The sequence below is a fragment of the Procambarus clarkii genome, chromosome 58, assembly GCF_040958095.1.
Source record: "Procambarus clarkii isolate CNS0578487 chromosome 58, FALCON_Pclarkii_2.0, whole genome shotgun sequence".
Classification (NCBI taxonomy): domain Eukaryota; kingdom Metazoa; phylum Arthropoda; class Malacostraca; order Decapoda; family Cambaridae; genus Procambarus; species Procambarus clarkii.
Genome location: NC_091207.1, coordinates 8,314,250 through 8,453,294, shown reverse-complemented (window position 1 = coordinate 8,453,294; position 139,045 = coordinate 8,314,250). Strand labels below are relative to the sequence as shown.

General features: G+C 43.0%; 2 protein-coding genes across 2 annotated transcripts; one reads left to right on the top strand and one right to left on the bottom strand.

Moving 5' to 3' along the window:
- The first annotated feature begins 31,253 nt into the window (after positions 1–31,253).
- Positions 31,254–31,724, top strand: LOC138353513 (dentin sialophosphoprotein-like). Its single transcript, XM_069306493.1, has one exon. The coding sequence runs from the start codon at positions 31,254–31,256 to the stop codon at positions 31,722–31,724; it is 471 nt and encodes a 156-aa protein (XP_069162594.1).
- Positions 31,725–31,776: 52 nt separating this feature from the next.
- LOC123767963 (importin-4) lies at positions 31,777–107,020 on the bottom strand. Its single transcript, XM_045758173.2, has 20 exons — positions 106,859–107,020; positions 92,271–92,443; positions 88,624–88,798; positions 81,653–81,829; positions 81,216–81,332; positions 78,091–78,225; positions 77,545–77,787; positions 76,738–76,857; positions 73,728–73,841; positions 68,421–68,622; positions 68,032–68,148; positions 64,217–64,452; positions 63,795–64,000; positions 61,839–61,990; positions 60,127–60,320; positions 53,255–53,431; positions 47,690–47,879; positions 35,886–36,037; positions 34,667–34,841; positions 31,777–33,203 (listed from the first exon to the last, which is right to left on the bottom strand). Exons 1-20 carry the CDS (start codon positions 107,003–107,005, stop codon positions 33,058–33,060), a joined length of 3,348 nt encoding a protein of 1,115 aa, XP_045614129.1. The 5' UTR covers positions 107,006–107,020; the 3' UTR covers positions 31,777–33,057.
- Positions 107,021–139,045: the final 32,025 nt, after the last annotated feature.

Here is a 139,045-nt window from a genome sequence, read left to right as displayed (position 1 = left end):
TCTGGCCCTAGCTTCGGTGCGGGGCGGACGTGTTGAATCGGCGCTCCAGCAGTTTGGTGTTGTTTGCCCGTTTCGGCCGGTTGGGGGGGGTGTGTGTCTGCTCGCCTGTGCTGACGTGGCGTTACGATGGGGGTCCCTCTACCCCCAGTCGTCCGGGCTCAGTCTGTGGGACTAGAGTTCTCTGTGCGGGCTGGTTACCCGGAGATTGCCCTGGCTTGTGAACTGCTCTCTGTCCCTGTGTTTGCGATTTATGGGGTAGAGTTGGTAACGGCCCGTAGGGCCATTGTGAAGTTTGCAGAGGAGGCGGCGTATCGCGATTTTCTCCGGCGATACGAGGGGCGGACACTGCCCCTGCCGGATGGTGCGGGCACTGTCACCCTCTCGGATAGAAGTGGTGCACTTACTTACATCAGTGTGCATGGGGCTCCCTTGGAGTTTCCAGAGGCTCTGCTACGGCGGTATTTCGGGCGGTTTGGCGCAGTTGTTAGTGTGAGAGTGAACGTGGTGTCTTCTAGTCCTCTTAAGGGTGTGTGGTCTAACATTCGCACCCTGGGCATGAGACTCCGGGCGGATATTCCGTCCTCTGTGCGCCTTATGGGGTTCAACGTTCGGGTGTTTTACGCCCGTCAGCCGCGGACGTGTTATCGTTGTGGTCTTTTGGGCCATCAGGCTGCTGACTGTTCTGCGCCTCCTGTTGCACCAGTGAACCTCTTCAGTGAGGAGGATTTCCCGCCCCTTCCTGTGGGGGATGATTCGGTGGGTATGGACGTCTCTTCGGCTGAGGAGGTGCCCTCTGTAGCAGCTGTTGCTCCGCCTGTTGCGCCCCCTGTTGTTGCCGCATCTCCTCCGGAGGTTGGGTCCTCGCCTAGTGCTCCTGCTGGTGTCCCTGAGCCTCTTCCGCCTGCCGTTTGCTCGGTCCCCTCGTCTTCCAGTTCTTCCTCTGCTGTGTCTGTCCCGGTCCCTGCACCCTCGCCGTCTGTCCCGGCTGTGCTGGGAGCTGAGGTGGATCCGGAATTCCCTCCTGTGCCTGGCCTGGTGCCCCGTGTGGTTGAGGAGGCTGCCGTGCTGCGGCGTGCGTCGGTTCGCTCGGTTGGTGCTGCGCGGGTCGCTGAGTCTGCCTCCGGGTCTGATGATGTGCGGCCCGAGCCTAAGCGTTCCCGGCGTTCTTCTGTGTGGGCTGATGTTGGCGACTTCGACGAGTGTCGTCCTTCCGTTGACGGTGGCGTGGCTCCGGATGTGGTGCACACTACGGTGGTGGCGGAGGTACACTTGCCTGAGGATGCCGGTGCCGGCGTTTCGGCCTCAACCTCTGGTCCGGTGTCCGAGGGTCCTGCGTCGGATGGCTCCGGTTCTTCGTGGGCGGTGGTTCCCCCTGCTGTAGTTGGTGGTGAGCGGGGTGGCCTGGTGGTGATGTTGAGAAAGGATGCTCGCTCTGGATGTTCTGTGGCCCCTTCCTCGTTACCCGTTTCCTCGGCAGCGGTCTTGCCGCCTCTTCCGTTTCCTGCAGTCCCTTCCGTGTCTCCTGCGGTATCCGTGGAAGTGCTGTCGTCTCAGCGTCCGACACCTGCTCCGATGGCGAAGGCGTGGCAGGCTCGGCGTCCCTCGTCCGCTTCTCCGGTGTCATCTGCTTCCTCGAAGGGCGTGGTTGGCGCTCCCCAGCCTCGTTATGCGACGTGCGTCAGTGACCTTAGGCTTTGGCCGATGCCGCCAGATATAGATGTTCCCGAGTTTATGATACCCGCTCGAGCGCGGGGGATCAAAAACCCTACCGACCTTGAAGATCTCGTCTGGGAAGCTTACAAGTCGAAATATCCTCGTGAGCAGTTCCCGGAGAAGTACATTTCTTACGAGGTTCCTCGCAAGTGATTTCTATGTATTTTGTGTTGCCTGGTTGTGGGGTGTGTATGTGAGTGGGTGGGGTGGGTATTGTTTCCCGGTTCCTGCGTGCTCCGGTTTGTTTTGGGTTTTTTTTTTTGTATGGCTCGTGGGGGGGGGGGGGTGTGCGGATCCTATGCGTTTGTGTGTTCGGTTATGGATGTCGTGTGCACTTGTTTGTCATATTGTGTGCCCTTCAGGCTGTTGGCGTGTGCTCTTTCTGTTTTGCCTTCCGTTTATGGCGGATCTGTTTTCTTTATTGTTATTGTCCTTATTCTTGTATGTTTCTCGCCTCTCTGTATGTATTTGAGGTGTTAGCAGGCTTGTTTTGTGTGCATTTTGTCCTGGGGTTTTCCCTTATGTTTGTTTTACACTGTGTTACTAATTGTGTATTGTTTGTATATGCATTTTTTTGTGGTCAGCCCTTCTGGCTGGTCTTCTATTGATTTGTTCCTTTGTCCTTGTACATATGTGTGCTTTGTACTTTGTTCTATGTTATATTTGTTCTGTTTTTCTTGTACGTTCTACGCATGCTTGCATGTAAAAAAAAAAAAAAAAAAAAATCTTTAGTTGTTACAACTTCATCTACCCCCCCCCCCTTCCTCTTTAATGGGAACCATGGCGTCGTAATCACATTTGAACACACATGATTCCTTCAAATACTGCTACATACCATGATCTGTTAGGCCTGCTTTGTGGTCTAACTATTTTGATGTTTGCCATAATGAACGTACAGTATCCGCCCTGAGGATTTACATACATAAACTTAACCTTGTTGACTATATGGATACTTGTGTTATCTTTAACCCCTTCCCGGACTGGCACTTGCTTCATTATTGCCCTTGCTAAGGAAACAGGCACCTTCCTAGCTGCTTTGTCCTACATTAGTCAGATACCAGTTCGGGGCTCCAAAAATGTTTAATTCAAAAACAAAAACAAAAACAAAAAGTACCTAATTTCATCTTCGTAGTTTCCTACACTGAGCTTTAAATTTGCTCTGTATCTAGTGTTACCCAATCTCCCAATCTTTATGTACTTAACCCAAACAACTTTATCATTGTGTTCATTGCTGTCTTCTTTTATGTGCTAGCCATATGCTGTATTGTGCCTGCTAAGTTTTGTTAAACTACCATTCAAGCTGTCATTGCAATCAATCTGAGCTACCTAGGTGCTTTAATATACCTACAAATTTCTCTCATCTTATATTTTTTCTTGCTATGTATCTGTTATCATTTTTACAAATTTTGCAAGTATTTACATACTTAAAATTTTCTTAGATTAAGGACCTGCCCGAAACGCTGCGCGTACTAGTGGCTTTACAAGAATGTAATTACTATGCTATGTATCCTCACAATCGCCATGTACCTTCTTGTATATAAATAAATAAATAAATAAATAAATAAATAAATAAATTGAATTGTCAGCATTGGCACTAACATTCTTTCACACCATGTTGTGACCTGGAAAAGAAAACTTGATGACTGCCATGAGAATATTAATATACCCTCAAGGCCAAAGGCTCTCCTCCAGATTGACACATTTAATATAATAATAATAATAATAATAATAATAATAATAATAATAATAATAATAATAATAATTTTTATTTAGGTAAGGTACATTCATAAAGAGATTTTACAAAGTCTGTTGGCTTTATAGATAGAGCTAGTACATGCAATGCCTAAAGCCACTATTACGCAAAGCGTTTCGGGCAGGAAAAACATTAATGACTAAAGCTTAAAACTAATGGGTAAAAAGAATAAGATGTGTTGAGTACATATAAAAATAGAGGTAAAAGAGGGGGGAACATTGTTGAAAAAGCAGCACAAGTACAATTACAAATTATTACAGAAAATTACATTCAAACAGCGTTGATTTGAAAAACAAAAAAAAACAAAAAACATACATGGGTTGACAACAGAGGGGTAAGGTGGGTTACAGGGAATTTATTAGGTATAGCTTCGTTTTTAACTTAAACTGGTTGAGAGAGGTACAGTCTTTAACATGGTTGGGAAGGTCATTCCACATTCTGGGCCCCTTGATTTGTAGAGCATTTCTGGTTTGATTAAGTCGTACTCTAGGAATATCAAAACTGTATTTATTTCTGGTGTGGTGCTCATGGGTTCTGTTACAACCTTCTATGAAGCTTTTGAGATCAGGATTGGCATTACAGTTTAGCGTTTTATATATGTATAATACACATGAGAGAATGTGCAGTGACTTAATGTCTAACATATTCAGAGATTTGAGTATTTACTCAACCCCCGTCGTGGTTATTGTCATTAACCTCTGAGGGTAATCAAGATTACCTTTGAAAGCAAGGCAAGACAAGACACCTCTGCCTTCCATAATTCTTGCTGGTGCTAGATGCTCAATTCATGAATACATTGCCTCTCCACACTCTGCAATAGGTGCTGGAACTACGGACATACTGGAGTTCACGTGTAAGGCTGGATATCCGACCATTGAGTTGGTGATGTGTGATATGCTTCGTATCCCAGTGGAGGCTATCTACGGTATTGAGCTTGTTACTGCCCACTGTCGGAAAATCCGACACCATTTAATATATCATACAGATAATAACTGTATTACCAACAAGTTACCCATAGAAAACGTAACTTGTAGTGGAATTACCGTCTATAGAAAACGGGATATCATCACCACATACTATTATAATTCACCAGCTATTCTGCTGGGAATTATTCTTAAATACATTAGTCTTTGGACTTTACCATCATAAAAACATCTTATATAAATTAACTTAATTATCAATATTAAAGTAGAGTAAATGTGACCCTTCTATCACGTTCTGAAATCTGGACAATGTAAGCCAGGCGTCAGAGGGAGGAAGGAGGGCAGCCATTGTTGTTATACGAGACCAGAGGCTCACACGGGAGCAAATTCGGCTCCTGTTAATTTTACTTGGACGTAGTGTTATGGATACCAAAGGTGTACCATCTGTCAACACGCTGTCAACAAATCAAGTTAAGTGTTCTTTCCGAAACCCATTATTTATCATTATGGCCATTAATGTCATTATATAGGGTGACCCGGTTAGATCACGGAAGCCTCAAACTAAAGGTAATTAAGCCAGGTCTTCATGTTCCATGTACTGTTTTCTCTGATATACTTGTCATATATAGGTATCTGGCTTCACAGCTAGCGCACTTTTGACAGGTCAAGACGAGGATGCAAGATTTGTGCACCAGTTACTGGGTGATATGGAAGCTACCTCAAAGAGGATAATTTGGTGTCTACACCCTAGTTATACCTGGTGGACTAACCTGCTGTACTATAAGATAAGGAACCTCTTAATGTATGTAGATACTGTAGTTTGATTGGCTGCATATATATTAATTTAATAAACCCCCCCTAATGTGTAGAGGATCGATTTGTGAGATTATGAGATTATTGCAGAAATACAGTCCACTTATCATTATACAAATTGCTATCGAAGTATATAAATTAACGTAAATATAAATTCATATAAATTAAATAAATATAAATCTCACAGGTCGGTTCCCACATTATTTGGACCTTCGGAACCGGAATATTCGGTCCTATGAACCCACATTTGGTCATCTTAGTACCGGATGAACCAGTTAACCAGTGGATTCATTAAATATACTAGTGCAGTGTTATTTAAACAAAGCCAGCAGTCAAGACGGCAGCTAGCCTCGAGGAGCTCAGGAGCCTCCCTCAGCCCAGTTCAGCTTCGTCAGCGGTTTCATGCACACCCACAGATATTTGGTGGCGTGTTATTTCGTGAAATGACAGCGCTAATATAGAATCCAGCCAAATTAGTGACTGTGTCTTCGCGAGATTGTTCACGGATTTCGTGGTGTTACATTTCGCGAGAGATTATCTACGAATTTTGTGGAGTTTATTTCGCGAGGTCACTAATAATATTTAATACTTCTAGATAATATTAGAAGTTTCATAGAGGCTAATTAAGAGGCTATTATCAATAATTGTGTATATTATTTCTCCAAAATAGAGAATTATTTAATATATATTGCACTAGTGATCACAGTATAATATTTACTAATTGCCAACCCACAACAGGGTAGGATATTAACCATTGACTAGTTGAACTATTATTGCTCATCCTAGTCCCATTATTACCATAGTCAGTTGTACTATATTGATAACCTAACACCATTAATGAATGGTGCAGACCCTATTTTGGGTGTAATTTTTATCAACTCGAGTTGAGTTGTATATATAATAAATTACTTATGATCATTACACCTTTGAGTGATTAATTAGTGTCTCTACCATCCTAGGGTGATATAGAAGAGCTAACCTAAAGGTACTTCCAGTGACACTGGTTTATCACTCAAATCATTAGTGTGTATGATTGTATATATATAATGTGTATTAATTTTAAGTGCTAACCTCTAGTAGAGGTAGGATTATTGCCTAGTGAGTGCAGAATTTACCCTAGGCTACCATTAGTACTTGCTCACAATTTATGAGCCAGTGGTGCTCAATTAACAAGTCACCATGACTAATCCACAGAAAGCAAAGCGTGCTTTAATATCAAGCAAACGCCAACTAACAAGAGATCTCAACCAATATGAACAGTTGTTATATGAGCCTGTAATTAATTATCATCGGTTGAAAATACCACTGTTACAGATTCAAACCCAATTGCATATATTGAAAGCAAATAGGAAATCTTACCAAAATCAAGTCCACGATGACGTAGTAGTTGAAGATGTGGAACCATTCCTGTCTGACCTAGCACAATATGAAGAAGAAACTCAAGGCAGGTTGGAACATTTACACAGGATAATTGAATCAGAACAAATAGCAAGTACATCAAATAAAGTAGATAATGTTATGGATGATCTGGATCTTTTTGAGAATAAATGTAAAGCCAGATTAGATCCTTAATCAACAAGGATAAAGCTTCACCCACTACAGCTTCACCCAATAATATACCACCAGAAATTAAGCAGTTTTCAGACAATTTATCCACAGTCTCTGTGGTTTCTGAAAACCCAATACCTGAGGCTACTAAGTTAACATGCCTCCAAACTAGAGGTGAAGCTGAACCAGTAGTAGAAAATGTAAATGAAAATAGCGACAGCACTAATTTCCCAGTCCAGCCTCCTAGGATAATGCTGGCAATGAGAAAACTGTCATACATCTAGTACTACAATTGCTGGATTTACCTCAACCTGATCAGACTGCTGACTCATTACAATCCTTCAGCATGGAGTTTGAGTCACTACTAAGAATATTCAGTCTTAAGGTTGATATAACTACTAGTGAATGGATGACCAAAGTAGTCCTTCAACGAAAATTGTCCAGCGATATACTAGATGAATTATATGCACATCAACATAACACCATCCTGACAGTACAGGACATCACTGAAGGTTTACATTCCATCATAAACAAACGACGAGCAAATGAGGAAGTTAAAGCCTCTTGCAAGCCTTCAGAAATAGAAAATAATAGTCAATTAAAGGGTAAAACAACCACCCCAAATAAACATCAACCAATTACTCAAACATCAAGTTGCAGAAAATCTGACAATGCAGCAGCATCCTCCAAGCCTACTGTTACTAGTTCACCCAAACCGGTAACTTCCAAACGTGCAGTAGGCTGGGGGACATGTATGTTCTGCAAAAAGAAACATTCAACATACCGTTGTGCTAATTATCCAACCAGAGACACTCGTATTGAGCGACTCCAGGAATTAGGGAGATGTTCGAGGTGTCTCAAGTCACACAACATAGACTATTGTGATACCCAATTCAACACCTGTAACAGGTGTAGAAGAGGTAGGCACCATGCAGCACTGTGCAAATATACGAAATTAACGTATTCAAGACCCAAGGTGGAAGATAGCATTCCCACCACAGTACAGTACTGCAAGGTGCAACAAACAAAGAGTGTCCAATCGGCAAAGTCTAAAGGTAATACGACTTTGCCTACTGCCCAAATTACCATCCTGAATAAGAGGGCCAAGGTCCATACCCGTGGGTTGTTTGACCAAGGATCCCAGAGAACATATGTCACTAAAAAGCTGGCAGATGAATTACAATTAAGGCCTGTAGCCCAGATGTCATTCAACATCTCAGGGTTTGTAACAGATGCAGGACCTCAAGTCTACCAGGTGGTACAACCATCAGTACGTTTAGGCAGGTATCTGTCGAGTACAAGCCATTGTGGTGGACAAAATACCAGTAGACCTACAAGTTCAAGGTCTGAGAGCAACAGCCAAATTCCTGAGAAATAGAGGAATAAAATTGGCAGATAATATTAAGTCTGATCACCTCACCGACTTCGGTCTCCTTGTAGGGACAGACTACTACCATCGATTCATCGGTAGCCCTACTAAATATCAGGGCATAACCATGTTAAACTCTGCAGGAGGTAAATTACTCTCAGGCCCAGTATCAAGCCTGAGGAGACCTATGCCTGCAGATAAACAATACCAATAGAAATCTAAATTTGTCAGCTGATTATATTTCTCCAGTAGCATTATACTAAGGAGATTACAGCTGACTATACCAACAGAGGTTGATGTTAGTATCATCATTTAAAGCTGAGATGAGTTCATGAGGCCTCAGTGGCAAATCAGTGAACAGTAGCCTAAACAGCTACAAGTCACTGCGACCAATGTCACTGAACCCACTGCAGTCTCAGAACCATACTTTACTTTAATGATGAGCTATTCAATCCTCTGAATCAATTAACTAAATTAAACCCTAATAAATTGATGACTGATTTGATACATTTATTATTTAATCAAGATGTATTCCATGGGCCTCAGTGTTTATATATCAGTGACCAGTTACCTGAAGAAACTTCAAGTTATATCTAATGTCACTGATCTCACTGCAGTCCCTGAATCATACTTGACTGTATACTTGATCACATTCAGTCTTCTGGGTTAAATAATATGTAATAGGCTTGAATATTAGCCTTTCAAGAGTTGACAGGGAAATGAATCGCATTAGACTTCTAACCCCTGCAACTCTAGTACGGGACATCCGTCCTGTACGAACAGACACACAAATGTGTGATTACTAACTACTAACATCAAATTAATGTAATAATTCGAGGAGGAGTATCGGTGTTCGTCTGTTCTAATTAGGACTTCGACCCGTGAGCAGCCCCTGGGGAATTATGTCGGAAAATCCGACACCATTTAATATATCATACAGATAATAACTGTATTACCAACAAGTTACCCATAGAAAACGTAACTTGTAGTGGAATTACCGTCTATAGAAAACGGGATATCATCACCACATACTATTATAATTCACCAGCTATTCTGCTGGGAATTATTCTTAAATACATTAGTCTTTGGACTTTACCATCATAAAAACATCTTATATAAATTAACTTAATTATCAATATTAAAGTAGAGTAAATGTGACCCTTCTATCACGTTCTGAAATCTGGACAATGTAAGCCAGGCGTCAGAGGGAGGAAGGAGGGCAGCCATTGTTGTTATACGAGACCAGAGGCTCACACGGGAGCAAATTCGGCTCCTGTTAATTTTACTTGGACGTAGTGTTATGGATACCAAAGGTGTACCATCTGTCAACACGCTGTCAACAAATCAAGTTAAGTGTTCTTCCGAAACCCATTATTATCATTAGTGGCCATTAATGTCATTATATAGGGTGACCCGGTTAGATCACGGAAGCCTCAAACTAAAGGTAATTAAGCCAGGTCTTCATGTTCCATGTACTGTTTTCTCTGATATACTTGTCATATATAGGTATCTGGCTTCACAGCTAGCGCACTTTTGACAGGTCAAGACGAGGATGCAAGATTTGTGCACCAGTTACTGGGTGATATGGAAGCTACCTCAAAGAGGATAATTTGGTGTCTACACCCTAGTTATACCTGGTGGACTAACCTGCTGTACTATAAGATAAGGAACCTCTTAATGTATGTAGATACTGTAGTTTGATTGGCTGCATATATATTAATTTAATAAACCCCCCCTAATGTGTAGAGGATCGATTTGTGAGATTATGAGATTATTGCAGAAATACAGTCCACTTATCATTATACAAATTGCTATCGAAGTATATAAATTAACGTAAATATAAATTCATATAAATTAAATAAATATAAATCTCACAGGTCGGTTCCACACCCACCGGGTGGCTGTCAAGTTCGTGAGGGAGGAGGAGTACCGTGACTTCCTTCATCGATACGAGGAGTGTACGTTGCCGTTGCCAGATGCAGCCGGCTCTGTGGTGATCTCGGACCACAGTGGTGCCCTGACTTATATCAGTGTCCACAGTGCGCCCCTGGAGTTCCCTGAAGACCTCCTCCGGCGCTACTTCGGGAGGTATGGTGCAGTAGTCGGTGTGCGAGTGAACACGCTTTCCTCGGAGATATGCTGGGCGGCGGACGAACATCCGTACCTTAAGTATGCGCCTGCGGTCGGATACCCCGTCTTCTGTCCGGCTGCTAGGTTACTACGTCCGGGTGTTTTATGCCCGGCAGCCCCGTACTTGTTTCCAATGTGGCCAGCTGGGGCATCAGGCTGCCGAGTGCTCTGAGGTCCCTGCTGCTCCTGTCAACTTGTTCCGGGAGGAGGATTTCCCGCCGCTCCCTCAGGGCGTGGATTCCGGAGATGAGGAGGTGCGGGTCCCGTTCGCTGCTGCTGCGGCCCCCCCCCCCCCCTCTGCGTCGCCCGGCGAGCCCCCGGTGGTTGCTGTTCTTCCTCCGGGTGATGTGGTGCCGTCGGTTGGTCTACCTGCTCCCGTCACTGTTCTCCCTGTTCCTGAGAGCCTTCCTGGTGCACCATGTGCGGGTACCCCGTCTTCTCCCGCGTCTTCGGCTGCTCCCCCTGACCTTATGTCCGTGCCTCAGGTTCCGGATGTGCTGGGTGCTGGGGTGGATCCGGCGCTTCTTCCTGTCCCTGGCCTGGTACCCCATGTGGTTGAGGATGCTGCCGTTCTGCGTCGTGCTTCAGTTCGGCCGGCTAGTGTTGCCCATGTCTCCGAGTCTGCCTCCGGGTCTGACGATGTGCGGCCTGAACCTAAGCGTTCCCAGCATTCCTCTCAAGCGTGGGCCGATGTTGGCGAATTCGGCGATTGTGGATCTTCTGGCGGCGGTGAGGTGGCTCCGGGTGTGTTGCCTACCACGGTGGTGGCGGAGGTGCATTTGCTTGAGGATGCTGGTACCGGTGTTCCGGCCTCCGCTTCAAGTATGGTGTCTGTGGCTCCTGCTTCGGGGGCGTCGCCTGCGACGGATGGCTCCGGTTCCACGTGGGAGGTAGTTCCCCCTGCTGAGGTTCGTGGTGAGCGGGGGGGCCTGGTAGTGGTGTTGAGAAAAGATGCTCACTCTGGGGGTTCTGAGACCCCTTCCTCGGTCTCCGTTTCCTCGGCAGCAGTCTTGCCGCCTCTTCCGTCTCCGGCCGTCTCTTCCGTGTCTCCTGCGGTCTCAGTGGAGGTGCTACCGTCTCGTCAACCGTCCCCTGTTCCTGTGCATACGACGGCGAGGCGGTCTCGGCTACCCTCGTCCGCATGTTCAGTGTCATCTGCTTCCTCGCAGGGCGTGGTTGGCACTCCCCGGCCTCGTTAAGTGACTTGCGTCAGTGACCTTAAAGCGTTGGCCGTTGTCGCCTGATCTAGATGTTCCAGAGTTTATGATACCCCCTCGGTCGCGGGGGATCCGTAATCCTTCCTACCTTGAGGATTTGATTTGGGAGGCTTATAAGAAGAATTATCCTTACGATTTTTTCCCTAAAAAGTACGCTTCTACCTCTTGAGGACTGTGTTCCTCGCATATGATTTCTTTGTATTTTGTGTATCCTTTTGTGTGCGTGGCTGTGGGGTGCGGGTAGGGTGTGTGTGTGTGTTACCTTACCTTGAGGTTACCTTGAGGTTACCTTGAGGTGCTTCCGGGGCTTAGCGTCCCCGCGGCCCGGTCGTCGACCAGTCCTCCTGGTTGCCGGACTGATCAACCAGGCTGTTGGACGCGGCTGCTCGCAGCCTGACGTACGAGTCACAGCCTGGTTGATCAGGTATCCTTTGGAGGTGCTTATCCAGTTCTCTCTTGAACACTGTGAGGGGTCGGCCAGTTATGTGTAGTGGAAGCGTGTTGAACAGTCTCGGACCTCTGATGTTGATAGAGTTCTCTCTCAGAGTACCAGTTGCACCTCTGTTTTTCAACGGGGGTATTCTGCACATCCTGCCATGTCTTCTGGTCTCATGTGATGTTATTTCTGTGTGCAGGTTTGGGACCAGCCCCTCTAATATTTTCCACGTGTAAATTATTATGTACCTCTCCCGCCTGCGCTCAAGGGAGTACAGTTTTAGGCTCTTTAGTCGGTCCCAATAGTTTAGATGTTTTACTGAGTGGATTCTAGCAGTAAAGGATCTCTGCACGCTCTCCAGGTCAGCAATTTCTCCAGCTTTGAAAGGGGCTGTCATTGTGCAGCAGTACTCCACTCTAGAGAGCACAAGCGTTTTGAAAAGTATCATCATCGGTATAGCATCTCTAGTGTGAAAAGTTCTTGTTATCCAACCTGTCATTTTTCTTGCAGTTGTGACGGCTACTTTATTGTGTTCTTTAAAGGTAAGGTCTTCCGACATGAGTACACCCAGATCCTTTACATTGCCTTTTCGTTCTATGTTATGATTTGCCTGAGTTTTGTACGTGGTTTCCGTTTTTATATTTTCATTTTTTCCGTAGCGCATGAGCTGGAATTTATCTTCGTTAAACACCATATTATTTTCTGTAGCCCATAGAAAGACCTGATCTACATCTGACTGGAGGTTCGCCGTGTCCTCTATGTTGCCTACTCTCATGAAGATCCTAGTGTCATCTGCAAAGGATGATACAGTGCTATAGGTTGTGTTCTTGTCTATGTCCGAAATGAGGATGAGAAAAAGTACTGGAGCAAGCACAGTACCCTGGGGGACTGAGCTCTTCACGGTTGATGGGCTGGATTTTATTTTGTTGACTATTACACATTGGGTTCTGTTGGTCAGGAAATTGTAGATCCATCTGCCTATTTTTCCGGTAATTCCTTTTGAACGCATTTTATGTGCAATAACACCATGGTCACATTTATCAGAAGCTTTTGCGAAATCTGTGTAAATTACATCCGCGTTATGTTTGTCTTCCATAGCATCTAATGCCATATCATAGTGGTCCAGCAACTGCGACAGGCAAGAGCGCCCTGTTCTGAAACCATGTTGTCCGGGGTTATGGAGTTGCTGTGATTCCATGTATTTTGTGATTTTACTTCTTAGCACTCTCAAAAATTTTTATGATGTGCGATGTTAGCGCTATCGGTCTGTAATTTTTTGCCTCTGCCTTATTTCCTCCTTTATGAAGTGGTGCTATCTCTGCTGTTTTTAGTATATCAGGAATAACGCCAGTATCTAGGCTTTGTCTCCACAGAATGTGGAGGGCCTACGATAGTGGTTTTTTACAGTTCTTTATGAATATGGAGTTCCAAGAATCCGGGCCTGGTGCAGAGTGCATAGGCATACTGTTTATGGCTTCTTCAAAATCCAGTGGGGATAGGGTGACGTCTGATATATGATTTGATGTTGGTATCGTATCCATGAAAAATTCATTTGGGTTATCAATCTTTAGTGTGTTTAATGGCTCGCTGAAAACAGAGTCGTACTGCGTCCTCAGTAGCTCGCTCATTTCTTTGTTGTCATCGGTGAAAGTTCCATCTCCCTTTCGCAGGGGCCCGATACTAGATGTGGTTTTTTATCTTGATTTTGCATAGGAGAAAAAATATTTCGGATTTCTTTCTATTTCACTGATGGCCTTTTGCTCTCTTTGCCTCTCCTGGGTTTTGTATGATTCTTGTAGCTTCCGTTCAATTGTTTCTATTTCTCTACCTAACCTTCTTCGCCGTTCTTGAGATAGGGTGCGACTCTCAAGTTGTTCCGCGATTCGTTTTCTTCGCCTATATAGGGAACGACGTTCCCGTTCCAATCTGCATCTCTTCCTCTTTTTTCTTAGAGGTATGCAGTTTGAACATATTTCTAGTGCTACTGAGCTTATTTTTTCCAGGCACTGGTTCAGGTTTGCATTTTCTAGCTGTTCTTCCCAGTTTATTTCTGTGAAGTCCTGGTTTATTTGCTCCCAGTTTATCTGTTTATTATTGAAGTTGAATTTGCTGAAATCTCCTTGTGACGATAATCTCCTTCAAGAGATTGAGCCTGCTCTTCCCTCCACAATTACGTCGTTGAAATTATATAAAACTACTATGGAAGAAATGTCCAACAACGACAACAACACCAGCAAGGTTTGCCAGAGAGCAAAACGTATGCAGCCAGGGACACCTGTTCAGACTCAAACCGCCAAACTACCTGTTGATCGCTACCGGCTCTGCTGATTGGTCGCCAGTCTGGCTGCAACTGCACTCGCCCCCCCATACTACTTGATGTCTGGGGTCGCCACGACCTCAGACCTCAGAATATTCAGTGCTTCCACAGTTAACACTTCTCCCGGCTAGACGTTAGCGTGTACTGAGAGAGGTGGTAGCTTAAAGCCAATATTCCAGCACCTTCCCTTTATTTTTGTGTTGCACTTCTTGTTATTTTGTCTTAACGTAACTTTTCATTGTGTCATTTAATTATTCTTATTCTTTTGATTGATTGATTTTATTATACGAATTTGTTTGTCCATTTTATTCATGTTTTGATTTATTTAACGTAATTAAAATTTCATTGTTAAAGTTTACTTGTGTTTTGTGTGTCTTCTCCTTACCTTACCACAGACGAAGTTCCAGTTTTTTCTATTTTTTTTTATAACTATGTAACGAGGCCATACCCCTAGCCTTAAACAGCCGAACACCAACGCGTTACCGTCACACTCCTCCACCGGGAATCTGGACTGGTTTTGAAGGTCTACTCCCCATGGTTGTCATAACTTCAATTAAGTTGTGATCTGAGTAACAGGTATTTGTAATCATTATGTTCCTGATCAATTCATCATTATTAGTGAAAATGAGGTCCAGCGTGTTCTCCTTCCTGTAACACGGGTTAAGGTTTCTCTCTACTTATCTACCTTCTACTCCCTCTACCCGTATTCTTACTTTTTATCCTCTACCAAGGGACTCCAAAACTTTTACCAAAGCCAACTCCACGCCACGTGGTCCTAAGACGATTGACCGACTTAGGATTCTACACCCAGTATGACGTGACATAGGCTCTGATCAAAACCCTAGAGTCGCCTCTACGCTGCCACCACCAGACCAGTAACACAAGAGCAATGATCGAGGTCTGGATCGATCACGCTAATTAATCAACCTAGGGGCTTGATCCCCACTATAAACGATGACCTTGAGTGTGGAATAAATTACACGGTAATGATAATTCCGATTCGATGTTAGAATCGGCGCCCAATACAACTCTGCCTCGTGTGGACCACGTGACCAGGACAAGTATACACATAACCAAATGGAAACAATAAAAATGCAAATTATTAACTTAATTTATTAAAAGAAAACAAACAAAATCTAAATATGTTCACTCCCTGTCACTTTAACACTCCCTACTTGACCTGAATGGCAAATGAGACTATTTCTATACATAACCATAGCAACTATACCTCTATGTTTTACCAGCTAAAGATGTTGGGCTGGTCTCGGGGAGAGGTAAGATGTTTGACCTCTCCCAGCTGCTTCCGTGACCACACTGATCTGTCCTCGTCTGATCTAGCCCAGACTAGAACATTGTATTGTTCCGCATCGCTTACCCAGTTACTTTAGCAAGGTTAAGTTATAACAATTAACCTCTGTTGTACTTAATTGATCCAGACTGGTTGAATTATTTTACTGAAATTAAACTACAAACATCTAACGGCAGAGCTGTTCCCGATCCCAAAAATGGTTAATTGAACTTTGAGAAATAGTAGACATGTCAACCCCTGATGACCTATGACCGCCGGTCACTCCGCCTTACAAGTTAGATCTGATTCGTGACGTCACTGATGGTGACTTAAACTCAATAATTAGAATACTCTTGATATTGTACCCAGTACTATTATACAATACAATTTTAATGCAAAATGAATAAAGGCTAATTTTCTCTAAATTACTGAATACTATAGGATGGTTCATTATACGCAGCTATGAACAAAGCGTCGGTTATTTCCACCGCGAATTCCCCTGGGGGTCAGGTTCCCAGGTCACCATGCGGGCTCAGCTTCCCATCCTCTTTTGTCGATAAACCACTCTGGATAATTCTTACAACAGCCTAGTTTGTTACATTCCTAGTTGGTTCTACTATTTGCTGGTTTAAGGCAAACCTGTCGCACATCCGTAGCAGGTCATTTGCATGTGCCTGTTCATTTAGACTACTTCCTGGTATTCTTTCCGATATTACTGTATTAGCCAGGTGCTTCCATTTCAGGTGCCGTTGGTTGAAGTCCCCAAGCAGGATGATGTTCGGAGCTGGATTTGTGAGGTTTTCCAAGCAGTGTTCTATTTTCATTAGTTGGTCTTTAAACTGCTGAGGGTTTGCCTCCGGTGACTTATATACAAGGACAATAACTACATTTAAAATATCTATTTTGATTATCAGCACTTCCACCATATCATTTGAGGTGTTTAGCAGCTCAGTACAGATGAGTGTGTCTTTGATGTAGAGGGTGACCCCACCCTGAAGCCGGTGTTTCCTATCACATCTGAAAAGATTGTACTCTGAGATCCATATTTCACCATCATGGTAGTCCTTTGTGTGGGTTTCTGTTAGGGCTGCAAACACTGCATTTACCTCATGAAGGAGCCATCTATAAATTGAACTTTGTTGTTTTGCGTGGTTTTTATACCCTGGATGTTGGCAAATATAAATTGATGTTATCGTGGTTAGTGGGAAGTGCTGGAAGCCTTACTTGGTGTTAATATCTGAGGCACTGGTAGGAGGCCACTGTGTTTGCGTCCCAGGATGTGGTTGTTTTGGAAGTGATTCGTCCAGTTTTGGTAGTAGGACGGGTGTTGTCTGGTGTAGTACCTGTGTGCTTGTTGATAATTTGAATTCCAGTCTTGTGGGTATCTCCGTTCCCCTCTGTAATCCTGTAGTGGTTTCCATCTGACTGTTCCTCTCTCTTATATTTAACTACTCTGTTCTCTGCCTTCCTCTAAAAAATTTCCAGTAGTGTCATATTGATCTTCCCGTCTATAACGCTCTGTACCTCTCACATGGAATTCCGGACACTGAAGATTGTAGCATTTTTTTGTCCCTAATTGAAAATTGACATAATTTAGGGTGGAAGTATCTACACCCTGTTCCAAAACGGCATGTACCCTCGCCAACATGTTCCTGCATTTTCGAGGATGCAGAAAATGGCATTTTGCTCCTAATTTTCCATATTTGCATATTCCTTTAGCGTAGAATTTGCAAATGTGTTCCGGTTTTGTGTTTTTCAAGGTATTTATATCTGCGACTGTCTTGTCTACCTCTTTATTGGAGCCATCTCCGTTTTTTCGTCCCAATTCCTTCATCTATGCACTCTGTTTCACTGTTGCTCTCATCGTTATATTATCTGGCTCTGTAATATTGCTGTTATTTTGTACCACAATAGTCTCTTCCTCCACACTACTGCTGCGGTTCTCTAAACTATCATGTTCCTGAGTTTTGGTCGTTATCCAATGTTGACTTTCCCAGTCCGCATATATCACTGGTAACTTGTCTGTGAATGATAATCTCTGTGACTCGGGAATGTTTTTCATCAGTTTAGTTATTTGGTTCTCTAACATTAATCTGTTCATCTTTGCAAACCCAGTAAATTCCTTGCCTTTTTATGCATCCTGGAGCTAATTCTGTACAGCCCAGGTGGAATCTTATGTTACAGATGCAGCACGTTACGCCTGCATTTACGTCTTCCCAGTGTACTCCCCAACACTCGCCACACCTCTCCATTGTCTGGTGTATTGTGTTGTATTTTGAGTCACTGTATGGATCACTTGTTGATGTCAGTCCTTTTAACTCTTTATAAAATTATATGTATATATATTATATGTTTAATATTTATAATATTATATGTATACCGTATATTAGTAATATTATGTATGTTATTTTGTTCAAACTTTATGGCAGGTGTAGGTGGGGTGGGTTATGCTTCCCGGTTCCTGCGTGCTCCGGTGTGTGTTGTGGGTTTCTTTGTAAGGCTTGTTTGTGGGTGTGCGGTTCTGTGCGTTTGTGTGTCCGGTTGTGGATGTCGTGTGCGCTTGTTTATGTCATATTGCGTGCCCTTCAGGCTGTTTGGCGTGTTCCGGCCAAGGTTCAGGCTGTTGGCGTGTTCCGGCCAAGGTTCAGGCTGTTGGCGTGTTCCGGCCAAGGTTCAGGCTGTTGGCGTGTTCCGGCCAAGGTTCAGGCTGTTGGCGTGTTCCGGCCAAGGTTCAGGCTGTTGGCGTGTTCCGACCAAGGTTCAGGCTGTTGGCGTGTTCCGGCCAAGGTTCAGGCTGTTGGCGTGTTCCGGCCAAGGTTCAGGCTGTTGGCGTGTTCCGGCCAAGGTTCAGGCTGTTGGCGTGTTCCGGCCAAGGTTCACGCTGTTGGCGTGTTCCGGCCAAGGTTCAGGCTGTTGGCGTGTTCCGGCCAAGGTTCAGGCTGTTGGCGTGTTCCGGCCAAGGTTCAGGCTGTTGGCGTGTTCCGGCCAAGGTTCAGGCTGTTGGCGTGTTCCGGCCAAGGTTCAGGCTGTTGGCGTGTTCCGGCCAAGGTTCAGGCTGTTGGCGTGTTCCGGCCAAGGTTCAGGCTGTTGGCGTGTTCCGGCCAAGGTTCAGGCTGTTGGCGTGTTCCGGCCAAGGTTCAGGCTGTTGGCGTGTTCCGGCCAAGGTTCAGGCTGTTGGCGTGTTTCCGGCCAAGGTTCAGGCTGTTGGCGTGTTCCGGCCAAGGTTCAGGCTGTTGGCGTGTTCCGGCCAAGGTTCAGGCTGTTGGCGTGTTTCCGGCCAAGGTTCAGGCTGTTGGCGTGTTCCGGCCAAGGTTCAGGCTGTTGGCGTGTTCCGGCCAAGGTTCAGGCTGTTGGCGTGTTCCGGCCAAGGGTTCAGGCTGTTGGCGTGTTCCGGCCAAGGTTCAGGCTGTTGGCGTGTTCCGGCCAAGGTTCAGGCTGTTGGCGTGTTCCGGCCAAGGTTCAGGCTGTTGGCGTGTTCCGGCCAAGGTTCAGGCTCTTTGTTATGTTTTGCCTCCAGTTTGTTTGGGAGGTCTGTTTCTTTTATTGTTTTTATCTTTATTATTGCATGTTTATCGTTTTGTGTTGGTGCCTCTCCATCTGTGTTGGAGGTGTTTGGTAGGCTTGTTATGTGTGCGTTTAGTTTTGGTGTCTCCTCTATGCTTATCTTCCGCTGTGTTTTCTTTTTTTTATGTTTCGTGTATGCGCTTTTGTGTGTTTTGTGGTCAGCCCTTCCGGCTGGTCTTCTCTTGATTTGTTCCTTTGTCTGTGTACATATGTGTGCTTTGTGCTTGTGTTCTATGACATGTTTGTTTATACTTTTATTGTAACTTATACGCATGCTTGCATGTAAAAATAAAAATAAAAAAAAATGACCCAGCATCGTGACTGGCTAAGTCAGTAAAATGGGCGATGTTACGTTCTCTCTGATTGGCCAAACGAAAAGCCCTAGTGACATCTATCGAGACGTAAGTGAACTACATCAAAATTGCTAGTGACTGCGTGCGAATACCTTCCTGAATCGTACGTAGGGCTCTTCTTACCCAGTACTGAAGAACCTTCGTAGCACAGCTTTTTCTCATCTATCCATATCTCAATTATGGTATTTGTGCTTGGGGTTCTACCACCCAAAATCATCTACGTCCTTTAATTACTCAACACAAAGCTGCTATTAAAATAATATCAAACTCTGGTCCCAGACAGCACTCGGTACCCTTACTTAAATCTTTGAATATGTTAGATATTAAGTCACTGCACATCCTCTCAAGTGTACTCTATGTATTTAAAAACTATGAACTGCAATACCAATCCTGACCTTCAACGCTTCCTAGAAGGTTGTAACAGAACCCATGGGCACCACACCAGAAACAAATACTATTTGGTATTCCAGGAGTACGCCTTAATCAAACTAGAAATGCTCTACAAATCAAGGGACCCCAGAATGTGGAATGACCTTCCCAATGACGTCAAAGGCTGTACCTCTCTCAACCAGTTTAAGATAATAACTAAGTACTACCTAATAAACTACATGTAACCTACCTTTCTGATCGGGGAGAAAAACGCAAGCCAGTATGGGGGGACATATTTATTAAATAGTAGTGTAAACATGTAAAACTGCAGTAACACAAAATATGATCAATGGCTAAAGTTACTATAAGACAAAGTCATAATATAGCTGAGTAGATAGAGCGGTACTGTTAAAGTAAATCTAACGTGAATAAACAGTGGCAACATTTATTAACAGATGCATAAAGCCAAGTAACCAGATAGTGCAAAAAGCTGCAGAGCACAAATTATGCTTATTGGCTATAAGTAAAAGTACATGACAAATGGTATAACATAGTTGAGGAGAAAGAGTCAGTACAGATAAAGTAAATCTATCAAGGTAATAAACAGTGGAACATTTTATAAGAGTATGCATAGAGCCAAGTAACAAGATAGGACAAATACTATAACCTAGGCGAGTTAATACAGTAAATAGCAAGTGCGGCGAATGGTACACAGAGACTGGGAAGTGCCTCTTGTTAAATAGGAGGAAAATAACACAGACAATTATTTCTAGCCGCCAAGGAGAAAAGATATCCTAATTATTATTAGGATTATAAGATTAATAATTAGGATTATAAGATTTGTGGTTCCAAGGGGTTGTCATAGCCCTATGACAACCCCTATGGTGGTAATGGGGGACGAGCTCCCATGACCTATAAAATGCTCCTATGCGGCATGCGTCTCCAATAGCCTCTGACAACCCAGTCCAACTCCTGGCCTGCACGGGTGGCTTAGTCTTTAAGTCCGGCGTAACTGCTTTTACCGACAGGAGAAGGGTCGAGGGCGTGCCTCTGGCGCCTTAAGACCAGCTGCTCCGGGTAGATGGGACTCGATAGCCTGGGAAGGCAGCCCATCTAGGGGAAGGAAAACCCTGATTTTAAACCTCCGCTGCCTTGCGGCCATACCCCTTTTTTGGGAAAGGCTTCAGGAGTCAACCTCGAGGAAAAATCCGGAGTTGGAGCCCCTAAGGCAGTTCGTTGTTGACGTCGACCTCGTTCTGGCAGCTCCTGCGACGTTGCTGGAACCATGTGTATTGGCAATTGCCTTTCTATTGGATAATTTCAGCAACGTGGAGAGGGGGGACCTGCTGCATGGGTAACAGCTTCTCCTCCATATCTACCTACCCAGGTTTTGCGCCCTGTCAAGGGCGCAACTCCATAGTCTTCCGAGACTGAAGGATGCCTACTATAAGATTAATAAATGTTGCCACTCTCCTCTTTCTCATCTACATTAATGACCCTCCAAATGCCTCCCAACACCTCAAACCAATTCTATTTGCTGACGACACAACCTTCATTTACTCCAGTCCTGACCCCCTTGCTCTAAATGCCACAGTAAATACTGAGCTAAATAAAGTCCATCTTTGGCTAACGACCAACAAACTCACCCTTAACATTGACAAAACTTTCTATATTCTGTTTGGCAATAAATCCTCTAATCAAATAAATCTCAGAATAAACAATACCCAAATTTGTAACAAATTAGATGGCAAATTCCTTGGCATTCTCATTGACCACAAGCTGAATTTCCAGGGACACATTCTAAATATATCAAAAAAGGTTTCAAAAACTGTTGGCATTCTTTCTAAGATCAGATATTATGTCCCCCGCCCTGCCCTGGTGACTCTCTATTACTCCCTCATCTATCCATATCTCAACTATGGTATTTGTGCTTGGGGCTCTACTACCCAAAATCATTTACGTCCTCTAATTACTCAACACAAAGCTACTATTAGGACAATATCTAACTCTAGCCCCAGACAGCACTCGGTATCCCTACTCAAATCTCTGAATATGTTAGATATTAAGTCACTGCACATCCTCTCATGTGTATTATATATATATATATATATATATATATATATATATATATATATATATATATATATATATATATATATATATATATATATATATATATATATATATATATATATATATATATATATATATATATATATATATATATATATATAAAACGCTGAACTGTAATGTCAATCCTGACCTCAAAAGATTCATTGAAGGTTGTAACAGAACCCATGAGCACCACACCAGAAACAAATGCCGATTTGATATTCCAAGAGTACGACTTAATCAAACTAGAAATGCTCTACAAATCAAGGGACCCAGAATGTGGAATGACCTTCCCAACCATGTTAAAGACTGTACCTCTCTCAACCAGTTTAAGATAAAAGCTAAGCACTACCTAATTAACTCCGTGTAACCTACCTTACCCCTAAATGTCAACCCATGTCTGCTATTTTAAACAATGCTGTTTGTCGACCAAATTGTATATTTGCTATTTTCTGCCATGTTCCCCCACCTTTTTTTATTTTATATTTTCTCAACACAATTTATACTTTAATCTCAATTAGTACTAAGTTTTAGTCTTAGTGTTTTTCCTGCCCGAAACGCTTTGCGTAATAATAGCTTTAGGCATTGTATGCACTAACTCTATCTATAAATCCATCAATTTTTGTATCTCACCTTGTATGTATGTACTTTACCTGAATAAACATTTGATTTCATTTGATTTAGATAAAAAAAAACTGTCATCTGAGGACCACATTAAGAACATTGTGCAAGGAGCCGGTCGGCCGAGCGGACACCACACTGTACTTGTGATCCTGTGGTTTTTGGGTTCGATCCCAGGCGCCGGCGAGAAACAATGGGCAGAGTTTCTTTCACCCTATGCCCCTGTTACCTAGCAGTAAAATAGGTACCTGGGTGTTAGTCAGCTGTCACGGGCTGCTTCCTGGGGGTGGAGGCCTGGTCGAGGACCGGGCCGCGGGGACACTAAAAAGCCCCGAAATCATCTCAAGATAACCTCAAGATAAGGAGCCTATGCTACACTTTCGAACTTCGGAGTTGCTTTTAAATACATAGATGGAGAAATACTAAAGAAATTATTCACGACTTTTGTTAGGCCGAAGCTAGAATATGCAGCGGTTGTGTGGTGCCCATATCTTAAGAAGCACATCAACAAACTGTTGAAGGTGCAAAGACATGCCACTAAGTGGCTCCCAGAACTGAAGGACAAGAGCTACGAGGAGAGGTTAGAGGCATTAAATATGCCTAAACCAGAAGATAGAGGAAAAAGAGGCGATATGATCACTACGTACAAAATAGTAACTGGACTCGATAAACTGATAGGGAAGAATTAAACTAACAAAACAAAGCTGCCGGTAGGGAAGGAAATTATCAAGGGATAGCGCTAAGCCATTACAACTCTATAGCACTGGGAAGGGATCAGGATAAGGATTTGGAACGGGACGGGGGGATGGAATGGTGCCCAACCACTTGGACGGTCGGAGATTGAACGCAGACCTGCATGAAGCGAGAATAGGTAGGAATGCCTTGCATGAGGCCTGTTGCACAGTACGTGCAGTTTTTACTTGAGGCATTCACAAAGCATAGAAGAAAAAATGTGATATGATCACTTACAAAATAACAGGAATCTGCCAGATTGACAGGAATTCCTGACACCAGCAACTTCAAGAACAAGAGGACACAGATTTAAGCTAAGGAAACAAAGGTGCCGAAAAATATTATTGTTCTTTTGTAAACAGTGATAGACGGTTGGGTCAACATGAGTGGGTGGTTATCTTGAGGTTATCTTGAGATGATTGCGGGGCTTTAGTGTCCCCGCGGCCCGGTCCTCGACCAGGCCTCCTTTTTGTTACACCCCCCCCCCCCTCAGGAAACAGCTCGTAGCAGCTGTCTAACTCCCAGGTACCTATTTACTGCTAGGTAACAGGGGCATCAGGGTGAAAGAAACATTTTGCGCCTATTTGTCTTCGCCTCCACCGTGGATCGAACCCGGAACCCTAGGACTACGAATCTGAAACGCTGTCCACTCAGCTGTCAGGCGCCCATTGACCAGGTTTCAGTATTTTTTATTTTTTTAATTTATCTATATATACAAGTTATTACATTCTTGTACAGCCAATAGCACGCATAGACTTTCGGGCAGGTCCTTAATCCTAATTATCCCCGGAATACGACCCGCCAAATCGTTTAACAACCAGGTAACCATTCACTGCTGGGTGAACAGAGGCTACAGTTAAGGATTGGCGCCCAGTATATCCTCTCCGGCCAGGATACGAACCCAGGCTAAATCGCTCGTGGAACGCCCAGCAGGCGCGTGTTACCACTTCGCAACGAGAAGAGACAGGACAGATGGTTGAAGGCGGCGGCCCCGGGTGTTTGTCAGAGCATCACCCCAGATTGATTGATGAAGATTAAGCCACCCAAGAGGTGGCACGGGCATGAATACCCCGTAAGTGGTGGCCCTTTTGAGCCATTACCAGTATCAAGAGCTGATACTGGAGATCTGTGGAGGTGCGACTGCACCCTGCGTGACGGGAGATGTCTCCCGTCATCACCCCAGAGGTCGTGCCGATAGTTAAAATCACCAAACACGAGCACAGGCTCTGGTAAGGAGTCCAACAGGTGACAGGTGTTTAAGATGAGGAAGAGAAAGTGGGACACGGAATGGGGGGAAGGGGGAAGGGGAGAAGATAAATAGAACAAACTGTATACCATTTACAAAGATACGGGCCGCAGAATATTGGATGGGCGACGGAAAAAGTAGGGGGGACGAAGGGAATATCAGTACGAATCAAGAGAGCAGTAGAGTTATGGGCCCCAGCAAGAGCTGGAAGGAGGGGGGGGGGGGGGAGAAAGTAATAACCACAGAAGTAACCAAGACGAGCGCCAAGCATCGGCTCCTGGAGACGAACACAAAGTGGTGACAACTGCGTGATCAGCACTCGGAGTTCGTGGAAGTTGGCATAAAATCCACGAATATTCCATTGAAAAATAGACACTGTCAAAAATAGAAACATAAATAAAGAACAAGGGAGAAACAAAGGCAAAGAAGAACACGGTATACTAAGAACAGGATCAGTGAATTCGAGGTTACGGAGCATTGGTAAATTTAGCAAGGATGATGGCCCAGAGGCGGACCAAACGAGTCTGGAGTGGGAGGCATCGGAGAGGGGCGGCCAAGGGAATTAGACGGAAAAAGGGGAGTACACCTTAGGGCATCAGAGACAGAATCGAGGACCAAGGTAACCTCCAAGGATGGGACAGGTGACTCCGACTATCCCTGCAGAATATTTCAGTGGCGGAGTCGGAAGGTGAATAACAGTGATGCATTCTTGTACAAATAAAATTCTTGAGCAAATAAAATTCGTCTTCATCTTGAAAAACATAAATTAATAATTGAGTCGCAACATGGTTTTATAAATGGCCGTTCATGTTTAACAAATTTGTTATCTTTTTATTCTAGTATTGTTGAGGCAGTTGATAGTGGTAAGGATTGCGATGTTGTATACCTTGACTTTAGCAAAGCTTTTGATACAGTGCCACATGAAAGACTGATTAAAAAAATAGAGTCTCATGGTATTGGGGGTGCTATATTAAGCTGGATTAGGGCATGGCTATACCAAAGGAAACAGAGAGTTAGTATAAATGGAATCAAGTCAGAGTGGGAAAATGTTGTAAGTGGAGTGCCTCAAGGCTCTGTCCTGGGACCTCTGTTGTTTATAATATATATAAATGATTTAGATTCAGGTTTGAGTAGCAACATTTGCAAATTTGCCGATGATACGAAAATCGGTAGGGAAATTAATTCGGAGGAGGACTCACTATCACTTCAAGTTGATCTAGATAGGGTTTTGAAATGGTCAAAGGATTGGCAGATGCAGTTTAATGCTGATAAATGTAAAGTTCTGAGGTTAGGTAATGATGATAGAGTTACAAGATACGAGCTAGATGGTGTTGTGATTGCGAAGTCGGATTGCGAAAGGGATCTGGGAGTTATGATTAGTAAGAATTTAAAACAAAAGGATCAATGCATAAATGTTCGTAATAAGGCAAATCGGACACTTGGATTTATTAATCGCAGCGTTAGTAACAAGACACCTGGTGTGGTTCTCAAGCTATATCTTGCTCTAGTTAGGCCCCATTTAGATTATGCAGTTCAGTTTTGGTCGCCATATTATAGAATGGATATAAATTCACTTGAACGTGTCCAGCGTAGGATGACTAAGTTAATTCCCCAAATTAGAAATCTTTCATATGAAGAAAGATTAACAAAGCTTAAGTTGCATTCACTGGAAAGGCGAAGAGTTAGGGGTGACATGATAGAGGTTTACAAGTGGATGAATGGACATAACCGGGGGGATATTAATAGGGTATTAAAAGTATCAACACAGGACAGAACACGAAACAATGGATATAAATTGGATAAGTTTAGATTTAGGAAAGACTTGGGTAAATACTGGTTCAGTAACAGGGTTGTTGATTTGTGGAACCAATTGCCGTGTAACATTGTGGAGGTGGGGTCCCTCGATTGTTTCAAGCACGGGTTGGACAAGTATATGAGTGGGATTGGGTGGTTATAGAATAGGAGCTGCCTCGTATGGGCCAATAGGCCTTCTGCAGTTACCTTTGTTCTTATGTTCTTATGTTCTTATGTATTCTTACCCGCCGGGGAGGAAGGAGAGGAGGAGAGAGGTTTACGTTTTTAACGTAGACATACAGATGTACCAGCAGGAATGTACTACTGGTGGTACAGGAAGAGAACAAGGGAGAAACAAAGGCAAAGAACACAGTATACTAAGTAAGATCAGTATCAGTGAAATCGGGGCATAGGCAAATCTTTGAAACTACTGACAGTTTTGCTCCGCCACCTTCTCACTTAGCTTGTTTAAACAGTCTATTACTCCGTTTGCAAAAGATCACTAATATTTTTTCGGCACCTTTGTAACCTTATCTTGAATCTGTGTACTCTTGTTCTTGAAATTCTTGGTTTCAGGAATTCCTGTCAATTTGGTAGATTTCTGTTATTTTGTAAGTGATCATATCACATTTTTTCTTCTATTCTTTATGAATGCCTAGAGTAAAAAATGCACCTACTGTGTAACATTACCTCATGCCAGGCATTCCTACCCAACACTCAATTCCACAGCGCACACTAGTTTATTTATTTATTTATATATATACAATTAGGTACATTGGGATTGTGAGGATACATATAGTAATTACAATCTTGTAAAGCCACTAGTCATTTACCATGTTAAGCAAAGCATTACTTTGTACCATAGTTCCCCCTAGTGGGTTTTCATTACATTCACTTTGATGTACTGTATTAAGAAAACAACAATATACTGCAAGGCATTTATTTAATCAGCATTCCACTTTTATAAGAAAACAAGCTAGGCTTATTTTATCGTTGCATCCGACTTGCACAAGGCACTTAACATCGTAGAAAAATATTTACTAACCATCTTTAACACCATATAAATGTGGAAATATTTAAATTGCCCCAAATTTGCTACATAATGGTATTTTAAGCTAGAGAAATGTATGTTTTCATTGCAGATGCTGTAAGTAATCCAGACTAGAATCTTATTAATGCATATCATTTTTATTACTGAAAACAAAAACCAGGAGAGATTACTCGCTTCTTATAGTCATTCAAAACCTCAGATTAATGGGAGTTCCATAATTTGAAGATTTTAAGCACCAGTGACCAATTAACTTGCAAACATTTTCAACTGCTGTACAACATACACAACTGCTGCCCAAACTCCAGTGGCTAGACAGGTGAATAATCACAGTAGCCACATCCAACATGATGGCAACGTTACCATCTTCAGCATCAGTTATGGCAATGTTGGCATGCTGGCGATGAGTCACAATAACGTGGCTAAATTATGTTGACCAGACCACACACTAGGAGGTTGAAGGGACGACGACGTTTCGGTCCGTCCTGGACCATCCTCAAGTCGATGAGTTGAGAATGTTGGCATATTTTTGTTTCAAGATTTTAACTGTCAAGTGGTTAGCACCTTCAAGGTCATAGAAACATACGAATTTCTTAGAATTGTTACTTTTAATCTGACTGCATAGCCAAAAGTTGTTCTATGAATTAAGCCTTCGTACTGCAAAAGTCAGTGCCTGTTCAAAAATATTAAGTGTAAGTATTCACCAATTTTATGCCGAGGTATAACAGGATTTCAGGCAAGGGCTTCCCGTAAGAGACCAGCTCTGTGCATCCACTTATCAAACCTAGACTAAGGTGTCAATGTTATATTGTACAGCAAATTTTCCACAACCAACAGCAGCTACTTCTATAATTTGTAGATTTTATTGCACAGATTACCTCGCCTTCAGATATTTAAGTGAAGACAAGCTACTTCTATATTATGTAGACATTATTCACCACAATTGTCCCCGACACTATTTTTTTCCCCAATTCAATACCCCGACCCCACCCTCCAAAAGTGAGAGGATCTATAACTACTATGGATGGATGGAACGTACTAAATATAGACCACGAGAGAGTGGGGGAGGGGACCCAGCTTTCGTACTATTGGCATTCTCAAAGCCTAACCACAGACCTAAACTGCCCTCGGTATACACCCAAGGCACAATTTAGTACACATACTAGGCCTAGATGCTTAGGGTTGTTCATACACATTCAAGCTCGCCATAACATTAATAGTACAAAACCTAGATTTTTGGGTACAACATTGGATGTATAGTAGGTAGAGGCAGTGTCATGTGTGGAGGCCGGGTTGCAGCCACCACAAGGAGACAACCTCCAGCTGCAGAGTACACAATCTGGTGGCAACACACTTGGTAAAATACACAAACACTCATCCCTTCATATTTAAAGTATTCATAAACATAAACTATCAATTACTGGAATTACTAATATAATCACCTTTCCAGAAAGAATATGAAGGCAGTTTTCCCACTATACTGTACATGTTCTGCTCATTATATTATATATCACTTAAGCTGGGCTTTCTTATCCACCTTTCATCTCTACACCATACACTAATGAAAGACATACAATGTTAAATTATACTTTAAATGAAAAGATGGAAGAAGAAAAAACTGTAGGAGAAAGTTAAACATCTTGACACTACATAATCACCATCTTCTTCACTGAGGATAAGAGTACCCACCTGTGATTAGAAATTATTTGATATTGATAATCAAATATTTAGGAGATAAAAGGAAGGATATCCTGGTTATAATTAAATGTGATACTACTATTTTCACTCTGGAAGACAATTTGTATTTGACCAACTGTGTACAACTTTTGCCATGCCTGCCGCCCTACATTTGCTAGCAGCATTTGCATATAAAACAAGTGTTAAAGAAAGTAGATTAGAAACAATCAAATGTTGCCAAGCTTAGAAAGCTTAGAAGAGTAGGTTACAGCGAGAGTTGATGTGCTTCATACGAAGGGAATGCACACACATCCAACCAACAAAGATTGAACTTTTGAATTCACAACAATTTCCCATGGAATCTTATCGGCAGTGAAAAATCTGCTTCTTGCAACTTACCCTGCAGGATCATTACACAACATTAATTCAATTCAAATTAGCATTGTGTTAATGGTCAAAACCTATTTTATCAGGTGCATTATACTTCTACGTATAATCCCGATTCACGCTTGTTATGCCAGGACCTTGTGGAATGGACGAACATTTGTGCACCATCATGGCCCTTACCCCAGCTTAAAAACAAAAAATATAATAATTGGTAGTTGCCATGAGAACCAATCACAGATTGAATAACTAATTTATCCAAAATACCAACCATCAAAAATTAGATTATATAGGGAATACCCAACATCAAAGTTTTTGATCAAATATGATTCGCCACCATACTTCTCAAAATAAAATTACTGAATAATGTTCATAAATATTTTGAATATAAAAATATTACCACATAATATAGAAATTATAAAATTTCACCGAATACAAATTTTCTTTGACCACGTTGTCTCATTCCATTGTCTTTGTTAGAGAACTGCTTGCAATTCTGTAGCTTTAATAATAAAAAACTAATAAAGTTCTTTGTGCATGGTCATTATATAGTTAACATTTCATAAATATTCACACCTTACACACAACTCAAACATGTCATGGAAAAGTTGAGAGGGTGTGTATTGGCAGAAAAGCATGCAGCACCTTCCCTCAAGCGGGTACACAACGCACACCATTCACAAACTACTACCTACGCCCACTGGGTGAAGGGCCGAGAGATGTGCAGAACTAAATCAAATTAAGAAACTAGCTCACTGCACGTTAAGTTGCTTAGCTGAAAGACTGCACATGGGAATAGTCTCCAACCCATTGTTAGACACACACTCAACTGTAACTACTTTATTGAGATTGTTACCTAAATAAATTTTGGGGTTCACTCCCCGAGCCAATTCTGTGCCTCTATGTTGCTTTTTTCACTACTGCCCATAAATGGGCCTAGGGTCCACTACCGCCCACAGGACAGGCATGAAAGAGCCACACTAAACAATGTAAAACATCCCATTAACATTCCAGTCTGGATTAACAGAAATTAACGGTTCGTCAAAATCTGAATGAATTAAATGAGTGGTAGCAATATAAATCAAAACATTCAATTGCTTTAAAATTGGCACAACTAAATTTGAAAACTTGATGTTAAGTGTTCCAAATGGAAAAACCCAACACCATATATTTTATGCATATATGTATGTATGTATGTTTTGATCAATTGTAAAGCTTGTCACTTGTAGTCACAACATGTGCACAGATGGAAGAGTACTTTTATAAAGTGAGGAATTATTTTAGTACATATGCATGAAGAGACGGGGTCCATGAAGACACAACAGATACTCACAAGCACAGAGTTGCACACACGTGCGTACCTGTGGATTGTATTGTGAACATTACATATAAATACAAAACACATCTATAGATTTATTCATATTCATTTAGGTGTTCATAAGCAGTTAAAGCAACCAGAAAACTAAATTAATTGAGTAACAAAAATTAAGGTTAATGGGGCAATAATTTATGAAGTGGAATGAGGTGATGCACATGGTAAACCACCACAACACACTCTTCCAGTATACTCTACCTCCATCCTCTTAATACTGTATGTGCACAAGTGTAGCACGTGCACCACCCTAACACCACCAACACTGACCTGCGAGCACCCCATACTTAACACCACCTCCAATTCTCTTTAACTGCATGCATTAAATTACTATCTTTTACACTAAGCAAATTACAGTATAATATCATTCACTCTTGATAACATGCAGTGCAGTAATTACAAAATCCACTGCAAACTGGTTGTCTTATATTTGAGGGGTTCCATTGCATGATAAAGCAGCAGCAGCATGTAATAATGAAAGTAGCAGGCCGTAGTGACGACAGCACGTCCCTAGACACTCGCCGTAGTGACGGCAGCACGTCCCTAGACACTCGCCGTAGTGACGACAGCACGTCCCTAGACACTCGCCGTAGTGACGACAGCACGTCCCTAGACACTCGCCGTAGTGACGACAGCACGTCCCTAGACACTCGCCGTAGTGACGACAGCACGTCCCTAGACACTCGCCGTAGTGACGACAGCACGTCCCTAGACACTCGCCGTAGTGACGACAGCACGTCCCTAGACACTCGCCGTAGTGACGACAGCACGTCCCTAGACACTCGCCGTAGTGACGACAGCACGTCCCTAGACACTCGCCGTAGTGACGACAGCACGTCCCTAGACACTCGTCGCGACAGTTCAAGTGGGCGGCTGTCAAAGGGCACATTGACAACCATAAAATGCAACCAGTTGTCTTCTAATGAACCCCCAGATAATATATAAAATTAATGACTAACAAACTTTCTAATTACAAAAAGTTAATAACAATTGTACAGAACTCTTCACATTTTAATTTGCTCTTCAGAAAATAATAAACTTATCTTTTAAATTTCTAACAATGAATTTCTACAGTACACAAGTTTATAACAAACAAATTACTACAATAGTCAAATGCTTACTTTATTAAATATACATATTTTACTATTAAACAATTACAAAAATTATAAAAAAAATATAATATTACAAGAGCACATAGATTTGTTTTCCTCCTTACACAAACTAAACTTTCTCTGGATTCCCTACATGAAGAATATATAAATTTCTTAACTAACAAATGAGCATTATAACTACTAGAAAAATAAGAGAGAAATGAGCATTGGTACAATGCAGACCATCATCCCCTTGACCTTGTGTAGAGTGTAGAGCGAGTGGCCCGGGTCAGTATACCACTGTTAAGGTTTCCAAGCTCCCTTCACCACCACACTGCCAATGAGCAAATCGGTGGCTGGTGTTTCTCTAGTCTTCTATGCACAATTCTCATGGAGAGCATTTACAGCTGAACCTGACCCAGTGTTATGTCCGGCGAGAGCAATTATGCAAGTGCTCATGCCAGACAAAGTCCTTAAGAAAAATAACGGCAATAGATCATAATACTTTTAATATCTAAATATATCACTGGCTCTTTCAACTTTAAAAAAACAAAATCATAACTATTCCAGTCGTGTCTTGGTTAATAAGGATAACATGGCCATCCATGGTCAATTCACCTCACCTTGCATGTGAGTTCTCTATGAAAAATAGACTGGTCTTTGCATAGAAAGCACAACATCCTTCATGCCGCAAGCCCTTGCAACCTTTAAACATGGTACATATTTAAAACAAAATACATAAATGCAAAATAAAGACAAATTTGTCCTTGTACTCTCCAAGCATTAAGCATACTCCACTACCTAGAAAGCTGGAGACAGGGAGCTAACCCCTCACATTCAGAGTGAGTGAGAGTTAAGAGGGGCAAGGATGCCATACATGTAACCACGAATGAGGACGTAGCTCCGTCGCTACTTCCCTCAAGCTACTTGGATAACTTGTGCATTCTCTAAAAACCAGTGCAGAGTGCTAAGCAAACAGACTGAACAAGTGCTCATGCTTAAGTGTTCTTATTATATAACATCCACCATAGATGTAGGCCCACGTGAAGTGCTCCACATCATTTACTGTCTGTAACACCAGTTGCATCAAACCAAAGTATTCCACAAACTTGTCAAGGAAAACACAAAATGTTTGCAATATCATGATTGTAGTTGCCAAGTATGACCAGAGCTCGATAACCAATAAACTAGGTGGTGGTCGGTGGTACTGTAGAGGCCGCTGCCTGTAGTCTAGCGGCCACCTCAGGCTCCAGACTCTGGACCACTGTCGTAACTTGTTCAGGAAAATCACGATTTACGCTCTTAACCAACTCTTGAATCAGCTGATTGGTTTCTGTAAAGAAATTTTATTTAATAAAACAGAAATATCAATGAAAATATTTATATAACAATGTGTCTGAATTATGTACAATAAAATGACTTGATAAATACTTGATTGTGTATGAAGCCTATCAAGGAAGGCATGAAGTCACCTATCCATAAAAATACGAGATATGGTTTGATTACACCAGAACAACTGAGGAAGGTATTCCACACCCAGCACATCCAAGGATACAATCAGGGAAATGAAATGAGCACAGGTGGGGAGAGGGAGTAATAAGGTGAAGCAGTCCTGGGTATAGAACACTCAGTTCTATAGGCAAATGTGCATAGTGGCTGGGTGTCCTGTTTGGTTAGCTAGATGCCTGTAGGAAACTAACCAACCACCCCTAGATCTCTAGGGGTGGTTTAGGCTAGCAGACTGCCACCAAAGGAACACAACGACATTGTGTAAGGAGCACATGCGACGCTTTCCAACTTTAAAATTGCTTTTCAACACATGGACGGTGAAATATTGAAGAAACCGTTCATTAATTTTGAGACCAAATTTGGAACATGTAGCAGTTGTATGGTTCCTATATATCAACAGGAACATCAATAAACTGAAGGTACAAAGGCATGCTACAAAATGGCTTCTAAAACTGAAAAACAAAGAGCTTTTGAGTATAGGCTACAGGCATTAAAAATATGCCAGAGCTTGAAAACAAAAATACAATGAATTAATATGATCACTACATATAAAACAGTACCTATAACAGGAATTGATAAAACTGACAGTAATTCATGAAACCTCCAACTTCAAGAACAAGGTCATAGGTTCAAGCCAAGGAAAAAAAAAGTGCGCCAAAAAAAACTAGAAAGTTTTTTTATTCGCAAGCAGAGTGATAGATGGTTGGAACAAATGAAAATGTGGTAGATGCCATAACTGTCAGTAATTTCAGTGTCATTATAAGAGTACCAGGATGATGGGACACCCTGTGCCTAGCTCCCAACCAGTGAATGGACTTAGGAAATTACACTTTGATAATTCATCTTTTTACTAAGGACCAGAAATGAAACCAAGACACTCGGGATTATTTTCCAATGAGGTAAACTATTGCTAGTGGTCTCTAGTGTTGAACGATGCTCCCTAAAATCGGCGGGACTTTTAAACATCACAGGGCAACACAAATTACCTCCAGGCAATAGTAACATAGCAGCCAATTGCTTGAGAACAATGAAAGAAGTAAGGGTTTAGGTGAGGAGAGCAACTCAGGGGACTTGATCACAATAAAATGGCTAGGAAAAGTAAGAGATACAAAACATCAGTATAAAGTAGACAATTGATGAAAATCATGCTAAGATTGAGACTGCTAAGTTTGAAAGCCTTTTGTATGAGGCAGTAAGAACACTGCATTTAGATCAAGTAGTAAAGGTACAATAATGTTTGAGTAATGTATGAACACTTTTGACAGTAGGAGTTAGGTAGCAACTTACTATCATCTGCTTGCTTAGTTGTGTAGATAAGAGCGGCTAAACGCAAGATTGGTGCCAAGTTCTGGGCGAGCATAGGATGTTGGGCACGGTATAGCACAAGGAAGCATTCAAAAACTGTAGAATTCTCTTCAAAGTCCTCTCTCAAAGGTAGGCACCCTAATACCACTGGGAACACCTGAAAAGTTAAACCAAAATACAACATCTATTTATATTCAGCCCAAACACACAGAGATAAGTCATGGCTCATTAAGAAAAAATAATGAAGCCAATGTTTGGAAAATCATGAGGAATACAGAGGAATAAGAAAAAAGTTGAGCATACATAATTAGCTGGATATAGTTTCATTGTGCAAGGCAATTTCAAAACTTATCTCCAGGTCAGCAAATTTAAAAAAACAGATGTGTAGGAACATTTGCAAATTTGCAGGCAACACAAAAATATGGCAGGAAATAAACTCAAGAGACAATACTGCTACACAATAACCTATATAAACTTTTAAAATGGATGAAAGCTTGGCAGATGCAGTTTACTACTGAAAAATGTGGGGGCGTGAGCTTAAATAATAATAATAGTAACCAGATATCCAGCTGCACAATGTTGAAACTGTAAAATGTCAATGCAAAATAAGATCCGAGTCATAATTAGTAAGGTTCATAAAACAAAAACTTTAATGAATTAATATACCAAATAAAGCAATCAAGGTACAGTACTAGGATTTATTTCTAAAAGTGTTAGTAATAAGACATCTACCACTGAAGGTGATGGGAAGGCCTAGTATATGTGTAAGTGTATTAAAAACCAAATTTTCAGATGTAACCTACATCTTGACTCAAGGTACAGTGCTGTATACAATGTCCTGAACAGGATTCTAGGAATTTGCATGTATATGTCTGGCAGCATGCCTCACTTGGCATCCATCATTAGGCGTTGTCGTGAACATGCTCCCCCCATGGACTAGCCGAGGGATGTCAAGTTTCAGAAAAATGCTCAATTATCCCAATTTCGGGGAACTGTGGCCAGGGTTCAGCAGAATCATAATCCTTACTTTGAACTAAAGAAGCACGTTGTGGAAGTACACACTATTCATAATTTTAAAATTAGATACAAGAGGGAAATGGAGTCATTGCTTTAAACAACCAGCGGCTAGAAAGACACAAGCCAAGAGACAATGCGCAATCCAGCAGGCACAAGTAGGTAAGTACACACACACACACACTACCTGTTCCAAAGGCACATTTGTTGGACTGGTACTAATTAGCCTCGCTACAGCCCCGCATATGTTATCCAGAGCTCGAGGAAAGGTCTCTTTGCTGAGGGCTTCAGATAATACTGCCAGAATGTTATTGAAGTGGCCCATCACTGCATCACCACCTGAAATATAACCTTTGATTAGATATTTTTATGATCAAATCAGGCTGACTGAAGAAGGTATTCAAGGCTGGCATATTACAAGAACCAACATGTGTAATGAGCACAGGGAGGTGCAAGGACCACAGGGTTGTAGAACACAGGGAGGGGCTAGGGCCACAGGGTTGTAGAACACAGGGAGGGTCAAGGACCACAGGGTTGTAGAACACAGGGAGGGGCTAGGGCCACAGGGTTGTAGAACACAGGGAGGGTCAAGGGCCACAGGGTTGTAGAACACAGGGAGGGTCAAGGACCACAGGGTTGTAGAACACAGGGAGGTGCAAGGACCACAGGGTTGTAGAACACAGGGAGGGGCAAGGGCCACAGGGTTGTAGAACACAGGGAGGGGCAAGGGCCACAGGGTTGTAGAACACAGGGAGGTGCAAGGACCACAGGGCTGTAGAACACAGGGAGGGGCAAGGACCACAGGGTTGTAGAACACAGGGAGGGTCAAGGACCACAGGGTTGTAGAACACAGGGAGGGGCAAGGACCACAGGGTTGTAGAACACAGGGAGGTGCAAGGACCACAGGGTTGTAGAACACAGGGAGGGGCAAGGGCCACAGGGTTGTAGAACACAGGGAGGGGCAAGGGCCACAGGGTTGTAGAACACAGGGAGGGTCAAGGACCACAGGGTTGTAAAGCACAGGGAGGGGCAAGGACCACAGGGTTGTAGAACACAGGGAGGGGCAAGGACCACAGGGTTGTAGAACACAGGGAGGGGCAAGGACCACAGGGTTGTAGAACACAGGGAGGGTCAAGGGCCACAGGGTTGTAGAACACAGGGAGGGGCAAGGACCACAGGGTTGTAGAACACAGGGAGGGGCAAGGACCACAGGGTTGTAGAACACAGGGAGGGTCAAGGACCACAGGGTTGTAGAGCACAGGGAGGGGCAAGGACCACAGGGTTGTAGAACACAGGGAGGGGCAAGGACCACAGGGTTGTAGAACACAGGGAGGGGCAAGGACCACAGGGTTGTAGAACACAGGGAGGGTCAAGGACCACAGGGTTGTAGAACACAGGGAGGGGCAAGGACCACAGGGTTGTAGAACACAGGGAGGGTCAAGGACCACAGGGTTGTAGAGCACAGGGAGGTAGAACACAGGGAGGGGCAAGGGCCACAGGGTTGTAGAACACAGGGAGGTGCAAGGACCACAGGGTTGTAGAACACAGGGAGGGGCAAGGGCCACAGGGTTGTAGAACACAGGGAGGGGCAAGGGCCACAGGGTTGTAGAACACAGGGAGGTGCAAGGACCACAGGGCTGTAGAACACAGGGAGGGGCAAGGACCACAGGGTTGTAGAACACAGGGAGGGTCAAGGACCACAGGGTTGTAGAACACAGGGAGGGGCAAGGACCACAGGGTTGTAGAACACAGGGAGGGTCAAGGGCCACAGGGTTGTAGAACACAGGGAGGGGCAAGGACCACAGGGTTGTAGAACACAGGGAGGGGCAAGGACCACAGGGTTGTAGAACACAGGGAGGGTCAAGGACCACAGGGTTGTAGAGCACAGGGAGGGGCAAGGACCACAGGGTTGTAGAACACAGGGAGGGGCAAGGACCACAGGGTTGTAGAACACAGGGAGGGGCAAGGACCACAGGGTTGTAGAACACAGGGAGGGTCAAGGACCACAGGGTTGTAGAACACAGGGAGGGGCAAGGACCACAGGGTTGTAGAACACAGGGAGGGTCAAGGACCACAGGGTTGTAGAGCACAGGGAGGTAGAACACAGGGAGGGGCAAGGGCCACAGGGTTGTAGAACACAGGGATGGTCAAGGACCACAGGGTTGTAGAACACAGGGAGGGTCAAGGACCACAGGGTTGTAGAACACAGGGAGGGGCAAGGGCCACAGGGTTGTAGAACACAAGGAGGTGCAAGGACCACAGGGTTGTAAAACACAGGGAGGGGCAAGGGCCACAGGGTTGTAGAACACAGGGAGGGGCAAGGACCACAGGGTTGTAGAACACAGGGAGGGTCAAGGACCACAGGGTTGTAGAACACAGGGAGGGGCAAGGACCACAGGGTTGTAGAACACAGGGAGGGGCAAGGACCACAGGGTTGTAGAACACAGGGAGGGGCAAGGACCACAGGGTTGTAGACCACAGGGAGGGGCAAGGACCACAGGGTTGTAGAGCACAGGGAGGGGCAAGGACCACAGGGTTGTAGAACACAGGGAGGGGCAAGGACCACAGGGTTGTAGAACACAGGGAGGGTCAAGGACCACAGGGTTGTAGAACACAGGGAGGGGCAAGGACCACAGGGTTGTAGAACACAGGGAGGGGCAAGGACCACAGGGTTGTAGAACACAGGGAGGGTCAAGGACCACAGGGTTGTAGAAAACAGGGAGGGGCAAGGACCACAGGGTTGTAGAACACAGGGAGGGTCAAGGACCACAGGGTTGTAGAACACAGGGAGGGTCAAGGACCACAGGGTTGTAGAACACAGGGAGGGGCAAGGACCACAGGGTTGTAGAAAACAGGGAGGGTCAAGGACCACAGGGTTGTAGAACACAGGGAGGGGCAAGGGCCACAGGGTTGTAGAACACAGGGAGGGTCAAGGACCACAGGGTTGTAAAACACAGGGAGGGGCAAGGGCCACAGGGTTGTAGAACACAGGGAGGGTCAAGGACCACAGGGTTGTAGAACACAGGGAGGGGCAAGGACCACAGGGTTGTAGAACACAGGGAGGTGCAAGGAACACAGGGTTGTAGAGCACAGGGAGGGGGCAAGGACCACAGGGTTGTAGAACACAGGGAGGGTCAAGGACCACAGGGTTGTAGAACACAGGGAGGGGCAAGGACCACAGGGTTGTTGAACACAGGGAGGGGCAAGGACCACAGGGTTGAAGAACACAGGGAGGGGCAAGGACCACAGGGTTGAAGAACACAGGGAGGGGCAAGGACCACAGGGTTGTAGAACACAGGGAGGGGCAAGGACCACAGGGTTGTTGAACACGGAGGGGCAAGGACCACAGGGTTGTAGAACACAGGAAGGGGCAAGGACCACAGGGTTGTAGAACATAGGGAGGGGCAAAGACCACAGGGTTGTAGAACACAGGGAGGTGCAAGGAACACAGGGTTGTAGAGCACAGGGAGGGGCAAGGACCACAGGGTTGTAGAACACAGGGAGGGTCAAGGACCACAGGGTTGTAGAACACAGGGAGGGGCAAGGACCACAGGGTTGTTGAACACAGGGAGGGGCAAGGACCACAGGGTTGTAGAACACAGGGTAGTGCAAGGACCACAGGGTTGTAGAACACAGGGAGGGGCAAGGACCACAGGGTTGTAGAACACAGGGTAGTGCAAGGACCACAGGGAGGGTCAAGGGCCACAGGGTTGTAGAACACAGGGAGGGTCAAGGACCACAGGGTTGTTGAACACAGGGAGGGGCAAGGACCACAGGGTTGTAGAACACAGGGAGGGGCAAGGACCACAGGGTTGTAGAACACAGGGAGGGGCAAGGACCACAGGGTTGTAGAACACAGGGAGGGGCAAGGACCACAGGGTTGTAGAACACAGGGAGGGGCAAGGACCACAGGGTTGTAGAACACAGGGAGGGGCAAGGGCCACAGGGTTGTAGAACACAGGGAGGGGCAAGGGCCACAGGGTTGTAGAGCACAGGGAGGGGCAAGGACCACAGGGTTGTAGAACACAGGGAGGGTCAAGGACCACAGGGTTGTAAAACACAGGGAGGGGCCACAGGGTTGTAGAACACAGGGAGGTGCAAGGACCACAGGGTTGTAGAACACAGGGAGGGGCAAGGACCACAGGGTTGTAGAACACAGGGAGGGGCAAGGACCACAGGGTTGTAGAACACAGGGAGGGGCAAGGACCACAGGGTTGTAGAACACAGGGAGGGGCAAGGACCACAGGGTTTTAGAACACAGGGAGGGGCAAGGACCACAGGGTTGTAGAACACAGGGAGGGGCAAGGACCACAGGGTTGTAGAACACAGGGAGGGTCAAGGACCACAGGGTTGTAGAACACAGGGTAGTGCAAGGACCACAGGGAGGGTCAAGGGCCACAGGGTTGTAGAACACGGAGGTGCAAGGACCACAGGGTTGTAGAACACAGGGAGGGGCAAGGACCACAGGGTTGTAGAACACAGGGAGGGGCAAGGACCACAGGGTTGTAGAACACAGGGAGGGTCAAGGACCACAGGGTTGTAGAACACAGGGAGGGGCAAGGACCACAGGGTTGTAGAACACGGGGAGGGGCAAGGACCACAGGGTTGTTGAACACAGGGAGGGGCAAGGACCACAGGGTTGTAGAACACAGGGAGGGGCAAGGACCACAGGGTTGTAGAACACAGGGAGGGTCAAGGACCACAGGGTTGTAGAACACAGGGAGGGGCAAGGACCACAGGGTTGTAGAACACAGGGTTGTAGGAGGAACACAGGGTTGTAGGAGGACCACAGGGTTGTAGGACTGACTGGCTGACATACTGACTCTCTCTCTCTCTGACTCCCTCCCTCCCTCATTCTCTCTCTCTCTCTCATTCTCTCTCTCTCTCTCTTTCTCTCTCTCTCATTCTCTCTCATTCTCTCTCTCTTTCTCTCTCTCATTCTCTCTCTCATTCTCTCTCTCATTCTCTCTCTCTCTCTCTCTCTCATTCTCTCTCTCTCTCTCTCTCTCTCATTCTCTCTCTCTCTCTCTCTCTCTCATTCTCTCTCTCTCTCTCTCTCTCATTCTCTCTCTCTCTCTCTCTCTCATTCTCTCTCTCTCTCTCTCTCTCTCATTCTCTCTCTCTCTCTCTCTCTCATTCTCTCTCTCTCTCTCTCTCTCATTCTCTCTCTCTCTCTCTCATTCTCTCTCTCTCTCTCATTCTCTCTCATTCTCTCTCATTCTCTCATTCTCTCTCTCTCTCATTCTCTCTCTCTCTCATTCTCTCTCTCTCTCTCTCTCTCTCATTCTCTCTCTCTCTCATTCTCTCTCTCTCTCTCTCTCTCTCTCTCTCTCTCTCTCTCTCTCTCTCTCTCTCTCTCTCTCTGTGTGTGACTCTGGCTCGCTCACTCTCTCTCTCTCTCATTTTCTCTCTCTCTCTCTCTCATTCTCTCTCTCTCTCATTCTCTCTCTCTCTCATTCTCTCTCTCTCTCTCATTCTCTCTCTCTCTCTCTCTCTCATTCTCTCTCTCTCTCTCTCTCTCTCTCTCTCTCTCTCTCTCTCTCTCTCTCTCTCTCTCTCTCTCTCTCTCTCTCTCTCTCTCTCTCTCTCTGTGTGTGTGTGTGTGACTCTGTGACTCTGGCTCACTCACTCACTCACTCTCTCTCATTCTCTCTCTCTTTCATTTTCTCTCTCTTTCATTTTCTCTCTCTCATTTTCTCTCTCTCTCTCACACATTCTCTCTCTCTCTCACACATTCTCTCTCACACATTCTCTCTCTCTCTCACACATTCTCTCTCTCTCTCTCACATTCTCTCTCTCTCTCACATTCTCTCTCTCACATTCTCTCTCTCTCTCTCACATTCTCTCTCTCTCTCACATTCTCTCTCTCTCTCACATTCTCTCTCTCTCTCACATTCTCTCTCTCTCTCACATTCTCTCTCTCTCTCACATTCTCTCTCTCTCACATTCTCTCTCTCTCACATTCTATCTCTCTCTCTCTCTCATTCTATCTCTCTCATAGATTGGTCTCATTACCCCTTACCGCGCCAACCGAGTTTTCTCGGTCGGCGGGAAACTGTGCCAACCGAGAAAACTCGTTTTGATTTTTAGTAACCAATTCTAAATGTGTAAAAGGTTGGTTGTGTACGAAATGGACTCTTAGGACCTCCAGTGAGAGGCAGCCATCTTGGAAAAAAATCCCAGAATGCCCTAGGGCTGCTGGCTGGGTTAGTACGTTATGAGCAACCATGGGTGGCGCACGCGCCTCTGGCTCCCAAACACCTGTCCGACACGGTGTTGAAAGATAATGCTCTGTCGGTGAAATTCAAACCTTATTGTTTGAAGAACATAAGGGTCATAATATTGGGGAAGCCAGGCGCAATAAGGACCTAACACAAAGGTCGAATGCAAGTGATACAGCACCTATGAGGACGATATAGCGAGCGTATCCAGTTGTAGCTCTGAGCGTCACCCTTGCAATCCTATGCTATTTATTTAGATGATACTTAGATGAATCGTTTTCTGCGTTCAGTGATGATGCATCTGATACAAATAGCATAGATGAACAGTGTTAGCGGCTTCCATGGTGGTGTTTTCCATAGATATTTTCAAGAATACCTGAATCTCTTCCCAACTGACGGACACTGGTTGATACCTGGTTGATGGGGTTCTGGGAGTTCTTCTACTCCCCAAGCCCGGCCCGAGGCCAGGCTTGACTTGTGAGAGTTTGGTCCACCAGGCTGTTGCTTGGAGCGGCCCGCAGGCCCACATACCCACCACAGCCCGGTTGGTCCGGCATTCCTTGGAGGAATAAATCTAGTTTCCTCTTGAAAATGTCCACTGTTGTTCCGGCAATATTTCTTATGCTTGCTGGGAGGACGTTGAACAACCGCGGACCTCTGATGTTTATACAGTGTTCTCTGATTGTGCCTATGGCACCTCTGCTCTTCACTGGTTCCATTCTACATTTTCTTCCATATCGTTCACTCCAGTACGTTGTTATTTTTCTGTGTAGATTTGGTACCTGGCCCTCCAGTATCTTCCAGGTGTATATTATTTGATATCTCTCTCGTCTTCTTTCTAGTGAGTACATTTGGAGGGCTTTGAGACGATCCCAATAATTTAGGTGCTTTATTGCGTCTATGCGTGCCGTATATGTTCTCTGTATTCCCTCTACTTCAGCAATCTCTCCACACAAGTGAGTACTGAGCAGTACTCAAGATGGGACAACACAAGTGCCTTGAAGAGTACAACCATTGTGATGGGATCCCTGGATTTGAAAGTTCTCGTAATCCATCCTATCATTTTTCTGGCTGTCGCAATATTTGCTTGGTTATGCTCCTTAAACGTTAGGTCGTCAGACTATTATTCCCAAATCCTTTACATGCTGTTTTCCTACTATGGGTACATTTGATTGTGTTTTGTACTCTGTATTATGTTTAAGGTCCTCATTTTTACCGTACCCGAGTACCTGGAATTTATCACTGTTAAACATCATGTTATTTTTCTGATGCCCAGTCGAAAACTTTATTAATATCAGCTTGAATTTTTTCTATGTCTTCAGCCGAGGTAATACTGATTTCATACTGATTTTTGTGTCATCTGCAAAGGATGATACGAAGCTGTGACTTGTATTTTTGTCTATATCTGATATGAGAATAAGGAAAAGCAGCGGTGCAAGGACTGTACCCTGAGGTACAGAGCTTTTAACTGCACTTGGACTAGATTTTATATGGTTGACCGTTACTCGCCGAGTCCTGTTTGACAGAAAACTGAGTATCCAGCGTCCTACTTTACCGGTTATTCCCATTGACTTCATTTTGTGTGCTATCACGCCATGGTCACATTTATCGAAAGCCTTTGCGAAGTCCGTGTATATCACATCAGCATTCTGATTTTCTTATAATGCCTCAGTGACTTTGTCGTAGTGCTCAAGTAGCTGTGAGAGGCACGATCTTCCCGCTCGAAATCCATGTTGGCCTGGGTTGTGAAGGTCATTGGTCTCCATGAAATTGGTGACCTGACTCCTAATCACTCTATCAAATACTTTTATGATGTGCGATGTTAGTGCAACTGGTCTATAATACTTTGCCAATGCTTTGCTCCCTCCCTTGTGTTGAAGGGCTATGTCTGCTACTTTAAGTGCATCTGGTATCTCCCCCGTGTCCAAGCTCTTCCTCCACACTATACTGAGTGCCTGTGCTACCGGCACTTTGCATTTCTTTATAAATATTGAATTCCATGAGTCTGGACCTGGGGCCGAGTGCATGGGCATGTTTTCAATTTCTCTTTCAAAATTTAGTGCGCTCGTGTTTATATCAGTTATATTTGCAGGGGTTTGAATATCCCGCATAAAGAAATTGTCTGGATCTTCCACCTTCATGTTGTTTATTGGAGTGCTAAACATGTCCTCATACTGCTTTTTTAGGATTTCACTAATTTCTTTGTCATCCTCCGTGTATGAACCTTCACTTGTACGAATAGGTCCAATACGGGCAGTGGTTTTTGCTTTTGATTTCGCATGAGAAGAAATATTTTGGATTTTTCTTTATTTCCTGAATTGCTTTCTGTTCTAACTGCCTTTCTTCAGTTTCATATGAGTGTTTCAATTTCCGCTCGATTTCTTCAACCTCCCTATTTAAATTATTCCTTCTTTGACGGGAAATTCGTGTCTGCACAAGCAGTTCCGTTATTTTTTTCCTGCATTTATAGTGTCGTCTGCGTTCTCTTTCTACGTTAGATCTCTTTCTGGCTTTCCTCAAAGGAACATGTTTCAGACAGACTTGATACGCTTCTGAAGTCAGTTTTTCTATTCCTTCTGTAGGACTTGTATTACTTAGAACAGTTCCCCATGGAATGTTTGTAAGTTCCCTGTTTATTATCTCCCAGTCTATCCTTTTATTATTAAAATTGAATTTACTGAATAGCCCCTCTCGCTTTATCAACGTTTTAGGTCTATTCTGAGTATTGATGGTCGTTTGCACTTCAATGAGCTTGTGATCTGAGTATGTGGTATCTGGTATCGTAATGTCTCTGATAATGTCTTCATTGTTCATAAAGACCAGGGGCCAGATTCACGAAAGCACTTACGCAAGTACTTACGAACGTGTCCATCTTTCCTCAATCTTTGACGGCTTTGGTTACATTTATTAAACAGTTTACAAGCATGAAAACTTGCCAATCAACTGTTGTTATTGTTATAAACAGCCTCCTGGTGCTTCCGAGCTCATTAACTGTTTAATAATAGGAAACAAAGCCGCCAAAGATTGAGAAAAGATGTACAGGCTCGTAAGTGTTTGTGTAAGTGCTTTCGTGAATCTGGCGCCAGATCTAGAATATTTTCATTTCTCGTTGGCTCCGATATCTGCTGATTGAGTGAAAATTTGTCACAGAATTTAAGTAGTTCTCTAATCTGTGGTTGTAAGCTCTCTTGAGGTAAGCTGAATCTCTTCCTGTGTGGGACCATACAAAGCGATCTTTTCAAGACTACATTACAAATTGATCTTTTCCTATAATCTTTTCAATACTACCTTATGCTTTACAAGCTTGGCTACATACCACCTACAAGTACTAAAGCCAAGGGTGTACGTGAGTGCGTTATTTGCAAGCACACACAATGAAGAAACAGGAAGCAAAAATTTATCTGTACCTGGTGCACTGAGAGCGAAGTCGCGCTGTGTACCATGGACTACTTCGTTGATTATTACTCGCTTCCGAAGTACTGAGTGTGTAATACAGTGTTACTGTGTAAATAGTGTGTGAAACTGTACATATTGTAATTTTAGTGAATTTTTAACAGGTAATATTGCGACTATAAACATTTATTGTGGACACATTACTGACACATGTATCACAGTTCCAGGAACATTATGAACGTCCTACTGTATACATATTATAAAGGACACAAATATGCATCATATACGATAAAAAAACAAATAAAACTGCATTGGAAATACATAAAACAAATAATTGAAAATATATTTGTGGCAACACCCGGTGCTTGAATGGCCCGCGCGACCGTGTCTGGGCGAGTCACGCACGGGCGACCAGGCCCTGATGATGTCACACCGCATCTTGTCCACGTCTCTACAGCCAAAGTAAGTGGAATTTGGTACTTATTTTTACATAGACATGTTCAGGGAAGGGAATTTACCATTTTACGAAGAAAAAAAAGAATTTTTTGGGAACACTTCATTTCATGCGCACCGGGGGAATTTCTCAATAAACTCAGCACAGCACGGTGGTTAATGTAGGTAATTTTTGTGGCCATGCAAGCCATAAGGAGCCGGTCGGCCGAGCGGACAGCACACTGGACTTGTGATCCTGTGGTCCCGGGTTCGATCCCGGGCGCCGGAGAGAAACAATGGGCAGAGTTTCTTTCAACCTATGCCCCTGTTACCTAGCAGTAAAATAGGTACCTGGGTGTTGGCCAGCTGTCACGGGCTGCTTCCTGGGGGTGGAGGCCTGGTCGAGGACCGGGCCGCGGGGACACTAAAGCCCCGAAATCATCTCAAGATAACCTCAAGATAGATGCACAAAAATTGCAACAATTTAAACAAATATTTTTGTCATTATGTAATGATTAATTTGGCTGCACAATGAAAGGTAAAGTGGAAATAAAGTAAATACTACATAGAGGAACCTCTGTTGATGACTGCCCTAGAGTACAAAGTTTTTGGTATACGACGTCAAATTCATCGTAAAATTCGATTTGGTGTATGACAGTTTACTTTTAAGATGACATCTGTTTGTAGGTGTGTGGGTCGAATGAGCGCGTGGTGCTGGTGAGGCCGGAGCAAACAAAAGTTGCAAACTTTCACATCTTTTTCACAAACTTCTCACCATCTTTATTTCACATTATCTGCCCCACCAGTTAATTGAACCATTTTATTTGGAAACCTCAAAATGGACAACAGGCATATTTGGATAAATGGTGTTCAGAAAGCATGTGGTCGTCTGTACTAAGAAAGAAATCAGCTGAAACTTCAGCCACAGCTAACACTTTCGGCGGGCGGATATTGTCTTCATAAATAATGTCCGGCGGAGACTATGTTGCATCCAAAGTTGAAATTTGTTAAAATTCCATTTATAGTTCAATTTTGATAAGACTAGTTCTAAACTGCGCGATTTTGGTTGTGACCACTTTGATACCAAGATGAATGACATAGCATAAAAATTGAGGTGAGAAAACTGTAAAGAGTACTATACACACGTTAGTGCAGGTACTCACTCACGGTTAATGCTTGGCCGATCTTCGGGTTTGCTGCGGGGGACACACCGTTTTTTTTTTTAACCTTATATGCATATATCCCTTTAGAGAATTCTATTGCAAACAATTTGATACCAAAATGAATGACGTAGTACGAACATTGAGGCCAGAATACTGGAAAGAGTATACACATTTTAGTGTGGGTGCGCACTCACGGGAAAACGCCAGGCCGCCCTTGAGGTGGGCTGGGGCGCGCACGACAGGCCGCCCTTGAGGTGGGCTGGGGCGCGCACGACAGGCCGCCCTTGAGGTGGGCTGGGGCGCGCACGACAGGCCGCCCTTGAGGTGGGCTGGGGCGCGCACGACAGGCCGCCCTTGAGGTGGGCTGGGGCGCGCACGACAGGCCGCGCAAAGTGATAGTATTACAGAGCCAATATAGTGCAGTAATGAAAAAACCAAGAGAACAAACAAAACAACTATTCTGAACCTGCAGATATCAGGCATGGTATGTGTACAAATGTGGGTTATAAAGAAATAATGGAATATGCAGATATGATTAAAGAAATGCAAAAACATATATTAACGCTGTTCCATAAGTACCAAATTCTTGTTCAGAATCTAGGCAGATGAGCACGGATCTCAGTCGACCCGAAATGAACTTTGAGCTACTGAGAAGGAACCTCCCAGAAAGAATCGGTTAACTGGTAACTTGTGAAATACCAAACCATAATGAGGATAATGTTTCAAGATGTCAAATAGATGAGTGATGGTATAATAAACAAAAGATAACATTTCAAGCTTACCATGCTGACCCAGGACTCCCAGGCCATAGATGGAGTTAGAACGAACTTCATTGTCTTCATCTCGGGTTCCCTCTTGGAACAACGGCAACAGCTGAGGAACAAACTGACCACTTGCAGAGCCAAGAGCCTCTACAGCCTCCGCCAGGGTCCCAAAGCTGAAAGAACGCTCTGCAACACTGCAACTCTTTTTCTGAAACATGCAAAAATAATGAATAATTAATGAAATAATTTACAAACTTATATCCCGGTAAACAATACATAAATAATGATCTACCACATGAATACATACTGCAATTTGACTGCACCTGTTCAAGAAAGGTATTCCCAGTTCCTATGCCAAGAATATACAACATTCAAAAACCCAGTGTTGATGTAGTGAAACCCCTTTTCTGGAGAAGCCCCGGTGACTTCCTGGAGCTATCTTGCTCAGATTACTCCATACTAAAAGCTCACCTCACTCATGGAAGTTCTGTTTGGAGTACTTAGCTCCAGAGCCAGAACCTGGCCTTCATAGAGGTGCAGGGACTGAGTGACAATCTATCACCCTACCAGAAACAATCTCTTGAAAATCAGCGAAGCTTTGCAACAACTGCAGGGTTCACAGAAGTTGAAGCCTTAAAACCACCAAATAACTCTGCAAATAATTCAGACAGAACAAGGAATTCACTCAAGCTAGCCTGTAACTTGTGAGTACAGATTGCCACCACCAAACAGCCCAGCCCCAGCTGGATCTACAGTACCTTGCAGCCAAAGCTCAAGCTCAAGTTCTGGAGCTAATGAACAACCCAAGCACGAACTGACAAACCTGGAGAGAGGGGGAAGTCAGGGAGCCACCAGGACTCCTCCGGAAAGTAGTTTTATTTTTATTTATTTATTTATTACATATACAAGCGTTCTTACATTCTTGTACAGCCACTAGTACAGTATGTATAGCGTTTCAGGCAAACAGTATTTCATTCCCCTCAATGCACCTCCCCCCATTGGCTTCCTGAAACTAACCAACCATAAAAAAATGGAACCTGCAGGAAGGAGAGGCAGCAGGCACTAGGACAAAGAAGAGAACTCAGGCCAGGAGACACAGACCAAAACAACAAACTATTGACTGGAACCAGAAATAGACTAAAATACCAGGCCATGAGAATAATACTAGAACACCAAAACTCTCAAGCCAGAACATCAGCCCAAGTCATGGTGGAGAAGATCGTGGCCAAAGCTGCACATTTGTGAATATCATGGACCTGAGGGTAGACTTAATGACACAGTGGATAATCTGAGAAATATGAGCTTTGGAACAAGGGACCAAAGCAACAATCAACAAGGCATCCATTGAGACAGAACCAGTATCCCATAGGTAGCGGTGAAGGCCCATCACTGGATACAACAAATGATGTGCTGCTGTGACCTAAAATATTACTGTATATATTTAGCTAGAGAATTTCTGGTCCTTTCAGCATATCAATAAGAATGAATGACCAGTAGTTTGTGATTCAAGCTGTGTGGAGACACAGTCGTGGTCAAAAAGATTAACAGTATAGCAAACTTTGGACCTGACTTCAGTCCAATTTTTTTCTCTTGAAGCCAAACTTTGGACCTGACTTGCATCAACTACAAAAATATTTGTATAAAATTCATTTTTTATCCGATTGACCTCGGGATAGTATCAAAATAAGCGCCTTTAGAATGCGCACAATTTGATACCAAAATGAAAGATATAACATGAAACTTGATGTCCGAACACTTGAAAGATTATAAATAGGTTTTTGGTCAAAATATTAAAATATTTGGTAAAATTCTATTTATTGTGCTGGGACTTTATTTATTTATTTATGTTGGGACTAGTTTTATAATGCGTGCCTTTACGTTGCGAACAATTTGATACCAAAATGAAAGATGTAACACAAAAATTTATGTCAGAACACTGGAAAAAGATAAATAATTTTGTGATGATAAGCTTCCAAAATGAAAATATTTGTTAAAATTACAGTTATTACTCTATTATTATGGGACTAGTTTTAAAATGCGCGCCTTTTTATTGCGAACAATTTGATACCAAAATGAAAGATGTAACACGAAAATTGATGTTATCAAACTGAACGAGTATACACATTAGGTTGCAGTGTACAAATTGGTGCTCATTCACGGGTAACTTTAGGCTTTTCTATGGGTAGGCACTCCAGGCTTTTATACATTATATTCATACACATCTGTAGGGAATTTAATTGCAAACACAATGATACCAAAACGAGCGACGTAGCACGAGAATTAAGGTGAGAAAAATGGAACGAGTATACACATTTTACTGATTTTGTGCGCTCACGGGTATCTTTTGCCAACTTTACGCTTTGCTGTTGGGAGTCCCGCTAGGCTTTTGGACATTATATTCATACACACCTGTAGGGAAAGCGCAAAATTGGAATATGCAGCAGTTGTATGGTGCCCATACCTCAAAAAAGCCCATAAATAAACTGGAAAGGTGCAACATCATGCTACAAAATGGCTTTTGGAATTGAAAAACAAGAATTACGAGGAGAGACTAGAGGCATTAAACACGGCAAAACTAGAAGATAGAAGAAAACGAGGCGATATAATCACCACTTACAAAAATACTAACAGGAATCGACCAACTTAAAGTTGGTCGATTCTTGAAACCAGCAACTTCATAAACAAGAGAACACAGATTCAAGTTAAGAAAAGAAAGGTGCTGAAAAAACATTAGAAAGTTTTCTTTTGCAGAGTGGTAAACAGTTGGAACAAGTTAAGTGAGAAGGTGGAGGAAGCCAAAACCGTCGATAGTTTCAAAGCGTCATATGACAGTACTGGAAGATGGAACACAACGAGCGTAGCTCTCATCCTGTAATTACACTTGGGTAATTACTACAGATGTAGCAATTTGTGATCTGTTTATTAGATTGACTTCTAGTTATGTGATATTTCATGCACAAATTCATGCTTTTAATAATTGATTTTTTATGTTGTTCGCCCATGTTTTTTTTCTCCAGCTGAAGTGACTCGGACAGATCACCTCCCTCAGGTACAGATATTGTACTTTGGTTTGTCTCCGAACTTTATTCTCGTTCCACTTTATATTACGAGGTTAGGAGGAAGTATTGGGCTAAGTTCCACTAGCATCCATGTAGTGTTGTACATTTAGGACTCGTACACAGAACCTCGTCAGCACTGACACACACTGCACCCCTAAGCCTTCATTCACAGCCTGTCATCAACTACTCGGGTAGGAAGTTTACTATTTTTTCAAAGAGCACAAAGAATGATAACTCCTGCAGTTTATTTCCAAAACATTAGTAGGACACCTCTTGCTCTTATTCTCAATAGTAGAGATAATTTACTACAGTACTGGATTAACACATTTTTCTCATTTTCACTACCTCAAAACATTTGTTTATTTTCTTTCATCAAGTTCTCACTAATGCCTATCGACTTACTGTACTTTAATTTCAGCGTATAATGTTCAGTACAGTAATTTATCTTGTGCATTTATTTGTTGTACTGCCTTTCATGATAATTATGTACAGTACTTAATGTTGCTAGTACAGTGCATTAAAAATCGCTCTCGAGTATGCTGCCACATCACTTATATGTCAGTCTGGTAATCAACACTTGTTTCGCCTACAGGATACGAGTGAATTCTTCCACCGTTACTCATTTTATTTATATGTTGATATTCACCGTGTTTTGCTTAGAGTAGCATTTCGTTCCAACCCAGAGAAGGAACTTGCTAATTTTGTGCGTGCCACCAGAGCAGTGTTGTTAAACATTGAGCTCAGAGTATCACACGTCTGTGCCTCGTCGTGCCACCAAAACCAACATCTATAATCTAATTCTTGATTATTTGGCAGACAGTGATATCATCACTTTTGAACAATTTGAACAGTATGAGATTGCAGACAAATCTGTCCTAGCTCGCATGAAAATGAAGCTTGAACTTGCAAGATCAGGAGCAGCCGCCGACAAACAAAGAAGAGAGATGAGAGAACAAGAAGCTGCATTACATCAAAGAAATGAAGAACAAGCTGAGCTAGAACGTCAACAAGAAAGACTGGCTCCTAGAGCCAGAAATTGCTTTACATAGACAAAGCGAACAAGAAAGACTCCAGCTACTAGAACACGAAGTAGAGCTACAACCCCAAAAAGAAAAAAAGCTGAAACAGCACTGGGGGTAGAACAAGAGAACAAGAGAGGTAACTGCCGCTCTAGACTACTGACGACACGAATTGGGACTCGAAACCTCACACAACCAGCAGCGACAGCATACTGAAGCCGACCTACCAATACGTTTCAATCCCTCACACTGTATTAAGATAATGTCGCCTTTCATAGAGAAGGAGGTTGACATTTTTTACCTCGTTTGAAGATCTTGCCACCCAGTTACAGTGGCCTAAGAACAAATGGTCAGTACGTCTTTGAGCCCATCTCACTGGAAGAGCTGCCTTGACACTTGGTACTCTTGCCCCTAAAACGAACTACAATGTGTTGAAATAAGCAGTACTTTATGTATACCTTGCACCCAGAGTGTGTTATCGCCGACGCTTCAATGACTATGATAAAACTGCAAGTCAATCTTATTATGAGTTTATCCCAAATAAATCTAGGTACTGTATTTCTATAAATGGTTAGAATCTACTCATTTTAATACTTTTGAGGCCCTAACCAACTTTATTCTAGTGGAAGAATTTGTGCGATGTATTCCTCATTCTGCGCACCTATACCTTGCAGATAAAGGAGACTGCACCAATACTCTTGTGCACAAAGCTTTTGGATTGATATTCAAGTAAGCCATCTTGGTATAACTATTCTCCATCTAAGGTCAGCTCAAAGGACACTTATTATGTACTTTACTGCATTTACTGCAAAACTTATGGACACACAATAGAGAAGTGTCCCAATCCTCCCTAAGTCTACCCTCACTACCCCACTGAAGTAATTTCATGAAAACTGCATTTCATGCAAATCCTGATTTGAGTACGGAATGATATGATCCAGATATTGGAGGTGTCACTTTATAATCTTTCTTCTGTCGCGCTAACTAGGTAAATACATACGCTTTACATTTACTTCCTTCGGACAGACCTGAGTAATAAGAACCAAGACACCTCTGCAACGAATTATTTGAAATACTAAAATACTAATAACGATAACAATACAGCCCATCACCTGGTTAAACTGTAGTTTTTGTTACTATGTGTACATAGTACAAAGATTGCCATTCTAAGCTATTAGAAGAACCTTATACTATTCACTTTATAGTCGGAAAAATGAAGCTAAAAAAACATTTTTAGGCCTAGTACAGCACACACATGTACTATATTAGGCCTCAGATGTCATGTATTTGGCCTAGGAAGGTTAGGTTAGTTTAGTTTGTCTTTGCAACATAAGTAGAAAATAGTTTTCCTGGTTTGTCCAACTCAATATGCTGATTTCTACTTCCTAATTTTGTTGTATGTCGGTGTATATACTATGGTCCTAATCGTTACTATGAGGATAAGGTACTGTACTACCATACTAGGAGGATGGGCTGCAATATTAATTATTTTTAGTATAACTTACCGTTTTATTCGCAAAAAGCGGGAGCAACTGTGCAAATTGTGTGGCAAATTCGGCTTGGGTCATGGCTTTTCCTAAACTGGGAACCACCTCTCCTGCATATTCTATCAACAGCTCGTCATGTTCTGCTTCACCTTCATCTTCGCTGCTTGCTTCATCTGTCATGTCTTGACACATTGTCTGCAAACAAAGAACAAACAGGTTTCCATCAGAGAGTTTAGGTGTCAGAGGGGCAGCATACTTCATGGTGTATGTGGGGCAATAAGTACAAGAGGTATAACGATTATAGTTCTATAACACAGTACAGAACAGTGAATATAGTAAGCTCAGCAGTGGGGTGAATACAGACTGGAGCAATGAGTACTGACATGAAACACACTTCACAAAATACAAAACTAAATATGAAGTTCTGAGGTTAGCAATAATTGCCTCAGTTAACCCTTAAACTGCGCAACACGCCTGCAGGCTCACGTCTGGTTTGCGCAACGCGCCTCCAGGTATTTGTATTTTTCACGTTCCATTCAAAACTCCCGCGGTTACATGGGGTTCACATCAGCTTCCTCAGGGATCTTGTAAACAGACGCCATCTTTAAAAAAAATCGTGGTCCACATTCCCGGGTGTGGGAGCCTCAGTAGTGTGTGAGCAACCAAGGCTGGCGCTAGCAGCATGAGCGCATAGCACTGCTGTTCAGCATGTGACCACAGCATCGCCTAATAATGTCAAAATATATATATAACTTGTATTATTTAGCTATGATAGTGTTATATTAGAGCCTGAGTGTGATAATGACTGGGTACAATGTTCAAATATCAGTGATTCAATGCTGTTCACTATATTCACAGCGCTAGCCACAGCTCCACAGCATTATTTCGTTCATCTAGGAATCTTCAAATGATTTCTTAGGTTCCTTTTCAAAATAAACGTGTGGTCAATTATTCATTTACAGGAATTAGTGACCAGGATTGTGATAAGAGCAGGATTGTGGTTATAATTAGCGTTGTGCGTAGTATTGTGGAAGGAGGAATTTTGATGAGGGAGGGAGGGCAAGAATTGAGGTAGCCTCATTGTGTGTGTGTGGCTGCCACTCTTGTTTTGCTCACCATACTAGCTTAGTGGTTCGCTATGGGCAACACACATGTACATGGGTATATATAGTGTGTGTATATAGTGTAAGAACAGCAACAGGAGAATGTTGAGAAGAGCTATTTTGGTGAGGGAGGTGACGTAATCGTAGCGTCGTCTGCTGTGTGATTTTTCATGCAGTGTATGGTGGCCACTGTACTGTTTGGACACAATACCGGCTTACTTGCATAGTTCTGGTAAATAAAACATGTAGATAGGTATATAGAACATGTGTGTAATAAGAACTATAGCAATATGGTGGGAGGAGCAATGTTGGCGAGTAAGATGTTGGAGTGAGGGAGACTGGCTGGGTGTGGCTGCGCTCACTCGAGGTGTTCTGAATGTGTTCATGGCCAAATGCTCCTATTGGCCCATACGAGGCAGCTGCTATTGGCCCATACGAGGCAGCTGCTACTGGCCCATACGAGGCAGCTGCTATTGGCCCATACGAGGCAGCTGCTATTGGCCCATACGGGGCAGCTGCTATTGGCTTATACGGGGCAGCTGCTATTGGCCCATACGAGGCAGCTGCTATTGGCCCATACGAGGCAGCTGCTACTGGCCCATACGAGGCAGCTGCTACTGGCCCATACGAGGCAGCTGCTACTGGCCCATACGAGGCAGCTGCTACTGGCCCATACGAGGCAGCTGCTACTGGCCCATACGAGGCAGCTGCTACTGGCCCATACGAGGCAGCTGCTATTGGCCCATACGGGGCAGCTGCTATTGGCCCATACGGGGCAGCTGCTATTGGCCCATACGGGGCAGCTGCTATTGGCCCATACAGGGCAGCTGCTATTGGCCCATACGAGGCAGCTGCTATTGGCCCATACGAGACAGCTGCTATTGGCCCATACGGGGCAGCTGCTATTGGCCCATACGGGGCAGCTGCTATTGGCTTATACGGGGCAGCTGCTATTGGCCCATACGGGGCAGCTGCTATTGGCCCATACGGGGCAGCTGCTATTGGCCCATACAGGGCAGCTGCTATTGGCCCATACGAGGCAGCTGCTATTGGCCCATACGGGGCAGCTGCTATTGGCCCATACGGGGCAGCTGCTATTGGCCCATACGGGGCAGCTGTTATTGGCTTATACGGGGCAGCTGCTATTGGCCCATACGAGGCAGCTGCTACTGGCCCATACGAGGCAGCTGCTATTGGCCCATATGAGGCAGCTTCTATTGGCCCATACGAGGCAGCTGCTATTGGCCCATACGAAGCAGCTGCTATTGGCCCATACGAGGCAGCTTCTATTGGCCCATACGAGGCAGCTGCTATTGGCCCATACGAAGCAGCTGCTATTGGCCCATACGAGGCAGCTGCTATTGGCCCATACGAAGCAGCTGCTATTGGCCCATACGAGGCAGCTGCTATTGGCCCATACGAGGCAGCTTCTATTGGCCCATACGAGGCAGCTGCTATTGGCCCATACGAAGCAGCTGCTATTGGCCCATACGAAGCAGCTGCTACGCGATATTCTGAATGTGTTGATGGTAAATGTATATAGTGTGTGACAGTGTATAGTGTGTACATATGTTGTAAATATACATAAATGAACATGAAACATTGGTGTGAATAACTGTATGCTGGGAGGGGCAAAGTTGGCGAATACAATGTTGGAGAAGTGAGGGAGGGCTGGCTGGGTGTGGCAGCTCTCACTCGCGGTGTTCTGAACGTGTTGATGGTGAATGTATATAGTGTGTGACAGTGTATAGTGTGTAAATAGATTGTATATATACACAAATTAGCATGATACATAGTAAATATGTGCTGCATATGTGTACACAAGTTTCATGCACGTAACACAGTGTCTACGGACGGTACGGATGTTGTACTGCGATATTATAGTGTACGTGTTCATTATACATTGGATTGGCACATAAAAACAATGAAAATGTATTTGGAAAGGTGCGCAAAAAATGAACGAAAATATATTCGCGGCAACACACGCACCCCGCCCCGAGTGCCCCACCGCCCCCGAGAGCTTATGGCACGGGCGCACAGGGAATGATGACGTCACGCCCCAACTTCCGGACCCCATAGCAGCCAAAGTAAGTACAATTTCGACTTTTTTTTTACATACCCATACTGAGGGAAGGGTTTTTGACACTTTAAAAAAGAAAAAATAATTTTTTCCAGAGAATTTATTTCCTGCGCACTGCGGGGGTGTCACATTTGGAGGCAACGCAGTTAAGGGGTTAAGAAGACAAGCTTCTTAAAACTTGTTGTAAAACTACGAGAACAAAAACTGCAAAATGACGACCCAATTAAAACTTTATTCAAAATAAAAGGAACGATGCCATGGCTGTGATGAAACAGTCACAAAATACCCAAACAAGTAATTTAGCAAGAAAATTGTTGTTGTCATTCCGAGTTCATATTTGATTGCATGTTTTAGTGCTATAAGTGATTTTGTTCTTTTAAACAATAAAAGAAATAGACTGGATATCACAAACTGTGATGACCTGAGATTAAATTTGCAGCAGATGCCAAGTGCAAGGATTGCACAGATGTTAATTTTATATTCCAGAATTTACTTAAATTTGTTTTGGACGCTCCAAGTTTGATGTTATTTATAGGAATTTGTAGTTAATTCTAACAAATTTATTTCACTGTCATTTATTGCAATGCAAATATATATTACTTATTGTCATTTAAAATCATACATTTTATTGCATTCTTTCGTACAAGTCTGAATTTTGAGGTTTAAAAAGACCGCAAAATTGAAACTCAATTCTCCTGATGGCATATTGGACCCCCCCTTTTTTTTTCTTAAGCTTTTCAACCAATGGGAACATTAAACAATTTTAGGTGCTCAGGTGGGGCATGGATCAAGAAAGGTTGGGAAACACTGGTCTACAGGAAGCAGGAGCCAGGGTCCTGCCCCCCTCCTATCATTGTTTATCTTGAGATGATTTCGGGTCTTAGCGTCCCCGCGGCCCGGTCCTCGACCAGGCCTCCTTTTTGCTACACACCCCCAGGAAGCAGCCCATAGCAGCTGTCTAACTCCCAGGTACCTATTTACTGCTAGGTAACAGGGGCATCAGGGTGAAAGAAAATCTACCCATTTGTTTCCGCCTCCACCGGGAATCGAACCTGGAACCTCAGGACTATGAATCCGAAGCCTTCTGCGCTCAATTGTCAGACCTCCATCTTGGTGGAGAAGATAAGGGGTAACAGACACCACACACACCGAAGGAACCCCACTATAACATGGTCACAAATACTCAAACCACTCAGAGATGTTTTTTTAACATGAACAAATACCAGGTACCTGAATTATACCCGAATGGGATTCGGGGAGTTGTACTCCCAAGCCCAGCCTGGTGCCAGGCTTGATTTGAGAAAGCATGGTCCAACTGGCTGTTGCTTGCAGCGGCACGCAGGCCCACATAACCACTACAACCCGGTTGGTCCAGCACATTTTGCAGAAAATTTTTCCGTGCTTCCATATAGAGTTCACTTTTGTTGTGGTAATATTTCTTATGCTTGTTGGGAGGATACAGAACAACCATGGACCTATGAACAAATCCACAAGGGCCGTGATGAAGCCCTTGTGGACCTCTATGGCACCTCTATTCTTCACTGGCTCTATTCTCTATTCCATCCATATCCTCCTTAGGGGAGTCTGACAGCTGGGTGGACAGCACTTCGGATTCATAGTCGTGAGGTTCCGGGTTCGATCCCCGGTGAAGCAGAGACAAATGGGCCAAATATTTCTTTCACCCTGATGCCCCTGTTACCTAGCAGTAAACAGGTACCTGGGAGTTAGACAGCTGCTATGGGCTGCTTCCTGGGGGTGTGTAGCAAAAAGGAGGCCTGATCGAGGACCGGGCCGCGGGGACGCTAAGCCCCGAAATCATCTCGAGATAACCTCAAGATTCCCCCCAGTATGTTATTTTACTGTGTAAATTTAGGACCTGGCCCTCTAATATTTTCCATGTATTCATTATTCAATATACTTCTCATCTCCTTTCAACATAGTACATTTTATTTTGAGACCTTTGAAATGATCCCAATAAAGTAGTTTAGATGGTTTATCGTGTATATGCGTGCCCATGATTTTTTTTTTTTTTTTACTGCACCTGTTTACTGGTACAGTACTTGAGGAAGCAAATGTGAGCCCCGTATATATGTAAGACATATATACGGGGACATATATACGGATATCAATCTTGTGCATTACTTTATAACATCCTTCACTGATTAACACAGAAGGATCAGATATGGCACGAGCATCCCTGTTTGCCAAGCTCATTTGAAGGAATGAAGATTCTGCTTATATTGTGAAAAACAAAAACAGATTGAAAACCATAGGGCACTCCTACTGGGATTGCCTGAGTAGTAAACTTATTATGATTTTAGCCCCAACACTTTTGGGTCTGTGATATTTAACTGAATAAAATACTGAATTTTCAAGTAATTTGTGGGAAATGATCACAAACTGCTAAAATTATGTGAGAAACTTTAAGGTGCCAATCCAACATCAGTTTTTTATACTTTATTTGAAGTATCAATGAAATCTAGATAGGCATCAATGAAATCTAGATAGGCATCTCAATCCTTTCTAAGATGGGAAGACTTACGTAAGTGTATATAATCCACAATATTATTTAGCAGGACTGCTTGTACGAAAAAATTACTGTTCTCAGAGAAATTAGGTTCATTAATTCACTGAAATATAGAAAATTCTGATTCATCTAGATATAATAACCTTTCCATAGGCAAATTAATGATGAATAATACATAATGCATATGGATCTTAATAACAATCCACAGAGTATATTTAATACAGACGAGTTATTGCAGTTGACAGTCTACTAATTCAATAGTGGACTGACAGCTATTAAACTCCTTACTCTTTGTGAATTCCTATATGAATGAAGCAAAATAACCAATAGAAAAAGTGGATGTCTATTAGCAGTAAACACTGTAGTTAAGCCAGATAAATTATTAGCTCGTTAAATGAATAACGAATCAGCAAGCTGCTCGATGACCGAGGCATTCTAGACTGATGACAGAATGGTAACCTTACAGTTAAACCCAGAACATTTTGGTAATACCGTGACCACACCAGCCAACTGAATTACCTAAACCAATACGACTATTCATTCACACCCCAGAAAATTCCACTGGAGTGGTGGGGGAAGCTTATGTATAACTAAAGGTACATTTAAAGCCAAGACTACAAGTTTCTACTCCTCTCCTCTCTTCAAAAATATTAAACCAAGTAGATATATAAGTAGTTTTTAGGCCAATTTACCTATCTTTTCTATAAAAGGGAGTGGTTAAGAGTGGGGCAAGAACCCAAAAAATATATAAATGCAGATTAATTATTGTTACCATATTACCCAGCTACTAACAATGAGTTGACTGGGGCCCAGTAGTAATATTTATGAGGACACCAATTTGATATCATTTACATATAGTAACCACATTTTAAGGCCAGACAATTTCTGCCTGTAGGAAACTTTTGAAGTGGAAGAGAGTTTGGTCAGAAGTTCCAGATACAACTATTCATATGCCTCCTTCACTCAAGCCAAGCCAGCCAAAGCAAAATACACACATTACTTTTAGAAGACTAGCTTGTCTTGGGCCAGTTTAAAATTATAGTCCAATATATTTGACAAACAAATTTATTTTCTGAAATGGCGGCAGGAATCACAGAAAAATAAGATATATAAAATAAAATAAAATAAAATGACATGCATTCAATGTACAGTTGTAAACTGCGCTAGCAAATCAACTTACTTTCTTTTGCATAACATCCTTGACACAGTTGATAATGGCCTCTAGGTGGCCCTGTGGTACAAGCACTCTAGTGCCCACTTCCTTTAACACTTCAGCGTACGCCTCAAGGCACGCCATCACCACCGACCTCTCCTCGTCGGTGCGTATCAACTCCGACAACTTGGGTATGAACACCTGAATCCATTTCTTAAAACCTAGCAAAAAAATAGTTGGAAGATAATTATCTAAAATTATAATAAAACATTTAAATTAAAAATTTATTTAAATATATTGCTTAAAATTAACAAAATTAAATTAAAAGTACATATGTTGGTCACCTACAGTAAACATGAACACTATCAAAAGAAATAACAAATATTAGGTAATAAAATCTCTTAATTCTACAATCAACAATTCTTTAAATATACCTGACTACTAAAATGGATCTTAACACTGAAGCTTGAAAATAGATACTTTAGATAGAGCTTCGGCCTCACACGGAGGTCCATGTTTCAAGACCCCATACAGCCCAGGTATAAGGGACTGAAATTTGTTTTACATTTCCTATTCATAATTTTAACAACTTATCATTCAGAAGTTTTCAATTGTTTAGACAAGACCTACCATCAAGAACAAATGGTTGCTTTTAAACATCAGTACACATAGAAATCACATTAACGTGATAGATCAATGAACAAATTCAACAGGAGCCTTGACGAGGGTTCGAACCTATGCACTGGGCACATAGGATCATAGGTTCGAGCCCTCATTCATGGTGCAGTCGACTAGAGCGTGCCTGGGAACACCCAGTGCACAGGTTCGAGCCCTCATTCATGGTGCAGTCGACTAGAGCGTGCCTGGGAACACCCAGTGCCTAGGTTCGAGCCCTCATTCATGGTGCAGTCGACTAGAGCGCGCCTGGGAACACCCAGTGCCTAGGTTCGAGCCCTCATTCATGGTGCAGTCAACTAGAGCGTGCCTGGGAACACCCAGTGCACAGGTTCGAGCCCTCATTCATGGTGCAGTCGACTAGAGCGCGCCTGGGAACACCCAGTGCCTAGGTTCGAGCCCTCATTCATGGTGCAGTCGACTAGAGCGTGCCTGGGAACACCCAGTGCACAGGTTCGAGCCCTCATTCATGGTGCAGTCGACTAGAGCGTGCCTGGGAACACCCAGTGCACAGGTTCGAGCCCTCATTCATGGTGCAGTCGACTAGAGCGCACCTGGGAACACCCAGTGCACAGGTTCATGCCCTCATTCATGGTGCAGTCGACTAGAGCGCACCTGGGAACACCCAGTGAATAGGTTCGAGCCTCATTCATGGTGCAGTCGACTAGAGCGCGCCTGGGAACACCCAGTGCCTAGGTTCAAATGCTCATTAAGGCTTGTCGGATTTGTTTACACATCACTGTTAGAGGACCTTCCCTTCCAAACTCACTACTATCTTGGGTGAACCATGGAACTCTTAATCTGATCTTATTACAACATTATTAACCTGTATTCCTCTTTTGTTTTTAGTAGGATGCCATGTCAACATCCTTGAAAACTAACACATTTTAGTGCAAGTGTTACTCTACGGCATAGAGTTCAAACATGCACCTTCATCACCCCACAATATACTATAAGCTTAAATTAATAAAAATATAAACAAAACAAAATATAAAATTTGTCAAAATTGCATAAAACAGCTTTCAAAGCTAGAACATTATAATTGAAGGAACCCAGATCCTGACCTTCAGCTGCTTCTGGCGTCGAGCTCTTGGCTAGACTGATGACAAACTGTGCCATCGCACCAACTGCAGCCTGCCGAACATCTTCACTTGGGTAGTTCAGCATTTTATACACCTCTTCCCCACTCTTGTCCATATAAGGCAGGAATGCATCTCTGAAATTCCATGAAAATTCCATAAATGACACTTGTTATACACAATTTTAATACCATATAGAACTTAGCATATAAAACAGATGGAATAATTGATGCAAACCATTGTTACATAGTAAAAAAATTATGTTTAACATTAATTGTTTTTATTATAAATTTACTATGTTACATAGTAACAAATTTATGACAGTCAAGGAAAAAATAGTTCATCCAGCCTTCATCCTCTTTCTCTGGGATACCATATCCATCTCAAACTGTGTTGCTGCTTCGATACAAAGACTGAAGCATATCCTCTCAGGGTGCAACATTGGGACCACTTAACACTTTCGCGCTTAGGATTATCCATGAGTCGTCACCGTATTTTCTTACGTTTCCGCATAACAGACGACGCCTGTAGTCCATCGAAAAAATATTTGTATAAAATCCATTTATTATCCGATCAACTTGGGAATAGTATACAAATGTTTGCCATGAAATTTACGTTTTCTCTAATAGCCGAACAGCTTATAAAAGAAAACGGCGTGGCAGTGAATCATCGTGGTAAAACAATTGTATTATTGACACGACGAGCGTAATCGATGTAGTTTTTATATATGTTGCCGGTCGAACGCATCCTTATGTGACCTTTAATACTTATGTTCTTATAGAACATTCTATTGCGAGCACATTGGTACAAAAATGAAATACATACATCGACAAATAATGTCAGGACAGTGAATTGAATATACACTTTTCAAAGCGAGTTTCGCCGATATGCTGCCGCGGGTAACACTTCGGCCACTTCCCACACTGTTTTGGGTGGGCTACGACACTGAATCTATATTTATATGCATATGTCCGTGTAGAGAATTTTATTGCAATTCCAATGATACCACAATTAGCGATGTAGGACAACTGTAGGCTTCGCAACCATTAAGAGAGTGGAAACATTTTGTTGCTGTTTGGCGCTCTTGGCGAGTGATCTGAATAGTTTTTTATTTGGTGTTGATAGTCCTTATGGTTTGGCGGCATTTTATAGATATGTTCTTATAGACAATTTTATTGCGAACACAGTGATACCAAATTTAAATACGTGCGCCTTCAATTATTATCAGGACAGTAAAAAGAGTGTACACTTTTTCGGTCTTACCGCGTAGGCGCGCGGAGCGCCGAAAGCATCTAGGGTATTATTTTTTTTTGAGCGCCAAGAGTGTGAAAGTGTTAAAATGTTTAAATCTGTATGTTCTGGAGTGCAGGTAGGAGAGAGAGAGAGAGAGAATAATTTCATCTGGAAAATATTAAATTGACTGGTTCCAAACTCTCAAGACAGAAATAACACCACAAGAGACGAGAAGGCATCACAGGAACCACAAAATGGCTCTTGAAAAACAAGAGGTACAACAGGTATGCTGAGAGAGAACTTTATCAACATTAAATGCCTAAGAATTGTCAACACTCTCCCTCTAAACACAAGGGGCATAACTGGCCAACTTCTGACAGTGTTAATAGAGAACTTGATAAACACCTTCACAGGATACCTGGTCAACGAGGCTGTGATTCATATCACAATCACACGATTCATTATCACATGTCAGGCTGCAAGTTACCACATCCAGTGTGTGACAAGACTACCAGCTAGGAGGCCAGATCAGACACCTCGCTGTTGGGATGTTGATCCTCAGAACTAATGCAAGCCACAAATTTCAATAGGAACTTCCATTATGTTCACAAGTATTGTAAATCTGAAACCAATACAAGGAATAATTCTCAAGATAACACATGGAGAGAATAAAGAATCTCTCCCATGTGGCGAGGCCTAAACACTTACCCACAGTGGAGTGATAGTTCACGTAGAGCAACACATGTATCTTCCTTCTCTTCCAGAAAAGCATTCTCCACCGAATAACCAGCTACATCCTCGTCTTCACCCTCCTCGTTACCCAGCACATCTACCTCTCCCTCTTCCTCTTCCTCAGACTCACTCAATCCCTCAATGGTTGTTGGTAGACCACTCTCGTCATCTTTGAAATGTGTCTGTCGAAACCACAATATTCATCAAACACGACTATTTCGATCAGTCACTATTACATTTACGTGACGTAAATGTAACAATGACTCGTGTAATTATTGAACATAATAATAATAATAATGTAATTCAATAATATATTAAACACATTGACAATATATTTGTAGTGCTGTATACATTACTGTACATTGATTTGTTGATACTGTAGAGAGAATAATGCTTACCACAACGCCATCCGTGCTCCTCAGAGAGAGCATCATGCGTTCCATGATCTTGGGAAGGTGTGGGGCCATGTCGGCTTTCATGACGGATGCCAGGGATGCAAACAAGAGATAGCAGGTTTTGCGTACATCTGGATCATCCTTGCGTTCCATGAGACCCAAACCTAGTGTCACACAGTCTGGTGCATATACTGTAAAATTTTCTACACCCATACACCGTGCTAATTGACCTAGAGTGTCTGAAATACAACAAAGAGCAAACTTAACATTGTAGTATGCATATACACTAAGGTATATATGTCCGGGGATCACAAGAGGGTCGGCCATCCATAACAACATAAATATTTGTAATTGGCAGAAACTTGACAATGGAGAGCTAATAAATAATAATAATAATAATAATAATAATAATAATAATAATCATATTTATTGTGTCGGGGAACAGGCAACAAGAGTATTTATACACATAAGGCTTATAGAGCTCACTTGATGTTTATGAGAGTACATAGCATGATGTGTTCACATTCTTGTAAAGCCACCAGTAAGCACAGCGTTTAGGGCAGGTCCCAAATCTAACAGACAATATAAAGAGGTAATTTTTAGCAAAATGGCGGGATTATTCAGCACTATGGTCTATTATTGCACATGGGAATGGTGAAGATGGAACTGCTAAGAGAAATAATGATACACTGGGTAGGTGAGCAAATTCTCCCACAGGAAATATTAGAGCGCGGCCATTTCCTAATATGAAAAAAATTTACCTCAATAGAGTTCATGCCCAGGGTTCGAGTCTCCTAGAGCCCAGGCGAGTGTAATGAACCCTGCACTTCTGATGCATTGTTCTCCTCTTGCATGTAAACACTTTTGAAAGAACAGTAATTTTTCCTTAGAATATTTTGAAGCAACATTTGGAGGTTCTATCTCCTTAAAAAGGTTATCAGATTACATCCAACCATAAGTTTGGTGAGCACATGGTTGTAAATAGCATCCTATAGCATACTCTACTGGAATCTTAAGTGAGGTATGTGGAAGACCTGACAACATTAACATAACTCAGCTCATACATCAAACCAGAAATGATCTAGGCACCTTTATTAAACAAAACTGAGTGCATCAGGGTAATCAATAAATGCATCCCCCAGGTCAGCACATCTCTGTAGGGTGTAACGTGTCCAGGAGATTCGGTGAGAAAGTTGCAATGAGTACAAGTCAAATTTATTATTGGAGGTGGAATTGGAGAAATTGGAGCAGTGATTAATTTGTAGGAAGAGGTTTTAACCCCTGCAGTGCATCCCCCATTATACTTGACGTCCTCCAGCGTCCAACAAAAAAAAATGTTTTTTCCTTCTAATATTGTGTTCCCTGATCACAGTAAATGTAATATAAAGAACCAGCGTTGAATGTAATGAAACGCCATTTTCTGGGCGAGACCCGGAGGATCCCGGAGATATACCAGGCTGATGTGCATATATTAAACCACAACCGCCGCACATCCAAAGCACGAGGCCAAAACCATCGGTAGTTTCAAAGTGTTATATGACAAAGAGTGCTGGGTAGACGGGACACCACGAGCGTAACTCTTATCCTGTAACTACACTTAGGTAATTACATCCGTCTGCACAATCCCCCCTCCCCAAGAGGGGCACAGGGGAGGGTCCCAGACCTCCATGCAGGCTACTCTCCTCAGTTCAGAGGCTGAATATCAAAAACAAAAAAAATGCTGACCAGAGAGGGAGCGATGCCAGGGGGAGCCTCCGGGTCTCACCCAGAAAACTGCGTTTCATTACATTCAACGCCGGTTTTCTGTGAAGAGCCCCTTATGTGCCCTGGAGCTACCTAACCAAAGATAAAAGAGAATAGGGACCCGTGCAGGCGGCCAGAACCCTGTTCGACCTACAAAAGCCCCGTGCCCGAATGTCATCCCAGGATCAACCCGTTCTCGCAAATTTGTAAAGTCAATATTGACTTATTAACTACGTGCATAGGTGATATACTAAACATAATAGATACCCTTAAAACGATTCATAGAAAACACCGACCTTACCTAACCTTGTTAGTATCTAAAGATAAGCATCTTATTGCTTCGTAATTACAATTATTACTTAACCTATACCTATTATAGGTTAGGTAATAATTGTAATTACGAAGCAATAAGATGCTTATCTTAACATACTAAGTAGGTTAGGTAAGGTCGGTGTTTTCTATGAATCTTTTTAAGGGTATCTATTATGTTAAGTATGTCACCTATGCACATATTTAATAAGACAATATTGACTTATTAAATTTGCGAGAACGGGTTGCCCAGGACATATTACCAAAAACAGCAGCCAAAGCCGCGAACCTACGAACGTCATGAGCATGGGGACAGACCACAGGCTGGCTGGACCGAATAATCCTGCAGACGACCTGGGAGACCCGCGCCCTGGAACACAGAAGGGAAACCGGGTCCACCAAAGCGTGTCCCTTGCCAAGGAAGCCATGGCGCACAAATAACGTTGAAGAGCCGCAACCGGACACAAAACATGATACTCCTCCTGGCTGAACCAACCCAAGGACTCCCTTCGGAAAGCAGCAGCCTCATTCTTCGCCAGAAAAGAGGGAGACTGCTGCAAATGAACAAAACAACCACCAGGATCAAAAGAGCAGAAACCCCTGCGCCAGAGGAGAGCACGAAGCTCCCCGACCCGACCCCCAGTGTAAGTTTTCTTGCCAACAAGAAAGAGAGCCTTTGAAAAAAAATCCAGAACCGAGGGGGCCACCACAAACCGAGGAGAGAGAGCACCCGGTCCAATGACCAGGGCGGTTCAGGCAGTGCATGAGCAGGCCGGAGGTGAAACAACGCCTGAGAAAGCTTGCGTAAAGGAGCAGATGTGACATCCAACCCCAAATGCAAGCTGAAGCGGCTCCACCAGTGCCGCACGATACAAGGTGACAGTATTTGGCATAAGATGATAGTCCTGAAGCAACCAAGAAAGAACAGACAAAACAACCCAATCAGAAATCGAAGGCAACCTACAAAGAGACAAAATGTGCTGAAAGGACCTCCAGAAAACTTCATACAGTCGTCGAGACGAAACTCGCAGATGGGACACCATCAAAGAAGCCACCCGATCACCATACAAGTGGTGATAAACCCGCTTCAAAATGACCAGACGCGAAGAGTGGAGGAGAAGATCGAACCAGCCACGTTCGATCGCGTACTGCACGGGCAAACACTACTGCCTCCGGGAGCTTCCTGCACAGGCAAACACAACTGCCTTCGGGAACTTCCCGCACAGGCGAACACAACCACCTCCAGGAGCTTCCGGCATGGACAAATACGTCCTGATGATGTCACATCGCAACTTCTCCATGTCACCACAGCCAGTTTTTTTTTGTTTTTTTTTTAACATGTTCAGGGAAGGGATTTTAACAATTTTCAAAGAAATGTAAAAAAATTTTTTGGTAGCACTTCAATTTTGGTGCACCACCAGAATGTCACAAAAGCCACGCAGCACGGAGATGATTAAACTGCTGAGAATTTGCCATTGATGACTTATATACATGGACAATAACAATCATGTTCAGGTTCCATTTTGATTATCATCACTTCCACCATATCATTTGTGGTGTTTAACAGCTCAGTGCAGATGAGTACAGTATCTTTGAAGTAAAGGATGACCCCACCATGTAGCCTGTGTTTCTTTTGTCACATGATTTTGTCTATTTTGTTTTGTCTGTATTCCAAAAAATACAGTCCACTTTCTTCATAAACTAAAAAGTGCCTAACGTATTTACATATAAAATAATACCTCGAATATGTAAAACTGTCAACTTACCAATGGATTGAACTTGAAGGGTCATAGTTTCTTCAGACTGGTCTACAGTGAGATAGCCCTTCAACATTTCCACAATCTGCTGGAAGTAAGGTGACATGTGTTCCTTGGCTGCATTAGCTGTGGGATAACACAAGAGATTAGTTGGACCAAGTTATCACTATTCAAGCTCGGGGAGTAGAACTCCCGACACCCTCTCCAGGTATGTTGTGATTGGCAATAGTGAAAAATGACAAGAATATTTCTTTCAGCGACATGCTCATGATTGATGCTAAATGTTCCACTCTCAAATTTGCTGTAGTAAATTACACACTAATTCAACCCATAAATCTTGGTTATCAACCACATAATCAGGTAACCAATGCAACAAAATTCCAGGAAATGAAACATACCAGTGGCACCAATGGCACTAATGGCTAGCTCCTTCATGTGGACAGATGTGCGAGCAGCCAGCACAGCAAAGAGTCTCTCCATGAGGGCTGGCAGGTGGGGCAGGAGCTCAGACTCCAAGTTCTCACAAAACACTTCCAGGGCATAGAACATACGATCTACTCCAGGGGGGTCGCTGCCTCCACTACCTACAACCACACACGTCTGCAAATAATACGAACACCGTTAGTGTTACCATATTTTAATGGGAAATTACTGGTGCAGAAAATAAATCTTTGGCAAGACTTATTGGACACAAGTTTACTTCACCATATAGACTAGATAAGGTTAACTTGCATCTGAATGCTCGAGAAAGGTATCCCTAGTACCTAATGTCAGCTCATCTCAAAATACTAAAAAATATGCAGACAATGAGTCACAATAACGTGGCTGCAGATAAGAAGACTAAACCACATACCGGAAGATGAGGAGACGACGATGTTTCGGTCCGTCCTGGACCATCATCAAGTCGATTGTGATGGGAGCGAGGGAGGCACGGGCATCAAAGTAAAGAAAGAGAGGTGGGGAGGAGGAAATTCCTAGAGGAAGGTAAGAGCAAGCACCCATCTCATCCGTACCTTTTGCCTTGCTCTTACCTTCCTCTAGGAATTTCCTCCTCCTCACCACTCTCTCTTGCTTAACTTTAATGCCCGTGCCTCCATCGCTCCCATCGCAGTCGACTTGATAATGGTCCAGGATGGACCAAAACATTGTCATCATCATCTCACCTTCTGGCGTGTGGTTTAGTCTTCATTAAAAAATATACAAACAAAATTTACAATCTATTGTATAAAGTATTTGTAATCTATAAATCTGAAAGGTCTTTGGCAAAACTACCACAAAAAACCTATAATGCAGAAAATGAACACAGTACTGTATATGGCATAATTTAACTTCACAATCTATGCTGACTTCAGGGCTCTAGCTTTGGAAGTGAAATAACGTGGGTGACCTCAATACTTTCCTGACTAGGCCACCTTTGAGTTGAATTTTAGTGGCTTTCTTTGAAAACTCTGCTTCCTACCTCTTCTGGTAGGAGCAGAGTATCTATTTTGGGCCTCCCAAGACATTACCTCCCTCCCCTGAAGCTCCATCTCATACTGCTCTGCAGCACATGTAACATTTGCCCTCCTCCATTTTAGGGTAGTTGTGGCCTACTAGGGTACTCTTGCTAAGGGAGCAACTGAGTGACAGTTTGAATAAGGTTTTTAGGGTGGGTGAAAATCCTCTGAGCAAAACACTAGACAGCCCCCTTCTGTTCATTTCTACAATTTGTATGGGTTTCAAATGAGGCACAGTGTGAAGCGAGACGAGTCAAGGTGCACACTTTACGTTATGCCCCGACACCCTGGGCAGGTTGCAGAAAGCAGTTACATGAATTCCTTGACAATTAGCAAAGCACCTCTGTTACGTATCTGATGCAAAATGTAAGTCGGAAGGGCTCAAAGTTGAACGAGCATTCTCAATGCCATGTTGGATGGACCAGGAATTCTTTAGTGTTCATTACACTTGAAGCATTATTTTTCCCCCTAAGTACCCTCTAAAGTAAATTATTTCATCAATCCACAACTCATAAAAGTGAACTTCAAACACCCTTTCGGCACCATAACTACTGTATATTCTACTTTCACTTTTACAATCGTTCTGATTTTTTTTTTTAGTATTTCATCCATAAATTGAAGTGTTTTTTTTCAATTTACAAGTATAGCATAGACTCATTTCACAATACCTGGTTGATACCTGGTTGATGGGGTTCTGGGAGTTCTTCTACTCCCCAAGCCCGGCCCGAGGCCAGGCTTGACTTGTGAGAGTTTAGTCCACCAGGCTGTTGCTTGGAGCGGCCCGCAGGCCCACATACCCACCACAGCCCGGTTGGTCCGGCACTCCTTGGAGGAATAAATCTAGTTTCCTCTTGAAAATGTCCACGGTTGTTCCGGCAATATTTCTTATGCTTGCTGGGAGGACGTTGAACAACCGCGGACCTCTGATGTTTATACAGTGTTCTCTGATTGTGCCTATGGCACCTCTGCTCTTCACTGGTTCTATTCTACATTTTCTTCCATGTCGTTCACTCCAGTACGTTGTTATTTTACTGTGTAGATTTGATACTTGGCCCTCCAGTATCTTCCAGGTGTATATTATTTTATACCTCTCTCGTCTTCTTTCTAATGAGTACATTTGGAGGGCTTTGAGACGATCCCAACAACTTAGGTGCTTTATTGCGTCTATGCGTGCCGTATATGTTCTCTGTATTCCCTCTATTTCAGCAATCTCTCCTGCTCTGAAGGGGGAAGTAAGTACTGAGCAGTACTCAAGATGGAACAACACAAGTGACTTGAAGAGTACAACCATTGTGATGGGATCTCTGGATTTGAAAGTTCTCGTAATCCATCCTATCATTTTTCTGGCTGTCGCAATATTTGCTTGGTTATGCTCCTTAAACGTTAGGTCGTCAGACATTATTATTCCCAAATCCTTTACATGCTGTTTTCCTACTATGGGTATATTTGATTGTGTTTTGTACTCTGTATTATGTTTAAGGTCCTTATTTTTACCGTACCTGAGTACCTGGAATTTATCACTGTTAAACATCATGTTATTTTCTGATGCCCAGTTGAAAACTTTATTAATATCAGCTTGAAGTTTTTCAATGTCTTCAGCCGAGGTAATTTTCATACTGATTTTTGTGTCATCTGCAAAGGATGATACGAAGCTGTGACTTGTATTTTTGTCTATATCTGATATGAGAATAAGGAAAAGCAGCGGTGCAAGGACTGTACCCTGAGGTACAGAGCTTTTAACTGCACTTGGACTAGATTTTATATGGTTGACCGTTACTCGCCGAGTCCTGTTTGACAGAAAACTGAGTATCCAGCGTCCTACTTTACCGGTTATTCCCATTGACTTCATTTTGTGTGCTATCACGCCATGGTCACATTTATCAAAAGCCTTTGCGAAGTCCGTGTATATCACATCAGCATTCTGTTTTTCTTCTAATGCCTCAGTGACTTTGTCGTAGTGCTCAAGTAGCTGTGAGAGGCACGATCTTCCCGCTCGAAATCCATGTTGGCCTGGATTGTGAAGGTCATTGGTCTCCATGAAATTGGTGACCTGACTCCTAATCACTCTCTCAAATACTTTTATGATATGCGATGTTAGTGCAACTGGTCTATAATTCTTTGCCAATGCTTTGCTCCCTCCCTTGTGTAGAGGGGCTATGTCTGCTACTTTAAGTGCATCTGGTATCTCCCCCGTGTCCAAGCTCTTCCTCCACACTATACTGAGTGCCTGTGCTACCGGCACTTTGCATTTCTTTATAAATATTGAATTCCACGAGTCTGGACCTGGGGCCGAGTGCATGGGCATGTTTTCAATTTCTCTTTCAAAATTTAGTGCGCTCGTGTTTATATCAGTTATATTTACAGGGGTTTGAATATCCCGCATAAAGAAATTGTCTGGATCTTCCACCTTCATGTTGTTTATTGGAGTGCTAAACATGTCCTCATACTGCTTTTTTAGGATTTCACTAATTTCTTTGTCATCCTCCGTGTATGAGCCTTCACTTGTACGAATAGGTCCAATACTGGCAGTGGTTTTTGCTTTTGATTTCGCATATGAGAAGAAATATTTTGGATTTTTCTTTATTTCCTGAATTGCTTTCTGTTCTAACTGCCTTTCTTCAGTTTCATATGAGTGTTTCAATTTCCGCTCGATTTCTTCAACCTCCCTATTTAAATTATTCCTTCTTTGACGGGAAATTCGTGTCTGCACAAGCAGTTCCGTTATTTTTTTCCTGCATTTATAGTGTCGTCTGCGTTCTCTTTCTACGTTAGATCTCTTTCTGGCTTTCCTCAAAGGAACATGTTTCAGACTTGATACGCTTCTGAAGTCAGTTTTTCTATTCCTTCTGTAGGACTTGTATTACTTAGAACAGTTCCCCATGGAATGTTTGTAAGTTCCCTGTTTATTATCTCCCAGTCTATCCTTTTATTATTAAAATTGAATTTACTGAATAGCCCCTCTCGCTTTATCAACGTTTTAGGTCTATTCTGAGTATTGATGATCGTTTGCACTTCAATGAGCTTGTGATCTGAGTATGTGGTATCTGATATCGTAATGTCTCTGATAATGTCTTCATTGTTCGTAAAGACCAGATCTAGAATATTTTCATTTCTCGTTGGCTCCGATATCTGCTGATTGAGTGAAAATTTGTCACAGAATCTAAGTAGTTCTCTAATTTGTGGTTGGTTAGGTCCTGATAGATTTCCTGGTATAATATTACTGTTTGCTATTTTCCACCTGAGACTAGGCAAGTTGAAGTCACCTAGGAAGATAATATCAGGTATCGGGTTCTCCAAATTATCAAGGCTATTTTCTCTATTTTGCTTATCTGTTCTGTGAATTCCTCAGCCGTTGCATCTGGCAGTTTGTATATTAGAATAATCACTAAATTTATTTTCTCTATTTTTAATCCCAGTACCTCTACCACCTCATTTGTAACGTTTAGGAGCTCCGAGCATACAAGGTCTTCCCTAATATACAGACCCACTCCTCCATGTGACCTAATTTTCCTATCACACCTGTATAGGTTACATCCTGGAATCCAGATCTCACTGTCCAACAATTCCCCTGCATGGGTTTCTGTGAAAGCTCCAAATACTGCATTTGACTCCGTGAGGCCATTTATGAACTGTACTTTGTTGTTTGTTCTTGTTTTCAGTCCTTGTATGTTGGCAAAGATGAATGAGGTTACTCTATTAGTGATAGTTTGAATGGGAGACTTTTTCGGCAAGCCCATTATGCGTGGACATAATGAGTTTGTTCTGACCAGTACTGATTGTTGTAGGGCAGTTGCCTGTCGTAGTTGTAGTTCCTTTTAGGTGGGTAATTGTATCTGTAATTCTGGAATGCAAGTGGATCTGGCATCCAGTTCCATACACTCTCCATGCTGCTCCTTTTGAATTCTCTGCCGGTCTGGTATAAAAAATTTATAGAGTTTCCTCCAAATTCATTATCCTGCTTGCCACTCTTTATGTAGCGTTCCGTGCCTTTCACGTGAAAGTGTGGGCAGCTGAGGTCATAGCATTTTCTGTCCTCCAGTGAGGTTTAGCACATGTCAGGATGGAAAAACCTACATACTGATCCAAATTGACACTCACCTTTCCTAAGCATATTTAAAAATTTTTTGGGATGTTGAAATAAAAGTATTTTATTATTAAAGTAGTATGAAATAAAGTATTTAAACCTTTCCAAAAAACTAATTGGCAAACCTGAGTGAGGTAGTCAAAGAGAACAGGAAGTAGTTCTGCGTGGTATTTGCTGATGTCCGGCTGCAGGTGTTCAGCAAACTGACCCAAAGCAAAGAGGGCACTATTTCTCACCAACTGCAATAAAGAACTATATATAGTATTTACAATTTAAACAACTTTGGAATTATAAAAAAAAAAAAATTTCACAAATTTGTTATGTCAATGCATTATTTAATGTACTTCAGCAATATATACATAACATCTTCCAGTCTGATCGGGGTTCAGTTCAAATAGCGATCGACTATGTAGTCATAATTGGACATTTGGTTGAATCTTCTCGGCCAAAAAAAAAAAAAGAAATCCCAGCTTTGACTGTAATGAAACACCAGTTTTGGGTGAGCCTCAGAGGCTCCCTGAAGCTATCATACACTGCTCAGTACCATACTACTAGGTGCAAGCAGATGCAGAGTTCTATTGGCCTACTGGGGACCACAAGCCAGTACCTGGCCTACCTTCAAGAGGTGCAGGAAGCGATGGCCTATGAACACTTTATATTTAAAGTTTATTTAAAGTTAATGATACTTGCCACCAACCAGGGAAGGCACCCAGAGGCGAACCAAAACAGATTCCTGCATGGGGTAAAACCAAGAACTCTTCCCAACAATAACAACAAATCACAAAAATTTCATGAAACTAGTGCCTGTCAGCGCCCTCCCACTTCGTTTGTGGGGAGGGAGGAGGCGTAATGGGTCAGCCGGCCTGCCCCACATTCAGTTCTATGATGATGATGAAACACAGACACCCTCAGGGAGGGAGGGTGTCAGGAGCCTCCAAGGCTCACCCAGAAACTAGCGTTTCATAACATTCAACACTGGTTTGTTGCGGGGAGGGAGGGCAGGGGAGCCCCAGCAGCTTCCTGACTAACTGCCCATAGAGAAGGACAATAAAGTGCACTTACCAGGGAGCAGGTAGCACGACTGGTATCTATCCAAAGATGAAACCGCAACATACGACCCAAGACAACACAAGGCCGCAGAGGACCAGAGACCTCCACAACACACCTGGCTGCCAAGACTGATTGACTGACTTTCAAAACCCCGCACCTGAATATTAGCCCAAAACATTGTTAGCAAACACAGCCATGAGAGTGACATACTTACAGACATCATGGGTATGAGGGTAAACTACACGCAGGCTAGATTTAAAACACACTGCAGATGACCTAAGAAACACGATATGGAACAGAAAACCAGGGAAATCAGATCAACCCCACAATGAATCCACTGAAGCAGAACCGGTGGCAAGAAGGTAGCGGTGTAAAGCCGCCACCAAATAAAGCACATGATGCACCCCTGGCCGAGCCAATCAAGCATCCACCACCAAAGCACCCCCTCCGGAAGCCAGCCAACTCGTTCTTCATCAGACGAGGAGTCGGCAGCAACCTAACAAAATTCCTACCATGTCAAAGGAACAAAACCCCCGGCACTCGAGAAGAGCATGAAGCTCACCAACCCAACAACTCGAGACCAAAGAAAGCAAAAATACACCCTCTAAAAACAATTTCAAACTGAAGAGGCCACTGTAACGAGAAAAGAAAGAACCCGGTCCAGATACAAGGCAGGCTCAGGGGACGCAAACAGGCCAGAGGTGAAACGAAGCAAAGTCTGCAAGCCAAGAAAAATCGGGACTCTTGTAGTGCAACCAAAAGGCCAAAGCTAACACAAACTCAGTAGAGGCTGGATCCATCTAAGGGCTAGATCCCTCGGGAAGAACCAAAACTGGTCCAACAGGGTTGAAAAAGGCACAAGGCAAAATACCGAAACATGAAGTATTATGCAACCGAAGACTAACGAGATTCGGAAACACACCCGGGAAAGAGTAACCAAGGAATCAAAATAACAGTGACAAAGGATAGGCAAGATCCTCCATGCTAAGTAAAATACCCTCTGCAAAAAGAACCAAAGACCAAGAGTTGTTGACGGGCACCCAGAGACCCATGTTAGGCGTCCCACAGCCCCAAAAGTCACAAATGAAGATTCAGTGGCAGAGCCATGCTTTGCACCTTATCAGTTAGGCATCCTCCCAAACCAAAATATGTTAGCAAAATACACCTATCTGAGGAGCGAAAGACCACAGAACCCTGGCTGGAAGCAACGGCTCAACTATCTCTACGTTCAACATGTTAACCCTTAGGGGGTAATTATCGTCTATTGACAACCCCTCGAGTAATGCAGTCATCATACGATGATTTAAACAATTATTGCCTGGGATTTACATGTATGATGCATATATGGCTATAATACCTCTCTGTGGATGTAAATAATTAAAAACAAGGGATAAAGCAATCAGTGAAACATCCAAAGGTAAAACAGGAAGCGTTAGCAGACACACAGCAAGAGGTTGTGAGAGTTTATGAAACACTATTCTTGGCAAATACATTAGAGTGGACCTTCAATCTTCTGGCTCTCCAGATTATCCAACCAAAATTAATCCAAATGGTACATTAATAAATAGTAAATTAATAATTCAAGTTTTTTGCTAAAAATTAACACCACTCCTATATCATTTTCTTATCAAAATACAGAACAAAAGAGAAAATGCAAATGTAATGATATGAATATAGTTTTGGGGCACAAAAAAATAAAAACCTTTAGAATTTCAGGAACTATGGATTAAATTAAATAGAAACAAATTATAACAAGAAATGAATCGATCACACTATGGTGATTCAAGAAAGTAATCCCCCTTGAAATTGAAATAAGTTTATTGAGGTAAAATGCACACAAAGGGATGAGGTAGCTCAAGCTATTCTCACCCCGTTCAGTACATCGTGTTAATACATACATATAAACACATCACAAACAATAAACATATTACCAAACATTCTGAGAGATAAACATCTACATTTCCACCTAATCCCCCTTTATTCAGAATAATCAGAAATTCTTAATATAGCACAAAATCCCATAATACAACTTCACATTTGATGAAACAATGTCAAACATTAGTTATACCAAAAAAGTGCTCATACCTGGTTTTCATTAGTGATGCCATGACATATGCACTGCAGGAGAGGATGGAGGTGCTTGTTGCGTAGCGTGTCTGCACAACCCTCGGCCACCATGGCCAGAGCTAGGTATGCACCCTTTACCTGCAATGTGAAATTAAATGATAAACTTGTCATAAAAGACTTCCCAGCAGCACCCACCATCACTTCATGTGATTATGTTTTGAAATATAATCAAAACAATCCCTTCCCTTCATCTGAAATATAAACAGTATGCTACAAGCGGGGCCTGACGGCCGAGTGAACAGCGCTCGGGATTCGTAGTCCTAAGGTTCAGGGTTCGATTCCCGGCAGAGGCGGAAACAAATGGGCAGTTTCTTTCACCCTGATGCCCCTAGGTACCTGGTAGTTAAGATAGCTGCTATGGGCTGTTACCTGGGGGTGTGTAACAAACAGGAGGCCTGGTTGAGGACGGGGCTGCAGGGACGCTAAGCCCCAAAATTAACTCAAGGAAGATGCATGTAACTCAAACTAAACAAACTGATTCTACCTAGACGTGTTCCCCACCGCTTCTTGTGCACTGTTACCTTCATTTCCTATACTCTCACTATGGTTATCTCAGAAATAGGTAGAGCATTTACTCGTAAAAAAAAAAAATCTGCAATCTAAGTGATTATTGATAGCAAAATTTTCTTACAAACTACAATAAACAATTAGGCAAGACACACTGAGGGCTTTATGATCAAAGTTAGTGGGTCTAAAGGAGACCTTTCCACAACTCATCATATGCACCAGTCTATGGCTTGTGAGTATTCATCACTGATAGATTACCTGATGGGGGTTGCCACTCTTCAATGCAGGCTCCACATGTCCCATTAGACAAGGCAAGAGCTTGTCCGGAGGCAGGTGCAGAGCACAGGCATCTAGTGTCTGGGCCGCAGCATGCATGGGGCTTCCTCCCTCTCCTTCGTCCCCGCCCAAAAACCCGAGGCAAGACTCGTCTTCGGTCTCGCTGCAAGCTACACCAAACATCACCGACACTAAGGGTACCACAAGTTTGTTCTTCAGTATGTACTGAAAAAAATATTATTGACAGATGAAGAGCCAATTCATGTAGAAAAGTGTTAAAATTATTAATAGTAATATTTAAAAATTCATAAAACTTCTGTAAGTTGACTACAAAACACTGCTATTTCAAGATGACATCTAGTTGGGACAAATGAGGAGGATGACTCTTAAATTCACTAAATTACATACTTTATTTTGTAACATTCCTTTGAAAACTGAGAGAAGCCATTTATCCAATAAATGGAAATTAAAGACAAAATCGATAAACAGTATTATCCATATAAAATACACATTTAAATGTGGTCTTACCTTCTTCTTAAGTCTGGTTATATACCCAAGGAAGGTGATTGCTTTTACACGAACCGTTTCTCCTAGAGAAGCGTTCCCACTAACATCCAAGCACATCTGGATGACAGGACGCAGGTGTGGAACTAGTAGGGCCACCTACAAACAATGAGAGAGAAATTAATATTAGAAATTAATAAATTTGTCTCTGTCGTAACTCAGTCGATTAAGGTAGCGTCTGGGATGCTTTCGGACGCAGGTTCGAATCCTCGTCACGGCCCTTGTGGATTTGTTCATAACCTATGAATTAAGCTCGACTTCTCAAGAGAAATTAATATCTAATTTATCTAATTTATGGACTTTCATCTTGGGTGCTGCATAAACGTGCACCAGAGCTGAGCATTCCACATTAATATTCCAGATACCCTTGTGCACAGGAATCTTAGCAGATATATGGTAAAAGGCAAACATAGGACCAATCTATAAAACTGGTAGTCGAGAGTAACCTCTAAATTATAGACTTGTATCACTATTATAGGCAAGTGTGGTAGTCAAAACACTAAAAAAAAAAATAGTTAAAGCCAAATGGGTTGAACACCTAGGACAACAAAATAATAACACAAGACATAGTTTTCAAACAGGAAGATTCTGTGTATTAAAATCTACTTAGTTTTTATGATAGAGCCACAGAGATACTACAGGAAAAAGGTGGTTGGGTTGACTGTGTATCTGGACCTAAAAAAGGATTTGATAGTCCCCCACACAACAGGCTGTTCTGGAAACTGGAACATGCTGGAGGGGTGACAGGAAGACTTCTGACATGGATGAAGAATTTTCTGACAGACAGATGAGAGCAGTAATCAGACACAATGTATCTTGTTAGTATTACTAGCAGAGTACCACAGGGTTCAGTTCTTTCACCAGTAATGTTCATTATCTACATAAATGATTTAATACAGAATTATATGAATATGTTTGCAGATGATGCTAAGATACTGGGGAAGATAGGAGATGCCAATGATTGTAATACCCTTCAAGCTGATCTAGATAAAACAGGTGCATCGAACATCAAGTGGCAAATGGAATTCAATGTACATAAATGCCATGTTATGGAATGTGGAATCAGAGAAAATAGGAGACAAACAACTTACAACTTATGTAGACAGGAATTACAGAACTCTAATAAAGAAAAAGACTTAGGGGTGGTTTTGGATAGTAAACTGTCGCCAGAGGAACACACACACAACATTGTGCGAGGAGCGCATGCGTCGCTTTCCAGATTCAGACTTGTTTTTAATTACACTGTATGGATGGTGAAATACTTAAGAAACTGTTCATGATTTTTATGTGACCAAAACTAATATACAGCAGTTGTACGGTGCCCAAATTTCAAGAAACACATCAATAAACTGGAAAAAGTGCAACGGCATGCTACAAAACGGCTTTCGGTACTGAAAAACAAAAGTTACGTAGAGACACTAGAAGCATTAAACATGCCAAAACTAGAAGATCAAACAAAATAAGGCGATATATCACCACTTACAAAATATTAACAGGAATCGACCAAATTGACAAAGAGGAATTACTGAACAAATCAACAAGGGCCATGATGAGGGTTCTAACCTACATCCGAGAGGATCCCAGACGTGTCTTAATCCACTGTGCCACGACACTCAAAATAATTGCAACCGGGAGTTCATCTGCCCTCACATGGATCCTGCTCTCCGAGACACAAATCAAGGTTTTACACAATTCCCTGTGCACCCGGGCTCTGTCAATAAGCTGTTATACCTCTTCACTCTTACTTCATGACACAAATCACAATAAATCACACAGAAAGCACAGTCGATTAAGGTGCGTCTGGGATCCTCTCGGATGTAGGTTCGAATCCTCATCACGGCCCTGGTGGATTTGTTCATTTGATGCATCACACTTTGTACTGTCAAATGTTTTGACCGTTATCACAGTCTCAAGGACTTCTAAATGTCTAATACTGGTGCAATAAAGTGGAAATATTGAGTGTATATAGTGAAAACAATTCATAAAAATTTGTATATTTCCTGAAAAATAAAACCTTTTTGTGCACATAAATGACACTAAAATGTGACAGTACTGTATATTAAGTTTATAACAGTTGTATTATAATAAAACATTAAGTGACCACATACTGCACCACATCAGTAAAAAAAAAAATGGTTGTAAAATACGCATAGATACTGTAAATAATGCCGCAAAAATAAATTCGCAGCAACTCGGGCTTCTTCAAAGCCGCGCCTGACACTCTCACTCGAGCGACGAAAATCTGTGACGTCATCGGCCAAGTTCTCGGCTCATTTATGTCATTGGTAAGTATAATTTTTTATATATATTTTTCCTGTGCTCAGGATTCAATTTCTTTCTTTATTATGCACCCCATACCCATCTCGTGGGCGGTGGTGTAAAGGATTACAGAGGCACATAATCGGTTCAGGAACTGAACCCTCTAGTTCATTTAGCTAAGCAAATAACAATATTTGACGCTAGTTACAAAATTATCAGGAAACACAAATAAACATGTTTATAAGAAGACAAAAATTTTGGGATTTTTTTTTTTTTTTTTTTTTTTTTTGCGCCTGGCGGTGTTGCAGGCCAAAAAGCCCTTAGCGACTTAAGGGTTAAGAACAACATCAACAAACTGGAAAAGGTGCAAACACATGCTACCAAGTGGCTCCCAGAACTGAAGGGCAAGAGCCACGAGGAGAGGTTAGAGGCATTAAATATGCCAAAACTAGAAGACACAAGAAAAAGAGGTGATATGATCACTACGTACAAAATAATAACAGGAATCGATAAAATTGATAGGGAAGAGTTCCCGAGACCTGGAACTTCAAGAATAAGAGGTCATAGATTTAAACTAACTAAACAAAGATGCCGAAGAAATATAAGAAAGTTCACTTTCGCAAACAGAGTGGTAGATGGTTGGAACAAGTTAGGTGAGGTGGTGGTGGAGGCCAAAACCGTCGGTAGTTTTAAAGCGTTATATGACAAAGAGTGCTGGGAAGACGGGACACCACGAGCGTAGTTCTCATCCTGTAACTACACTTAGGTAATTACACACACATATACGAAGAATCCTCTTCCAACACCATATCAACGGTGTTTTGTCTTACCTCACACTCTGCCAGAACATCAAATAATTCCATGGCTTCTGCTGCCTGGTCCTCATCACGAGTCAGGAGTGCCTTTATTGCCTCCAGAACTTTAGGCAAAAGAGATTGGAATTCAGTCTGAAAAGTAATAATTTACAGACTTAAGAAATCAAGGTTCATTTATTTACATAATGAAAATTTGGTGAACATGGAAAAGTAAATTTGTAAATTGTTGACAAAGCTAACGCTATAGCCTGTTTTTTCCTTAGCCATTACTGTAGTGAAATAATATATTATTTGAATTAGGAGTAATATAGCTTGCAGGAAATACATGAACTATTACAGTTTAATGGAATAAGCTACAATTCTATTACAAAAGCCAAGCATATCAAATTAGCTAAACTTTTCATCCAGCCAAGTTTTTGAAGAACGTTCAACAATTTGTTTATCAGCCTTACTATATTATCTTGGTCAACAAGAGGTGCAAAGTTGGTGAGGGCTTGAATGGTGTGAAAGGCTGTCGGGGATGCTGTGTCGTCGAGGGTGGCCGAGAAGAAGTGGAGGAGGTGCCGCAGATGAGGCATCAGTTGCTCACCTGCCACCCCACTCACCACACTAACTACGTACACTCCAAGCTGAAATGAACACTCACTTATAATATCGATAACATTGTGAGTTTACTAAATAAAAACCGTACAATACCCAGTGATAATAAATATTAAGGGTTTAATCGAGAAATAAAAAGGAAATATCAACCATTTCTACAAATATATAACAAACAAATCTTGTGTCAAAAATGTCTTAACATACTGAGTGGGTTTACAGAGCATTATCAAGCATTTATATTTTACATTAATATTGTTTACAAAACCAATTTTTTTATATTGAAATATTTGCAAATGATCGCTCTACAGTAGAAAAAAAAACAGCGTTGAAAGTAATGAAACGCCATTTTCTGGGAGAGTCTCAGAGGCTCCCCGGAGTTATCCAGGCTGATATGGATATATTAGCTTTCTGGCATCAGTCAATGTGCATTGAGTTCTTGGAAACCGGGAACCACGAGCCAGAACCTGGCCCCCCTCAGAGAGGCACGAGAAGCAATGGCCTATAGATATCCCTATGTGGTTGGGATCATTCTATGTCTGCCATCAACCAGGTCTGGCACCCAAAAAGGTAGGTGCCCCAAAACAAACCCCAATTCTGGTGAAAATACAGTATTGCTACCGAAAGTCGAATGAGTGGATAGAACTCCCCCAAACTAAAATTAGCAAACGAGCATGACATCACACAGTCGCGCTGTCGTCTGCACAAGCCCCCCCTCCCCCCAGACTCTCGCACTGGTGATCCAACTGTCAGTTCTTAGGCTAGATGTCAAAAACATGCAAAAAACACCGCTGACTGGAGGGAGGGAGGGATGTCTGGGAGCCTCCGGGACTCGCCCAGAAAATGGCATTTCATTACATTCAATGCTGGTTTTCTGAGGAAAGCCCAATAGATTCCCTGGAGCTAACTACCCAAACACAAGGACTTACCAGGGAAGCGGTCAGTCTTCGCGTTGAAGAGTGAAGTCAAGACAACTGGCTGCAACACAGGCCCTACCAGGTTCAGAGACATGGACAAGGTAGCAAGCAACCAGGAACCCTGTTCGACCTTCAAAAGCCCTGTACCCAAATGTCAACCCAAGACATGTTGCCAAAAACGGCAACCAAAGCATCAAACTTATGAACGTCGTGGGGCACGAGGATAAATCGCAGGGTTACTAGACTTAACCCTGTGAACGACAGCTTGCTGAACGCGGAAGAAGTAACATCAATACCAAATGCAAGCTGGAATGGCTCTGCCAGCTCTGCATAATACAAGACAACAGTATTCTGCATAAGATGACGGTCCTGGAACAACCATGAATGGAAGGACAAGACACCCCTACTAGAGACCGAAGTACATCTATGCAGTGATAGGAAAAAACGAAAGGACCGCCAGGAAACTTCATACTGCCGCCAAGATGAAGCATGCAGGTGGGAGACCAACAACGAAGCCACCTGCTCCCCATACAAGTGATGATAGACTCGAGTCAGAAACTCCAGACGTGAAGACTCGAGGAGAACAAACCAGCCTCTTACTGGGTTGGACCGATCTGCTGAAAGAAGCGAAGCCATGGGAAGACCCTCGGGTTTGGACACCAAGCAAGCAGTGCCAGAAATCAAGGACGGGCCAGCCACCAAAGGGCCAGAAGGGCAACTTTCCCCTGGTAAGTCTCCAAGCGGGCCAGGACCTGGAGCAACAGCTGAATCGAGGGAAATAAGTACAGGTAACCCCACCTCGGCCAGTCCTGTCTGAAGGGGTCAACCCCGACAGCCTCACAGTCGGGGAATGGTGCCACGTATACCTGGAGATGCCTCAACTATGCTGATGCGAAGAGATCCACTTCTGGAAGCCCAAACGTCCGGAAGAGCCAACTGAACAAGTTGGCGTTGACCGTCTAATCTATGGACAGGGGAATGAACTGGGACAGGCCGTCCGCCAGGATATTGGACACCCCCCTCCCCCGAACGTGAACCGCCAGAAGAGCCAAATCCCGAAAACTCAGCAGACGAGTTACCTGAAGCGACCAGCCCCAAAGAGCCAAGGAGCGCATCGAACCCCCTTCGGTTCAGGCAATGAACCATCAGGAAGCAGTCCAAATGGAGCCAGATCCTCCATTCACGAGCGACCCAAATCCTCTGGAGAGACATCCACACAGCCGCAGGCTCCCACACCGCACTGTGAGCGCAATGGAAAGATGGACCCCACCGTCCCTGGCCAGCCTGGTGAGCACTGGTCACAAAGCCCCAGCCAAGAGACAACGCATCCATCAATACATCAAGCTAGGGCTCAGGTAGGCACGAAGGCCCTGAATCCCAAAAAACCCAAAGAGAGAGTCGGCGATGCAGAAATCGACACAAAGCCCCTGGAGGCAAAACCCAGCGGTCGCGAGAGGTGGAAGGGATGTCCCCGAAGGAACCAGACGAAGCCACACCAGACCCGGCAGGTAGACCATCATGGCAAAGTTCAGGCTCCCGCACAAACCCTCGAGCAACCGCCGAGTGACCAGGGAGCCCCTCAGAAACAGATGAAGGCGGGAACGCAAGCAAAACACAGTCGCCTGGGCAAGACACAAGGAAGCAGTCCGAGCATCCCACACAAGACCCACACAAGACCCAACCAAGACCGAACCTGAGAGGGAACCAGAAGGAACTTCCACCGGTTCACCAAGAACCCGAACCCGGCGAACTAGGAAAGAACCAAATCCCTGGTGAGCACACACACGGACTGGCTGGGAGCCCAAACCAGCCAGTCGTCGATGTAGGCCAGAACCCGATCACCTAACAGATGCAGGCGAGTCACCACGACCCGAGTATTGGGTGTGAAAATGCAAGGCGCCAGGTTCAAGTCGAATGGAAAGCAATGAAAGCGGTAACGTTGACGCCCCCCACAACAAAACCTAGCTAATCCCTGAACTTCAGATAAATAGGGATGTGCCAATGTGCGTCCTTGAGGTCCAGGGATACCATCCAAGCGTCCGGCTCGAACAGAAAATGAACCTGGGACAGAGTAGTCATCCGAAAGGAGGGAAAATAAACCCACAGGTTCAGACTGGACAAGTCCAGAATGAACCGGAGGTCCGCACAGTCCTGTTTCGCGATTGGAAACAGGTGGGAACCCCACCTGAGCCACAAGGTCATTTCGACCACGCCCAAGCAAACCCACTCCGAGGTGACCCGACAGAGCACAGAAGAGGCCTGCCCTGCCAGCCCTGAAGCCCCCGAAGGAGGAGCCACCCAATGCCACCGCACGCCACATGAAACAACACAATAGCCAAACAAATTCTGGGACCAGGCGCGAGCAAACAGAGCGAGCCTCCCCCATCGCCTTGTTAAAAGGACGAACCACGGAAGGGGGCAACGCACCAAACGAGAACCTAAGCAGCGCATAGGGCGATCCCTGCGCCGACCAGAAACACGACGGTATCGAAGGCTGCACCTGCACCGAATCTGGCACAACTAGCCTACCACGACAGGAAGAATCCCAAGCCCTGGCACAACCCTTCTGGGAAGGCCCCCCACGACCACCTGGAGGACAAACAAGTCCGACATAGGACGGCAACTAGCCGAAGCTGCCTGCAGATACTGCACAACCGCACACTCTGCAAACAGCAACGGGCAAAAATGCAAAGACAACCTGAGAGCCAGGGCCTAAGCAGATTCCAAGGAAAAAGCAAGCACCGCCTGCCAACACGCGAGCCGAGAAGCAAAATACTGCAAAACCACATCCTGCAGGAGTGTGCATACAGCTTCAACAATGCAGACGACGCACGCACCGCCGAGGGCAACGCACCAGACCCAGAGGCAGCTCCAAGCTCCTCCACATCCAACTCAAGCCAATCCGAGTCCCAATAACCAACACGGGGCAGTCTGGAAGCAACAAACATATCGCGTTGCAGCAACCTAAACTGAGCATGCAACGTGTCTGCTGCCTGCACCCTCATATTATGTTCAGTAGCTTGGGTGAACTGGAGCACCTACAAAGAACAAACATCGCACAACTCCAGGTCAAAAGAATCACCGACCCGACAGGCAGCATGGCGGAGGCAAAACCGGTTACTGTCACCCTGAGACAAGGTGACAGAGCAACCATCAACCTTGCACGAAGCTAGGGTTGCATCCATTGAACCACAGAGGCCCCTCAGCGTTTCCCAGGGCCCTCAGCCTTGGTATCAAACGAAGGGAAGCCCAGGCAGGGTACTGTGAACCGGCGCCCTAACTACCGATCAAACTTCTAAAAGCTGAACCTCCAGGACATGCCCACTCACTGGGGCCTAGCAGAGGGTACCACCAAGAAGACTGATATGGTTATATATGCCCAATAATTAGATAGGGGGCAACCAACTAACGCAAATGCCCCCATAAGGCAGGAAAACAAAAACAAAAGAAAAACCCCACAAGAGGACAACGTACCCAAGCGGAACAGAGCCGGTTGCTATAATAGGTGAAAACTAGCTGTGCAGTATCCCGCATACCTACCAGTGATGAAAACTACCCCTTTCCCAGAGGCAAACAACAGCAACAAAAAATCCAGCCGACCGCAAGGGTGGCCAATTACCGAGCAGTAAAAGACACAGCAGAGGTACATCACAAGGCAACTTGTTGAAGGTGGCCCCAAGGACAGTACTAACTAGGCACCTAGCGAAGGAAACCCTAGGTACATGCAGCCCGAGTACCGTAGAATATTACTCCTGGCTCACACACCACCTGTTGTATCAGACCACACCCAAGGCACAGAAACTGAAACCAAAGCAGGAGCCAGAGGCGCATAACCTGCCAATATCACATCAGCCAAGAACTGACAGTTGGATCGCCAGCACGAGGGTCTGGGGCTCACCCTTTCCCCTCCCGGGGAGGGGGTAGGTTGCGCAGACAACGGCAGTGCAATGTGATGCTCGTTTGCAAATTTTCGTTTGGGGGGTTCTGTCCACTAGTTTGGCTTTCGGTAGCAATATTTTCACCAGACTAGGGGTTTGTTTTGGGGCGCCTACCTTTCTGGGTGCCAGACCCAGTCGAAGGCAGACACAGAATGCTCCCAACCACATACGAGTTTCTAGAGCTCATTGCTCCTCGTGCCTCTCTGAGGGGGGGCCAGGCTCTGGCTCATGGTCTCTGGTAGGAAAGAACATGCACATTGACTGATGCCAGAAATCTAATACATATCAGCCTGGATAGCTCCGGGGAGCCAATGGGGCTCCCCCCGAAAAGGATCGGAAAGTCAATTATACTGTTAGAGCTCTACATTGTTGTAAAGCAGGGGGTTAAGGTTGGGATATATGTTGTTGTAAAGCAGGGGGTTAAGGTTGGGATATATGTTGTTGTAAAGCAGGGGGGTTAAGGTTGGGATATATGTTGTTGTAAAGCAGGGGGTTAAGGTTGGGATATATGTTGTTGTATAGCAGGGGGTTCAAGTTGGGATAAATGTTGCTGTAGAGCAGAGGGGTTTAAGTTGGGATATATGTTGTTGTAAAGCAGGGGGTTCAAGTTGGGATATATGTTGCTGTAAAGCAGGGGGGTTCAAGTAGGGATATATGTTGCTGTAAAGCAGAGGGTTCAAGTTGGGATATATGTTGCTGTAAAGCAGGGGGTTCAAGTTGGGATATATGTTGTTGTAAAGCAGGGGGTTTATGTTGGGATATATGTTGTTGTAAAGCAGGGGGTTTATGTTGGGATATATGTTGTTGTAAAGCAGGGGGTTCAAGTTGGGATATATGTTGCTGTAAAGCAGGGGGTTCAAGTTGGGATATATGTTGTTGTAAAGCAGGGGGTTTATGTTGGGATATATGTTGTTGTAAAGCAGAGGGTTCAAGTTGGGATATATGTTGCTGTAAAGCAGGGGGTTTATGTTGGGATATATGTTGTTGTAAAGCAGGGAGGGGGTTTATGTTGGGATATATGTTGTTGTAAAGCAGGGAGGGGGTTTATGTTGGGATATATGTTGTTGTAAAGCAGGGAGGGGGTTTATGTTGGGATATATGTTGTTGTAAAGCAGGGAAGGGGTTTATGTTGGATATGTCGTTCTAAAGCAGGGGTTTATGGTGGGATATACGTAGTTGTAAAGTAAGGGGTTTATGGTGGGATATACGTAGTTGTAAAGTAAGGGGTTTATGGTGGGATATACGTAGTTGTAAAGTAAGGGGTTTATGGTGGGATATACGTAGTTGTAAAGTAAGGGATTTATGGTGGGATATACGTAGTTGTAAAGTAAGGGGTTTATAGTGGGATATACGTAGTTGTAAAGTAAGGGGTTTATGGTGGGATATACGTAGTTGTAAAGTAAGGGGTTCTCAACATAAGGTATTCATACCAAAGGATGAGAACCATTGTTCAAGTCTATGTGATCATCATCAAAATATTTGGAAAATGATTGCCATCTCTGTGATAAAAAAAATTCTTGAAAAATGTATTCATGAATTTTCAGAGCAGATGTAACTTTTATCCATGATTGCAACATTCTCCTGTTCTGCTCCATGATCGGGGTTATTTTCAATATCCTCTGCAAGTTGCAGCACCAAATATCAGTATACAGTACTGTATTCCTAAATCAATCACAACCCCTGAGAAGGTGCAGGCAGCATGGCTTACACGAAGCTCAATCATTAACATGCTAGGTACAACCCACTTGGACGATTTATGAATCAAGGAAGCATAATGTGTGCCATCAAAATGTAAGTTTTCACTTTATTTTAAACATCATATCCTTTAATCTTTCATGTACTTAATCTTTAATAGACTTAAAGGAAAGAAGGTTTGCTAATATAGTGTGTTGATATTGTATGATTCGTTGGTAATATTTTGTACAGTACAATATAATAAAATTAAATACAGAAAGCATTATTTATACATACCTGTCTCTCCTGCACATTTTGCGACTGGACCATTTGTTGAATGAATTGCAAAAGTGCCGGCCAGTTACCTGCTTGTAACTCATGGCGTGCAATCACGCCCACAAACTGTGCAATGGCATTCCGCACACTATTTTCTGGTTCCCTTACCAGCGCTTGTAAGACACCCTCTTTAATGCTGAGAAGAAAATAGTAGATATTAATACAGAAATGATTGTTATTGTCAATACCATACTGTATGTGCTAATAGAAATACTTTACTGGTTGCTTAATGTATTGCAATTGTATGTTAATGTTGATTTGTCTGGGCTTTACACACGATGTTAATATCGATATAATGTACCTCGAGACATGAAAAAATCCTGCTATAGTTTCATGGTTACCTTAATAATATGTGAATGTGGTTATCATCACAAGTGTTACTACACAAATGCGGTAATCGTCATTACATAAAATTCCGTCATTATTAAATGATTCGTATACCAATGATGTTGATGTGGTTTTCTCAACTCTATATGGTTGCAATGAAGTAAACCAAGTTAACCAACCATTTAAACATAATAATAAAGGAACTACAAAAGGCCTATTGGTCCATATGAGGCTGCTCCTATTTATAATAATAATTCATTGTGTGGGGGGACAGGCAGTCAGAGTATATATACATGTTAGACTTCTATCAAGGCCCCCTCCCCACAAAGGATAAATTACTGACCCTCCCCAGGATGCAACCCCACAACAAGCTAACTCCTGAGTACCTACTTACTGCTAGGTGAACAGGAACATTAGGTGAATGTGCCCAACATTCCTATCCCACCCAGGATTCAAATCCAGAATTCTTGATCAAGTCGAAAATGAACCCGACTACTACTACAACGAAACCTCGGTACACAAACTTAACATTTTAGGTGGGCAGAGACGGATAATGCGTCCATAAATAACTACGGATGTCCGGCAGGGATGCATATTGCGTCCAAAATCAAAATATGTTAAAATTTCATCCCCCCCCCCCCAGATCATTATGTGATTAGTTTAAAAATGCGCACCTTTAGATTGCAAACAATTTAACACAAAAATGAACGACATAGCATGACAATTGAGGTCAGAACACTGGAAAGATTATAAATACCCGTGTGGTGATGAGCGTCCAAAATTAAAATTGTTAAAATTCCATATATTCTCTGGTTATTATGGGACTACCTATAGTTCCAAAATGTGCGCCTTTCGACTGCAAACAATTTAATACCAAAATGAACGACGTAGCACGAAAATTGAGTCAACAGAACTGAAAAGGGTATAAATATTTGAGTGCAGGGCGATGGGTACGAGCTCACGGGTAAATCTCGGCCGAACTTTGGGTGTGCTGCGGGTGGCACGCTGGACCATTTGATTTTATATGCACAGATCATTTTAGAGAATTTTATTGGCAACAATTTTAAACCAAAATGAACGACATAGCAAGAAAATTAAGGTGAGAAAAGTGAAAAGTTTACACACACACACACACTTTAGTGCGGTTGCGCGCTCACGGGTAAGCGGCCAAACAAATGATTTTCGGGTTTGCTGCGGGGAACACAACATTTTTTTTGTTACCTTGTATGCATATACCCCTTTAGAGAATTCTATTGCGAGCAATTTGATACCAAAATGAAAGACAGCACGAAACTTGAGGTGATAAAACTGTAAAGAGTATACACATTTTTGTGTGGGTGCGTGCTCACGGAAAATGCCAGGCCGACCTTGGGGTGGCCTGAGGCGCACACGCCGGGCCGCACAGTGTTAATTGGTGAAGGCCAGTCGAGTGCCGATCTGTTCGAGTACTGAACAATTTTTTCCCATGTAAATTGGATTAATCCATTCCAGACCACAAATATATTAACACTTTCCGGCTCCAGGCGAAAGTAAAAAAAACAACCGTAAGTGCTCCCGGCATTTTGTCGCGTTAGCGTAAAAACAAAAATGTGTATACTCTTTTTACTCTCCTGACCTTAGTTCTCGAGCTACGTATTTCATTTTGGTACCAACGTGTTCGCAATAAAATTCTCTAGAAGAACATCAGTAAAAAAAAGTCACGAAACATATAGGGATACCAGCACCAAATAAATAACAGCGAAGATGACTCGCCGTGAGCGCCCAACAGCAACAAAATGTTTTTACTCTTGGGATTGTCATCACCTCCACACTTGTCCTACAGCGTTAATTTTGGTATCAATGGACTCACAATGAAATTCCCAACACGGTGATATGAATATAAGAGTAGAATAATGATTGCGGCCAGCCCGCAAGAGTGTGGGAAGTGGTGAAATTGTTACCCGGTATCAGTAACGGGACGACGCACGGCGCTTTGAAAGTTTATACTTATTTCACTCTCATGACATTATTATTCTATGTACGTCATTCATTTTTGTGTCAATGTGTTCGCAATAGAATGTTCTATGAGCCCGTAGGTAAAAAAAGATCAACAAAGCGTAAGATAGAATAGCGCCAAATATAAAACATAGCCGGAAAGTGTTAATACAATAAATGAATTAAATAAATGCAAATACTGTATACACTTTACTTGCAATTAGAAGAGTTGATTGAATATGTGTAAGGTGGTGAGGCAGAGGAAGAGATATTATTCTTTGGCATGGGGAGTCCTCTAACATTATCACAGCTTTGTCAGGACAATTTTTTTCAAGAAAACAATAAAAGATGCACACATTTCATTCATTGCTAACAAGTTCGTCAGAGGAAGTGAGTAAGAGTTTAGAAATGAAGAATGAATGAAAATTTAGAATGCGAGAGTAAAGAAGACGCAAGAGTAACCGCGAGAGTAAATAGTTGAAAACACGTAAGATAATAAGGGGACCCTAGAGCCAAATAGTTCTTGAAGGCACTCAAACTTGAGAGCAAGAACAGACACGCGGGCACCAATCATATTTTTCTATGAATTCTTTTTTCATCGCAATTGTGGTTCTATGTAATTTTCTTTTTGCTTGGCTCTTATAACTAACTTAGGTGCCACGGTTACTTATTTACACTAAGAATATCCAAAATAGTCAAGAAAACACAAGATAGTTTAGAGAAGTCTAGTGGTGTTATGCACTGAATGACAAAAACTGGTAAACCGACTCGTCTAGGACACGTGTTTATGTTTGAGTGCTGAACAAACAGTCGACTATCGAACATGAACACAGCATTCGAGTGCCAAATTGTTCGAGTAGAGGTCGGTCGAGTACAGAGGTTCCACTGTATATTGATCAATGGGAGCTGTCTCGTATGGGCCAATATTTCACTAAAGTTATAAGGTACTGTCTTTAAATTATAAAAATAGTTTTTAAATCCCCTATATAAGTTTTTATTCATGTGCAGCAAAACAGAAATGTTATAAATGTACAATGTGGAAAATTCAACAGTATTTCCTTGCAAGTCATGAAATTAGAAAAATATTTGACAGGATATAGAAACAATATAAACATTACTGTACCACCTAAGCATTGGATACAACAGCAATTAGTTATATAATGCATGCATTGCAAATTGACTATTCAATTTACTAAGTTCTCTTCAAACTCTCAATAAAATTATAAATAATCAAGTATTAAGAAAAACAAATACTGTATAATGAAAACTAGAAAACAACACTACAGTATTTTCCTTGGGAAACTTACCCATTTTTAACATCAACTTCCAGTTTGGTCCAATGACGAGCCTTTCCAAGTCTCTTACGAAGGATGACTGCTGCATACTGTCTTACCTGGGGATCCGAAGATGTCCCCATCACCTTGCACAACTCTCCAACCACACCTGGGGTCTTGAGCGCCTCTCCCAGTTCCTTCGTTCCCTGAAATGTAAACAATGCACTGTGTAGATGAAAGGCTCAATATTGATTTTAGTGACATTTATTTAATATCAAGTACAGTATAGCTTTGATGATGATTTCTTCAAGTAGAGGACTGCACCTTCTAATGGTCAGTCAGGGGTGGATTGAGAATTCTCCAGTCTTCCACTTCATCTTGAAAGTCAGGCAGATAAAAAAAAAAATTGCTGACAAAAATGGCATGATATCAGTTGATGATTGCAAGAATCAATATCCCGCAGCCGTCTCTGACTGTTTTGTTGACTATTACATACTGTGAGGACGTTGAACAACCGCGGACCTCTGATGTTCATGCAGTGCTCTCTGATTGTGCCTATGGCACCTCTGCTCTTCATTGGTTCTATCTTGCATTTTCTTCCATATCGTTCACTCCAGTATGTTGTTATTTTACTGTGTAGATTTGGGACCTGGCCCTCCAGTATTTTCCATGTGTATATTATTTGGTATCTCTCTCTCGTCTCCTTTCTAGAGAGTACATTTGGAGAGCTTTGAGACACTCCCAATAACTTAGGTGTTTTATCTCGTCTATGCGTGCCGTATATGTTCTCTGTATTCCCTCTATTTCAGCAATCTCTCCTGCTCTGAAGGGGGAATTGAGTACTGAGCAGTACTCGAGACAGGACAACACAAGTGACTTGAAGAGTACAACCATTGTGATGGGATCCCTCGATTTGAAAGTTCTCGTAATCCATCCGGTCATTTTTCTGACTGACGCGATATTTGCTTGGTTATGTTCCCTAAATGTTAGATCGTCAGACATCATTATTCCCAAATCCTTGACATACTGTTTTTCTACTATGGGAAGATTCGATTGTGTTTTGTACCCTGTATTATGTTTCAGATCCTCAATTTTGCCGTACCCGAGTACCTGAAATTTATCACTGTTAAACATGTAATTTTCTGCTGCTCAATCGAAAACTTTGTTAACATCTGCTTGTAGTTTTTCAATGTCTTCAGCAGAGGTAATTTTCATGCTGATTTTTGTGTAATCTGCAAAGGACGACACGAAGCTGTGACGTGTATTTTTGTCTATATCAGATACGAGAATAAGGAACAGTAGCGGTGCAAGGACTGTACCTTGAGGTACAGCAGAGGTGCCATAGGCACAATCAGAGAACACTGTACTGTATAATCATCATGAGGTCGCCGGCTGTTCAACGTCCTCCCAGCGAGCATCAGAAATATTGCCGGAACAACCGTGAACATCTTCAGGAGAAAACTAGACTGTTTTCTAAAAGACGTTCCGTTCTGGACCAACCGGGCTGTGGTGGGTATGTGGGCCTGCGGGCCACTCCAAGCAACAGCCTGGTGAACCAAACTCTCACAAGTTGAGCCTGGCCTCAGGACGGGCTTGGGGAGAAGAACAACTCCCAGAACCCCATCAACCAGGTAACGGAGTGGTAGTGTTAGAAGGGTGGTGTTTTGGGAGGGGGGGGGTATTGATTTGAGTGGGGTGGTGCTGGTTTGTGGGGGGGGGGTGCTGGTTTGTAGGGGGGAGGATGGTGCTGGTTTGTAGGGGGGAGGATGGTGCTGGTTTGTGGGGGGGAGGATGGTGCTGGTTTGTGGGGGGGAGGATGGTGCTGGTTTGTAGGGGGGAGGATGGTGCTGGTTTGTGGGGGGGAGGATGGTGCTGGTTTGTGGGGGGGTGGTGGTGCTGGTGTGTAATTACCTAAGTGTAATTACCTAAGTGTAGTTACAGGATGAGAGCTACGCTCGTGGTGTCCCGTCTTCCCAGCACTCTGTCATATAACGCTTTGAAACTACTGACGGTCTTGGCCTCCACCACCTTCTCACTTAACTTGTTCCAACCGTCTACCACTCTATTTGCGAAGGTGAATTTTCTTATATTTCTTCGGCATCTGTGTTTAGCTAGTTTAAATCTATGACCTCTTGTTCTTGAAGTGCCAGGTCTAAGGAAATCTTACCTGTAGATTTTATCAATTCCTGTTACTATTTTGTATGTAGTGATCATATCACCTCTTTTTCTTCTGTCTTCTAGTTTTGGCATGTTTAATGCTTCTAACCTCTCCTCGTAGCTCTTACCCTTCAGTTCTGGGAGCCACTTAGTAGCATGTCTTTGCACCTTTTCCAGTTTGTTGATGTGCTTCTTAAGATATGGGCACCACACAACAGCTGCATATTCTAGCTTTGGAATAACAAAAGTCATGAACAATTTCTTTAGTATATCGCCATCCATGTATTTAAATGCAATTCTGAACTTAGAAAGCATAGCATAGGCTCCTTGCACAATATTCTTTATGTGGTCCTCAGGTGATAGTTTTCTATCTAGAACCACCCCTAGATCTCTTTCTTAATCAGAATTCTTTAAAGATTTCTCACATAATATATAGGTTGTGTGGGGTCTATGTTCTCCTATTCCACATTCCATAACATGACATTTATTAACATTAATTCCATTTGCCAAGTGGTGCTCCATCTACTTATTTTGTCCAGGTCTTCTTGAAGGGCATGACAATCATCTAAATTTCTTATCCTTCCTATTATCTTAGCATCATCAGCAAACATGTTCATATAATTCTCTATACCAACTGGTAGATCATTTATGTAGACAATAAACATCACTGGTGCAAGAACTGAACCCTGTGGTACTCCACTTGTGACATTTCTCCATTCCGATACATTGCCTCTGATTACTGCCCTCATTTTTTTATCAGTCAGAAAATTTTTCATCCATGATAGAAGCTTACCTGTCACCCCTCCAATATTTTCCAGTTTCCAGAACAACCTCTTATGTGGAACTCTGTCGATAGCCTTTTTTAGGTCCAGATAGATGCAGTCAACCCAACCATCTCTTTCCTGTAATATCTCTGTGGCTCGATCATAGAAACTGAGTAAATTCGATACACAGGATCTTCCAGATCGAAAACCATACTGTCTCTCTGATATTATATCATTTCTCTCTAGGTGTTCTACCCATTTAGTTTTGATTAGTTTTTCCAATACTTTCACTATTACACTTGTCAATGATACAGGTCTATAATTGAGGGGGTCTTCCCTGCTGCCACTTTTGTAGATTGGAACTATGTTAGCCTGTTTCCACACGTCTGCTACGATTCCTGTACACAGGGATGCCTGAAAGATCAGGTGAAGTGGAATGCTGAGCTCAGATGCACATTCTCTCAGAACCCATGGTGAAACGCCATCTGGGCCAGCTGCTTTGTTCTTACCGAGCTCCTTGAGCATTTTCTTCCACTTCGTCTCTAGTCACCTCTATGTGCTCTATGTTGTTCTCTGGAATTCTTATTGTATCTGGTTCCCTAAAGATTTCATTTTGTACAAACACACTTTGGAACTTTTCGTTTAGTGTTTCACACATTTCCTTTTCATCTTCCATGAATCTATTTCCCATTTTCAACCTCTGAATATTATCCTTTACCTGCAATTTGATGTTTATGAATTTATAGAATAGACCTGGTTCTGTTTTACATTTGTCTGCAATCCCTTTTTCAAAATTTCTTTCTGCCTCTCTCCTCACTGCCGTGTAGTTGTTTCTTGCATCTTTGTATCGCTGGTATGTTTGGGGGTTCGGCCTCTTCCTGTATTGATTCCATTTTTGTGTCTTTTGGTCTCTAGCCCTCTCGCAATTTCTATTGAACCAATCCTGTTTCCTAGTTCTGCATGTCTATTTTGGTATAAATTTTTTTGTGCCTTTATCATATATTTCACAAAACTTGACATACATCTCATTCACTTCCTTGCCTAGCATCAAGTCTGTCCAATTATACTCACTAAAAAAATTTCTAAGGTCACCATAATGTCCTCTCCTGAAGTCTGGTTTTTCAACTGCTTCAACCTCCTTATTTTCTTCCAGCTTATAACGCATTGCATACTTTATTCCCAAAAAGACATGGTCACTTTTACCCAAGGGAGGAAGGTACTGAATGACAAATATCTCTTCCTCCTTCCTGATAAATATCAAATCTAGCATGGAGGGAACGTCCCCTTCCCTCATCCTCGTAGCTTGTTTAACATGTTGATACAAGAATATTTCCAGGATGAGGTCTACAAATTTACAGGTCCAAAAATCTTCTGTTTTAGCTTCATATGCTTCCCAGTCTATGGATTTCAAGTTGAAGTCACCGACTATCAACAGTCGTGATCTATCGTTATCCGCTCTCGCTATAATCTCTCGCATTATTGTTATAAGGTTATCTTGAGGTTATCTTGAGATGTTTTCGGGGCTTTTTAGTGTCCCCGCGGCCCGGTCCTCGACCAGGCCTCCACCCACAGGAAGCAGCCCGTGACAGCTGACTAACACCCAGGTACCTATTTTACTGCTAGGTAACAGGGGCATAGGGTGAAAGAAACTGCCCAATGTTTCTCGCCGGCGCCTGGGATCGAACCCAGGACCACAGGATCACAAGTCGAGCGTGCTGTCCGCTCGGCCGACCGGCTCCCTAAGACCTTCACGTTTACTATCTAGCTCCTCCTTTGACCATGTGCTGCTTGGCGGTGGACTATATGCATTTATTATCATTAGTTTATCATCCTCATGGCAGATCTCTAGTGCTATTATGTCAACTTCTTGTGGATTGGCAGTCATTATTTCCTTCACCTTTAGGTGTTCTTTCACCAGCACAGCAACGCCACCGCCTTTCCTAATTTTTCTGTCCCGTCTCCAAATTGAGTAGCCCCTTGGGAATATGACCTCATTTAAAATTACATCTTCAAGTTTTGTCTCCGTGAGTGCAACAATGTCTGGTGTCTGCAGCTGTATTACATCACTTAACTCCAGTATCTTCGATCTCACTCCATCTATGTTGGTCTATGCAATCTTCAGGAACTTGTTCCCCCTCTCTCTATTGATTTTGTTGGTTTGCCTTTATGTACCACTTTACTGGTTTGCCTACCCCTATCACTTTGTAGAAAAAAGAATTTATTTCTTCTTCATTCCTGCTCTCATTTAAATGTTTTGCCTCGGCGAGGTTCAGTTTCAGCTTCTCTCTATCTTCTTTTGAAAGATCTCGTCTTAACGACCACCCTTTCCCATCCTCATCACTTTGCAATTTTCTAACATTCCTTAGTACTTCTTCCATCTGTTTGGCACCGTTTAGGGTGATCCTCAAAGGTCGATCTTTCCCTTTTACGTACCTGCCTATTCTCCTGTAGTCGCACACATTCTCTATGGTTGTAAGACCTTCCACGAGGCCAACAATTTTATCTACTACTTTAGCTTCTTCTACAGCTCTTTCTGACCTAGATGTTATCGCCTTTTCTTTGCAGCCAAAAATTATCAGGGACTTACTCCGATCAACTTACTCCGATGTGTGGGGGGGTGGTGGTGCTGGTGTGTAATTACCTAAGTGTAATTACTAAGTGTAGTTACAGGATGAGAGCTACGCTCATGGTGTCCCGTCTTCCCAGCACTCTTTGTCATATAACGCTTTGAAACTACTGACGGTCTTGGCCTCTACCACCTTCTCACTTAACTTGTTCCAACCGTTTACCACTATTGCGAAGGTGAATTTTCTTATATTTCTTCGGCATCTGTGTTTAGCTAGTTTAAATCTATGACCTCTTGTTCTTGAAGTGCCAGGTCTCAGGAAATCTTCCCTGTCGATTTTATCAATTCCTGTTACTATTTTGTACGCAGTGATCATATCACCTCTTTTTCTTCTGTCTTCTAGTTTTGGCATGGTTAATGCTTCTAACCTCTCCTCGTAGCTCTTACCCTTCAGTTCTGGGAGCCACTTAGTAGCATGTCTTTGCACCTTTTCCAGTTTGTTGATGTGCTTCTTAAGATATGGGCACCACACAACAGCTGCATATTCTAGCTTTGGCCTAACAAAAGTCATGAACAATTTCTTTAGTATCTCGCCATCCATGTATTTAAATGCAATTCTGAAGTTAGAAAGCATTGCATAGGCTCCTTGCACAATATTCTTTATGTGGTCCTCAGGTGATAGTTTTCTATCTAGAACCACTCCTAGATCTCTTTCTTTATCAGAATTCTTTAAAGATTTCTCACATAATATATAGGTTGTGTGGGGTCTATGTTCTCCTATTCCACAGTCCATAACATGACATTTATTAACATTAAATTCCATTTGCCAAGTGGTGCTCCATATACTTATTTTGTCCAGGTCTTCTTGAAGGGCATGACAGTCATCTAAATTTCTTATCCTTCCTATTATCTTAGCATCATCAGCAAACATGTTCATATAATTCTCTATACCAACTGGTAGATCATTTATGTAGACAATAAACATCACTGGTGCAAGAACTGAACCCTGTGGTACTCCACTTGTGACATTTCTCCATTCCGATACATTGCCTCTGATTACTGCCCTCATTTTTCTATGTCAGAAAATTTATCATCCATGTTAGAAGCTTACCTGTCACCCCTCCAATATTTTCCAGTTTCCAGAACAACCTCTTATGTGGAACTCTGTCGAAAGCCTTTTTTAGGTCCAGATAGATGCAGTCAACCCAACCATCTCTTTCCTGTAATATCTCTGTGGCTCGATCATAGAAACTGAGTAAATTCGATACACAGGATCTTCCAGATCAAAAACCATAACCATGTGTGGGGGGGGGTGCTGGTGTGTGTGGGGGGGGGGGTGGTGCTGGTGTGTGGGGGGGGGGGTGCTGGTGTGTGTGGGGGGGTGGTGCTGGTGTGTGGGGGGGTGGTGCTGGTGTGTGGGGGGGTGGTGCTGGTGTGTGGGGGGGGTGGTGCTGGTTTGAGGGGGGTGGTGCTGGTTTGAGGGGGGTGGTGCTGGTTTGTGGGGGGTGGTGCTGGTTTGTGGGGGGTGGTGCTGGTTTGTAGGGGGTGGTGCTGGTTTGTGGGGGGTGGTGCTGGTTTGTGGGGGGTGGTGCTGGTTTGTGGGGGGTGGTGCTGGTTTGTGGGGGGGTGGTGCTGGTTTGTGGGGGGGTGGTGCTGGTTTGTGGGGGGGTGGTGCTGGTTTGTGGGGGGGGTGGTTCTGGTTTGTGGGGGGGTGGTGCTGGTTTGTGGGGGGGGGTGGTGCTGGTTTGTGGGGGGGGGTGGTGCTAGTTTGTGGGGGGGGGGGGGGGTGCTGGTTTGTGGGGGTGGTGGTGCTGGTTTGTGGGGGGTGGTGGTGCTGGTTTGTGGGGGGTGGTGGTGCTGGTTTGTGGGGGGTGGTGGTGCTGGTTTGTGGGGGGGTGGTGGTGCTGGTTTGTGGGGGGGTGGTGGTGCTGGTTTGTGGGGGGTGGTGGTGCTGGTTTGTGGGGGGTGGTGGTGCTGGTTTGTGGGGGGTGGTGGTGCTGGTTTGTGGGGGGTGGTGGTGCTGGTTTGTGGGGGGTGGTGGTGCTGGTTTGTGGGGGGTGGTGGTGCTGGTTTGTGGGGGGTGGTGGTGCTGGTTTGTGGGGGGTGGTGGTGCTGGTTTGTGGGGGGTGGTGGTGCTGGTTTGTGGGGGGTGGTGGTGCTGGTTTGTGGGGGGTGGTGGTGCTGGTTTGTGGGGGGTGGTGGTGCTGGTTTGTGGGGGGTGGTGGTGCTGGTTTGTGGGGGGTGGTGGTGCTGGTTTGTGGGGGGTGGTGGTGCTGGTTTGTGGGGGGTGGTGGTGCTGGTTTGTGGGGGGTGGTGGTGCTGGTTTGTGGGGGGGTTGGTGCTGGTTTGTGGGGGGGTTGGTGGTGCTGGTTTATGGGGTGGTGGTGCTGGTTTATGGGGTGGTGGTGCTGGTTTGTGGGGGGTGGTGCTGGTTTGTGGGGGGTGGTGCTGGTTTGTGGGGGGTGGTGCTGGTTTGTGGGGGGTGGTGCTGGTTTGTGGGGGGTGGTGCTGGTTTGTGGGGGGTGGTGCTGGTTTGTGGGGGGTGGTGCTGGTTTGTGGGGGGTGGTGCTGGTTTGTGGGGGGGGGTGCTGGTTTGTGGGGGGGTGGTGCTGGTTTGTGGGGGGGGGTGCTGGTTTGTGGGGGGGTGGTGCTGGTTTGTGGGGGGTGGTGCTGGTTTGTGGGTGGTGGTGCTGGTTTGTGGGGGGTGGTGCTGGTTTGTGGGGGGGTGGTGCTGGTTTGTGGGGGGGTGGTGCTGGTTTGTGGGGGGTGGTGCTGGTTTGTGGGAGGTGGTGCTGGTTTGTGGGGCGGGTGGTGCTGGTTTGTGGGGGGTGGTGCTGGTTTGTGGGGGGTGGTGCTGGTTTGTGGGGCGGGTGGTGCTGGTTTGTGGGGGTGGGGGGTGGCGCTGGTTTGTGGGGGAGGTGGTGCTGGTTTGTGGGGGAGGTGGTGCTGGTTTGTGGGGGGGGGTGGTGCTGGTTTGTGGGGGGGGTGGTGCTGGTTTGTGGGGGGTGGTGCTGGTTTGTGGGGGGGTGGTGCTGGTTTGTGGGGGTGGTGCTGGTTTGTGGGGGGTGGTGCTGGTTTGTGGGGGGTGGTGCTGGTTTGTGGGGATGATTTTGGTGTTGGAATATACAAGGTATACCTGCAGTGGGTTATGGGAGGAGTTCTACTCCCCAAACTCGGTACGTGGTCAAGTGATGGTGGAGGGTGGTGGTGGTGAGAGGCGAGTGAGGGAGATCACTTGTGTGTGCCTCCCTGTATTAAATAAATTGTCTTTATCTACCCAATCAATTCCTCTTGAGAATCTCGTATGTAGTGATCATGTCTGCCCTAATGCTTCTGTTGCCCAGCGATGTGAGGTTTAGTTCCCATAATCTCCTTGTAGCTCATACCCATCAGCTCGGGTACTAGTCTGGTGGCATACCTCTTAACTTTCTCCAAGTCTTGTGGTTGACAAGATACGGACTACATGCTGGAGCTACATATTCCAGGAGTGGCCTGGAGTATGCAGGATTAGTACTCACCTAGTTGTGCTTGCAGGGGTTGAGCTTTGGCTCTTTGGTCCTGCTTCTCAACTGTCAATCAACGGTGTACAGATTTCAGAGCCTATTGGGCTCTATCATATCTACATTTGAAACTGTGTAGTGTGTTTGCCTCCACCACATCACTGCCTAATGCATTCTTTCTAATGTGTCTGTGGCTCATTTGAGTACTCTGTTTCCACCTGTGTGCCCTCGTTCATGTTCCACCCATGCTAAAGTTTGTCTTTGTCCACTATGTCAATTCCTTTAAGATTTTTGTAGGTGGTGATCATGTCTCCCCTTATTCTTGTGTTTTCCTGGGTCATCTTGTGTTTTCCTGAGCTCATCTCTCTCAGCTCTGGACTAGTCTGGTAACACCCCAGAATCATCGCAAGGTAACCACAAGCTAATATCTCTAAATCTTCTCTCTGTCTTGTGTTTAACTAGGTATGGACTCAAGGCTTCGGGATTGGTCTGACATAAGTGTATACAAGGTTCAAAACGATTCCTCATAAGTTTCTAAAGGCAGTTCTTATGTTGGCCAATCTAGAATATGTTGCTGATGATATCCTTTAGCTGTGGTCTTCTAGGGACAGGTTTGGTGTGATATCAACCCCCAGATCTTTCTATTTAACTCTTGTAGGATTTCACCTCCCAGATGGTACCTTATGTTTGGCATCATGCTCCCTTCACCCAATTTTATTACTTTACACTTTCCTTAGTTAAACTTTAGTAGCCAATTTCTAGACCTTCCCTACAGTTTGTCCAGGTCTTCCTGTAGTCTAACTTCATCTGTCTTGATTCTTCTCATAATTTTTGCATCATCAAATATTTATTTATTTATATATTTAAATATAAGAAGTTACATTGGGTTTATTAGAGTACAAAGCATGATGTGTTTACATTCTTGTAATGCTACTAGTACGCACAGCGTTTCGGGCAGGTCCTTAATCTAACATAATATCAAGTACAGTAGGTAATTTCTAGCAAAATTTTTTAAATGTTAACAGGTACTATCATTGTAAGAAAATTTTAGAGATTAGTAGGTATATTAAAGCACATTGAAAGCTTTGATTGAAAGCATTGATAAGCTTGATTGATAATATGACAAAGATCAGTAGGCACATTAAAGCACACAGAGCACACATAACATGACAGCAATGTTTAATGGTAAAATTGTAAGGCTTAGGTATATATATTGGGGATTGGGTTGCACGCAAGAGGAACGAGTCTATACCTTCTGGAAGATTGTTTATACAGTATACATCAGAAACAGGATGGGTCCTAGTACAGAGCCCTGTGGGACTCCACTATTGACATCTCGCAACTCAGATGTCTCCCCCCCTCTCACAGTTACTCTTGTTTCCTGTTGCTTAGATACTCCATTATCCACTGAAGCATTCCTGCCTGTTTCTCCAACTTTTCTAACAGCTCTTACAGGGTACAATGTCAAAGGCTTTCTGACAATAAGAAAATGCAGTCCGCCCACCCTTCTCTTTCTTGTCTAATTTTTGTCGCCTGATCATAGAATTCTACTAAACCTGTGAGGCACGATTTATCATCCCTGAACTCGTGCTAATAGTGTGTAATAAAGCCGCTCCTCTCCAGATGTTCTACGAGCCTTTTCCTCACGATCTTCTTCATCACCTTGAATGGTATTCAAGTTGATGGTATGTATCTTCATCACCTTGAATGGTATTCAAGTTGATGGTATGTATATCACCTCCATCCCCTTGAATGGTACTTGCTTGATGGGGTTCTGAAAGTTGTTGTTCTCCCCAAGCCCGGCCCGAGGCCAGGCTTGACTTGTGAGTCTGGTCCACCAGGCTGTTGCTTGGAGCAGCCCGCAGGCCCATATACCCACCACAACCCGGTTGGTCCGGCACTCATTGAAGAAAACTATCACGTTTTCTCTTGAAGATGTCCACTGTTGTTCCGGCAATATTTCTTATGCTCGCTGGGAGGATGTTGAACAACCGTGGACCTCTGATGTTTATACAGTGTTCTCTGATTGTGACTATGAAACCCAATACTGGTTCTATTCTGCATTTTCTTCCATATTGTATTCAAGTTGATGATACTGTATATCACTTCCATCATCTTGAATGGTATAATAATAAATATTCATAGTGTCATAGTGTTATTCATGAAGCCAGAGTATATTCCTACACGTTTTGGCTTTTATCGAGGGCCCCCCCCCTCCACCCAGGCCGAATTACTGACCCTGTCCAGGATGCAACTCCACAACAAGCTGACTATGTCCTGAGTACCTACTCACTGCTATGTGAATAAAGGCATTAGGTGAAAGAAAATGTGCCCAACCATTTCAGTCCCATCAGGGATACGAACCCAGAATTCTCGATTGTGCATCGAGAACGAACCCGACTGTACTACCGGGACCCTCTCAAATGTACACTATGTACATGTGTATGTAATATTAATTTTTACATTCTTGAAAAGCCACTAACTCACATAGCGTTTCGGGCAGGTCCTTGATCTAATAGATAATTTTAAGTAGGTACTTGTAGCAAAATTTGAAGAACATTGATAGGTACATTGTAGTAAAATTTGAGAATTATCAAGTACATTGTAGCATAATTTGAGGACTATTAATACACATTATAGCAAAATTTGCATTCAACATAAATATAAGTTGATAACAGTGTTACAATGGTGAAGTTGCATGTCTTTGGCACATTTACTGGGAAAGTGGGTAGCACAAGAAAGAAAACGGATTTGAATTTCATCTCCCCATCCCCCTACCTCCCCCATCCTTTCCATTCCCTATGGACATCAAAGCGAAAGGTTTGAAGCACTAGGTAGGAAACCGAGGATGAAATTAGGTACTGTTTTACTTCTGAATACGGTGTAGGTTCGACATTTTTAATGCATTAGGGAATGAGTTACATAGACTAGGTCTCTTCATTTGCATAGTGTTTTCACAGATTTAGTTTGACTGGGAATATTCAGGAGATTTATTTCTGGTGGTGATTATGGGTTCTATTACTTCTGTCAAGGAAGAATTTCAGATCAGGAGTTGCATATAGGAACAAGGTTTTATACATGTAATTTTTTTTTTAAATATATACTAGAGTTTTTACATTCTTGTACAGCCACTAGCACACACAGCATTTCGGGCAAGTCCTTAATCCTATGTTCCCCAGAGTACGACCCCACCAAATCGTTTAACCATGTACTCATTTTACTGTTGGGTAAACAGAGACTATAGTTAGGGATTGATGCCAGTAAATTCTCCCGGGCCAGGATACGAACCCAGGACAAAGCGCTCGCGAAACGCCAGGCGAGTGTCTTACCACTACGCCACGGGGACTGCACTTGTCTAGGGATCAAAGAGCCAAAGCTCAACCCCCGCAAGCACAACTAGGCTAGTACTTGGTGTTGACTCAAGGTGCCTCTCTCAGTACATATTTAAATGCTCTCACCTTCTTAACATATGTGATCTCTCTTACCTTTAGCCCCTCTACACTCTCTCCTTTCTCTTATGTTGCTATCTCTCTTTCGCTTCATTCTCTGCCATTTGCAATCCTCCAGTTTTCTTCATTCCTATTTTTCAACCTCACTGGTATCCCTTTACTTCCACATTTTTTCCCCATTTACCTCTACCTTATTCTTATATTTCTACTTTATTCCCATCCTGTACATTCACATACTTCAATACTTTCCTATACAATACTGTACTTCAATACTTTCCTATACAATACTGTACTTCAATACTTTCCTATACAATACTGTACTTCAATACTTTCCTATACAATACTGTACTTCAATACTTTCCTATACAATACTGTACTTCAATACTTTCCTATACAATACTGTACTTCAATACTTTCCTATACAATACTGTACTTCAATACTTTCCTATACAATACTGTACTTCAATACATTCCTATACAATACTGTACTTCAATACTTTCCTATACTCGGCCCTAATCCTATACTATCATCTCAGGCTCTTCTCTTATAAATTGACTCAAAAACTTTTTCAATTCAATTCAATGTTTATTCACAAGAATGTGTGTACAAAGAACATACAAGTGATGTGCATTTATAGGGACAAGAGTTACACATACTAATGAGGCCACTAATACGAAGCCACCAACACGAAGCCCCAACACGAAGCCACTAATAGGCAATGTGTTTTCCATCCCGTGACCGTATAATGGTCCACGATGGACTCAAAGGATGTAAAACACTTTACGTTCAGGTTTCTAGATGTTACTATTGCTCGGCTTAGACTCGGTTACAAGTATCTCTGAGAATTCTCATTATCTGCTGATGTAGACCTGACCAAATGTAAACTGTGTCAACAAAATTATTCGCACACCCTCCGTCACTATGTGATGTAGGGCGAAAAGATACGTGAATTTTGAAACAATTCTATAACCAATGTTCCAGCGATGTGTAAATATTTCATTCAAAATGATCTGCTACCAAAAATTTTAGCCAAATATCCCTAGTTTGCAAACTGTAGGTAGTAACCGAGTGATTGTAACCTATCCACCGCTGCCCACTGGATGGGGGCGGTGTGCAGGACAAACATATCAATTGTGACACTAGCTCTCCACATATGTCAGTTGCTTAATTTAGAAATTGTACTTGTGGTCGATCTCGAACCCATTGTTGATGTGACGACTTATATTGAATGTTGTAACTAGCTCATCAAGATCGTAACTTGCTTAGCTAAATGAATTGTGGGGTTCAGTCCCTGAGCCCATTGTGCCTCTGTAACCCTTTCCACTACCGCCCACAAGATGGGTATGGGGTGCATAATAAATGAACTAAACTAAACGTTCAGATTCGTGGATTGGGATTAATTCCCACCCCCCACGTTCGTAGGACTTACTGTCCGCTAACAATCAATCTGTCAATCTAACAACTGTCCATTAGCAGTCAATTTATGGCAGTAACAATAATCCTCGCTATACGTTAAATATTATTGTTACATTAATAAACATTTTGTTAAATTTAGTTGTGCGTTTATTATCTTTGTTAAAAGATAATAAATAGAACTTAATTCAAAAACTTGTCTAGGGACAAAACACTTAAATTAGGTTAACAATACAATTATTTTTTTTTACTGCTATTAATGTGTTCAAGGAACATGGTAAATTTGACATACAAGAACAAAGTGGTGTGACCCCCTAAGGGAATGTCTTGTGTGACCAGCTGGCCACACTCTAGGCCTAGTAATGGTGACAATTAGCGCACTGTGCCTAAATGTGTGTGAGAGTGGGAGGTGTAGAGAGTGTGTGGGAGAGAGAGAGTGTGAGAGTAGACCAGACGGTGTTCATTGTTAGGGTGGGTCGAGGCTCCGGCGGCCCACCACCCTCACTGTCACCCCTCGCCCCACCCCCCGTCACCAGGCGACGGTGCTCCTGCACACCGTAACACCCGTCACCACACGGTAGGGGCCGGGGCGTGGCACCCTGACCCTCTGCAAGAAAACCCCATCGTCGCTCCACGTGAAACTTGGCCCCCTGACCGCCTCCCCCCCGGCGGGCCGCGCCTCTCCTGCCCCTCCACACCCGCACCAACACCCTGTCACCCCTCGCCCACCTCGCCCCGCCTCGCCCTCCTCGCCTCCACTACCCCACTCACCTCCTGGATAACAGCATTGTCGGGCACGAGGAGTTTGTTTAATATCTGGTGGAGCGTGGAGGCCATGGTGGCGGCGGCGGCGGTGGGTGACATCTGCCGGCGGCCGCTGCCACCACCCTCACGCCCGCCAACTATGAACCCAACCATGGCCGCCCACTCTCTCTCTCTCTTGTCTCTAGTGTTTCCACCACCCTCACAACCACGCCTCCTCTAACCCCAGCCACACACACACACGACACTTTCAATATTACGCGTATAAGAATTTGGTTAAAAATGTAAGGTTGACATTTAAGTCCCACCTAAGGAGACGTACGATATCGGCCCGTGGCGAGGGAGGCTATTTGATTATAGGCCTATGGAAAGATGTGAGATTTCATTACAGACTATAAGAAGCTATGTTACGATAATATATGTCCTGGGAAAGCAGCGCCTTTTGTATACATTATATCATGACGTAATTTGTGAAAAAAACACGTAGTGATTGTACAATTTGCAGATCTGCCAGACGTACAAGCTGAATTTATCTGAATTTACCTGAGGGCCACTAGCACTTTAGTGGCATCGATGATGACAAGAAGCTGATGGCTTGTCAAAGGTTCCCCTTTTTTGTCTTGGTGATTGTTTCAAAGTGGATTTTAAAGCTCAGGAGAGTTTTGGCATATATGGCTTCGGCGGGTAGGCAGTTCCATGGGTTTTCCCTGAATTTACCTGAGGGCCACTAATACTAGTGGCCTCGACGAGGACAGGAAGCCGGTGGCTTGTTAAAGATCCCCCCATTGACCATGATGATCCTATCCAGTTGTATTTTAAAACCCAACAGTTTTTTGACATTTACAACTTCGGCGGGTAGGCGGTTCCAAGCATCTCCTGTTCTCAGTCCTACATTGTGGCTTGTTGAGCTTGAAACCGTTGCTCCTTGTTTGTGTTACAGCTGACCTTTTGAAGAAATTGTCCAGATCAACATCCTTCAAATTGTTCAGTATTTTGAAAGTTTCAGTAAGATCTGCCGCCATGTCTTGTTTGCAGTGTTGTTAGGTGCGGTGGCAACAAGAGTGGAGTCGGACCTTCCTGAGGTCTCTGCTCGTGGCTGGTGTTTACACTAGATGGTTGCTGGTTGCCCTGCAGTGTGGCAGTTTGCCACTGACGGGGTGACTGTTTTCAGTCTCAGTATGGAGACTTACGTGCCACCGCTGCGGAGGAAGGAGTCGGCTGGACTGACATTCACTTGTCGGGTGGATATTGTGTTTTTTTTTTTTGCAGGGATATTCCTGCGCGGGCCCTAAGCCTCTGGCTGGCCCACTAAGTGTTGCTTGTTTCTGTTTTACTTGGGCGGAGTATGAGTATTTATGACTCGTATGGTCGCTTCAGTAAGATTTTGCCATATGTGTTTAACAACTTCTTCTGCTCTATTGAATCTAAGTTGATATCTTAATGGGTTTGTAACTGTGCACTGTGTTAGATAATGTTCCAGTGGTCTGTCGGGCATTTCTCCACAGTGCTGACATTTCCTCTCATCTTCCGGAACCTGTAAGCCTATTTCCCATGCACATGGGTATCCAGGCCTGATGCGATGTAAATGTACTTCTGTTGTTCTACTGCTCCCTTTCATCAAACTAAGTGGTTCGTAGTTGGTTAAATTCTTGTACCAATCCGCAGATCCTGATGTTGCAACTGCTGTGTTGTGGTCACTGTACATCTTTTGCATTGCTCTGTTTCTAATGATATTGGTGTAGTCAGCAACGCCCTGTTTGATGTTATGAACGTGAAAGTGGAGGATCTTGCTGGTCTTCATGTCGTTCATGATCACAGAGTGATTGTGAAGTTCGCCGAGAGTGGCTTGTTCCAGAAGTTTATCGACCAATATGAGGATCGGGAGGTGCTGCTGAACAACGCTCGACGCTCTGCAGTAACTGTAACGAATTTGACTGTGGAGTACACGTAAGTGTCTATTAAGAACGCGCCGTTTGAGATGTCTGAATTAAGACATCTTAATTCAGACATTCATTAAGAGGTAGATTAAGCCACCTCTTGGGTGGCTTAATCTTCACCAGTAGAGATATCTGAGGACTTCTCCGTCGGGCTCTTGCCAGGTATGGGCGAGTGGAAATTATTTGTGTGTGTGTGTGTAGGCACACGTCCGGCGACGTTAAGGGACTCAACCGTGGCTACAGGACGGCTAAGATGGTTCTTCGTGGGAACGTGCCATCTTCTCTGACGATTGATGGCTTTACTGTCGGTTTCTTCAACTGTGGACAAACTCGGACATGTTTTAAGTGTGGCCATGTTAGATATATGACTGTTGCCTGCACCATTTGGATGTATGATCGGGTAAACGTGTTTACTGAAGCTGATTTTCCTCTTTTGAAAGAGCAAGGAGGATCTTTCGGTTCTGGATGGTGCCCTTTGTGAGGGGGACGGATGCAGTGGTGGATGATGCCAAACATCAGTTCTGCGAGTGCTGCTTCACTGGTGGAGTTGACATCCGTACTGCTGTGACGCCTCCCGACCCGTGCCGGCCGGCTCCGTGGAGGGGTGCGCTGCAGGGACTGCTCTGACTGGTGTGGTAGAGGGTGCAATGGTGGGCGTTTCCCCAGTGGATGTGTGCCCCAGTGCTGAGCCGGTTGGTCTGTGTCGGAACCCGCAGCGGGTGGTATGCGATGGTGTTTCCGCGACTCGCCCTGCTGCTCGGACGACTTTGGTGGTGGCGGAGGTGTATAGGGTGGATGTACCTTCTCCCAGTCGCGGTTCTGGGCGAAGAGAGGCAGATTGCATGTTGCCCGTCAGCGGTGGGCAGCTCAGCCTGAAGCGTTGGAAACTCGGGGGTTCTCTTCAGAATTTCTTAGATGCACGGAGGAGGATGGAAGATGACCCTCCTTCATTGAGGATTGTGCAGTGTGAACCTATGGTTCCGTACGTCCGTTATGGATAATAAGCCTGATGGAGGGGGCGTATCTGTGATGAATGATGGTGTCCTTGTAATTCGTGATGGCGGTTCCCCGCCTGGAGGAACACAGGATGAGGCCTGGTGGAATGTGGTGGAGAGGAAACAGAAGCAGTCGATAGGAGCCGCTTTGGTAGTAACTCTCCGGAAGAGTTGTGTGATTGAGCCGGCCAATGTGGCTCCCTCTCCAGGAGTTACGGGGGATGGAGTTGTGGGTTCCTCTGTCTGGTACGATGCTTCCCTGGTATGTCGTGATAGTGTTGTGTGGTGCTCTCTCCGTGTTTTTTCTCAATGGATGGGTGGTTGAATTTATTTATTTATTTATTTATATACAAGAAGGTACATTGGATTTATGAGAGTACATAACATTGATGTTTTACATTCTTGTGTACCACAAAGATACTTAACATGAGAAAGGAACTTAATATTCTGAGCGTTGTTGATCGTGTTACTGAAATAAACTGTCAAATTGGTATAAAAATGCTTAGGCTAACTCATCCTAATCCTTACCTTGAGGTTACCTTGAGGTGCTTCCGGGGCTTAGCGTCCCCGCGGCCCGGTCGTCGACCAGGCCTCCTGGTTGCCGGACTGATCAACCAGGCTGTTGGACGCGGCTGCTCGCAGCCTGACGTATGAGTCACAGCCTGGTTGATCAGGTATCCTTTGGAGGTGCTTATCCAGTTCTCTCTTGAACACGGTGAGGGGTCGGCCAGTTATGCCCCTTATGTGTAGTGGAAGCGTGTTGAACAGTCTCGGGCCTCTGATGTTGATAGTTCTCTCTTGAACACTGTGAGGGGTCGGCCAGTTATGCCCCTTATGTGTAGTGGAAGCGTGTTGAACAGTCTCGGGCCTCTGATGTTGATAGTTCTCTCTTGAACACTGTGAGGGGTCGGCCAGTTATGCCCCTTATGTGTAGTGGAAGCGTGTTGAACAGTCTCGGGCCTCTGATGTTGATAGTTCTCTCTTGAACACTGTGAGGGGTCGGCCAGTTATGTCCCTTATGTGTAGTGGAAGCGTGTTGAACAGTCTCGGGCCTCTGATGTTGATAGTTCTCTCTTGAACACTGTGAGGGGTCGGCCAGTTATGTCCCTTATGTGTAGTGGAAGCGTGTTGAACAGTCTCGGGCCTCTGATGTTGATAGTTCTCTCTTGAACACTGTGAGGGGTCGGCCAGTTATGTCCCTTATGTGTAGTGGAAGCGTGTTGAACAGTCTCGGGCCTCTGATGTTGATAGTTCTCTCTTGAACACTGTGAGGGGTCGGCCAGTTATGCCCCTTATGTGTAGTGGAAGCGTGTTGAACAGTCTCGGGCCTCTGATGTTGATAGTTCTCTCTTGAACACTGTGAGGGGTCGGCCAGTTATGGCCCTTATGTGTAGTGGAAGCGTGTTGAACAGTCTCGGGCCTCTGATGTTGATAGTTCTCTCTTGAACACTGTGAGGGGTCGGCCAGTTATGTCCCTTATGTGCAGTGGAAGCGTGTTGAACAGTCTCGGGCCTCTGATGTTGATAGTTCTCTCTTGAACACTGTGAGGGGTGGGCCAGTTATGTCCCTTATGTGTAGTGGAAGCGTGTTGAACAGTCTCGGGCCTCTGATGTTGATAGTTCTCTCTTGAACACTGTGAGGGGTCGGTCAGTTATGTCCCTTATGTGTAGTGGAAGCGTGTTGAACAGTCTCGGGCCTCTGATGTTGATAGTTCTCTCTTGAATACTGTGAGGGGTCGGTCAGTTATGCCCCTTATGTGTAGTGGAAGCGTGTTGAACAGTCTCGGGCCTCTGATGTTGATAGTTCTCTCTTGAACACTGTGAGGGGTCGGCCAGTTATGTCCCTTATGTGTAGTGGAAGCGTGTTGAACAGTCTCGGGCCTCTGATGTTGATAGTTCTCTCTTGAACACTGTGAGGGGTCGGTCAGTTATGTCCCTTATGTGTAGTGGAAGCGTGTTGAACAGTCTCGGGCCTCTGATGTTGATAGTTCTCTCTTGAACACTGTGAGGGGTCGGTCAGTTATGTCCCTTATGTGTAGTGGAAGCGTGTTGAACAGTCTCTGGCCTCTGATGTTGATAGTTCTCTCTTGAACACTGTGAGGGGTCGGCCAGTTATGCCCCTTATGTGTAGTGGAAGCGTGTTGAACAGTCTCGGGCCTCTGATGTTGATAGTTCTCTCTTGAACACTGTGAGGGGTCGGCCAGTTATGTCCCTTATGTGTAGTGGAAGCGTGTTGAACAGTCTCGGGCCTCTGATGTTGATAGTTCTCTCTTGAACACTGTGAGGGGTCGGCCAGTTATGGCCCTTATGTGTAGTGGAAGCGTGTTGAACAGTCTCGGGCCTCTGATGTTGATAGTTCTCTCTTGAACACTGTGAGGGGTCGGCCAGTTATGTCCCTTATGTGTAGTGGAAGCGTGTTGAACAGTCTCGGGCCTCTGATGTTGATAGTTCTCTCTTGAACACTGTGAGGGGTCGGCCAGTTATGTCCCTTATGTGTAGTGGAAGCGTGTTGAACAGTCTCGGGCCTCTGATGTTGATAGTTCTCTCTTGAACACTGTGAGGGGTCGGCCAGTTATGCCCCTTATGTGTAGTGGAAGCGTGTTGAACAGTCTCGGGCCTCTGATGTTGATAGTTCTCTCTTGAACACTGTGAGGGGTCGGTCAGTTATGTCCCTTATGTGTAGTGGAAGCGTGTTGAACAGTCTCGGGCCTCTGATGTTGATAGTTCTCTCTTGAACACTGTGAGGGGTCGGTCAGTTATGCCCCTTATGTGTAGTGGAAGCGTGTTGAACAGTCTCGGGCCTCTGATGTTGATAGTTCTCTCTTGAACACTGTGAGGGGTCGGCCAGTTATGTCCCTTATGTGTAGTGGAAGCGTGTTGAACAGTCTCGGGCCTCTGATGTTGATAGTTCTCTCTTGAACACTGTGAGGGGTCGGTCAGTTATGTCCCTTATGTGTAGTGGAAGCGTGTTGAACAGTCTCGGGCCTCTGATGTTGATAGTTCTCTCTTGAACACTGTGAGGGGTCGGTCAGTTATGTCCCTTATGTGTAGTGGAAGCGTGTTGAACAGTCTCGGGCCTCTGATGTTGATAGTTCTCTCTTGAACACTGTGAGGGGTCGGTCAGTTATGTCCCTTATGTGTAGTGGAAGCGTGTTGAACAGTCTCGGGCCTCTGATGTTGATAGTTCTCTCTTGAACACTGTGAGGGGCGGGCCAGTTATGTCCCTTATGTGTAGTGGAAGCGTGTTGAACAGTCTCGGGCCTCTGATGTTGATAGTTCTCTATTGAACACTGTGAGGGGCGGGCCAGTTCAGATTCAGATTCAGATGTTTATTCAGGTAAGGTATATACATACAAGTGATGTTACATTAATGGATTGATATATAGATAGAGCTAGTACATACAATGCCTAAAGCCACTATTACGCAATGCGTTTCGGGCAAGAAAAACATTAATATCTAGAACTTAATACTAATTGAGCATAAAGAATAAAAGATGTTGAGAACAAATACAAATAAAGATAAAAAAAAGGGGGAACATGACTGAAAAAGCAGCACAAATACAATAGGTTGACAAACAGTGTTTATTAAAAAAAAAGAAAAAAAAAAAAAGAAAATAACAGACATGGGTTGACAATAGAGGAGTGAGGTAGATTACAGGGAATTTATTAGGTAGTGTTTAGTTTTTATCTTAAACTGGTTGAGAGAGGTACAGTCTTTAACATGGTTGGGAAGGTCATTCCACATTCTGGGCCCCTTGATTTGCAGAGCATTTCTAGTTTGATTAAGACGTACTCTAGGAATATCAAAACTGTATTTATTTCTGGTGTGGTGCTCATGGGTTCTGTTACAACCTTCTATGAAGCTTTTAAGATCAGGATTGGCATTATAGTTTAGCGTTTTATATATGTATAATACACATGAGTGAATGTGCAGTGACTTAATATCTAACATATTAAGAGATTTGAGTAGGGGTACCGAGTGATGTCTGGGGCCAGAGTTGGATATTGTTCTAATAGCAGCTTTGTGTTGGGTAATTAGAGGACGTAAGTGATTTTGGGTAGTAGAACCCCAAGCACAAATACCATAGTTGAGATAAGGATAGATAAGGGAGTAATAGAGAGTCACCAGAGCAGGGCGTGGTACATAATATCTGATCTTAGAAAGAATGCCAACAGTTTTTGAAACTTTTTTTGATATGTTTAGAATGTGACCCTGGAAATTCAGCTTGTGGTCAATGAGAATGCCAAGGAATTTGCCATCTAATTTGTTACAAATTTGGGTATTGTTTATTTTGAGATTTATAAGACTAGAGGATTTATTGCCAAACAGAATATAGAAGGTTTTGTCAATGTTAAGGGTGAGTTTGTTGGCAGTTAGCCACAGATGGACTTTATTCAGCTCAGTATTTACTGTGGCATTTAGAGCAAGAGGGTCAGGACTGGAGTAAATGAAGGTTGTGTCGTCAGCAAATAGAATTGGTTTGAGGTGTTGGGAGGCATTTGGAAGGTCATTAATGTAGATGAGAAAGAGGAGAGGGCCAAGTATGCTGCCCTGAGGAACACCAATGTTGATGGGTAGGGTGGGAGAAATTGTATTATTCACAGAAACATATTGGAGCCTATCAGTAAGGTAGGACTCGAGGTATTGTAGGGAGTGTCCTCTGACTCCATAATGATGTAATTTAAGAAGAAGGTTTTGGTGGTTGACAGTATCAAAAGCTTTACGCAGGTCCACAAATAACCCAACAGGGAGCTCCTTTTTATCAAGAGCTGTATGAATCGAGTTAAGCATACTAATAAGTGCATCGTTAGTGCTTTTTTTGGGTCTGAAGCCATATTGGCAAGGGCTAAGTATATTGAGTATGGCTAGATATGAGTAAAGCTGCTTGTATATAAGTTTTTCAAAAATTTTTGACAAGTTTGGCAGGATTGATATAGGTCTGTAGTTGTTAACATCTGTGGGGTCACCACATTTGTGGACAGGCGTTACTCTCGCTTTTTTTAGAATATCTGGAAAGGTTTGGAGTTCAAGTGACTTGTTGAAGAGCAAAGCAATAGCAGGGGCTAAAGATCTGGAGGCTTTTTTGTAAATTAAAGTTGGTATCTCCTCAAGGGCACCAGACTTGGTTTTAAGGGAAAGGATTATCTCGTTGACGTCAGTGGAGTTAATAGGCTTTAGGTACAGAGACTGTGTATAGTTACCTGTAAGATAGTCCTTAATGTCAGTACTGGAAGATGGAATATCATTTGCAAGGGATGAACCAATGGAAGAGAAGAACCTATTGAACTCAATAGCAGAATCAGAGGCTGAAAGCTGACCATCGTTATTAGACAGGAGAGTCGGTTTGTTATTTAAAGATTTCTTTGATCCCAATATTTGTGAAATTGTGTTCCAAGTTTGTTTAATGTTGCTCTTTATTTGAGCAAATTTATCTTCGTAGTAATTAGTTTTGGCTCGTCTAATTATCTTAGTTAGCAATAATGAGTAATTCTTTGAGAATTCTTTGGAGACAATTCCTAACCTATACTTCTTCTCAAGGTCGTGTTTTTTGTTAATGGATTTCAGTATTCCCTTTGTAAGCCAAGGATTGTTAAGCCTTTTGCTTGTGACTTGTTTTGTAAGCCTAGGACAGTGGGTGTTATAAAGGCTAAGAGTTGTTTGTAGAAAAGATTGCACTGCTAGGTTGATGTCCCCTATGTTACCTAATTCGGACTCCCAGTTGACATTATCAGCAGCAGTTATAAAATTGTTTATAGCAGTTTCATTGTGCAGCCTAAAGCTTAACTCCCTTGTTTCTAGAGGTGGTTTGCTAATGTTAGTTAAGAGAAATGTGGGGTAGTGGTCTGTAGTGCTATCGGTGATTATACCTGAAGTAAGCGGAGAGGTTATGTTGGTCCAGATGTGATCTAGAGTCGTGGCAGTGCTATCAGTGATTCTAGTAGGTCTAGTGATTAAGGGTATGAGGAGGCAGGAATTCATACAGTTGAGGAAGCTAACAGCAGTAGGGTGTTCTGGCTCGCAGAGGTCAATATTAAAGTCCCCTGCGATAATTAGGTGGTTTTTGTTCAGTCTGTTATCAAGTATTAGATTTCTAAGGTTTGAGTTGAATACAGACACATCAGTGTTGGGAATTCTATAGACTGCACCCACAGACAGGACAGACTCGGCACCCTTGACTCTGAAGCTGGCGAAGATATACTCCCCATAGCAGTCTCTAGTTCTAATTTCTTTTAAGCATGTTAGTTCTTGGTGGTAGTAAAGAGCAGTGCCACCACCTCTCTGAAGTTGACGACAGTTGTGAATTGCTGAGTAGTTAGGCATGTTAAAGAGTTGAGTAGTATCCTCTTTCAACCATGTTTCAGTAAGTATAATATAAGAGAATTTGTTGCCAATAGTTTCAATCAAGGCACTAACATCATCGAAGTGTTTACCTAGGGATCTAACGTTCAAATTGATTACAGAGATATTGTGATTATGAGTTAATACATTGTTTACATCATGTGCTGCAAAATATCTGCAATTTAGATCATTAAAGTGATTATTGTCATAGATAGTGGATAAGAGGTTAAGTTCAGGGGTTAAGAGGTTAAGTTCAGGGGATAAGAGGTTAAGTTCAAGAGGTTAAGTTATGTCCCTTATGTGTAGTGGAAGCGTGTTGAACAGTCTCGGGCCTCTGATGTTGATAGTTCTCTCTTGAACACTGTGAGGGGTCGGTCAGTTATGTCCCTTATGTGTAGTGGAAGCGTGTTGAACAGTCTCGGGCCTCTGATGTTGATAGTTCTCTCTTGAACACTGTGAGGGGTCGGTCAGTTATGTCCCTTATGTGTAGTGGAAGCGTGTTGAACAGTCTCGGGCCTCTGATGTTGATAGTTCTCTCTTGAACACTGTGAGGGGTCGGCCAGTTATGTCCCTTATGTGTAGTGGAAGCGTGTTGAACAGTCTCGGGCCTCTGATGTTGATAGTTCTCTCTTGAACACTGTGAGGGGTCGGTCAGTTATGTCCCTTATGTGTAGTGGAAGCGTGTTGAACAGTCTCGGGCCTCTGATGTTGATAGTTCTCTCTTGAACACTGTGAGGGGTCGGTCAGTTATGTCCCTTATGTGTAGTCGTTGCTTGTCATCCTTGCACAGAAGCCCTCCAGAATTTCTTTATTGAAGGTCAACATTGCTCCAAATAAATAACTAAAGGTGGAACTGAACTCAAAATATGAATCAGATTTATCATTTGTACCAAGAGAGACAAGTTAGTTAGTTTAGTTCATTTATTATGCACCCCATACCAATCTTGTTTGTGGGCGGTAGTGGAAAGGATTACAGAGGCACATAATGGGCTCAGGGACTAAACCCCACAGTTCATTTAGCTAAGCAAGTTACAATCTTGACGAGCTAGTTATAAAATTCAGTATAAGTCGTCACATTATAAATGGGTGCGACCACAAGTACAGTTTCTAAGTTAAGCAATGGCACTTTCCTGCACCGTGGGAGGTTACACCCTTTCCAGTTTTAATCCCTCCATTTCCTCCCAAGAAGCAAATTAGAGATCAGCTCAAGCTTCGACTTGAGGCAAAGCTCAACGCCTTAAGCCATATTGATGCTCTGTCCACAGAGCATTCTCTCTCTCAAATCACATACACTGATGGTTCCCTACACCGCACCACGGGTGCAGCTGGAAGTGCAGTTGTTCTGACAATGGGCGATGGCTTATACTTTGAGTGGGGAGTCAGATAGGACTATTTGCCTTGCTTCTTGCACTGAAATGTGTACAATTAAGTCTCCAAACTTGATACATTAATTGTAAGTGACTCCTTATCATCCTTAAATGCTCTCAACTCTTTAAGACATAACTGTAACATGCTCGTGTCCGAAGCTAGACACAAATACAACAAAATTATTAAGGATGGTAACAGAGTCCATTTCATGTGGACTCCATCTCCTCCACTGTTCAAGCAGTGGTTGCCCTTCGTGACCGGTTGCAGGAACACCAGCAGCAGTCACAGCAGGAGACGGAACGGCTGCAAGAGCAGCTCCAACATGAGAAAAAATCCACCAGCGATATTTCGATGATGCTCACGCGTATGAGGGGACTTGTAAACAATGACTGCCAACCCTCCCCTTCCACCCCTAAACTCTCCAAACATGTGTTCGCTTGCCTATCAGGGGAAACTTCTAGTAATCTTGAAATCTTGTGTAGTGGAGGCCTTTCACGCAGGTTAACTGCCAAAGTTGTGTTAAAGTATGTTCAAAACGACTCTACAGCTGGAAATGACAGACAAATTGAATTGAAATTGAAATAAGTTTATTGAGGTAAAATACACACAAAGGGATGAGGTAGCTCAAGCTATTCTCACCGACCTTCATTAATGACCTTCCAAATTCTTCCCAACACCTCAAACCAATTCTATTTGCTGACGACACAACCTTCATTTACTCCAGTCCTGACCCCCTTGCTCTAAATGCCACAGTAAATACTGAGCTAAATAAAGTCCATCTTTGGCTAACTGCCAACAAACTCACCCTTAACATTGACAAAACTTTCTATATTCTGTTTGGCAATAAATCCTCTAATCAAATAAATCTCAATATAAACAATACCCAAATTTGTAACAAATTAGATGGCAAATTCCTTGGCATTCTCATTGACCACAAGCTGAATTTCCAGGGACACATTCTAAATATATTCACACATTCGGTACCCCTACTCAAATCTCTGAATATGTTAGACATTAAGTCACTGCACATTCTCTCATGTGTATTATACATATATAAAACGCTAAACTATAATGCCAATCCTGACCTCAAAAGCTTCATAGAAGGTTGTATCAGAACCCATGAGCACCACACCAGAAATAAATACAGTTTTGATATTCCTAGAGTACGACTTAATCAAACCAGAAATGCTCTACAAATCAAGGGGCCCAGAATGTGGAATGACCTTCCCAACCATGTTAAAGACTGTACCTCTCTCAACCAGTTTAAGTTAAAAGCGAAGCTACCTACCTACCTTACCTTGAGGCTACCTTGAGGTGCTTCCGGGGCTTAGTGTCCCCGCGGCCCGGTCGTCGACCAGGCCTCCTGGTTGCTGGACTGATCAACCAGGCTGTTAGACGCGGCTGCTCGCAGCCTGACGTATGAGTCACAGCCTGGTTGATCAGGTATCCTTTGGAGGTGCTTATCCAGTTCTCTCTTGAACACTGTGAGGGGTTTGCCAGTTATGCCCCTTATGTGTAGTGGAAGCGTGTTGAACAGTCTCGGGCCTCTGATGTTGATAGAGTTCTCTCTCAGAGTACCTGTTGCACCTCTGCTTTTCAACGGGGGTATTCTGCACATCCTGCCATGTCTTCTGGTCTCATGTGGTGTTATTTCTGTGTGCAGGTTTGGGACCAGCCCCTCAATTATTTTCCACGTGTAAATTATTATGTATCTCTCCCGCCTGCGCTCAAGGGAGTACAGATTTAGGCTCTTTAGTCGGTCCCAGTAATTTAGATGTTTTACTGAGTGGATTCTAGCAGTAAAGGATCTCTGCACGCTCTCTAGGTCAGCAATTTCTCCAGCTTTGAAAGGTGCTGTCATTGTGCAGCAGTACTCCACTCTAGATAGCACAAGCGTTTTGAAAAGTATCATCATCGGTATAGCATCTCTAGTGTGAAAAGTTCTTGTTATCCAACCTGTCATTTTTCTTGCAGTTGTGACGGCTACTTTATTGTGTTCTTTAAAGGTAAGGTCTTCCGACATGAGTACACCCAGGTCCTTTACATTGCCTTTTCGTTCTATGTTATGATTTGCCTGCGTTTTGTACGTGGTTCCTGTTTTTATGTTTTCAATTTTTCCGTAGCGCATGAGCTGAAACTTATCCTCGTTGAATACCATATTATTTTCTGTAGCCCATAGAAAGACCTGATCAACATCTGATTGGAGGTTTGCCGTGTCCTCTATGTTGCCAACTCTCATGAAAATCCTAGTGTCATCTGCAAAGGATGATACAGTGCTATAGGTTGTGTTCTGGTCTATGTCCGATATGAGGATGAGAAAAAGTACTGGAGCAAGCACAGTACCCTGGGGGACTGAGCTCTTCACGGTTGATGGGCTGGATTTTATTTTGTTGACTATTACACATTGGGTTCTGTCAGTCAGGAAATTGTAGATCCATCTGCCTATTTTCCCGGTAATTCCTTTTGAACGCATTTTATGTGCAATAACACCATGGTCACATTTATCAAAAGCTTTTGCGAAATCTGTGTAAACTACATCAGCGTTTTGTTTGTCTTCCATAGCATCTAATGCCATATCATAGTGGTCCAGCAACTGCGACAGGCAAGAGCGCCCTGTTCTGAAACCATGTTGTCCGGGGTTATGGAGATGCTGTGATTCCATGTATTTTGTGATCTTACTTCTTAGCACTCTCTCAAAAATTTTTATGATGTGCGATGTTAGTGCTATCGGTCTGTAATTTTTTGCCTCTGCCTTATTTCCTCCTTTATGGAGTGGTGCTATCTCTGCTGTTTTTAGTATGTCAGGGATAACGCCAGTATCTAGGCTTTGTCTCCACAGAATGTGAAGGGCCTGCGATAGTGGTTTTTTACAGTTCTTGATGAATATGGAGTTCCAAGAATCCGGGCCTGGTGCAGAGTGCATAGGCATACTGTTTATGGCTTCTTCAAAATCTAGTGGGGATAGGGCGACGTCTGATATGTGATTTGATGTTGGTATCATATCCATGAAAAATTCATTTGGGTTATCAATCTTTAGTGCATTTAATGGCTCACTGAAAACAGAGTCGTACTGCTTCCTCAGTAACTCGCTCATTTCTTTGTTGTCATCTGTGAAAGTTCCATCTCCCTTTCGCAGGGGCCCGATACTAGATGTGGTTTTTGATCTTGATTTTGCATAGGAGAAAAAATATTTCGGATTTCTCTCTATTTCACTGATGGCCTTTTGCTCTCTTTGCCTCTCCTGGGTTTTGTATGATTCTTGTAGCTTGAGTTCAATTGTTTCTATTTCTCTACCTAACCTTCTTCGCCGTTCTTGAGATAGGGTGCGACTCTCAAGTTGTTCCGCGATTCGTTTTCTTCGCCTATATAAGGAACGACGTTCCCGTTCCAATCTGCATCTCTTTCTCTTTTTTCTTAGGGGTATGCGGTTTGAACATATTTCTAGTGCTACTGAGCTTATTTTTTCCAGGCACTGGTTCAGGTTTGCATTTCCTAGCTGTTCTTCCCAGTTTATTTCTGTGAAGTCCTGGTTTATTTGCTCCCAGTTTATCCGTTTATTATTGAAGTTGAATTTGCTGAAATCTCCTCCACCGGGAATCTGGACTGGTTTTGGAGGTCCATTCCCCATGGTTGTCAGTACCTCAATTAAGTTGTGATCTGAGTAACAGGTATTTGTAATCATTATGTTCCCGATCAACTCATCATTATTAGTGAAAATGAGGTCCAGCGTGTTCTCCTTCCTAGTTGGTTCTACTATTTGCTGGTTTAAGGCAAACCTATCGCACATCCGTAGCAGGTCATTTGCATGTGCCTGCTCATTTAGGCTACTTCCTGGTATTCTTTCTGATATTACTGTATTAGCCAGGTGCTTCCATTTCAGGTGCCGTAGGTTGAAGTCCCCAAGCAGGATGATGTTCGGAGCTGGATTTGTGAGGTTTTCCAAGCAGTGTTCTATTTTCATTAGTTGGTCTTTAAACTGCTGAGGGTTTGCCTCCGGTGACTTATATACAAGGACAACAACTACATTTAGGATCTCTATTTTGACTATCAGCACTTCCACCATATCATTTGAGGTGTTTAGCAGCTCAGTACAGATGAGTGTGTCTTTGATGTAGAGGCTGACCCCACCCTGAAGCCGGTGTTTCCTATCACATCTGAAGAGATTGTATTCTGGGATCCATATTTCACCATCAAGGTAGTCCTTTGTGTGAGTTTCTGTTAGGGCTGCAAACACTGCATTTGCCTCATGAAGGAGACCATCTATAAAATGAACTTTGTTGGATTTGCGTGTTTTTATACCCTGGATACCCTATACCTAATAAATTCCCTGTAACCTACCTTACCCTTCTATTGTCAACCCATGTCTGTTTTTCTTTAAAGAGCGCTGTTTGTCGACATAATTGTATTTGTGCTGCTTTTTCATCTATGTTTTCATTTCTTGTTTTCATTCTACTCATTATGCTCAATTAGTATTAAGCTTTAGTCATTTAAGTTTATCATGCCCGAAACGCTTTGCGTAATAGTGGCTTTAGGCATTGTATGTACTAGCTATACCTATAAGTTAAACAATCCTTGTAAATATTTATTGTATGTATGTACCTTACCTAAATAAAATTGTATTGTATTGTATTGTATTGTATATATCAAAAAAAGTTTCAAAAACTGTGGGCATTCTTTCTAAGATCAGATATTATGTACCACGCCCTGCCCTGGTGACACTCTATTACTCCCTCATCTATCCATATCTCAACTATGGTATTTGTGCTTGGGGCTCTACTACCCAAAATCATTTACGTCCTCTAATTACTCAACACAAAGCCGCTATTAGGACAATATCCAACTCTGGCCCCAGACATCACTCGGTACCCCTACTCAAATCTCTGAATATGTTAGATATTAAGTCATTGCACATTCTCTCATGTGTATTATACATGTATAAAACGCTGAACTGTAATGCCAATCCTGACCTCAAAAGCTTCATAGAAGGTTGTAACAGAACCCATGAGCACCATACCAGAAATAAATACAGTTTTGATATTCCTAGAGTACGACTTAATCAAACTAGAAATGCTCTACAAATCAAGGGACCCAGAATGTGGAATGACCTTCCCAACCATGTTAAAGACTGTACCTCTCTCAACCAGTTTAAGATAAAAACGAAGCACTACCTAATAAATTCCCTGTAACCTACCTTTCCCCTCTATTGTCAACCCATACCTTGAGGTTACCTTGAGGTGCTTCCGGGGCTTAGCGTCCCCGCGGCCCGGTCGTCGACCAGGCCTCCTGGTTGCCGGACTGATCAACCAGGCTGTTGGACGCGGCTGCTCGTACCCATGTATGTTTTTTTTTTCAAAACAACGCTGTTCGAATGTAATTTTCTGTAATAATTTGTAATTGTATTTGTGCTGCTTTTTCAACCATGTTCCCCCCTCTTTTACCTCTATTTTTATTTGTTCTCAACACATTTTATTCTTTTTACCCATTAGTTTTAAGCTTTAGTCATTAATGTTTTTCCTGCCCGAAACGCTTTGCGTAATAGTGGCTTTAGGCATTGTATGTACTAGCTCTATCTATTAACCCAACAAACTTTGTAAAATCTCTTGTATGTATGTACCTTACCTAAATAAACATTTATTTATTTATATTTATATTATTAATATGGAGTTCCAAGAAGCCGGGCCTGGTGCAGAGTGCATAGACATACTGTTTTTGGCTTCTTCAAAATCCAGTGGGGATAGGGCGACGTCTGATATATGATTTGATGTTGGTATCGTATCCATGACAAATTCATTTGGGTTATCAATCTTTAGTGTGTTTAATGGCTCGCTGAAAACAGAGTCGTACTGCGTCCTCAGTAACTCGCTCATTTCTTTGTTGTCATCGGTGAAAGTTCCATCTCCCTTTCGCAGGGGCCCGATACTAGATGTGGTTTTTGATCTTGATTTTGCATAGGAGAAAAAATATTTCGGATTTCTTTCTATTTCACTGATGGCCTTTTGCTCTCTTTGCCTCTCCTGGGTTTTGTATGATTCTTGTAGCTTCCGTTCAATTGTTTCTATTTCTCTACCTAACCTTCTTCGCCGTTCTTGAGATAGGGTGCGACTCTCAAGTTGTTCCGCGATTCGTTTTCTTTGCCTATATAGGGAACGACGTTCCCGTTCCAATCTGCATCTCTTCCTCTTTTTTCTTAGGGGTATGCGGTTTGAACATATTTCTAGTGCTACTGAGCTTATTTTTTTCAAGGCACTGGTTCAGGTTTGCATTTTCTAGCTGTTCTTCCCAGTTTATTTATAATAATAATAATAATAATTTTTATTTAGGTAAAGGTACATACATAAAGAGATTTTACAAAGTTTGTTGGCTTTATAGATAGAGCTAGTACATACAATGCCTAAAGCCACTATTACGCAAAGCGTTTCGGGCAGGAAAAACATTAACGACTAAAGCTTAAAACTAATGGGTAAAAAGAATAAGATGTGTTGAGTACAAATAAAAATAGAGGTAAAAGAGGGGAGAACATTGTTGAAAAAGCAGCACAAATACAATTACAAATTATTACAGAAAATTACATTCAAACAGCGTTGTTTTGAAAAAAAAAAAAACATACATGGGTACGAGCAGCCGCGTCCAACAGCCTGGTTGATCAGTCCGGCAACCAGGAGGCCTGGTCGACGACCGGGCCGCGGGGACGCTAAGCCCCGGAAGCACCTCAAGGTAACCTCAAGGTATGGGTTGACAACAGAGGGGAAAGGTAGGTTACAGGGAATTTATTAGGTAGGGCTTCGTTTTTATCTTAAAATGGTTGAGAGAGGTACAGTCTTTAACATGGTTGGGAAGGTCATTCCACATTCTGGGTCCCTTGATTTGTAGAGCATTTCTAGTTTGATTAAGTCGTACTCTAGGAATATCAAAACTGTATTTATTTCTGGTATGGTGCTCATGGGTTCTGTTACAACCTTCTATGAAGCTTTTGAGGTCAGGATTGGCATTACAGTTCAGCGTTTTATATATGTATAATACACATGAGAGAATGTGCAATGACTTAATATCTAACATATTCAGAGATTTGAGTAGGGGTACCGAGTGATGTCTGGGGCTAGAGTTGGATATTGTCCTAATAGCAGCTTTGTGTTGAGTAATTAGAGGACGTAAATGATTTTGGGTAGTAGAACCCCAAGCACAAATGCCATAGTTGAGATATGGATAGATGAGGGAGTAATAGAGAGCCATCAGGGCAGGGCATTTCTGTGAAGTCCTGGTTTATTTGCTCCCAGTTTATCTGTTTATTATTGAAGTTGAATTTGCTGAAATCTCCTCCACAGGGAATCTGGACTGGGTTTTTGAAGGGCTACTCCCCATGCTTGTCATAACTTCAATTAAGTTGTGATCTGAGTAACAGGTATTTGTAATCATTATGTTCCTGATCAATTCATCATTATTAGTGAAAATGAGGTCCAGCGTGTTCTCCTTCCTAGTTGGTTCTACTATTTGCTGGTTTAAGGCAAACCTGTCGCACATCCGTAGCAGGTCATTTGCATGTGCCTGTTCATTTAGGCTACTTCCTGGTATTCTTTCTGATATTACTGCATTAGCCAGGTGCTTCCATTTCAGGTGCCGTAGGTTGAAGTCCCCAAGCAGGATGATGTTCGGAGCTGGATTTGTGAGGTTTTCCAAGCAGTGTTCTATTTTCATTAGTTGGTCTTTAAACTGCTGAGGGTTTGCCTCCGGTGACTTATATACAAGGACAATAACTACATTTAGAATCTCTATTTTGATTATCAGCACTTCCACCATATCATTTGAGGTGTTTAGCAGCTCAGTACAGATGAGTGTGTCTTTGATGTAGAGGCTGACCCAACCCTGAAGCCGGTGTTTCCTATCACATCTGAAAAGATTGTTCTCTGTAAACCATATTTCACCATCATGGTAGTCCTTTGTGTGGATTTCTGTTAGGGCTGCAAACACTGCATTTACCTCATGAAGGAGACCATCTATAAAGTGAACTTTGTTGGATTTGCGTGTTTTTATACCCTGGATGTTGGCAAATATAAATGATGTTATCGTGTTAGTGGAAGTGCTGGAAGCCTTACTTGGTGTTAATATCTGAGGCTCTGGTAAGGAGGCCACTGTGTTTGCGTCCAAGGTGTGTTGTTTTGGAAGTGATTCGTCCAGTTTTGGTAGTAGGACGGGTGTTGTCTGGTGTAGTACCTGTGTGCTTGTTGATAGTTTGTATTCCAGTCTTGTTAGTATCTCCCTTCCCCTCTGTAATCCTGTAGTGGTTCCATCTGACTGTTCCTCTCTCTTATATTTACTACTCTGTTTCTGCCTTCCTCTAAAAAATTTCCAGTAGTGTCATATTGATCTTCCCGTCTATAACGCTGTGTACCTCTCTCCACGTTGCTGAAATTATCCAATAGAAAGGCAAATGCCAATACACATGGTTCCAGCAACGTCGCAGGAGCTGCCAGAACGAGGTCGACGTCAACAACGAACTGCCTTAGGGGCTCCAACTCCGGATTTTTCCTCGAGGTTGACTCCTGAAGCCTTTCCCAAAAAAGGGGTATGGCCGCAAGGCAGCGGAGGTTTACAATCAGGGTTTTCCTTCCCCTAGATGGGCTGCCTTCCCAGGCTATCGAGTCCCATCTACCCGGAGCAGCTGGTCTTAAGGCGCCAGAGGCACGCCCTCGCCCCTTCTCCTGTCGGTAAAAGCAGTTACGCTGGACTTAAAGACTAAGCCACCCGTGCAGGCCAGGAGTTGGACTTAGTTGTCAGAGGCTATTGGAGACGAATGCCGCATAGGAGCATTTTATAGGTCATGGGAGCTCGTCCCCCAGTACCACCCCCTGGCTATGACAACCCCTTGGAACCACAAATGTACTATATAATAACATTCTTATGTTATTATATAGTATAGTAATAACATTCTTGTAAAGCCACTAGTACGCACAGCGTTTCGGTCAGGTCCTTAATCTAAGAAACTTATAAGTAGGTAAATACTTGCAAAATTTATAAACATGATAACAAATAACAAATGAACAAATAACTAAGTTACTCATCCTTAGCTGGAACATTGCATCCCTCAAAAAAGGTTCTCAGATTTACATCACAAAGTAACAACTGAACACATTGATATTGTATGTCTCCAGGAGTGCAGAGTTCCCGCAAGATCCTCACCCACGAAATTGCCCTCATTTGTTTCTTACAACCTCAGATCCAGTAACTCTTGCATTCTATACATCAAACAATCCCTCCCACATTAACTTATTCCAGGAAAAACAAACTGCTGGTCAACAGTATCATGGAGTGAGGATCTATGTGGGCAACTCTGTTCTCAATGTATTTAATCTATATGCTCCAGCAGGAAAGTTAAATTATATTGATCTTCCGGCCTGCGCTCAAGCAGAGCCAACCATCATTCTTGGTGACTACAATGCTAGACACAAGGACATTGGTGGCTCTCGCTTCAGTAACGGTAACGGGAATCAACTGCTGTCGCTACTAAATAGTCACCAAGATGTGCAGATTGTGGGTGACCTTGAACTCACGCATATAAATAATAAATAAATAAATGTTTATTTAGGTAAGGTACATACATAAAAGAGATTTTACAAAGAGTGATGGATTTATAGATAAGGCTAGTACATACAATGCCTAAAGCCACTATTACGCAAAGCGTTTCGGGCAGGAAAAACTTACATGACTAAAGCTTAACACTAATTGAGCATAAAGAATAAAATGTGTTGAGAACAAATAAAAATAGAGATAAAAAAGGGCGAACATGGCTGAAAAAGCAGCACAAATACAATTCTGTCGACAAACAGCGTTGTTTAAAAAAACCAGACATGGGTTGACAATAGAGGGGTAAGGTAGGTTACAGGGAATTTATTAGGTATAGCTTCGTTTTTATATTAAACTGGTTGAGAGAGGTACAGTCTTTAACATGGTTGGGAAGGTCATTCCACATTCTGGGTGGACATTAAGTCGTACTCTAGGAATATCAAAACTGTATTTATTTCTGGTGTGGTGCTCATGGGTTCTGTTACAACCTTCAATGAAGCTTTTGAAGTCAGGATTGGCATTACAGTTCAGCGTTTTATATATGTATAATACACATGAGAGAATGTGCAGTGACTTAATATCTAACATATTCAAAGATTTGAGTAGGGGTACCGAGTGATGTCTGGGGCCAGAGTTGGATATTGTCCTAATAGCAGCTTTGTGTTGAGTAATTAGAGGACGTAAATGATTTTGGGTAGTAGAACCCCAAGCACAAATACCATAGTTGAGATATGGATAGATGAGGGAGTAATAGAGAGTCACCAGGGCAGGGCGTGGTACATAATATCTGATCTTAGAAAGAATGCCAACAGTTTTTGAAACTTTTTTTGATATATTTAGAATGTGTCCCTGGAAATTCAGCTTGTGGTCAATGAGAATGCCAAGGAATTTGCCATCTAATTTGTTACAAATTTGGGTATTGTTTATATTGAGATTTATTTGGTTAGAGAATTTATTGCCAAACAGAATATAGAAAGTTTTGTCAATGTTAAGGGTGAGTTTGTTGGCCGTTAGCCAAAGATGGACTTTATTTAGCTCAGTATTTACTGTGGCATTTAGAGCAAGGGAGTCAGGACTGGAGTAAATGAAGGTTGTGTCGTCAGCAAATAGAATTGGTTTGAGGTGTTGGGAGGCATTAGGAAGGTCATTAATGTAGATGAGAAAGAGGAGAGGGCCAAGTATGCTGCCCTGAGGAACACCAATGTTGATGGGTAGGGTGGGAGAAATTGAATTATTCACAGAAACATACTGGAGCCTGTCAGTAAGGTAAGATTTGAGGTATTGCAGGGAGTGTCCTCTGACTCCATAATGATGTAATTTAAGAAGAAGGTTTTGGTGGTTGACAGTATCGAAAGCCTTATGCAGGTCCACAAATAACCCAACAGGGAACTCATTTTTATCAAGAGCTGCATGTGTAGCGAGTTAATCTTATACTCGCTCCATTATCTCATTACCTTAATAACATAACTAATTAGCACTAATTACAGAAGCTACAATCCTTTCCCCAATTACAGGTAATACTCGTCTCACCTTGTTGGAGGGAGCTGAGGTGTAATCGCCATATAAGCAACGATTTGATGAATAGAAGACAGTTCAATTTCCACAGTCAACAATGTAGCACTCGGCGTGTACAGTTCTAATCAACCCAACAACGTAACATAATCGTACATTACATTGGTGACCCCAGAGACTTTCGACGATACCCAGCCACGATGGACTCTCACTGGACCTCTACTGCTGCTGTTTGCTGTGAACCGCAGCCACCTGTCATGGAACACTGCCAACACCCTCGCCACAGCTATGATTTTCATCGCGTCCATCTCTGCATTTTCATCTACTACGGCTTGCTGCTCCACGATCGTTACTCACTCATCTGACAGCCTCATCAATGATTACCTCATGTTGGATCTACAGCTTGTCCTGCCGACTCTCCGTCGCTGCCAGGGCACTGCTTGTCCTACGCCCACGACAGCTGCTCTGTCATCAGATTCATCTACACAGATTCAGATTCAGATTCAGATTCAGATGTTTATTCAGGTAAGGTATATACATACAAGTGATGTTACATTAATGGATTGATATATAGATAGAGCTAGTACATACAATGCCTAAAGCCACTATTACGCAATGCGTTTCGGGCAAGAAAAACATTAATATCTAGAACTTAATACTAATTGAGCATAAAGAATAAAAGATGTTGAGAACAAATACAAATAAAGATAAAAAAAAAGGGGGAACATGACTGAAAAAGCAGCACAAATACAATAGGTTGACAAACAGTGTTGATTAGAAAAAAGAAAAAAAAAAGAAAATAACAGACATGGGTTGACAATAGAGGAGTGAGGTAGATTACAGGGAATTTATTAGGTAGTGTTTAGTTTTTATCTTAAACTGGTTGAGAGAGGTACAGTCTTTAACATGGTTGGGAAGGTCATTCCACATTCTGGGCCCCTTGATTTGCAGAGCATTTCTAGTTTGATTAAGACGTACTCTAGGAATATCAAAACTGTATTTATTTCTGGTGTGGTGCTCATGGGTTCTGTTACAACCTTCTATGAAGCTTTTAAGATCAGGATTGGCATTATAGTTTAGCGTTTTATATATGTATAATACACATGAGAGAATGTGCAGTGACTTAATATCTAACATATTAAGAGATTTGAGTAGGGGTACCGAGTGATGTCTGGGGCCAGAGTTGGATATTGTTCTAATAGCGGCTTTGTGTTGGGTAATTAGAGGACGTAAGTGATTTTGGGTAGTAGAACCCCAAGCACAAATACCATAGTTGAGATAAGGATAGATAAGGGAGTAATAGAGAGTCACCAGAGCAGGGCGTGGTACATAATATCTGATCTTAGAAAGAATGCCCACAGTTTTTGAAACTTTTTTTGATATATTTAGAATGTGTCCCTGGAAATTCAGCTTGTGGTCAATGAGAATGCCAAGGAATTTGCCATCTAATTTGTTACAAATTTGGGTATTGTTTATTTTGAGATTTATAAGACTAGAGGATTTATTGCCAAACAGAATATAGAAGGTTTTGTCAATGTTAAGGGTGAGTTTGTTGGCAGTTAGCCAAAGATGGACTTTATTTAGCTCAGTATTTACTGTGGCATTTAGAGCAAGAGGGTCAGGACAGGAGTAAATGAAGGTTGTGTCGTCAGCAAATAGAATTGGTTTGAGGTGTTGGGAGGCATTTGGAAGGTCATTAATGTAGATGAGAAAGAGGAGAGGGCCAAGTATGCTGCCCTGAGGAACACCAATGTTGATGGGTAGGGTGGGAGAAATTGTATTATTCACAGAAACATATTGGAGCCTGTCAGTAAGGTAGGACTCGAGGTATTGTAGGGAGTGTCCCTACAATACTGCATGTTCACGTTCACTGCATTTTGATACTCGGCCGACTCAAGCCCTTTGCGCAGTACAGGACTTACAGCTTGCGTTTCCGCCACTTCGTCTCCTTCAGGACAATTCAGCTCTAGATGTGATTCCCTCGTTGTCCTAACTACGTGCCTATATTACCTCCTAATGTCCTGGTGCCCGAGCCCATCCGCCCCGGATCTAAATGCTCCACCAGCGACCCAAGGACGCAACAATTATGCACATTCTTCTCTCCTGCTACACCGAGCTTTTTGGAGTCTGAAGCCATATTGACAAGAGCTAAGTATATTGTGTTTGGCTAGATAAGAGTAAAGCTGCTTGTAGATTAGCTTTTCAAATATTTTTGACAAGTTAGGCAGGATTGATATAGGTCTGTAGTTGTTAACATCTGTGAGATCACCACATTTGTGTACAGGGGTTACTCTCGTTTTTTTTTAGAATATCTGGAAAGGTTTGGAGTTCAAGTGACTTGTTGAAGAGCAAAGCAATAGCAGGGGCTAAAGATCTGGAGGCTTTTTTGTAAATTAAAGTTGGTATCTCCTCAAGGGCACCAGACTTGGTTTTAAGGGAAAGGATTATCTCATTGACGTCAGTGGAATTAGTAGGCTTTAGGTACAGAGACTGTATATAGTTACTTGTAAGATAATCCTGAACATCAGTACTGGAAGATGGAATATCATTTGCAAGGGATGAACCAATGGAAGAGAAGAACCTATTGAACTCGATAGCAGAATCAGAGGCTGAAAGCTGACCAACGTTATTGGACAGGAGTGTTGGTTTGTTATTAAAAATCTTCTTTGATCCCAATATTTGTGAAATTGTGCTCCAAGATTTTTTAATGTTGCTCTTTATTTGGGTAAATTTATCTTCGTAGTATTTAGTTTTGGCTCGTCTAATTATTTTAGATAGCAATAACGAGTAATTCTTTGAGAATTCTTTGGAGACGGTTCCTAATCTATACTTCTTCTCAAGGTCATGTTTTTTATTAATGGATTTAAGTATTCCCTTTGTAAGCCAGGGATTGTTAAGCCTTTTGGTTGTGACTTGTTTTGTAAGCATAGGACAGTGGGTGTTATAAAGGCTAAGAGTTTTTTGAAGAAAAGATTGCACTGCTAGGTTGATGTCCTCTATGTTACCTAACTCGGACTCCCAGTTGACATTATCAGCAGCAGTTATAAAATTGCCTATAGCAGTTTCATTGTGCAGCCTAAAACTTAACTCCCTTGACTCTAGAGATGGTTTGTTAATGTTAGTTAAGAGAAATGTGGGGTAATGGTCTGTAGTGCTATCGGTGATTATACCTGAAGTAAGCGGAGAGGTTATGTTGGTCCAGATGTGATCTAGAGTCGTGGCAGTACTATCAGTGATTCTAGTTGGTCTAGTGATTAAGGGTATGAGGAAGCAGGAATTCATACATTTGAGGAAGCTAACAGCAGTAGGGTGTTCTGGCTCGCAGAGGTCAATATTAAAGTCCCCTGCGATTATTAGATGGTTTTTGTTCAGTCTGTTATCTAGTATTAGATTTCTAAGGTTTGAATTGAATACAGACACATCAGTATTAGGAATTCTATAGACTGCACCCACAGACAGGACAGACTCGGCACCCTTGACTCTGAAACTGGCGAAGATATACTCCCCATAGCAGTCTCTAGTTCTAATTACTTTTAAGCATGTTAGTTCTTGGTGGTAGTAAAGAGCAGTACCACCACCTCTCTGAAGTTGACGACAGTTGTGAATTGCCGAGTAGTTAGGCATGTTAAAAAGTTGAGTAGTATCCTCTTTCAACCATGTTTCAGTAAGTATAATAAAAGAGAATTTATTGTCAATAGTTTCAATCAGGGCACTAACCTCCATATTTGTGGAGGCATTCTAGACCTCTGTGTTGGTTTCAACGTCTCTCACGTCTGGTGCACATCATCTATTGTAACAGATTTGTTGTCAGATCATCACCCTAGATTGACTACTCTATGTATAGGAAATACCATCCTGCCCGGTGGGACTTTTAAACGCAAACGGCTCAGTGTTCCTCCTGCTCGACGTGAAGACTTTGTTGCTCATGTGTCAGAGTGGTACAGCACTTATGATCCCTTCACAGTCCAGACATTTAACGACGGTCTAGTACAGAGCATTCAGATGTTTGCTGACCCTTTAGGTCGGCCCCTTGCACCATCCAATAGTCGCAACGATATGAAAGGTAATAAACACCATGCCTATTACAATGACCCCAAACTACGTACTTTGAAACGCACTGCCAGACGAGTTGGGCTTGCATATAGGGAAACACGTACGCCAGCAATGCTCAAGCTCTTTCAGAAAGCCCTAGCCAAGGCGAGGGAGCGCATGACAGAGCTCAGGCAAGATAACTGGGAAACTTTTGTTAACAGTCTCAACTCTCACACCCCCCTCAGCCAGGCATAGAAGGATATTAAAAGAATTAAAGGCGATAAGATCGGCCAAGTAGCACACCCTCACCCTCTACACAGAGAAAACGAGTTAGTCGATGCTTGGGCAACCACCTCTAGCTTCAATAATCTTCCCCCAGACATACAGTTCAGATTAAATGCTGGTTACGGAGATCGAGAAAGGCTCGTTGACTTCATGCTCCACAAGGAAGATGAATGCAACGTGCCATTTACTGAGTTTGAATTACTCGCGGCCCTAAACAAAGGCAAAGCCACATCCCCCGGTGAAGATGGTATCACTTATGACATATTGCGTCTGCTCCCTTTAGTACCAGGGAATCCCCTGCTTCAGCTGTATAATATGAGCTATGTTACTGGGGAGCTTCCTAACTCTTGGACCAACAGTATAATCATTCCAATTCCCAAGCCAAATCAAGAGAATGCTTTCCGCCCAATTTCCCTTACTAGCTGCATTTGCAAAACATTCGAGAGAATGGTCCTAAACCGTCTCCTCCATAGAATAAGAACCATGCTATCCCCCCAGATATATGGCTTCATGCATGGAAGGAGTGTGCATCATTGCATCACCACCTTTCTTACCCTGCACACTGAAAAGTCATACACCACCTTCCTAGATCTCAAGTCTGCCTTTAATATTGCAAATAGGCATGTTATCTTGAGTGAGCTTGCAAGAATGAATATTGGTGGTCGGCTTCTTTGTTGGATCAGGGGTTACTTATCCAACAGGAAGTCATCTGTATTTTCCAGGGGCATAGGAGTGTAACAAGAGACTTTGAACTAGGTATCCCGCAGGGTGGTGTCCTCAGTCCTACCTTATTTAATATCTTAATAAACACGCTGTTAAACTCTATACCGAGCAAACCCAACGTCCACATCATTAGCTATGCTGATGATATAATGATACACACCACTGGGTATGCTAACACGCAGAACACTCTTAACTCTGTATTAGACTCATGTCAGGACCTAGGATTAATTATCTCAGCAGAGAAAACTAATTAAATCTACTACTAAATGCTACTATCGAATACTAAATCGGCGCCCACCCAGGCAGGGAGGAGCTGTTCGCAAGATGCAACTGTCTGATGGCTCCCAGCTTGACTATGTAAACAGATTCAAATACCTTGGCCTTGAGGTGCCACTGTATGGTCCTGTTGTATTCAGACTCTGTCGTCAGTTTCAAGAGAGGCTTCGAGCTCTCAAGGCTGTTGCAGGTTATCACTCAGGCTATGGTGCCAATGTCAGAAGTGTCAAAATGATGTACCTTGCATACATCAGATCTTTAGTGGAGTATGCTGCACCTCTGCTTGTTTTGATGCCTGAAAGAAAGCTTGGAGGGCTTGAAAAATTGCAGAACGAAGCCTTGAGGATAATCCTTGGGTGCCCTCATACCACAAAGATACTTAATATGAGAAAGGAACTTAATATTCCGAGCGTTGTTGATCGTGTTATTGAAATTAACTGTCAAATTGGTATAAAAATGCTTAGGCTAACTCATCCTAACCCTTGCACAGAAGCCCTTCAGAATTTCTCTATTGAAGATCAGCATTGTTCCAAATGGATAACAAAATCTGGAACTCAACTCAGAATGTATCAGGTTCATAATTTATATCAGAGAAACAACAACGGCACTTTCCTGCACCGTGGGAGGTTACACCCTTTCCAGTTTTAATCCCTCCCTTTCCACCCAAGAAGCAAATTAGAGATCAGCTCAAGCTTCGTCTTGAGGCAAAACTCAACGTCTTTAAGCCATATTGATGCTCTGTCCACAGAGCATTCTCTCTCTCAAATCATATACACTGATGGTTCCCTACACAGCACCACGGGTGCTGCTGGAAGTGCAGTTGTTCTGACAATGGGCGATGGCTTATACTTTGAGTGGGGAGTCAGATAGGACTATTTGCCTTGCTTCTTGCACTGAAATGTGTACAATTAAGTCTCCAAACTTGATACATTAATTGTAAGTGACTCCTTATCATCCTTAAATGCTCTCAACTCTTTAAGACATAACTGTAACATGCTCGTGTCCGAAGCTAGACACAAATACAACAAACTTATTAAGGTTTGACAGTCTCCGTGGTGTAGTGGTAAGACACTCGCCTGGCGTTCCGCGAGCGCTATGTCATGGGTTCGTATCCTGGCCGGGGAGGATTTACTGGGCGCAATTCCTTAACTGTAGCCTCTGTTTAACGCAACAGTAAAATGTGTACTTGGTTGTAACAACGATTCTTCGCGGCGGGGATCGTATTCCAGGGACCTGCCCGAAACGCTACGCGTATTAGTGGCTGTACAAGAATGTAACAACTCTTGTATATATCTCAAAAAAAAAAAAAAAAAAAAAAAAAAAAAGGATGGTAACAGAGTCCATTTCATGTGGTCTCCATCTCATGTTGGCCTCCGAATGCATGATAGAGCTGATAAGTTACCTGCTTGATGATACCTGCTATATGGGGGGTTCTGGAAGTTTTTCTACTCCCCAAGCCCGGCCCGAGGCCAGGCTTGACTTGTAAGAGTTTGGTCCACCAGGCTGTTGCTTGGAGCGGCCCGCAGGCCCACATACCCACCACAGCCCGGTTGGTCCGGAACTTCTTTTACAAAACAGTCTAGTTTTAGCCAAAGAATCTGCCTTTAAAGGAGACGTTGAGTGTAACCTTGGATTGTCAATGAGCAATCTGAGAGCAGCAGTACACCGAGAACTTCAACAAGATCTTGTAGATCTGAGGCAAAGTGAAATTGACACCAGTAATTCCATCTATCATCATACTATCATGCAAGAGGAGCCACACATCTATGGATCATCCAATAAAATCAGCAGACTTCTAGATGTTACTATTGCTCGGCTTAGACTCGGTTACAAGTATCTCTGGGAATTCTCATTATCTGCCGGTGTAGACCTGACCAAATGTAAACTGTGTCAACAAAATTATTCGCACACCCTCCGTCACTATGTGATGTAGGGCGAAAAGATACGTGAATTCAGAGACAATTCTATAACCAATGTTCCAGCGATGTGTAAATATTTCATTCAAAATGATCTGCTACCAGAAATTTTAGCCAAATATCCCTAGTTTGCAAACTGTAGGTAGTAACTGAGTGATTACCCTTACCTTATACCTTACCCTTCTATTGTCAACCAATGTCTGTTTTTTCTTTAAAGAGCGCTGTTTGTCGACATAATTGTATTTGTGCTGCTTTTTCATCTATGTTTTCATTTCTTGTTTTCATTCTACTCATTATGCTCAATTAGTATTAAGCTTTAGTCATTTAAGTTTATCATGCCCGAAACGCTTTGCGTAATAGTGGCTTTAGGCATTGTATGTACTAGCTCTACCTATAAGTTAAACAATCCTTGTAAATATTTATTGTATGTATGTACCTTACCTAAATAAAATTGTATTGTATTGTATTGATTGTAACCTATCCACCGCTGCCCACTGGATGGGGGGGCGGTGTGCAGGACAAACATATCAATTGTGACACTAGCTCTCCACATATGTCAGTTGCTTAATTTAGAACCTGTACTTGAGGTCGATCTCGAGCCCATTGTTGATGTGACGACTTATATTGAATTTTGTAACTAGCTCATCAAGATTGTAACTTGCTTAGCTAAATGAACTTAATATACCTTACAATTTGCTTAATGTGCTTAATATACCTACAATTTTCTCTCATCTTTTATTTTTTCTTCCTTTGTAACTGTTATCATTATTTATAAATTTTTCAAGTATTTACCTACTTAAAATTTTCTTACATTAAGGACCTGTCCGAAACGCTGCGCGTACTAGTGGCTTTACAAGATCAAAATCAAAAATCAAAATGTTTATTTAGGTAAGGTACATACATAAAAGAGATTTTACAAAGAGTGATGGATTTATAGATAGGGCTAGTACATACAATGCCTAAAGCCACTATTACGCAAAGCGTTTCGGGCATAAAAAACTTAAATGACTAAAGCTTAGTACTAATTGAGCATAAAGAGTAAAATGAAAACATAGCTGAAAAAGCAGCACAAATACAATTCTGTCGACAAACAGCGCTCTTTAAAAAACAGACATTGGATGACATTAGAGGGGTAAGGTAGGTTACAGGGAATTTATTAGGTATAGCTTCGTTTTTAACTTAAACTGGTTGAGAGAGGTACATTGATTGTAATTACTATGCTATATATCCTCACAATCCCAATGTACCTTCTTGTATATATATATATCTTGTATATATATATATATATATATATATATATATATATATATATATATATATATATATATATATATATATATATATATATATATATATATATATATAAATAAGTAAATAAATGAACTGTGGGGTTCAGTCCCTGAGCCCATTATGTGCCTCTGTAACCCTTTCCACTACCGCCCACAAGATGGGTATGGGGTGCATAATAAATGAACTAAACTAAACTAATGAGGCAAAGTGAAATCGACACCAGTAATTCCATCTATCATCATACTATCATGCAAGAGGAGTCACCACGAGAAGTGATCAATGTGTTGCAATACTATGCCACTGATCGATTTACAATGTCCCGATCCCCACTGCACAGTACACCCGCTCACTTGACCCTATTCTTCCCTGGGTATACGCGGACCGCTGCCCCTATACGTCTAGTGCTCCCTGTCAAGGCTGACCCAAGACTTGTGACCACCTTAAGTAAGAAGGTGGTGGAGGCCAAAACCGTCAGTAGCTTCAAAGCGTTATATAATAATAATAATAATAATAATAATAATAATAATAATTTTATTTAGGTAAAGGTACATACATAAAGGGATTTTACAAAGTTTGTTGGCTTTATAGATAGAGCTAGTACATACAATGCCTAAAGCCACTATTACGCAAAGCGTTTCGGGCAGGAAAAACATTAACGACTAAAGCTTAAAACTAATGGGTAAAAAGAATAAGATGTGTTGAGTACAAATAAAAATAGAGGTAAAAGAGGGGAGAACATTGTTGAAAAAGCAGCACAAATACAATTACAAATTATTACAGAAAATTACATTCAAACAGCGTTGATTTGAAAAACAAAAAAACAAAAAACATACATGGGTTGACAATAGAGAGGTAAGGTAGGTTACAGGGAATTTATTAGGTATAGCTTCGTTTTTAACTTAAACTGGTTGAGAGAGGTACAGTCTTTAACATGGTTGGGAAGGTCATTCCACATTCTGGGCCCCTTGATTTGTAGAGCATTTCTGGTTTGATTAAGTCGTACTCTAGGAGTATCAAAACTGTATTTATTTCTGGTGTGGTGCTCATGGGTTCTGTTACAACCTTCTATGAAGCTTTTGAGATCAGGATTGGCATTATAGTTTAGCGTTTTATATATGTATAATACACATGAGAGAATGTGCAGTGACTTAATGTCTAACATATTCAGAGATTTGAGTAGGGGTACCGAGTGATGTCTGGGGCCAGAATTGGATATTGTCCTAATAGCAGCTTTGTGTTGAGTAATTAGAGGACGTAAGTGATTTTGGGTAGTAGAGCCCCAAGCACAAATACCATAGTTGAGATATGGATAGATAAGGGAGTAATAGAGAGTCACCAGGGCAGGGCGGGGTACATAATATCTGATCTTAGAAAGAATGCCCACAGTTTTTGAAACTTTTTTTGATATGTTTAGAATGTGTCCCTGGAAATTCAGCTTGTGGTCAATGAGAATGCCAAGGAATTTGCCATCTAATTTGTTACAAATTTGGGTATTGTTTATTTTGAGATTTATTTGATTAGAGGATTTATTGCCAAACAGAATATAGAAAGTTTTGTCAATGTTAAGGGTGAGTTTGTTGGCAGTTAGCCACAGATGGACTTTATTAAGCTCAGTATTTACTGTGGCATTTAGAGCAAGGGGATCAGGACAGGAGTAAATGAAGGTTGTGTCGTCAGCAAATAGAATTGGTTTGAGGTGTTGGGAGGCATTTGGAAGGTCATTAATGTAGATGAGAAAGAGGAGAGGGCCAAGTATGCTGCCCTGGGGAACACCAATGTTGATGGGTAGGGTGGGAGAAATTGTATTATTCACAGAAACATATTGGAGCCTGTCAGTAAGGTAGGATTTGAGGTATTGCAGGGAGTGTCCTCTGACACCATAATGATGTAATTTAAGAAGAAGGTTTTGGTGGTTGACAGTATCGAAAGCTTTACGCAGGTCCACAAATAACCCAACAGGGAACT

What these genes read in the sequence shown, in the direction of transcription:
- LOC123767963 (XM_045758173.2), bottom strand. Translation starts at nt 107,005, where the DNA reads ATGGTTGGGTTCATAGTTGGCGGGCGTGAGGGTGGTGGCAGCGGCCGC. An exon ending in TAACCAGACTTAAGAAGAAG is followed by an intron (nt 77,788 to 78,090) that starts GTAAGACCACAT and finishes TATTTTTTTCAG; the next exon opens with TACATACTGAAGAACAAACT. An exon ending in CAAATGTGCCTTTGGAACAG is followed by an intron (nt 34,842 to 35,885) that starts GTAGTGTGTGTG and finishes TTAACTTTTCAG; the next exon opens with GTGTTCCCAGTGGTATTAGG.
- LOC138353513 (XM_069306493.1), top strand. Translation starts at nt 31,254, where the DNA reads ATGAAAGTAGCAGGCCGTAGTGACGACAGCACGTCCCTAGACACTCGC.